The sequence below is a fragment of the Diceros bicornis genome, chromosome 1 (genome assembly GCF_020826845.1).
Source record: "Diceros bicornis minor isolate mBicDic1 chromosome 1, mDicBic1.mat.cur, whole genome shotgun sequence".
Classification (NCBI taxonomy): Eukaryota; Metazoa; Chordata; class Mammalia; order Perissodactyla; family Rhinocerotidae; genus Diceros; species Diceros bicornis.
In genome coordinates, this window is record NC_080740.1 from 8,602,326 (window position 1) to 8,727,854 (window position 125,529).

General features: G+C 42.7%; 2 protein-coding genes across 6 annotated transcripts; one reads left to right on the forward strand and one right to left on the reverse strand.

The window, feature by feature from the left end:
* Nucleotides 1-10,633: 10,633 nt before the first annotated feature.
* On the reverse strand, nucleotides 10,634-20,423 carry MTX3 (metaxin 3). 5 transcript variants are annotated; one of them, XM_058568932.1, is made up of 9 exons: nucleotides 20,340-20,423; nucleotides 19,761-19,830; nucleotides 19,317-19,393; nucleotides 18,247-18,339; nucleotides 17,549-17,731; nucleotides 17,326-17,402; nucleotides 16,666-16,823; nucleotides 15,294-15,382; nucleotides 10,634-12,320 (listed from the first exon to the last, which is right to left on the reverse strand). In XM_058568932.1, the coding sequence occupies exons 1-9, from the start codon at nucleotides 20,418-20,420 to the stop codon at nucleotides 12,210-12,212; spliced, it is 939 nt and encodes a 312-aa protein (XP_058424915.1). In that variant the 5' UTR covers nucleotides 20,421-20,423; the 3' UTR covers nucleotides 10,634-12,209. The 5 variants fall into 5 exon arrangements, 4 of the variants coding, with proteins under 4 accessions (XP_058424915.1, XP_058425128.1, XP_058425216.1 ...); XR_009224036.1 differs by lacking the exon at nucleotides 10,634-12,320 and adding an exon at nucleotides 16,179-16,276 and having other exon boundaries at nucleotides 15,335-15,382; XM_058569145.1 differs by lacking the exon at nucleotides 17,549-17,731.
* A 38,557-nt stretch (nucleotides 20,424-58,980) lies between these two features.
* THBS4 (thrombospondin 4) lies at nucleotides 58,981-103,647 on the forward strand. The gene is made up of 22 exons (XM_058569359.1): nucleotides 58,981-59,361; nucleotides 65,379-65,582; nucleotides 77,623-77,870; nucleotides 80,073-80,181; nucleotides 80,570-80,652; nucleotides 81,000-81,051; nucleotides 81,263-81,465; nucleotides 83,021-83,158; nucleotides 85,567-85,635; nucleotides 87,541-87,693; nucleotides 90,808-90,912; nucleotides 91,737-91,844; nucleotides 92,154-92,313; nucleotides 93,630-93,748; nucleotides 94,583-94,635; nucleotides 97,463-97,656; nucleotides 98,587-98,765; nucleotides 99,668-99,716; nucleotides 99,814-100,010; nucleotides 100,602-100,774; nucleotides 102,753-102,892; nucleotides 103,420-103,647. The coding sequence occupies exons 1-22, from the start codon at nucleotides 59,274-59,276 to the stop codon at nucleotides 103,479-103,481; spliced, it is 2,886 nt and encodes a 961-aa protein (XP_058425342.1). The 5' UTR covers nucleotides 58,981-59,273; the 3' UTR covers nucleotides 103,482-103,647.
* Nucleotides 103,648-125,529: the final 21,882 nt, after the last annotated feature.

A 125,529-nucleotide genomic window follows, 5' to 3' on the forward strand; every position in this document is an offset into this window, starting at 1 on the left:
CGATGAAGGCTATTCTGCCATATTTAATACTGTCACTTGCCCCCAACCCCAGCACTCCCAGCCCCCTTATCCTGCTTTACTTTTCTCCTTTTCCATAGCACTTATCACTTTCTACTGTGTTACGTAATCTGCTTATTCATTAGGTTCAGTATTAGTTGCCCCCCTCCTAGAATGTAAGTACCACAGGACAGAGGTCTCTGTTTTGCTCATTGATATATTGTCAGTACGAAGAATAGTGCCTGGAACATAGGAGGTACTCAGTAAATACTTCTTGAATAAATGAATTTTTTAGCCACAAGGGGCTCCTGTTACAAAGCAAATACTATTGGGGACAGGTGACACATTCTGCTTCAAGCTTCCAATCTGAGCCATTAACAAATCTGACAAGCTAGAACTACAACTACAAGCAATGTGTCTTTGACACCTCTCTTGCAGCTCACTCCTTCAACATGTTCTTTGCACCAGTGCTCTGGTCTCCTCCTCAGGACATGGAATGGATACAGTCAACATCGCTTGCTTAGGGTTTGTCTACCCTAGAATAATTTGGTCCTCTTCCTCCTCAACTCTATGGGGTCCTCACTGTGACCCAATTCCTCAAGCCCTTGTAACTGAAAAAAAGGGGAAGTAGGGGCTCCATTAAAAAAAATGTTGAAAATTCCTAAATTAGGCCAATATTGCCAATAAATCTGATTTAGTTTATTGACATCTAGAGGAAATACAAATGATCACTAGATCTTTATAGCAAGAGAGAAGGATAAGGGATAGCAGGAATCATGCAAAGGTCTGGGATGGGAGTTCTATGTCACCAGAGGTTCACATGAGGACACTGGAAGAGAGAGGGGAGGGGCATGGCTGGAAGGAATAGACCACCTCACAGAGCAGCCATTATGAGACACGTCTTATTTTTTTTAAGCTAGACTCCTGTGCTAATTCTTGGAAACACGTACTGAATGAGAAATGGCCAGGTAGGAATGTGGCGACTGATCTTTCCCACGAGAGCTTTTCTGGAGATTCCAGGCCACTTCCACCAAGCTCTCTATACTGACAGCACTCTAACCACCATTAAGATCAACCAGAGGGGGGATGAGCTTGTTTCATTAAGTACTGAGCTCTTGTGCATAACTAACCCTCAAAACTTCTATTTCTTACACGGCACTCAATTGCTTAACCTTGATCAAAAAGAAATCAACATGGAAAGTACCAAATAGTAGTATTGGGCACATAGTGGGCATTCAACAACCATTAGTTCCTGCTTCCTACCTCTCTTGTTCTCCTCTAGTCCTCCTCCAGACCCCAACTTCCCTTGAGATGAATATTTCCTATGTTTGTCTCTTTCAGGGCATATCTGTATTTCTTCTTATTTGGCCCAGATGTCAGATGGGCTTGCATTACTCCAGGCTGAATCATTTGATTTCCTGTCCATGTTCCTAATCTTTCCAGCTCCTCTTGTATCATTTCTCAGTCATTCCTGCTGTTTACAACACCTCTCAATTTAAAGCCATCTGCAAATCTCATTAACAAACCACTGAATCCCGCGCCCCCACAATCACAGGACATGTTGAATAAAACAAGACATGACACCAATTCTCTTGCTTCCATTTGAGGCGCCACGGCTCTTGGTTACTTTAGCTTATTACCGTTTTTTAATATGACTATATTATTAGTACACGTTAACTCCTAGTCAAGGTAAATCTAATACATGAAAATCAGGATTAGTCATTTTTTAAGTTATTATTCACTTTACAAAAAACTTATTATTAATTCCTTTAACTAGTCATCTTTCCTAGTATACTTAAAATACTCTTTAGTTTACAAAAAAAAAAAAAACCCTCAACTTTTCAAAGCTACTTACAGCCTTGAATATAGATTTTTAATGTCTTTTAGTCACTTCGCTCCAGTCTATATGAAACTGTTTCTTGGGGGCCGGCCCCGTGGCGTAGCAGTTAAGTGCGCGCACTCCGCTGCTGGTGGCCCGGGTTCGGATCCCGGGCGCGCACCGACACACCGCTTGTCAAGCCATGCTGTGGCGGTGTCCTATATAAAGTGGAGGAAGATGGGCACGGATGTCAGCCCAGGGCCAATCTTCCTCAGCAAAAAGAGGAGAATTGGCATGGATGTTAGCTCAGGGCCGATCTTCCTCACAAAAAAAAAAAAAGAAATTGTTTCTTAGTAGAGTTTTGAGACTAAAACTTAAATTCTTCCATTTTAATAGTAAGCTTCTGAGGAACCCACCAGTTTTCTCACTGCTGATTCACTGGATCTTGGCTTCAACTTTTCTCACTCCTTTTCCTGATATACACAAAATGTTTTCAAATCCCACTCCTTCCTCAAAACTTTGTGAGCCCCTTCTGTGTTCCAAGCACTGTGCTAGGTGCTGGGGTACAATAAAGAAAAGAGTCTCCGTCCTCTAGGAGCTCTTAATCCAGGAAAGAGCATGAAGGGAAATGACACTGTTGAGCACCTGCCATATTCTGGATCTGCAATATGTTATCCCATTTAGACCACATGGAAACCCCATCTTACAGCTGATAAATCAAGGTTTCAGAGAAGTTAAATAACTTGCCTTTCATGCAAATATGAATAGAAAATTTACAGAAGAAATACAAATGGACAATAGACATATGGGGAAAATATTCAACCTTACTAGTTATCAAAGAAATACATATTAGATAAAAAATACCAACTTTTACCCACCAAGCTGGTAAAGAGAGAAAGGATATGCAAAGCTGGTGGGGTTGCAGTAATTCAGGCTCTCCTACACAGGGCTTCAGAGAATATAAAGTGGTATAATACATAAAGTGCTCGGGAAGCAATCTTCCTGAGAAACAACTTAATAATATGTAACAAGGACCATTACAAGAGGGACTTACCTTAGTGTCCATCACAAGAGAATGAAATAAACAATGCTACCTCCATACAATGAAACTGTACAGAGCCTTTATAAATCACATAGAATATGTAATGACCTACATGATTTTCTGATTTTTTAAGTGAAAAGCATATTATGGAATAGTGTATGAGATTACAATATATACAGGATTGTGTGTTTGTGTAGAAAATAAAAGACTAGAAAACAAGATACCAATATGGTAACAGAGGTTATTCATAAGAGGTGGTATGGAGCTCTATTAGTATCTTCTAAGTTTTTTTTTGTTTTTTTTTTGCTGAGGAAGATGGGCTCTGAGCTAACATCTATTGCCAATCCTCCTCCCTTTTTTTCCCCAAAGCCCCAGTAGATAGTTGTATGTCATAGCTGCACATCCTTCTAGTTGCTGTATGTGGGACGCGGCCTCAGCATGGCCGGAGAAGCGGTGCGTCGGTGCGCGCCCGGGATCCGAACCAGGGCCGCCAGTAGTGGAGCGCGCGCACTTAACCGCTAAGCCACCAGGCCGGCCCTCTTCTAAGTTTTAATAATTTAAAAAAACACATAAAAATCTTCATGCATTCAGATCCAGTTATTCTACTGCATTGCAATAAACAGTATTGCAGACTAAGAATCAAGTAACTTGCTCAAAATCACCAGATTGGTATATTGTGTTAAGCCTGCCTTACTAACTCTAAAATCCACTGTCTTTCTACATCTCATTAATCTTTATCCCCAGAGCCCCAATCACATCATCTCTACAGTTCCTTTCTCTTTGGTTCTTTCTCCCCTCAATTTCTACATCTATATCCCTTCCCACCGTTGTCTAATCGTTTTAGCAGTAGTCACTATGAATTGGATGTTATATGTAATACAAAATGTAAATCATGTTCATTAGATAAAAAAGGCAATTTCCCCCCTCACGGAGAAAACTGGGACAACGCGTATCAGAATAGGCACAATCTGACAGTCTTCAAATAAGTCAGTTTGCTTCTTGCATTTAAAATAAAACTGAAATCTGTTTGGTCTTAACTGTGATATTTGAGAAGTGTCATCCTTTCTTCTACACCAAAAGATTTCTTAACTTCATAATGTGAATTCTTAAAAGGACCACCTTCCCCAAACTAGGATCTGAGAAACCAATCCTTAATTGTACTTATAAATGTTACAATTTCCCTATTCTTTTCATTTGCTTACTCAAAAAATTGGATAAATACAATAGCCTCTCTCCCACTTGGAAAAGTACAACTTTTGGAACCTCGAGTTGGCTGTGTTAAAAATTAGAAATGTCTTTGATGATGCACAGCTGTCTTCATTTCTTCATCACAGATGTCTAAAGCATTCCAGGAAGCTGACTTAATGTACCTGGAGAAATGACCACGTTTTCTCATTCTTTCCCCTGAAGCTCTTGTCAGTTAGATCAAGAAGGGACTGGTTTCTCCATTGCTCTGCAACTAGGAACTTATAAGACGATCTTGAGTAAGACAAATCCCTACATTTCTCCACCACCATTTCCTTCTTGTTCTCGTAGGCACTGGTCTCATATATATGGGCAGCACTCAGGGATCTTACTGCTTCCCCCTTATCTCAATCTTTCTCCTACGGAGACTCATCAAGATCCCAATATGGCAAAACGTACAAGTTTTCCTGCCAATAGCTGTTATTAGTGGCAAAGGAAAAAGAGAGCACTGTTTCTGTCGTAGCCGACCATCCGCTGAAGGACACTGGACCAAAGAGTCATCCAGCAGTTTCTGAGCACCCCAAACAGTCCCAGACCAAAGTCAAGCCTCTGAGTTGAGCAACCAGGAACCAAAATTTCTTAAGTTCTTTGTTGTACAGTTCTTAGCTTTGTGACTCCAAATTGTTATCTTTCCTCAAAAGAATTCCATTATTCCACCATACCACAATATCAACTCTTCTTTCCTGCTCTTGCATCATTACTAACCACATCATTCCACTCGAGAACCTTTCATCTGGAACTCAAAGTTCATATGCAATTAGGATTTGTGTTTTCTGGGGACAGAAGTATCAACAAAGATGTAGTTGGCTTCTCATGTGAGAGAAATACTTAGGTACCTGAACAGCTCTACTTGGAAGATGAATGTATTTTACTGTATGTAAATTATACCTCAATTTAAAAAACTAAATTCTCATCCCAAAGACACTCATCCTCTGAGGGAACCTGCCCTTACGTGACTAACAGCTCTAACAGGGTTCTCTGTACCCATGTATCCTACCCCATAAAAAAAGCAGCAAAAAACAGGAATATCTTCCCCCCCCAGCTAAAATAATTATTTTTCTCAGTGTATGTCTTCCATTCACTTACACGGAACATCACAGACTATCTAAGTAGGCAAAAGGGAAAATTTTAAATAAACTTACAGAGCCAAAGGGTAGACGAGATAACTGTAGCCCTGAAAAGCCGTGTGAGCTGTCTGAGGTCACACACCTACCAATGCCCAGGGAGCAGGCCTCCAGCCTCCCTTAGCATGGGGTGGAAAGAGCACAAGTGACCTCACTTATCATAGAAAACATGGACATTTTAAAAGGAACAACCTTCTATCTAGCTCAGGCCCAGCACTGAATAACTATTTTCAACCAGCCAAATACTCTTCCCAATGAAAATTTCCACCTCAAGGAATAAATAACATTAAATCAGGAATTAATAAACATTCTGGCAATTTGAGATTTTATTGTTAAAATAGCTATTTTGACATTATATCCAGTTTCTCATTTATCAGAATAAATTCTTTACAACATTGATCATCATCACCACTTCTGGGTATTTATACATGGTCTCTGAGGAAAACATATTCACATTAGGCAAGACTAGAATATTGAAATTATGATCAACATTGCTTATTCTAAGATGTTTACTTTATAACAAAACCATAGTATTTGTACACTAGAACAAATGTTTAAAATGTTTACCATTCAAAGATAGGCTTGGTGGAACAAAACCACTGTGTGTACACATGTATTTCTTATTTATCTTCTTTGCTGTCAATCTTCCAGAAAGCTCAAGTTACATTATAAACACCTCAAATTTCTACTTCAAGGATGAACAGAAAAATGGGAAGACATTATTTCCTATTTTACAAATAAAACATTGAGTCAGAAGAGGAATAAAGCTCATGTAGATGCAATTAACATAAAAGTTTGAGTACAGTCTTCCTTCTCCCAGAAGAAAGATGCAGGATTGCAAAAGAAGTAGCCAACGGTCCAGAGAACGAATGGCCAGCACAACCTTCTCTACAGTGCATGACTGGCTGAGGACTGATGCAAACTCTGGCAGATCATTTTGCTTGATTTCCAAGGATCTGGGATACGTAAACTAAATGATTAAAAGAGACATTTCTCTGAATTTGCATGAGGAAAACTGAGGAATCAGAACCAAGATCCAACTACTTTTCTTGTGGTTAGACGTTCAGCATTACACCACAACTCAAAACCCAAAGGCAGGCCTGTCAAATACACAGCCAAAGCATGGAGTTCCAACTATGCAACTGGACACATTGCAGAAAACAAACAAAAAGCATCCTTACATCTGATCAGTGATCTGGTTTTGTACTTTGAAATGAAATCAAACATACTTAGTCCTCTAAAATCTGGAGGTCTAGTGAGATTTAAGTTTTTTAGGATACAGAAACCGCAGAGAAGTTAATGAAAACTGTAAACCCTCATCCTAGAAAATGCAAACACATACATACAATCCTTGTTTAGACCATGGCTTCAGTAACAATAGAATCTGGAAACATTCAACTTCTTTGCTTTGTCACTGAAGCAGCTGTAAACTTTCTACGACACTGTGTATGTGTGTGTCTATACATATATATCTGTATGTGTTTATATGTATAAAATAACCAGCTTGTATGGACTTCAGTGCTATAAATACCCATTGCTTTTTTGGCACTTTTTTTTTTTTTTTTTTTTTTTTGGTGAGGAATATCAGCCCTGAGCTAACATCCACACCAATCCTCCTCTTTTTGCGGAGGAAGACCGGCGCTGAGCTAACATATATTGTCAATCCTCCTCTTTTTTTTCCCTTTTTCTCCCCAAGGCCCCATTAGATAGTTGTATGTCATAGTTGCACATCCTTGTAGTTGCTGTATGTGGGACGCCGCCTCAGCATGGCAAGACAAGCGGTGCATCGGTGCGTGCCCGGGGTCCGAATCTGGGCCACCAGTAGCGGAGCGTGCGCACTTAACCACTAAGCCACAGGGCGGGCCCCTTTTTTGGCACTTTTAAAGCACAGCCAAAAACGGTTTGGAAATTGTTCTGGAATTTCAAGTTGGTTCCCTTTGTCTCAGACATGTAAGAACTAGTTAGTTCTCTGAAATGACCAGTTCACACCCCTGTTCAGCTGTTCCAAGCCAACTCCCAGGGAAAGGGGTGGAGTGACCAGGGGCCTCACATGTGCCTAAAATCCCAACCTATCTAACCCACAGCCACTCCCTCTCAACATCCTGGTCCAAGGGAGTCCTGACCTGTCTCTTCCCATTTGATCACCACTCACCAGAGGGGCACCCAACAACAGGAAACCTTGGCAATGAGCACAAACAAGCAAAAACACGCTAGGGCAGTATTTCCCTAAGTGTGTTTCTCAGAACCCAAATCCTACAAGACACCTACTTTTAAAAAGAATCCATATTAACAAATTAGGGAAATGGTGTATAAAATGTAGGCCCTTCTTGGAGACTGAAACCACACAACAGCACATCAAGGGTTCTGAAAAGCCCACAGTAACTTAACTTTATAACCCAGCATTTCCCAAATTGATTTGGCCACAGAACCCTCTATTCACATAACAATGATATTTTCTGCCAAAATGCACCTTAGGAACTGCTTCTCAAAAGAACTGAAAGATGGGTTTTAAAGATCTTACAGTATAATTTCAAATTAATAATAACGAGGATACAAAAAGACTTAATTTCCTGTTTTTTTTTTTAAAGAAACTACTTCGTTTTGCTCTGAATACTCTTCTATCATAACATTCCCCTCTTTACTTACAAACATCCAACTCAGAGTTGCCCTTTCTTATATCATTGTTCAGGAATGTTAATTCTTATCAGTAATCATTGGGCTCCTTGTCTGGAACTAATAATTTTTGTATACTTTTTGATTCCGAGAATACCTCTCCTCCTCAGTCACAATAGTTTTAAGTCTAGGGTAGGTAACCCGCGCTCCTAGCAAACACTACATCTCAACAAGAGTTTTGGGTAAATTATTTTACAAACTCTTAAAGAATAAACTTCATCTTTATATTTCTGTGAAAATCAGCATTTTGAAGGTCTAATGAAACTTCAATTAAACTTTTGAGGATAACAGGATTACTGACCTCTGGATTACATAACTAACAACAAATTTCTTAATAATCTGTTAAAGAAATATGAAAACACTGAAAAGCAAATGTAAGTTCCACAGAGCTGAACAAGAAAAAAGGCAAAAGATAATCCTTCACGCCAACAACATATACAGAAGACCATCATCACAAACCGAATTATGCTCTGTGACTCTGCTCAGGATTTCAATTATAAAAATAACCAAATCCAGACAAAGTCAATTACTAAATCCCCGTGAGCTTAAAACAAAAAGTAGGCAGAATGCCGCCCCATTTTCACTAAGGCGTGGTCCTGGTGCACATATCCTGGCCCACTGTGCAGTTGGAGAGAGAACACACACAAAGCAAAGGAGGATGATCACGTGGAGACACAGAAGGACTGTCTTCAAAATACTTTATCTTCAAACGTAAATCCAGGTACCATAGGAAGAAAAAGATATAACAAACATAAAACCATAGAATTTTTTGTATCCTAGGAAAAAGGAGTTCTTGGTTTTAGGTTATTTTTTTCTTTTCTAGTAAGGTAAAATAAACCTTTAGATAATCATTTGTTACAAACCTGAGCTGTTTTTTTCTTTAAACTCAGGAATGAAATAAATTATATTTAATTTATATTATGTATTTATTCATCTGGAAATGAATACTGAAACTATATTTGGAGCATTAAATTTTAAATTACAGTTTATGTAGATAATGATAAATTTACTCTACTGAATTTACTTTTTAAAACCCTTTTGAAATAATTATAGACTCACAAGAGGTTACAGAAATAGCAGAGATCCATGTATCCATCACTAAGCCTGTCTTTATATTTAAGCATTTATATTTTGGTTTTAAAGGGTTAAAATTTTTGACAGTTTATGAAAACTGTCAAAAAATCTAATAGGCCTGGTAAATTATATTCTTGGAAGAATACCACCAACTTCAAATACCACTTTTATCCCGGGAAGCCACCTTAAAAATTGGTTTTCCGAGATACTATCACTGTTACCAATTTCTGCCTCTTTTGATGTCTAGTTTTTTCTGGTTTTGCAGACTTCTGAAAATTGTAATTAGCCCTGACTGAACTAAGCTTCCCCATTCGTTCATGTTAATATATCTAGTAATAGTAAATGAATAGAAATTACAAACATAAATCAAAATGCTTTGGATTTAATGTAAAATCTCCAATCCTCTAGTACCCCAAAAATAATACAAACATACCTAAGTTGAAATTTGATTTGTTTGTCAATGCCAACCTTTGTAGGGGAAAAAGACCACTGTGAAGGAAAGACTATCCCCAACATTCTTTACAGTTTCTTTAGTGTTATGAGAATGGCCCATCTTATGGATGACTGGTCACAGTTGGTTGATGGAGGATCTTTATCTTATGGGAATTATCTGACCAGTTTTTTAATCCTATACTACCAACAAATATAAACACATACATAGTCCCTTCTATCATATTATCCTCCACCACCACGTCCAAAAGAAAGTGGCTCACAACATTTTGTTTAAGACTGCGGACCATTTATCTCAGCAAACCCAAACTTGATCCAAAGCATATCCTGACAGGCTGACCACAAGCTCTACGCCCAGTCTGGAAACTTGTTCTTTTTCAAGAGCTTCCCATATGTGTGGCTGATCCCTAGAGTGGTTTGTGCTCAGTTATAGCTTCCTAGTATCTCATTGGCTTATACCAAAAAAGCTCAACTAAATAACCCAACATATAAATTCTTATTTATCTAAATCACATGTTGTACCTTAGGAAAGGTAGTCTGGAAGCATCAGGATCTACATATAGTGTAAGGCTAAAGGCATTTCAAAGCAGGAATGACCCCAAAGTAAATAAATCATATTTACAGTCATCTTCTCTACTAAAAAAGGACAAATCCTTGTTATTCTAAAATGAAGTCTTTTGATTAAACTTTCAACACATGAAACATTACAGTATGCTTATTGGCTGAAGTCTGTGTGTCCTTAAGAACACAATCTCCCACATTTTTATAAAAATTTAAACTCATTTTTCTTACGAACATTAGTAGTTTCACTGACAGGAAAATTTACACAACCCAGTATTATCTTTTGACTTTGCCCATGGAGAAACTTAGAGTTAAATCTACCATTCAATTTTAGAATTTGTTGGGATTGGTATAGCTCTTTTTCCTACAAATTTTTTATTTTTCCAAAAACTGATTTTAATTGTCCTGAGTTTGACAACTGTAAGCCACTTCAAATGCTTTTGGGGAGTTTTAATATAAATCATAATTAAAAACGACTAACCCTGACTAAAGCACAAACAGATGTTTGATTAATGTGCTTAACCACCCTTCTCCAATATACATCAATCCTAGAGGATGATAACGTCCTGTGGTCATGATTTTCAATATAGAATATTCATACAGATTTCAGATTGCTGGAATCTAACAGAAGAGTAATGCATAACACACGCACGCACGCACGCACGCACGCACACACGCACTCTCCCACCTGCTGCGGAAGTAACGTGAAACTCATTACTTTTCCTAAATCCAGCCAAACAGATGAATAAGATTTTGAAGACTACCTTGTTTCTCATTTAATTAAAACTTTCAAGAAAAACTATTTACAATAACTTAAAGACTCCTGTATAAATAGCTACCTAAACACAGAACAAATAGGGAGGATGCAGGTCAAACACAGCTGAGCTCCACTCAGCTCAAATTAGACAAGACCTGACTACAAAGCTGTTTTCTTAACATGAGGGTTTTTGTAGGATGAGATAAGATTTGCTGAGCACCATAGTAATCTTTTAAGACAGTAATCAAAAACATGGTCCTATACTTTAAAAACCCCAGAAGTGGTTTTAGGACAACAGAAGCACCTCAGCCACTAAAATAAGCAAGATTCTATTTTTAGTAAAATTACCTGCACAGCAAATCCTTTAACAGTTCAGCAACCAATAAATAGAAAATATTCTTAAAAATCTACTGCTATTTCTGATTATTCCATTGGATCCTTCACCTGTAGTTAAACTATACGGAAAACAATTAGTTGTCATAAAGCTTTTGACTACATGATATGCTTCTTATGAAAGAACACTGGTCTGAGCCAAGCCTGGTGAACTTGGACCTGACACATAGTAGGTACTTCTATTACTCTGGCGGTGGGTTCCTCCTGAGTAGTGTCTAACAACTGGTCAAGTTTCAGTAAGACTTTACAGCCTGGCATAATAACAATGACCAACACATTCAGTTCTCCTGAAATCAATCCAAGAAAGAGATGACTAGAGTTAAGGATGTACTACAAAGACATAGGTCTAAAGCTGCCACATTCACTCAATAAACTAAAAGAGCCTTTGCTAACTTACATTGAACAAATCAGCAAATACTAATGTTATATGGACATGCATATAGTCAGATGAATACTATCTATATATAGTAACCACCTTTAATATCTATATATGTGGTACTAACCCCCCCAAAGATTAGACTTATGAAAGACATCATTAAAAAGCACATTCTTCATTGGTTTTTAAAGTTAAATACAGGCTTTTCTACTGAAGTAAATAGAATATTAGAATAATATAGTTTTCCTAATGTCTAAAATAGGCATCAGATTTCTAAACAGAAGAAAAAAGCCTCAGCCAAGAGCCACATAGATATTCAGACTGGTCTAAGAAAACCAAATTAATAAATTAACTTGAATAAATTAAGAGCGCACATTCAGAACAGAATTGTAGCTTCTGGTCAGCAACACGTGAACCAAAGGCAAACCTCTGCCAAGATTGAGGCAGGTTTTTCATATACAGTACACTGTGTTCTTCTTTCCCCAAGCTCATGTAGCATTCACTCTGACGTTATTTAAAGTGCACTGCCAAGCTAAAAGACAAGCCTCCTAATTAACAAAAATAGATGTCATAGAAAGTTTCTTTTGTTTTAGAGTCTTCCTTATACCTATTGACGGCATTTTCTTTTTGCCTTCACACACTTAGTGTAAGGTTACTGCAACCATCGTCTTGACTTTGGACACAAAGCCTGATGACTGTCAGGGTGACAGCCTTTGTAAGGAATTACTTTCTTCTTCTGCGGGAGTCAACTTAAGTGTTGGCAGTTTCCGAGGAGGAAGTTGAGGGCTTTGGCGAAGATTGTCATCCATCTGTGGAAAGCACAAAAGGTACATCTGACTAAGGGCTGTGCACCACTTATGTGGACTGTGGCCTCCCCATCCAAACTATAGCCTAGAAGAGGACAGAGCCATATGTTTCCAGGACTGCTAGAGAAACCTTTTTCTGGCAAATAATCTCTCAAGAATTCTAAATGTCACACCTCAAATACCAGCTGACTCAGTATATGTATAAAAGCAATATGGCTCATCCCTGATGCCTTCACAAAATCACAGCAATTCCACAAAATGAATATTCTATGAACTCAACCATAGCATGACTTGGTTTAAGAGGTCTTCTAACAGGAAGTGTAAAACCAACACTTCTGTTACAGTAAGCTCCACAGTTTACAAAATATGTTCACGTACAATACCTCATTTGCTCTTCCTAACACAATTGTGAAGGAAAAAAAGGCAGACATAATCATCCCCTATTTTACAGATTAGCAAAATGAAGCATAGAGAGGTTAAGGAACTTGCATTAGGTTGCAAAGCTAGTATGAGAGCTGACATTTGAACCCAGGTCTTCTTATTCTAACTTATTCTTATTGTTCTTTCAACTGTACCTCATTGCCTCAATGAAAATGACCTGTACTTCACCCAAAAAGAATAGTTCTTTTAGGCTGCAAGTACAGCCATGCGCCGCCTAACAACTTTTCAGTCAACAACGGAATTCACATATGACAATGGTTCCATAAAATTAGTACCATAGAGCGTAGGTGCATAGGTGGCTGTACCACCTGGGTTTGTGTAAGTACACACTATGATGTTTGCACAACGAAATCACCTAATGACGCGTTTCTCAGAACATATCCCCGTCGTTAAGTGACATACAACTGTATTTAGACCAAGGAAAGCTAGGAAAAGAGACAGAAAGAAGGATCAATTCTTTAGACCTAATCCAGAGGCATTCCAAACATTCGATCAGTTCTAAGTCTGCTCTAGAGAAACAAGTTAATATGGAGCATATTGAGAAAATGTCCAAGAGTTTCAGACTTACCCTAAGGAGTACATTAGCATCCCTGGAAACACTAGGAGCAGGATTATTTAGAATTGAGTCAGACCTTGGAAAACTACCTTTAGCCAGAGCACTCCACAAATGGAGTGCAAGATTCAGGCCCTGGTGCTGAGCTCACTATCAGCTTACTTCATAAAAGACTTGGAAGCAGCTGCCATCGAAGACCCAACACCAGCAGAATATAGCATCTTATTACCCACGTAATGGGCAGGCTTTCTTAGTTTTGAATATGTGCAGTGCAAAACTCTCCCTTATGTTCTCAAGATGCTCTTATAAAGCATAAAGGAAATGTTTCAGCAGAGGTACAGAGTATTTATAGGAAAGGAAAGAGAACAAAAGATTAATTTTTAATTTTCCAATGGAAAAAAGTATTCCCACTGAAATATTTGAATCAATTTGTTGTCTTTTTTTCTGCAAAAACGAAGTGCCTCTGACATAACTCTTTCTTTTTTTAAGCTCTAGATTTTCTGTCCAAATGGTGAACAGTGGTAGCCAACAGGATTTGTTGCTCTAACAAAGTGGGGGGGTGGGGAGTGGGGGCGGGGGTGCCTGATACGGGGTCAGGGAACTTTCACATACTGATGACAACCCAAGATGAGAGTGTACGAAGTGGTGACAGGGCCCCTTGGTTTAACTTGCTGCATATGTAGGTATTTCATGGTTCCCTTTACATGTCTGTCATGAATTTGCCACATATAGAAAATGGAAACTATAATGGATAGCCTTCATCCAGCAGGTAAGTGTCTAAAACAGTCTGAGTAATCTTTCCATTATCCACACTTAACACTCAATATTTTTCCTCTCATGAGATTTACTGGGTTGGGCTAAGAATTAAGACAAAACTTGGCTTTCATTCAGCTTACTCAAACCCTAATAACAGACTCTTACAATTTTACTGTGCAGTTTTACTCACTTCTCAAGTTCTAACAACATATGAAATACTAGAAAAAGAAATAGAACAGTCATTCCAGAGTGGCAGCTATAAACCTGGCTCTTAAAACTACTAGTAATGGATACATAATCTCATTCACGAGTTAGATGGCTGACTAACTGCAAAGCCCATGCTGGAATCCAATCTCTAGGGTTCCAATTCCCTCCCCACCTCTTGCCAGCTGAATGCCCCTGGGCAGGGACATGAGCTACTCCTCACCTGTGAAATGGGAGGATCAAGTACCTGCACACAGAGAGCTGTCGTGAGGATTAAATGAGATCACTCAGATAAAGTTCACAGGACATAGTGCCTGGTACTCAGACCTCAAAAATTGCTAGCCAGTGTTATCTGGCCATGTTGCCCCATTAGTTTGTGAAAGAATGAAGTATTCATTTGTATAAGAAAAAATGCAAGTTTATCAGACAATCAGGAAAAAAATGCATAACTCTCTTGTATTTTCCAATCAGAATCACCCTTGAAATTTCCATTATTGGCTCTCTCCCCTACCCAGTTCCTCAACATCTCTCTCACCAAACCAACACTCCCAAACCTGCCAAATATCCATTGGTGAAAAATTGCAGACAACATATAAAACAGCTCATGTGGAAGAAAGAAAAAGACATCACAGTGCTATTAACCAGACAGGATAAGCACAGGTGCTTACAATCTCAAGAAATGCTAACTTTCAGAGACAGACAAGCAAGTAAGAAGTATTTTTGTTTCTTTTTTTTTAAAAACTCAGGTTTTTGGGTCTCCTAGTTTGAAAAATACTAATTGTGTGGTAAAAATAAACCCAATCCCATTATCAGATCTTTCCCCAAAGCAATGAGGCCACTACTGGCTTCAAAACATTATTATATACAACTTTAGTAAATGTATATTTAAACAGCTTTCTAAAAAAATAAACTCTTTTACAAAAACTAAGAGGATAAAGTTAATGCGTAATGCAAATTACAATATTAATTGCAGAAAGGAAAATACTAAACTACTATAAAATAATGATTGAAGTGAACTTGACCTTTTCAATCAAGTTGGATTCCTTATTTACAAGCTGGGTGAGTTTCTGCAGATTGGCATCTACCGTTTCTTGTCCAGCAGGAGAGATGCCTAAGAAGCCAGGACAGAAATCAGAAAGACAGGAAGTTTTGAAAGCCTTTAAAGCTGTTTAGATAGAAAGAATTTAGAGTCTACCCACCTCCCCAGTGCCTCACCCTCCAACAACAACAACAAAAAAGGCAAAGAGAAAAACCATTCTGGGTTCAACAGCAAAGTTAAGAGGGATAGCAACGCTCCAAAACCAAACCCTAAACAAAGGACTAAACGTGCCCATTAAGCAGACACTGTCGGCCACGTGTTAGGCAGCTAGCCACAGTAATCAGGACAAGAGCAGCGGTCCCCATTTCCTTCTCCAATTTGAGTTGTACCTCTTCCCCAGCCATCCCAAATAGGTGTTCAGTCACAACTGTTGGGACAGCTTTCTAACGCAGTGACTCCCAAACAGCTCCCCACCAGGCATACAAAGTATTTGGAGGGACTTAAAAAAATACAGATTCCTGAGATCTATCTCTAAGAGATTCTAATTCAGTAAATCTGATATAGGACCCAGGATTTTGTGTTTGTCCTGTAGTCAGGTTTGCTAACTACTGCTCCAAAGTAACAAAGTTGAAAGTTACCTAATTTTGTAACTCCCAAACTACTAACCCCTCCTTACATACAAAACACACAACCCACCATAAAAAATAAACTGTCCCTAAGCCAGCTATCCTTATAACTTCTGTTTCTTAAAAGGACAATTTCTGCCAACTCTCTCAATACAAACTGAGCATCCCAATCACTTACACACAAGGCCCCACACTCCCAAAGAATCATATCCTAAGTGACAGGTGTCCTCTATTTACAATACCTCCAGTCTGATGCAATCAGTTCTCAAGGAGTGGAATCATGGGAATGTACCTCACCAAAATCAGTCTGCTGCTGATTTTCTGTTCACGCAGGAAAATGCTAGAAGCAACATTTAAAGTAATTGCCCATTTGCGTTAGGATAAATGCTATCTTTCAGCAAGAGACTCAATAAATACCTTTGGTTAACTTTTAGAAGAAAATGACCCACTTCAAAGGGGCAATGTTTTTAAAAGAACAAGAAGCAAGAAATATATAAAATTCTGAAGAATAGACAAAAGGTAAATATCTATTTTGCTATTTAAATAAGAACTAACACATGGGAATAAAAGTAAAGTTAGAAAAATGCAACGTTTTGAAGTGCTATAAACCAGCACTTAAAGACAATACACAAACTTCTTTAATAAGTAGTGAATTCTGCTTATACATCCTTCAGAGAATATGCAAACATTCTATGCAAACAAAGATTAGCTGAAGAGGAGCCAGCTTACCTCCAAGACTATGCCTAAAATAACTGTTTAGGATGTCATCACAAAAGCGACACAGGTTGGAGAGCTGTTTCAAATGTTCTTGTAACTGAACTTTAGGAAAGCGTACTTTATAAAGAGGTGCAAGAAAACCAAATACATAGGCATCCAGGGTAGAAGGCCTAAAAATAAATTAAGGATTTTTTACATGCACATAAGAAAATATTAACTTAGGGTTATGTTAAAAAATTTTTCTCAAATATATTTGTCAATTCTCAAGTATATAATATAGTCTTTTAAAAGGTTTACAACCCATTTTAGCTTATAAAAATGATGCAACTAGGGTTTTACTCATTACTAGTTTTTTAAAAACATTCTAACCATTTATTTTATTTAGAAGAAAATTAAGTCGTAACTTAAAGATTCATCTTTACTTTCAAGTGTTACATAGAGACTTGAGACAGGGTGGAAATAGTTTTAGACGTTTTAAATTCACATATGCAGCATATTAAGTCAATGTTAGATTACCACCGACAGAAAAAGTTTCCTATGGTAAAAAATCTATTAAAGTTGTTTCTTTAAGTGAAAAACTAATGGTGGGGGGAAGGGGACTTGCTTTAAATAACTACTCATTGAATATATGCACACAAAGCATCAAAATGATATTTAAAAGAATGCACTCACGTATCTCCAAAGAAGAACTGAGATGTTCCCAATCTGTTTGACAGAAGATTTAGGCACTCCTTGGCATCTCTGTATATCTAATAAGGATGAAATTACATCTCAAAGGTAGGAAAGATGCTCTAGAAGTCCTTTTTAGGCAGGTATCTATAGGTAAGTTCATCTCTGCCATCTCTCTTGTCCCTCCTCCAGAGGGCCCTTGCTCTGAAGATAACCCCAACCATACCTGTGCCTCCACTTCTCGGAGGTGGTAGAGGGGAGGCTCTCCTCTAGTCAGGAGAATCCTATTCAGTGCCCTCTTAGACATTCTTCCAGGCAGGATCAAACTCAAGGGAAAAGGAATTCGTGAAGCAAACCATGGCTTTGTCACAGTAAAGTAATTGTCACTCTCAACCCAGAATGTGTGAAGCTGCAAAAAAAGGGGAAAAACACTACAAGGATGTTCTTTTACTAAAAGAAAGATCACACAATCGATGTGAAAGTTTTTTTTCATAAATATCTTTGTATCAAGTGACTTCATACAAATTTTCCAGTTAGAAAGACTCAAGGATAAAACAAAATTTTACACGTGAGTTTTGTTGATTGCTATATCCAGCCACCCAGAACAAGGCCTGGCACACAGTAGGTGCTCAATAAATATTTGTTGACTGAATGAATTACAGTTCACCCAATTCTATACATGGAGTAATAAACTCCATCTTCCATAAGAATTTTTATTTCCAAAATGACATTATCTTTCACTTTGTTTTTGTACACACTAGTTGAAGGTCTAACAGAATCCAGTTTCACAGTAACATGAAAGAATCAAGATTAATACACAAATGAAATTTCCTCTCTTAAGCCTTTTTCATTATTTTTTTCCTAAACAGATTAAGTACATTTTCAGTAAGTCATTAAAATACTGTAATATTCACCAATGCTCACCACTGCAGGAAGAAGCTTCTCTTCGAGGAGAGCAATGTAAGCCAGTGTATCTGCCCCTTGTCTTGCCGAGAGTTCATAATCAGCATTATATTTCTATTAAAAAATATAAAATCAAAAAACCTCAGTCAAGAGCACCCCAAAACAATGAAGCTAAATAAATTAGGATTCCTATTCTTACTCAAACACGGCAAACATGATATTAAAAGGGGAAAAGAGAAATACAAATTCAGTGACAAATACTGCCTAATGCAAATAAAGTTCTTAGCAAAGCATCATGCATGCAGTAAGGTCAATAGACGTTATGATTTTTTTTTTAACTGCTATTATTTCAATGATTGTTAATGACAGTTTAGTGCACTGGCATGTAGTACAAACTTAATAAATAGAAGCTATTATTATTTTTGTTAACAATAAGGAAAAAGTTCTAATTGGTTGCATTTTTCCCCATGACAAAAGAAAGAAAACCTTCTATTTATAAAAGTTCCATGTTGACATAGGACTTATTTAAAAAAAAAAAATTTGCAAAACCAACAGTAACTTTTGCATTTAGATAAATCTTTACATTTTAAACATTTTGGATACATTATATAAATCTTTACATGGTCAAACATTTTAGATACATTATTTCATGAAACACTTAACTGCAACTATTAGTTAAGTGCTTTTTAAAAATTAAATAAATAGTTGCTAGTTGGTGGGAACTCAGAAGTCATACCCAGCACAGAATGTGTAGCAACTCTGCGGCTAAACTGACAGTCATATCAATAACTGTAATAGCGAATACGGCTAAACAGAATCTGTTTTTACCCTAAACTTCAAAAAATCCAAGCAGAGTGCATGAAAATATAAATTGACTTTACTCACTATATGACTTTCGAATCACAGCATAACTCATGATTTTCAGCAGTAATTTTCAAGTCTATTTTTATATCAAACCCCAGGTATCTCCAACTGTCTACTGAGTTGGCAAAAAAGAATTCTAAAAAAACTCCTCAAACCTTAAAATGTATTTTTTTTAAAAAGTAACATGCAGGGATCAGCAATTTACTTCTTCAAAAGGAACCACCCACCTGTTTTCTTAAAAAGTTTAGTATTTTTGCTGGCTGAGAAACAAAGTTGTCTTCAGTTGTCAAAACTGGTACATCACCTATAATCAAAAAATAGTTTACATACAAGAAAACATTTCTATTTCCTCTGAAGAGATTCCAACACCCTAAAACTATACCAATTGCACATTTGGAGGGGGAAAAAATGAGTAAGCTCATCTTGGGTTTTTGCAATTTCACAAAGAGCAGTTTTAGAGAACATTTTCATTTCTCATAATTTCCACTGATTTGGCTTGTCCTTTGAAGTATTACTCAGAATGATCAAACCTTAAGCAACACACAGCCAAGGTCATGGCAAGAAGAAACTAAAACCCCAAGGTAGTCCACGGCTATATGCCTCCAAGTTTTAAATGGGGGGGGGGGGGCTTAAAGATGGCGGAAAGGGGTGTTTAAAAGATTACACTGTACCTCTTGAACCTCTCCAGGTGTTATCTATGACCTTGACTTTCAAGGGTGCACCAGAAAATTTGGCGTAAGCCTGAAACAGAGTTTGCAATAAAACATTTTAGACTGAGTACGTAATGCAAATCTGCAGAGCAGCTTTGCTTCACAGCCTCGTCCCCCGAAGGCAGAAACGCCTGACAGGGGGCCGCGACCCTCCCCCGATCTCCAGCCGGGGACGCGCGCGCAAGACACCCAGCTTTCGGGTACTTTTCTCCGCAAAAGCTCCGGGGGCTGCAGAACGGGGCGCTGGCGCCCCCTGCTTCGGGCTTCACTCCACCGCCAGACAGCTTTGCAAGGCTGAGAAAACTCGGAGCCAAGCGGAGAAGTCAGGACTCTCCCGCCAGGCCTCGGCGGGGTCACAGGCCAGGCTGTGACTCGTCGACGGCAGGGAGCCCAGGGCGGTGCAGCGAGCAGCGCCCCGGCCGGCCTCGGCCCCGCAGCGCCCGGGGAACCGCGTCAAGCCGCCGGGCCCGGACCCAGCCAGCCTCGTGCCTCTGGCCCCGCCCCTGCTCTCCCGCGCCCTGGCCCGCGACGCGGCCTCACCATCACCACCAGGGACTCGCTGTGTACCGATGGGAGCCCCCAGCCGCCTCCCCAGCAACTGAGCTCCAAGGGAGCCGCCATCTTGCCGGGGCCGACCTTTGCTATCCCGGAAGTACTTTTGCAGCTCAATTTCCGGCACGTGGAAATGCGGGGGCGGGGCAAGGGGAGGGAAGGGTAACTTTGGCCTCTGGAGAGATGCAGAGACGACTTCTGGTAGAGTTAGCAGAGCGCTTAAAATGAGCTTTGCCTGGGGTTGAGTCCTTCTGGGCCTTAAGCCAGATAGACCCACCAGTCTTCCTCAAATATTTATTGCATGCCTAAAGTGTCCCAAGCCCTTTGAACATTACGACCCTGTACCTAAACTAACCCGTTTGTAAAATAGGCATGGCAGTTTATTTACAGGATTGTTCTGAGTGTTTAAGATTATGACATGGGGGAAAGAAGTTGGCATACAGTAGGTACTCAATAATTTTTCAACGTCTTCCCCCATATATTTGGCCTCTGCCTCATTCCACTCTCAATCTCAATTGTGTCACCCTCATGTTCGCTTGCTCCACTCTCCTTAAAAGTAACCCTATTCCTGAAATTTGTCAGGTGAATTCTGCCTCCCTTCAGTCTGGAGTATTTTTCTCCTCTCACTCCTCCCTCAAAAATGAGCTTAACTGTCACCTTCTCTGGGATGATTTTACTAAGTTAGGAGCTTCTGGGTTCCTGCAGCCCCATGTACATACTTGAATTGTAGCTTCTATCCCATATAGATCTTTTGCCTTTCCCTGTACTGGAAGCTCTTTGAAGATAGAACATGGCTGGCTTCATAGATGTGAGCCCTGTGCAGTCAGACAGGACCCTGGGCTTAGATGGGCCCACACTTGCCTTAATGTTCTGCTGTCATGGTCTTGAAATTCTTAATAGTTTTGGAACAAGGGCCCTGCATTTTTATTTTGGACTGGACCCTGCAACTCACATAGCCAGTAGTGTCTGTGGGCCTAATGGACATGAATTAAATATTTCTTGAACATCAAACTGACAATTTCTGAGAAAAACTATTAAAGAGGAAAGATAGGCCTTGAGAATGCTGTGATCCTAACTTGCTACTGGGTCCTGGAGTCAGGACTTGGGTGCTGGGGTTTTCTTCTAGAAGGCACAGTAGTCTTTCTGGGATACCCTCCCAGTCATTCCTCTGAGTTCTTTCTTTTCCTCTGCCCCACTGAGGTGGTTGGGTCCCTGTAAACAACTGAGAGTTCAAAAGAAACCTCTGCAAATTTTCATAAAGTTACAATTCAACAAATAATTGCTAGGCGCTCCCTTGCTGTTTATATAGCATCTAAATTACAGTGTCAATTTGCTAAAGTTTTTTGCGTTTCAAAGGCAAGAGTTCTAAGAAATGGGAAGGAAAAAGTATGTCAAAGGTCAAATCCATTAATATTTAAAACTGGGATATGCTTAACACCTGTACCATTAAAACTAAATTTCAAACATTTACTGTGCAGCTTCTATGTCCAAGACACTGTAAGGCTCTGGGAGAATACAGAGATAAACCAGACTTGAATTCTATCCTCAAGAGTTTATAGTCTACAAAGGAGACATACAGCTGGGTGTAACAAGTCAGATTATCATGAGTAAAGTTAGAGATATAAATAAAATACTATAGAAGCACAAAGCAGGAATGATGCATCCTCTGTGGGATCAGTGAAGGCCCTCTGTTCAGTCTTCAATATAAAGAAGGTAACTCAATTTTCAGATTCAAGTAATGGGACCTTCTTGTTTTGAGGATTAAAATCCTCAGAGTCCATACTTTACAATCAGGCATTTTAAATAATCATAAACAGAATGTGGATTCCCTGAGTCTTGTTTGTAGGGTGGAGGGGGCTGAAAGTGGATGCACATTCTTTGTGGACACACAATATAATTACTCAATTTAGCCTTCTTCCTTATTACTGCTGTTACATACAACAATTTCATTTGCATTAAAGAGAAATTAAATCTCAGCATTGAATTGAGACAGAATAGCATGCTATTGCGTCTGATGAGAGAATCCTTACACACAGGCTTATTTGTGCCTATTTAATAGCAATTTTTTATTGCTGCAGTTCCTCTTGAGAGACTGTATTTCCTAGATTGAATTTTAAAACACTAGCACAGCTGATTGCACAACCAGGCTGAATATTGTTTCAGAGAACCACACAGAAAGCTGAAACCTTCAGGAATTATGCCTGGTATGGGTAGTTGGCCCCTGAATCTTTTTCTGGCTGCTAAAGAGTATTGTTCAGAGTTCATCAAAATCATAATTTCAGATTCCTAGCAGAAAGCATACTATCTGCAAAACATTCACGTAAGTGTGGGATGACTTGAATCACAGCTTTATAATGAGTATTCCAGACAATGTTTTCTCTGAAAAAGAAATATTATTTTTCAAAAGATAGATGTTAAAAATGGCTTCATCTAATGATAGTCATCTGAACTCAGGGACCCTGACCTTGGCATCCATTCCTATCCCTCATGTGTTTCTTAACTTGGGAGACATGGTGCAGGTTCTGTTAGGATGCTTTTGTCTGGGTGATCAAGAATCTGTGAAAATTGCCTGGGTGATTAAGAATCTGTGAAATGGTGCTGTCAGCAAAGATGAAAGGTGATCATGCATGCAGTGTGGTCCCTTATGGAAAAGTTGAACTAGAGAGACTTGAATGTCCCTTTGCACTCTGAACTTCTATAATTCAGTTCCATGTTCAGATACAGAGTTGTTGGGGAAGAAGAAAACAAACACTGAATAGAAGTCAGGAGAGCTGGTTTCCTGACTCTGCCTCTAATCAGCCATATGACCATGAGCCAATCATTTTACCTTTGTTTCTCAACTCATTCACTTACAAAGCAAAGGTTCTTTTAGCTCTGAGATACTATCACTCTATGTGTAATGAGCATTTAAAAATAGTTGACATTCATGGAGCAATTTGTGGATGCCAGAAATTGTTTTAAGTATGTGACAAAACTCATTTGATCTTCATAATGACCCCAGGAGGTAGGTACTGTTATGTCCCCCTATTTTCAGGGAGGGAAATTAAGGCACAAAGATGTTAATTAACCTTCCCGAGGTCATCTAGCCAATAGGTGACAAGCAGCAGGATTTGAACCAGACAATCTGGGCTCATACTCTTAGACACTATGTCATACTGCCTGTGGTCTTCTAAGTTGCCTTAATAATCCTTGTTTCATTGAAAGTAGGGTTATCAATGCTGTGATATTACTATCATTACTTGTTTCAATAATATTTGTTTAGTATTAAGCCATTAAACAAGTTCATTAAACAACTTCTATGTGCCCAGCACACTGTTGGGCTGTCAGAGAATAATAAAACCTTATGTTCATGCTTTCAGAAGGATAGTTGATAAAACAAGTGCTACATATTTGAGGTAACTAGAGATAATTGTCAAGCAGACCACAAGTCTAATGTGGTTTTAGACAGAGGCTTTAATGTACTGCAATGCTTGGCAAAGGCCTAATGGAAGAAGTAGAACTTTAGCTGACCTTGAAGGATGGGTACATTGGATTTAGATTGGCACAGAGGAAGACATTCCACATGGGCTATGCTACATGAGTCAAGGCACAGAGATGGGAAAGACTATGGCAAAGAATCTGAAGACATAAATGGAAGCTAGATTTGATAATAAGCTGAGACTGATCAGGAAGAGTGTTGATTGACTTACTTGAGAACTGGAGTTGGTGATATTGGAAGGCATGGTGATATGTAGTTTTGAGGAAGTAAAAAAAGAGTAAACGCCTAAATACAGTATTAATGAATTCACATAGTCATGGATGGGAGGTGGAATGCTATTGTTTCATGGACATCAGAGGAGGGAGGATTTTATGAACCCACACATTGTATTAAATGAAGCAAAATTTTATGGAAAATGAAGTGAGGAAATGCTGCTGAATATTATTAGAAGAAAGGCACCTGGCACCCTTGCACCAAGCATTTTTCATTGAATAGGTTGTTAAAAATAAAATTGCAAAGGATTACTGAAGAAAATGGTATTAGGAATAGGGGTAGGCATAGTATCATGAGGAATATTACAGATGAAGGAAGGAAAGCAATGAGACAGGAGCAGAAGACTTTTTGAAGGCGATGACAGGGTGAATCTCCAGGCATGTGAAGACAAAATTAGCTACTCCTGAGCCAAAGCCTGAAGATACCAGAGAGAAGAGGGATTGGATCCTAGGAATCACCCTCAAGGTTGAGAGGCTGAGATCAGGAGATAGAGCAGTGGAGCTGGCAGTGAAAGTGAGAGACATGCTTTCTCTCTGAGACTGGAGGAAATCTCAAGGGGAGCATGAGAATGCTGAGTTAGCTCTAATCAGTTACCGTCAAATTTCCCTGTTACATTGGAAAACAAATCGAAGAGCCTGAGAGAATGAGACTGGGGCTTTAAAAACAGAGAGAACAATCTAGAGAAGGCACCAGGAAGTTAGCAAAAAGTGAATAGAAGTATTGCTGACAGTGGCAAAGGTTAAATTTAAATTATGAAGGAGATAAATCAGGTGAGAGCCATGGGCAGGCTAATAATTAGGTGCCCTTTCAAACAGATATTCTTTAAATATTTATTCAACTTTTTTTTAATGGAAATGAAGTTAGCTAGAGAATATAACAGGATCAATTTACATTTTAGCAATTCCGTCTGTTAGAAGGCTTATGTGGAGATCCGGGTTTTAGTACCCCTTAAAGTTTGGTCCTGAGGATGATGGGGAGAAGAGGGAGGGGATTCTAGGAATTGCCCCAGGAATTGAAAGAAGGTGGAATCTATAGCTTCAGCAGTGAGGCTCAGTCGTCTTTAAGCCTAGCTAAGTTAGCACAGTTGTGTGGCTTTCTCCAATGGTACTATGTTGCCTAGAAGTTTAAATGGAGAGACAGGGTCATTTATTCATTTGATATTAAGGATTCAGGCAGTGATATATATTGAAAGGGATTCATTTTGCTCCTCTAGCATAGTGAAGTTGTTGTCTGTGTTTTGTATTAAAAAGAATTAAACAAAACAAAATAATAATATCATCTGACCAATTTATGTAGAAATAGGAAAATCATATTTTAAAAGTGAGGATGGTAAAGGGTCCTAAAAGAAAATGAGGTTTCTATACTTCACTCAAAGTGATAAAACATCATAAACCAGTAGACTGTGATAAGTAATATATGTATATTGTAATATCTAGAACAACCACTAAGAAAACTGTACAAAGTGGTATACTTAAAAACATTAAGTAAATCAAAATAAAATTCTAAGAAATATTCAAGTAACCCACAAGAAGGAAAAGAAATGGAGAGAGAGAAACAGAGGAATGATTAGCAGGGAACAAATAGAAAACAAATAATAAAATGACAGACTTAATCCTACAAAATCAATAATTAGTCTAAATGTAAATGGTCTAAATACATCAATTAAAAGACAGAGATTGGCAAAGTGAATGAATAAACACAGCCCAAGTATATGCTGTCTACCAGAAACTTTAAACATAGTGAGAGTGGTAGGTTGAAGATAAAAGGATGGAAAAAGCTATACCATGCAAACATTGATCAGCCAAAAAAAAAGTAGGAGTTGATATATTAATATCAGATAAAGTAGACTTCAGAACAACAACCCCAACAAAAAACTGCTAGGGACAAGAGGGATGTTACATAATGATAAATAGGCCAATCCACCAAAAAGACATAGCAGTCCTAAATGTGTGCACCAAACAACAGTGCTTCAAAATACGTGAAGCAAAAACTGACAGAGGTGAAAGAATAAGTAGCCAAATCCATAATTACAGTTATAGTTATGCCCCACTTTCGGCAACTAATAGAATTACTAGACAGAAAATAAGCAAAGATCTAGATGAATTAAACAACAGGATCTAATTGACACTTATAGAATGCGCCATCCAACAACAACAGAACACACATTCTTTTTTTTTTTTTAATTGCAGTAACATTGGTTTATAACATTATATAAATTTCAGGTGTACATTATTATATTTCAATTTTCTGTAGATTACATCACGTTCACCACCCAAAGACTAATTACAATACATCACCACACACATGTGCCTAATCACCCCTTTTGCCCTCCTCCCTCCCCTCTTCCCCTCTGGTAACCACCGATCCAATCTCTGTCTCTATGTGATTGTTTGTTTTTGTTTTTATCTTCTACTTATGAGTGAGGTCATACGGTATTTGACTTTCACCCTCTGACTTATTTCACTTTGCATAATACCCTCAAGGTCCATTTGTGTTGTCACAAATGGCCAGATTTCATCATTTCTTATGGCTGAGTAGTATTCCATTGTGTATATATACCACATCTTTTTTATCCATTCGTCCCTTGATGGGAACCTAGATTGCTTCCAAGTCTTGGCTATTGTGTATAATGCTGCAATGAATATGGGGGTGCATGTATCTTTATGCATTCGTGTTTTCATGCTCTTTGGCATGAAATACCCAGCAGTGGAATAGCTGGATTGTATGGTAGTTCTATCCTTAATTTTTTGAGGAATCTCCATACTGTTTTCCATAGTGGCTGCACCAGTTTGCACACCCACCAGCAGTGTATGAGAGTTCTCTTCTCTCTACATCCTCTCCAACACTTGTTGGTTCCTGTCTTATTAATTATAGCCATTCTGACGGGAGTGAGGTGATACCTCACTGTAGTTTTGGTTTGCATTTCCCTGATAGTTAATGATGTTGAACATCTTTTCATGTGCCTGTTGGCCTTCTGTGTATCTTCTTTGGAGAAATGTCTGTTCAGGTCTTTTGCCCATTTTTTAATTGGGTTGTTAGTTTTTTGGTTGTTGAGATGTATGAGTTCTTTATATACTTTGGAGATTAACCCCTTATCAGATATGTGGTTTGCAAATATCTTCTCCCAATTGTTAGGTTGTCTTTTGGTTTTGTTGATGGTTTCCTTTGCTGTGCAGAAGCTTTTTAGTTTGATGTAGTCTCATTTGTTTATTTTTTCTATTATTTCCCTTGCCCAGTGAGACATGGTACTTGAAAATATGCTGCTAAGGCCAGTGTTGAAGAGCGTACTGCCTATGTTTTCTTCTAGAATTTTCATGGTTTCAGGTCTTACATTCAAGTCATTAATCCATTTTGAGTTAATTTTTGTGCATAGTGTAAGATAAATGGTCTACTTTCATTTTTTTGCATATGGCTGTCCAGTTTTCCCAGCACCATTTATTGAAGAGACTTTCCTTTCTCCATTGTATGTTCTTGGCTCCCTTGTCAAAAATTAGCTGTCCATAGATGTGTGGGTTTATTTCTGGGCTCTTAATTCTGTTCCATTGGTCTGTGTGTCTGTTTTTGTGCCACTACCATGCTGTTTTGGTTACTATAGCTTTGTAGTATATTTTGAAATCAGGGAGTGTGATACCTCCAGCTTGTTCTTTTTTCTCAGGATTGCTTTGGCTATTGAGGGTCTTTTGTTGTTCCATATAAATTTTAGGATTCTTTGTTCTATGAAAATGAAAAATGAAAAATGTTGTTGGAACTTTGGTAGAGATTGCATTGAATCTGTAGATTGCTTTAGGAAGCATGGATCTTTTAACTGTGTTAATTCTTCCAATCCAAGAGCACAGAATCTCTTTCCATTTCTTTGTGTCTTCTTCAATTTCTTTCAACAATGTTTTATAGTTTTCAGTGTACAGATCTTTCACCTCTTTGGTTAAGTTTATTCCTAGGTATTTTATTCTTTTTGTTGCAATTGTAAATGGGATTGTATTCTTAATTTCTCTTTCTGCTACTTCATTGTTAGTGTATAGAAATGCGACTGATTTTTGCATGTTGATTTTGTATCCTGCAACTTTACCATATTTACTTATTATTTCTAAAAGTTTTTTGGTGGATTCTTTAGGGTTTTCTATATATAAAATCATGTCATCTGCAAATAGAGATAGTTTCACTTTTTCCTTTCCAATTTGGATCCCTTTTATTTCTTTTTCTTGCCTGATTGCTCTGGCTAGGAATTCCCGTACTATGTTAAGTAAGAAAGAACACACATTCTTTCCAAGAGATCATGGAACATTCACCGAGGCAGACCATATCCTGAGTTATAAAGCAAACTTCAATAAAAAATTGTAGTGAAATCATACAGAATATATTTTTTAACCATACTAGAACGAAAAGATGCTCAGTATCATTTGCCATTAGGGAAATGCAAATTAAAACAATGAGTTTTCACTATATACCTGTTAGAATGGCTAAAATCTGAAAAATTGACAATCCCAACTGCTGTGCAAAGCTGTGGAGCAACAGAAATTCTCATTCATTGCTGGTGGGAATGCAAAACTTTGCAAGACAGTTTGGCAGTTTCTCCCAAAGCTGAACATTGTCTTACCATATGTTGTGGGTTGAATTGTTTCCTCCATAAAAGGTATGTTGAAATCTTAACCCCAAGTACTGTGATGTGACCTTGGAAACAGAGACTTTACAGATGTAATCAAGTTAAGATGAGATCATACTGAATTAGGATGTACTTCAAATCTAATGACTGGTGTCCTTATAAAGAGAAGGAGACATACAGACGCAGAGACAGAAAGACACAGACACACAGAGAGGGAAGATGGTGATGTGAAGACAGAGGCAGAAATTGGAGTGATGCACCTACTAGCCAAGGAATACCAAGGATTGCTGGCAACAGCCAGAAGGTGGGAGGAGGCAAGAAAGGGCTCTTCTCTAGAGTCTTCAGAGGGAACGTGGCCCTGCTCACACCTCGTTTTCAGACTTCTAATCTCCAAAACTGAGAGAAGAAATTTCTGTTGTTTTAGGCCACCAGTTTGTGGTAATTTTTTAGAGCAGCCTTAGGAAACTAATACACTGTTACAATCTAGTAATTGTGCTCCTAAGTGTTTACTCAGCTGATTTAAAATTTATACCCACACAAAAATCTGCACAAGAATGTTTATAGCAGCTTTATTTATAATCACCAAAAACTGGAAGCAACCAAGATGTCCTATATATGTATTCTGGTATTGAACAATTAAGTAAATGAATGGCAGATAGTGGGGGCCATCACTGTTGGAGTGGGAGTTGACAGATTAGGTAAAATCTAAGGAAATCTGAATAAAGTATGGACTTCAATGACAACGCATCAATGTTGGTTCATTAATTGTAACAAATGTACCACACTAATGTAAGATGCAAAAGATCTTGTGAAGAGGATGAAAAGACAACATACAGACTAGGATAAACCACATATCTAACAAAGGACTCTTATCTAGACTGTATAAAGAACTCTTGAAACTCAACAATAAAATAAACAAACAATCCAATAAGAAAATGGCAAAAAGACATGAGCAGACATTTCATTGAAAGGCATTGCCTTACTGTGCTGGCATACAACCCAGTAACTGCAGTTCTGGACATTTATCCAGAGAAATGAAAACCCATGTTAAGAAAAAAAAACTGTACACAAACGTTTATAGAAGTTTTACTCATGATTCCCAAACACTAGAAATAACCCAAATATCCTTCAATAGGTGAGTGGTTAAACAAACTATGGTACATCCTTGCCATGGAGTACTATGCAACAATAAAAAGGAATGAACTATTGATATACATACCAACTTGGATGAATGTCAAAGGAATTATGCTGAGTGAAAAAAAAAATCTCAAAAGATTACATACTGTATTGTTCCATTTATATAATATTCTTGAAATAACAAGAGATGGAAAACAGAATAGTAGTTGCCAGAGGTTAGGGATGGGGGTGACAGGGTATGAATGGCTACAAAGAGATAGCTTGAGAGCCTTGTAGTGATGAAATGATTCCGTATCTTGATTGTGGTGGTGGTTAAAAGAATCTACACATGTGATGAAATTACATAGAACTGTACAAACACACACACATATACACACATGAGAATGAGTGCACATAAAACTAGTGAATCTGAAAAGGCTCTGCGGATAGTGCCAATGTCAGTTTCCTGGTTTTGATATTGTACTATTGTTATGCAAGATGTTATCACTGAGAGAAACAGTATGAAGGGTATACAGGACCTCTCTGTACATTTGTTTTGCAGCTTCCTGTGAGTCTATACTTATTTGAAATTAAAAGTTTTTTTAAAAAGAATTAAATGTGATGTAGTGATGTGTGATGCAAAAAATGAGTACACGAAATATCCAGAGCCCTCAACCACATGGCAACTAAAAATGTGGGCCATCTGCCTGCAGGGACCTTCATATTTAGGACATTTTTTCATCAACAGGGCCATGACAGTTGAATGTTTTCCCAGAAGTGGTGCTGAGCTATGTTCAGTTGACCACATGGCTCTCTATAATCAATGACAATGAATAAGGATGGACAGCTGGGATTAAGGAGCTCTCCAGGACATGATCTCAGCACCGGATAAACTTCTCTATACCACTGGGATTGAGTCTACCTTGGAAATCACTGGAATCTTCAATATGACCTACAAATAATCCAGCATCCTCTATTTTGGCTGAAGACACATTTCAGAGTTTTCTTTAAGAAAAAAAAAGCAATGTATTAAAAAAAAGCTTTGTTTGAATATATATATATTCAAATATATTGTATATATTTAATTCAATGGAGGAAAGAAATTTATACATGTATATATTTATATTATATGTTATATATTTATACATACATATATACTATATATAATTATATGTATATAAATATATAGATTATATATGTGTATATATAATATAATTATATTTTAATTAATATAAATATTACAATATAATTAATTATATAATACATACAGTTATACATGTAATACATAATATTTATGTACTACATATAATTTGTGTATGTGTATAAATTCCTTCATGTTTCCGCCATTGAACTAGCCCAATTTACTAGGGGGAAAAAACATTAAATTTATATGCCTCATTTTTTTATGGTGGTAATTAAAAAGTTATAGATAAAGTACCATTTTCTGAAATGTTTAAAAATGAGGATATAAAATAATCTTAGTTCCTTCCAGAATTTAAGTTACTCCCCGATATTGTTAAGTTTTTAGAGAGGTGCATTAACTCTTCCAGATTGATAGCCTACCATTAATAGTGAAGAACAAATAAGCCGTGCCGTGTGGAATCCTGCCATCTGGATAAGTAGGGATTCATTATCAAGGGATTCTTTGCTTTATACGTAAATTGTTTTTAACAGCAAACTCTCTTAGCATTTAAAGTAGTCCGTATACATAAGTTCTATCTACACATAATAAGATCAGTTGTGTAAAATGACACACATCCGGTCTGAAACCCCACTTTATGGAATCTCCTCTTGAAACATCAACCAGTACTCACATCAATGTTTTAAATGCTAACTTAGCAGACCAAAAGGAGTTAGTATATATTTTGAGTAATGGAAGTGACTTAGGAAGAAGAAAGGACAGAGTCCAATGAGTTTGAAATGGGGTCAAAGGACAGTTTTACACCTATATCTTGTTCACAGCTCTTGAAATCTTGTTTCCTATATTCATCCAAGTGCTGAAGCAACAACATTAAAATCAAGCCAAAAGGTATACTGAGTAGGTATATGGGAGGATGGAATATATGTTGACTACTTGACAAAAGTCTTTGTGTGTAAATTTTGTGAATTATTACTAATTTTGTATTCTCGTATCTACTCACACCATATGGTTGCCCACGCATAAAGTTCAAATTCAGAGGCTAAGTCTTATATCCCCCACAGCATCCAGCAAGCACATACTAGATGCTCATAGTTTAAGTTCCCCTTTGGGAGGGAGGGACACAACTATTAAAAGAGCAGAACATTTATTCCCTCTTCAGTTTCCAACGTCTCAAACTCAGTCATTGTGTCTCATCACAATGTCCACCCCTCCTTATCGTGGTTTCCTCTGATGTCTGTGTTCCATCTTTCCATTGCATCTTCTGCCTACTTCTAGAACCTTCCTCCTTTCTCTGACCCCAGCCTCTACAAAGCATATCCATCCTCTGGCTACCCAAAACTTCATGCCTTTGTTACTGCCACCACAGATTTCCACTCTGCACCTCTGATCCCCATCATAAGGATGTGACGATAAGACTATTACGTGAATAGACACAATTTATGTGCCTTTTCCCTTCTTTGTTGGAGTAGATAATTAAGTGACCTTAAACTCTTATCCAAATTATCCCAAGCAAACTAAATACTGAAAACCAACAGGATAAGGGAGAATGAGCAAACAGAATGAGCAAGTCCAGAGGGGATTCTCTTGGGTGTATTTTCCACTGTGGAGCAGTGACTCAGTATGATTTTTCAGGAGTGGTGCTCCAAAACTTGTATGTGTGTGCAATGGTGGGTGGAGGAAGGGTTACAAGGCAGGAATTGTTATAGAAGCTTCCTTGGGCAAAAGAAATATTCCCAGAGGTCTCCATTTTGAAGAAAAAGTTCTCTCTAATCTTTTTATGTGTAGATGTATTCAGTATGTATGTGGACCTGTTTTTAAAATAGTGTATTTTTACATTTATTCTTCTTCGAGATAATTTGTACTTGCAGATATGGCCAACAACTTATAAAAATTAAGAGAGACCAGTTGACTCTCAATTAAACTGCTCATCTGGTCCATAAGTGTCTTCCCTCTATTTGGATTTCATAAGCCAAATGGTGCCTTAAAATTGGCAAATATAGTTGCAATTCTGTTGAACATATTTTTCTATGGAAAATGTTATGAGTACAAAAACGACATCTAGAGGTGACTGTCAATATATATTTTCTTTGTATATACTATGTATTTGTCTCTGTGTTTTAGAAATACCTTAGGAGAAAGTTTAGTAACAGAATTAGCAGTAGCATTTTTTTGTGTGTGTGTGAAGAAGACCAGCCCTGAGCTAACATCCGATGCCAATCCTCCTCTTTTTTGCTGAGGAAGACTGGCCCTGGGCTAACGTCCATGCCCATCTTCCTCCACTTCATATGGGACGCCGCCACAGCATGGCTTGACAAGCAGTGCGTGGGTGCGCGGCCGGCATCGGAACAGGCGAACCCCGGGCCGCCACAGCGGAGTGCGCGCACCTAACCGCTTGCGCCACTGGGCTGGCCCCAAGCAGTAGCATTTTTTTAATTCCTCCTCACAATAACCCTAGGGACAGTATTACACTCATTTCTAGATATTCCCTTTCAATCCAACAAACATTTATTGAGTTTACTAAATGCTGGCATCAGTGATACCAAGATAAATAAGATGTAGTTTTTGTTACTGAGTGGCTTACGTCAGAGGAGATAAGCATAAAACATCCATTCTGTGTGGTTCATGCTGATGCAATAAATTCCAAGCACTATGAGATTATGGGAGAAGGAGAATTCACCCATCCGCAGAGGGCTTAGAGATGAAGCAGTATCAGGCAAGCGTCCCTGGAGGAAGCTGACAACGGAGGCGCTCCCAGCAGAGATAACAGCTCCAGTAAAGACATGGAGTAGAGAAGTTGTATGTTGTCTGAGAACTATGTGTAATTCAACATTTCAGGACGGAAAGTGAGCAATAGATAATGATGAGAAATAAGACTACAGACATAGTCAGAGGCCTACGTAGCCAACGCTAGGGAATTCTGACTTGGAGTCACCAAGGGTAAATATCTTGTCCTGAAAAGCGATTACACGTGGATTTTCACCCAGTTCTGTTTGTCTCCAAAACCTGTACTTTTTACTCTAAACCATAGACATTCTTGAAGTTAACTATTTACCAAAGATGTTAAGAATATTTTTTGTTTAGGAGGAAAAGAAATAATACCAATTTGGAAAATACATAACTAACATTATTCGGAAAAAGTGAGTGTTATAACTCTACTTTAAATACTCTTTGAGCGTTGAGTCTATTGATTAGACATCTTTTACTCTCATATTTTATCCCATATCGTGCATTCTTTCTGTTTTTGTTAACTGTCATTAATATTAAAATAGCAAACTGATGGGGACTTACACTTGGGGGGTGCTCCAGAAGGGGCACTCTGCACATCCAGCCACTGCCTTCAGTAGCTGCCTGACACAGATGTGGATCTGAGACCAGACCTTCACGTCAAGGGCACCTCTACCAAAGCACATCTGCTGGGCCTGATGGGAGCAGAGGTCCCTCCTAGTCCGGGTATTGGGGACTGACCTCCCCTCAATGGATGTCAGGGGAGGCCCAGTTGCTAAGGATGACTCTGCTGCCCCTAAGCCATTAGAATTTTCCAAAGAGGAGCGGAGGCCCAAGGACCATGCCCTCTGCCATGTTTAGCAGTCATGCTGCCTCAGAAGGGCTGGGCAGCACCCCTCTCGAAGACCTCACGCTCCATCCTAATGTGAATGGTCTTCATCCTTTTTCGCCAAATCATTTAAATAGAAAGGGTGCAGAGAAAGTCAACGATAATCACTTAGTACAGAGCAGAGAGCAGAGAGAGAACATTTTATATTCAAGAATAAATTATCCAAGCAGTAAATGTCATTGGCGTGAGTCCTGTAGTAAAACAGGAGAGAAACAATGGACAGTTGAGGAAACTTCAGAAGGAGAAAAAAAGGAAAGGCTGAGAACTAAACAAAAGAGTATTAAAATTATACAGATTCCGAAAAAGACTTCTGAACAAAATTGCGTTGATGGTGCTGGGAAGCTTAACTAGTACACGCCCCGAGAGCAGGAGGTGGGTAGAGGAACCACCATTTCAGTGAAAAAATTGGTTTCAAATGTCTCTTTAAAAATTTAATTAAATGCCCTGATTCTTATCGTAAGAACAAAGAATGCAATTTTTTTTTTTTAAGAAAGAACAAGTTTGTTTTTTTGAAGTTCCATATTATAGTCTGTTCCAGGTAGATGAGCGGCCAGTTAAGGATTGTGTCTAATCCTGGGCTGGAGAATGGGGGGTGGATGCTATCAGGAGAGGGATATAGGAGGGGCTTCAATTATTTGCAAGAATGAACTTGTCTGGCTAGTAGGAACAAATGTTTATTTTATTCCTTATACCTTTATATGTGCCTGAGGTATTTCATATACTTTTAAAAAGCTAATTGGAGATTCAGGCAATATTTAGGGAAAAGAGAGAGGGAGCAAGAAAGAGATCAGAGGAGCAGAGGATGAGACAAAGAAGAGAAACAAGTAGGGAGAGAGAGGAAAGAGAGAAAGGATGGTTTTGACCCTAAAGAGCTTTTTGAAGGGTGAGTGTAGCGGTCACACCAGGCTGTTTGCTGCTGATTTTCCCTCTCAAGTCCTGCCCTGACAGAATAAGCTCTCTAACCATTTCTCACAACACCTGAGGCTCAATCAGCTGCCCATGGCATTCTGGTCTCTACAACCAAGACACAGAAGCAGTTCTTCCAAAGGAAAAAAGAAGAAAGAAAAAAGAAAAAAAAATGGACAGCAAATGCAATTCCCTCAAGAAGAAAAGAAAAAACAACCAACATATACGTCTGAATGAAGCTAAAGCAACTCTAAACTACACCCCTTTGGGGGCAGAAGCAGGGGTAAGAAGCCTTACCCAAGTTCAAAATGAAATCCCATGTCCCTCCAGCCCCCTTTCTTGCCATTACTGTATAATTTATATGCAAGTTGTCTGCACAGTTAATCTTCCTCCGTAGCATCTGGTATTTATCATCAGAAACAGATTGGTGAGTGCTTCTGGAGAAGCTCTTCATATACTGTGGGTTTTAAACATTCTTCTACAAGTCTGTTTCTTTAAAAGTTAAAAGTGCAGCTGAGCACAGGGAAATATGTGATAGGAAGTAGAGGGATGGGTCATTCGAACTTGAGGCTCTCCCAATGCAGCATAAATGAATCAGGTGAAGCCAAGTGAGGTGAAAATAAAGGGAACTAAATTTTACAGCTAAAAGGACTTGGAAAATCTTCCAGTTCAGCTCTCTGATTTTCTACGTATGGCAGTTAGCTGTCACAAGGAACCCTGGCCACAAGGGCTGCGCTGAAACTAGAAGCTAGGTTTTCTGAAATGTCATTCAGGGTTGTCTTCAGGGTATTTTTTTTTCCCCAAATGGAGAAAATGGCACAGTTCTAGATTATCCATTTTAGAGTGACGACTAAGATGTGTAAAAGATACTGTTTGAATTCTGTGAGTGGGATCAGCACTGCATTCGACTGGCCTGGGGAAGGCAGAACTCTGTGCCTCGGTCGGGCAAATGCTTTCCAATGTTGGTGACACGGAACATCTCTCAGGGTTTATCCTCCAGACGCAGATCTGAGATCCTGCAGACACATCATGTAGGCTGGACCTGTGTAGCAGATCGGGTTGGATCCTTCTTGGTTCTCACCTCTAGAATCTTCCTTTCTCTGTAGCCTGTGGATTTGATTTAGAAATTCAGAAAAATCTAGAAATGAACAAATAGATGAAAGATTAGAGTAGTGTTTACCGATTGGGGCAAAGCTACAACTTTTAGCATTCTGCAACTGTACTAAATGGACAAATAAAAACCAATTTAAAAAATTAGAATAATGATGAGAGCTCAGAAATGACAATAACTAGACAAAGTTCATGTGGAAAAGTTCCCCTCTATATCTTTTGGAACAAGGTGGGTTTTCCTTGTTCTTTTTCTTAGCTCCTTTTGTGACTATTTCTTTCAGTGCCTCAGCTCAGAGCTGAGCGCAGAGGCATCCTGGCCTCCTGGAGTTAGTCTGTACTGTGATGCCAGGCAGCCAGTGTTTGAGGTCAGCACCCCTAAGAATCAGGCATCCCTCCATTGTCCACTATGTGCTCTATCTGTAGGACTCAGCTGCCACCCAGACCCTGGTTGTCAGTCAAATTCTACCGCAAGATTGGAATCCTGTCAATTGACACAGCTCTTGAGGTCCATCTGCTTCAGGGGCCCAGCTTGTCTATGAATGAAACTGAAGCCCAGAGAATCAGTGAGAGGCCCAGATTGAGCCAGTGGCAGAACCTCAAACAGAATGCAAGTCTTCTGACCCCCACCCTGGGCTCATACACATATCGCATATTTTTATGACAAATATTATTGTTTTCGGTCATATATTGTCACTTTTCTTCTGTGATGTGGATAGGATGTTGGATTTTTATCTGAGATCATCAGTATCAATTATTCATATTCTTCTCAAAACATAACTACTTAGTTTTATTTTGGGAGTGAAGAAGGCAATAGATACTTCTGCAGGAAAAGAAAATGAAAGACCCTGATTTGTGTATTTGGGGTAAAAACTTCGGACAAACTGAGTTCAGGTCCAGAATAAATTTGGACCATTCCTAGCAGAGCAGAAGAGCATAAAAAGTTTCTTATCTCATCACAGCAATGTTTACAAAAATCACAATGGTATGATTTTCACAGAAGAAACTAAAGATACTCTCAAGCTGTGTTCATAATAATACGGTCTTTCTGAAAGATAATTAGTTTGTTTATGTATCACATTAACATAAATTTCTTTAAAAAAAAACAGTGAGCAACTTCTAACTAAAATCAGTGGTTTAAATTAAGATATAAAAGAGGTTCTACCAGTGAAAAGCTAAGGCAAATGTATCCATCTAAGGTAAGCTTGCCAGATAAAATACAAGATGCCTAGTTAAATTTGAATTTCATATGAATAACGGATAATTTTTTCATATAAGTAAAAACGTCAAATTTAACTTGGCTTTTCCATATTTTTATTTGCTAAATATGATAACTATAATCTAAAAGGGCAAATTTTGTTTCCAAACACTACTCCTGAATGAAATTCAAAGTATATGATAGCCAATTAATTTGGAAAATAATTAAATACAATTTCAAATCTTACTGAGGCAGGGTTTCCAACATCGGCGCTACTGACATTTGGGGCCGGTGAAGTCTTTGGTGGGGCTGTCCTGTGCATTGTAGGATGTTTAGCAGCATCCCTGGCCTCTAATCACTAGGTAACAGTAGCATCCCCCCGTTGTGACAACAAGCAATGATTCCAGACGTTGCCAAATGTCCTCAGTGGGGGGCAAAATTGTCCCTGGTTGAGGCCTACTGTTCTGAGGGAAAAAACTTGTTTATAAAGAAGTGTGGTACATGTATTTTGGTAGAAAACTAGCCTGTTCTGGCCTTGAAGAAGAGGAAAGCCATATTTTATGTAGTCTTCATTTGAAAGTGTCTTGGGAGAGACACCAATGAAGAACTGATGGGAAATAGTTGAGGGTTTGAAGAGCTGGTGGACGTGGGGTTTTTTGCCATCTGAGGCTCTGCTAGAGAAGCTTCTGTTTCCTCTTTGAGAGAAAAAGCCAGTAGAGAGTACTTGTGAGAAGGCTCAGGTTCCCGACATAGCCTTCATCCAGGCTCTGAAAGAACAGTTAGTACAGAGTCTGCTGAGTTCTGGAAAAGGAGTGTTTTATTTGGATAGCAATAATTGAAATTCCAACCTAGACCACCTAGCTGAATAATCATGGGTGTGTGTCCAAAAAAAAAACACAAAACAAAACAAAACCAAATTGTCAAGAGATGTGTTGAGGACCAGAGTGGGAAACTGTTTACCATTTGATTTTCAGAAAACAATTTGATGGGGAATTTTGCTATGGTGTTGTTGCTTCTGTTTTCCCCAAGAAAACATATGAATTTAGCTTGCTGTCTAAACCAAGAAAATAATGTGGTTACACACATTATGGGGAAGTTTTTAAAGAATTAACCATTCAAGTCTTTGTGGCTCTAATTACTGTTCCTTGGTCGTATAGAGAGAGTCACTCATCATTCCTTCCTCCAAGGAATTTCCAGCATAATCCTATTTTCCACTCAAGTTCTACATGATTGCCAGTTTGGAGTGAAAAATCAAGTTGACTTCCAGTGAAGAGAAACTCAAAAGAACAGTGGCTAAAACAAAATTCCAAAGAGAACACATGAACTTCTTATTCTGTCTTTATTAATTTGAAATCTGCAATTTTGTATTTTGTGAGGATAATGCAAAAAAAAAATTCTTTTAACTGAATTGTTCTAACTAAATTTAGCGGACAAATATCCCTCTTAATGTATTTTTTAAAAGTTATACCAAGGCATTCTGCTCTAAGGGAGAAGGAACTCAGTTGTAGTCCACAGTTCCTTCTTTAGACAAATAACATACACAATACCTGAAGATGCAGCCAGGCCTCGTTGCCCTTAAGATAAAGTCTAGAATCCTTACTTTGGCGTACAAGGGCACAAATTACCTGACTGGAGTTGATGACACTTTCTCCAACTCCAAGGTAGAGGCTAAGCGGCTCTAACATAGAGACTCAAAAATAGAGTGGCTCAAGTAAGATCAAAGTTGATTCCTCTCTCATGTAACAGATTAGAAGTATGCAGGCGGTCGGTGGTCTAGGGTTCATGGGGAGCTTGATCCATGAGGTCATCCAGCGACCCCTGTACTTTCTATCTTGCTGTTCCTCCACCCCATAAGGCATTCTCCTCATCCATGTGGTCGAAGCTCGCTCACCACGACTCTCTCTTGTTCCAACCTGTAGAAAGGTAGGCAGAGAGGTGAGCAAATAGCTTTCTTTCCAAGATGTGTTGCAGGGTGGGTTTCCCGGGAAACAGATTCTGAGGTGGGAGCTTTGGTAGGGAGTGCTCCTGGGATCTACACCTGCGGAGGAAAGGAAGGAAGCAGAATTGGGCAGAGGGAGAAGTTAGGCTGCAGGACAGTCACAACAAGGCCTCAGTTGACCCTGTACGCAGCCCTGAAGCCAAGATGGCCCTTCAGAGTTGGGATGGGAAGTTGGGCCTTTATATCTCTTGACCAGTTATTGGCTGTGAGTTGTTCCAGAAAGGGGCATAACCTTGGATGAGATGGCTCTTTTCAGCTGAGGCAATTCCCAAAGAGGGCTGTCAGCCAACAGCCTTCCGGATGGCTAGAGGGCAGCACAGCACAGCATCCAGGACTGGATGTGACCTGGAAGTTGCACAAACCCCTTCTACCTACATCTCATTATCTAGAATGTCTAGAACGGCCACCATTACTACAAAAGAGGCTGGGAAATACAGTCTTTAGCTAAGAGGCCATAAGCCTAGCTGTGACTAAAAGGAAGAAGGAGAGAGTGGATATTGGGGAATGATCACAAGAGGGAAGGAAAATCATTGCTTGAGTTTGTTCAGCGTATTGACCATTTTAGAACAAAAACTATTTCATTGAGGAAGCCACCCGCAAAGCACAGAAGCAGAAAGAGAGCTAAAAATGGAGCAAGAAGAACTGAGAGGTTTCTCGTATCCAGTGATGTCCCTTGAGTAGTGATGACTACACCAAACTTAGCTAGATTTTGGAATGAGCCAGAGGCTGACTCCCCAGAGCTCTGCAGGAAGAGGTCCTAGGGGCATACTTCCAATCTGGTCCCTGAAAATCCAAGCCACAAAGAAACTGGATAAAGCAGGATCTCCACAAAGGCCTCTACTTTGAGCCCTGTCTATGTCTGCCTCTGGGATTAGATGCTTTTCTAAGACCTGCCACATATCAGAGCAAGTCACTTCATGTAGAGGATAAAATGTACTGGAATACGATTCTGTTTCCACAAAGGAAACAGTAACTGTACTGACCCAAATCAGACACAAATCCGATAGCACTACTACAAAGTTATCACTTCCTGTTAGTGGTACTTGGATTTTCAGTATAATAATGGTGTGTGGAAAGGAAGGAGACTAAGAACAGCTTAAGTGTTGCTACCCCTCTTTCTGAACAAAGTCGCCAGATCAGTTCTATCCACTGACTGGCCCAGGGATCAGAACCTAACATAAAAGCCACCACCTACAGGCTGAACATAAGGAGATCAGCAGCCTCTAAGGAAGCCTGGTAATAAAACTCTTACCAAGAGTGGCACTGGATAATGTTAGATGGCATGGAACTAACCAACCAACCCATCCTCTTGTGCACGTGGAATAAGACAGAGAGAGAGCCAAGATGCAATAAAAGGAAAATCACAGTGAAACTATGGAGAGCAAAACAGAGGGAGTATGAGGGACCATAAAATTTCTACTTCTAGAATGGCTAATAGGCACCTAGAACTGTTTCTCTCCCCTCTGCCCACATCCCCATCCTTTCCCACATACCCAGTGCTGAAATACAGGGGACTTGTTAGCTGCTTACAGGCAAGGCCATAGGGATCCTCAAAATGGGGCAGGTTTCCACCCTCCTCCCTAAAAAGTGTTTAATTTCTTAACTCCAGAGGAGTCTTGCCAGGTCCTGCACGCTGATATTTTAAGAATAAAGCGATATCTCCATGAAGGTCCTGACTTGGAGCCCTATCTATGTCCACCTCTGGGATTTAGCCATAGTCAGGTGCACGTGATAGGTGGTGTGGTGGCCTGCCCAAAGTGTATTTGTACCAGGCAGTATGAGATAAAGATTAAGAAAGCAGGCTCCGGAATTCCACGGATCTGGGTTTAAATCTCAGCTCTGCCATGTGTTAGCTGTGTGGCCTTAGAAAAGTCATGTGTCCTCTCTAAGCCTCCATCTCCTCATTTGTAAAATAGGGAGATAATAATAGTGTCTGCCCCACAGCCGTTGCAAGAATTAAGCGAGGTAAAATTAGCTCTTGGCACAGGGCCTAGAACATAGTCAGAGCCCAGTAAATGACAGCTGTAATAGTAGCTATCCCATGAACAAGACTCCTTGGAGGAAATTTACCCTAAGGTAAGAAGAAAGTCAACTCGACCTAGTAACAAAACCTCAGGAGGAGAGATTCTGAACACAGCTTGGTTCCCAGCTCTTAGCTCTGTCTCCTGGCCCAGCTTCCCAGTAATTCATTGTCGAATCCCATATAGAAGTGGGATTATAAGTAAATTACGAAAAGACCTATTTCATTAAAAACTTGTTAAGGCTTTGGGGTACAAGGCAGTGTCGCTTTGGCACAACTTCCTGCAGCATCTGTCCCACCTAACCGGGAATGAAGCAATCTCTCAAACTTCAGAATGCTGCACAGCTTTGGAATCTCACAGGATCCAAAGCATCAGTGTAGTACTCAGCAGATGTGACAATGGTTTCCAGCAGACATGAGTGTGGTCCCTGCACCCAGCAGACATGATTGTGGTCTCCAGCTGATGTGACAGCAGTACCTGGTAGACACGAGGGTGGTTCCCAACAGATGTAACAATGGTCTCCAGCAGACATGACTGCAGCTCCCAGTGGATATGACAGTGGATATGACCTCTAGCAGATGTGGTGGTATCTCCCGAAGAAGCAGAATGGTGCTCTGTGGATGCAGCAGGACCCTGGGAAGCAGCAGCAGTCTTAGGCTGATTGAGACCAAGAGTGGTGCCGGAGCCCAAGGGTGTGGTATTGGGGTAAGAGAGGAAGAAAACGACTGATACCGTGGAGTAGCTGCTAGCATTTATTTATGCACGTGTGCGGATTATAGCCCATGGGACAGAAATTTGGGGTATGAGGGAAGAGGAGAAGAGACTTTGAATTGGGCGGAATGAGGAAAATAGGCAGGGGGCTATCAAGTACACTTCTGTTATCTGGGATCCCCATAAGAGTCAAACGAAGAGCTTCATTTACAGCACCATGTTTCAGTCAAGAAGTGGAGAGGGCACTGCACCAGGAGCCTGAAGCACTGGGCTATCATCCAAGTCTGCCACTGCCTCTCTCTGGGGAAGTAACTTAACCATTTTGAACCTCAGCTTATCTATTTTTAGAAAGGAGGGAAGAGGGTTGTACTTAATAACTGAGGCCCTTTCTATGATGGTTTTATTTCATCACTACTAGATTCAGATAAAGCTAAGGTCTCCCTAACACTCCTTCTCAGTTGAAATGTGTAACTCCCAAGAACTTGGGAATGTTACCATTCCGGTAAGTAAGATTTTCATGGAAATTTTACATCCTTTAAAATAATTAACATTCAGTACTCAACCTTAGAACATTATCCAAATTTAGATGAGAAAAGATGAAACAAGAAAAAAGGTGTTACCCTATCATACTTTTTCCTTTTGGCATTAAAATAAAGACCCAATTAGGGGATGGGGAAAGTTTTAGTTTCTTTAGTACTGAGTTGGTGGCAGCAAAAACTAAGTAGGAGCTGACTGTCTCAGGTATGGACTTCTCCATACCTGAGTGATCCAGGGGTCAGGTGCAGCCAGGGTGAGTGATGCCCCTCTGGGGCTTGCATACCTGGTCACAAGTGAGAGGCCTTCTATAAAGGTCTACAGTCCCTGGGGAGACAGGAGGGCACATTCTAAAGGGCTAAAGCCTGCCCTACCTACTGGGGGATGGGGAGATAGCCAGTACCTCTATGAGATGTAGTAGAAGAGGGGAATCCATGTTCTGGAGCTCATCCCTGTGCTTTCCGGCACATTCCCCCTCTGATGAGGAAACTCTGATAATCATGTGTTTCACTGGAACAGCATCATCCTCATCATTGGTAAAGTGATTGCTGACTGTTGGTATTCATTGAGAACCTCCCTCCCTGGGGAGGCCAGGTGTCACAGGCAAGAAGGGCAGGCTGGCTCCCAAAGGGAGTGTTCCTTTCCATGGTGAAGGCGCCAGGGACCAGGATCAGGGATTCAGTCTTCTTAGAGGTAGACGCTTCTCTTGTCAGTGAGGGAGGCTGAAGAATAACAAGCAGACTGCCAGTATTGTCATTAAAAGGCAAGGTGTCTTCTACGAGGTTAACATGAGCATCAGCCTGGCAAGTACATTCTTAAACAAACTGCAAGGAAGCCAATTTAACAGAAAGTGCTTTGGCAAGTGACAAGGGTGATGTTTAATGGGGTCAGCCTATAATTACCTGCTGCATCCATTTCACCATGTGGCCTGTCTGCCTCTTGGACCAGAAGGGTTGTGTTTGGGGCCAGGACAACCCTTCCCTGGACAGTACTCACATGCCCACTGCCAACTTTTGCCTCACGGACTCTTCTCGTGCCACCCATTTCCAAACTTCAATGTCTGACCAATTCCCTTTCTGACTGACACAGTCTTTCCGTAAATGTGTTAACATCTTTCGTCAGGCCAGGTTAAAGTCAAGTCCCTGTACTCTAGAAGATGTGGCTGCACGCTGGGCTGACCTATTACATGTGCTCGGCTGCCAAAGGCTGTTTCCTTTCATAGCCCAATTCTTGGAGTCACCCCATTGTTGCCCTCCTCCCATACAACACCTACACTGTAGTCTTAAAATGTCATTTTGTTTTATTTCATTGCATTTTTATTTTCTATGTTCTTTTGAATGTCGCCACTGATTTCTTGAGTGGGATTGCTCTGAGAAAGGATGTTATTTTTAGCTTAAATTGAATCAAGTGAGACGAAATCTTATAACAAATCCAACTGTCATAATCGGCTTCATTATGTCAAAGGAGGGCAGGTTCTTTCCCCATTTACAATTTCTATTCGAGAGACAAAACTAAATGTTCATAAATGATGAAATGAATACACGTATATTATCACGTTTAGAATTACTACTAGCTCTAAAAGTTGGTCAGTGAAGTGTTGGCAATGTGAGGTCATAAGTGTTCATTTCTCTCTTTCATAATAGTTTTGCTCATAGTCTTAGTGGCTGACACCACTAGCAGCTACTAAACACCCCAAGAGTAAACAAGCTGCTTGTATGTCCAGCCTTGGAGGAACTGATTCAAGCCAGGGAGATTAATCCATCCCACACTCCCTGTGCTGCCACTAATGAAGAGACCAAAGACCAGATTTCAATCTTCGACTGGCTTTAATCATTTTATTTTTATTTATTGATCCATTCAACTAAATATTTATTTATTCCTACCTAATTTGTTCCATGCCAGCCCTGGCAGCCTAGTGGTTAAGATTCGGTGCTCTCACTGCTGTGGCCTGGGTTCATTTCCCGGTCAGAGAACAACACTGCCCGTCTGTCGGTTGTCATACTGTGGTACTGCACGTTGCTGTGATGCTGAAAGCTATGCCATGGGGATTTCAAATAACAGCAGGGTCACCAATGGCGGATAGGTATTAGTGAAGCTTCCAGACTAGGACAGACTAGGAAGAAGGATCTGGCCCACTTCCCAAAAAAATGGCCATGAAAACCCTATGAATAGCAGCAGAGCATTGTCTGGTAGAGGGCCAGAAGGTGAGAGGATGGCACAGAAAGACTGGGCAGAGTTCTGCTCTGCTGTACACAGGGTCTCTAGGAGACAGAATCAACTCAACAACAGTAACGACAAATTTGTTCCACAGTGTTTAAGACAGATGATGAAAACACCAGATGAAAATCAGGATCAGGTAAAGTAAAAGTACAGGCATACCTCATTTTATTGCACTTTGCTTTATTGCATTTTGCAGATATTGCATTTTTTACAAGACCCTACACAAGCGAAAAGATTACAACTGGCTGAAGGTTCAGATGATGGTTAGCATTTTTTAGCAATAAAATATTTTTTAATTAAGGTATATACATTGGGTTTTTAGACATAATGCTATTGCACACTTAATAGACTACAGTATAGTGTAAACATAACTTTTATATGCTCTGGGGAACTAAAAAGTTCGTGTTAACTCGCTTTATTGCAATATTCGCTTTATTGCAGTGGTCTGGAACCGAACCTACAATATCTCCAAGGTACGCCTGCAAATGTTAGATGATCAAAGCGAGAGGGAGGAATTTTCTAAAAGATCTATAGGATAGTAGTTCCTACATAATTATTAAAGTGGAGGCCAATGTTTGGGCTGGGCTTCCTGGTAGCAAAAGCAAAAATGAAAATATAATAGATGCAAAATTACCTATTCTCCATTAAAAAACTCTCAAAATAAATGAAGCTTTTTCTTGGCACTTATATCTGAAAGAAATTTCTTATTTATATCTTTATTTGAGAAAAACTCAGTGATGTGGATGACACAATCCCACAATATAGTTTGGCAACATGCAAACCAAAAGAATTTTGTGTTTTTTGAGGGATTTTTTTCCTTGTTCAAGTTCTTCCTTCTACTGGTTTCTGAGCAATACATCCTCTGTCTATTCTTCCAGTGGTTAGCATCAATATTTTAATATTTAATAAAATTTAAGCTTAATCAGTATTTTTGCCTGCTCCTGAAAAATACAAGGACATTATAAGACTGTATCAAATCGCCTTCCTCCCAACTTTTTGGTTTATAATACTTTAGTTCTATCTTACTTCTTAATTCTACAAATTAAACATCATTGTTATTGTTTTCTATGACCAATGTTTAAATTTATTTATTTCTGAATGTCTTTGCTCACCATTTCAGACTTCCAATTTGAGTTCATTTTCTCTGAGTCTGAAGTACATCCTTTAGAATTTCATTTTGTGAGGATCCATACTTAGTTTTATTTGTCTAAAATGTATTTTACCCTTTTTCTTAAAGATCTTTTCACTAGTTGTAGAGTTTGGGACTGATAATTCTTGTTTTCTCAGCACATTAAAGATAAAGTTCCCTATCTTCTGGCTTCATTAATGCTGTTGAGCACAGTGCTGTAACTCTAATTCTGATTCATTTGAGGTGATTTGTCTTCTATCTTCGGCTGCTTTTAAGATCCTCTCTTTGACCTTGGTGTTCTTTCACTATGATGTGCCTACGAGTGATTTTGTTTTTATTTATCCTGTTTGGGATTTTGGAGATTCTGTGGTTTGATGTCTTTCAACAATTCTGAAAAATTCTCAGCCATTATCTCTTTGAATGCTCTCTCTTTTCCCTTCTGTCTAATATCTCCTTCTGGAATTCTAATTAGACATGTGGACTTTATCACTCGAAACTCCTTTACTCTTAACTTCTCATATTTCCTTTTAATCTCATTTCTCTGTGCTATATTCTGTATAATTTCTTTAGATTTATCTTCCACTTCACTAATTATCTCTTAATTTTGTCCAACCTGCTGTCTAACTCATACATTGTTTTTAATTTCAATTATATTTTCCATTTCTAGAAGTTCTATTTCAAATATACTTGTTTTTTAAATTTTTTTTGTTTCTTATCCTTATTTTCAGACTTCTCTTTTGTTTCTGGAAGCATATTAAATATATTTATTGTATAGTTTGAATGTCTGTGAAAGTGTGATTCTGCTGTCTGTTGTTTCTGCTGGGTGTCATTTACGGTGTCTTGTTTCTTTGAATGTTTTGTAATATTTTTATTGTGGACTTATATTCTTTGGAACATTATCTATAGGAATTTTTTGAGAACTAGGTTAAAACTGGTGTCCTCCAGAGAGGATTTTCTTTGACTTCAATTGCCTGGAGGCATTATCAGTTCTCTAATGACATCACCATTCCGTAGCATGAATTTGGGACTACAAAACCACAAGAAGCAACATCGACTCTGAAGCATTCTTGACAAAAATATTTAACCTGAATCTAATCATGAGAAATAATCAGTCATATCCAGAATATAGGACATTCTAAATGACAGTTGGCCTGACTTCTTCAAAAAGTCATTATCTCACACACACATGCCAAAGGCAGGATACTCTTCTTCATTAAAAGAAGCTACAGAAGAACAATCAAATGCATTGCATGCACTTTGATCAGCTCCTGAATTTCTTTTTAAGTCATAAAAGATATTTGGGAGACAATTAAGAAAATTAGAATACAAGTCACATAGTAAAAGACATTATAGAATTATCATTACTTTTCTGAGATGAGCTAATGATATGGTGATTATACAGGAGGATGTCCTTATTCAGAAGATGGCTGCTGAAGTATTTAAGGATAAAGTTTCCTGTGCTTGTAACTTAATTTCAATTGGTTCAAACAAAAACCCCAAATATTTATCTATACATACAGACACACACACACACACACGTATAGGTATATGTTTAAAGACAGAAATCAGTGACTCTAGGAGAACTGTTCATTGTACTTTTCTGTAGGTTTTTAAATGTTCAAATTTTAAAATTTTGTGGAAAAAGGCAAAACAAACAAACAAAACCCACATGAGGGATAGTACTAGTTACAAATTCTCAGGGAGGAGATTTTCTCCCCGTCACTAGAGCCAAAACCAAGACAGGCAAGTACCCTTGTTCTCCCCTGAACAGGTTGATTTCTGATTACTTCTACACTGAGGTAGTAACTCCTCTAGGTCTCAGCTTCATAGGGGAAGGGAAGTGTCTCCCATTAAACTCTTCAGAAAGAAGAGCCTGAGGCTGTTTTTATCGTTTCATCCTATGAAGCTGACAGAACAGAAACTTCATATCCAAGGGTTTATAGATACTCTCAGAATAAAAGCTGACTTTTGTGCTCATGACCTCCCAGGATTCATGCTTTAACTTTATATTTGGCCTCTATGATTTTCTTGCCTTCTTGCAGCTCAGTAATTCATCTAATTTTTAAAATATTTTCTACTCCCAATTTTTAATTGTTTTTACTAGAAGGATCATTCAGAGTATCTTGTTCTATTAATAAGACTACTAGAAACAGTAGTCTTTATGCAACAACATTTTAAATGGAGGTTCAATCATAATTATTTTTCTTCCAATTCATGTAGAGATTTATATAGCAGTTATAACCACAAGCAAGTTTGGAAAAAATATTTTTTATCATATCATTGTAAAAAGCCCCTGCCCTTAGTACATAAATCCAGTACATTTACTTTTCAACTACACAGTTGAAAATATAGTTGTCTGAACCCACAAAAGTATTCTATCAAGCCAATCTTTTCCCTTAATTTATGAAGCTCATTTATTCAAATCATTACAAAGTCATAATTCTACATTCTGTACCAGAAAAACAATGTATAAAGACACCTTCTCGGTAAGTCATAAATACCTTTCATAACAACAGTGGAAATAGCCTGTTGAGAGGTGCAATACATCCCTTTTTTCATGCTTTTATTTAATTTGCTTGTACAGGGAGCAGACTACTAAAGCCAGTATCTCTCATGTTCTCTTTTTTATTGTCGTGAGCTTAGGATGCTCTGGACCAAGCTGCTCTGAGGATATGCTACTTCCCTTAACTTAAGCCTCCCTTTAGGAAACTTTCTCCTAGATAGCTGAGTATGTTGCCATCGATTTCCTCAGTTGCATGAACACCAGCCTCCATTGATGAACAGGAATATTTATTAAAGACAAATAGAGAAAGAAAAGAAAAGTAAACAAACACTAGCTATTCTGCAACAAGCAAACCTTAGAATCATAATATTCCATGATGTCCCACAGTCCCTAGTTAGAATAGAATAAGTATTCCCCAGTGTCAATTACACATTGTGGATGAAGGATATTTTTATCCTGGGACCTTCGTTGGCCTGAACCAGCCCCACACAAACTCTATTTTTCTGATCTGTATGTTGGCCAACACATCTAGCTGCTCCTGCACACACACAGTTACCCTCCGGTGAGATTACTGTATTTCTATATATAGCAACAGCCTCCCCCTTCGTTTAGAGCTCAATTTTTGCCCTAGGTTACCAAGGCAGCCCAAAGCATGAATTCTGCTTGTAGTCAGGGTAATTAAAATTTCCTCTAGGTCCTGCTGTCCTTCCCCTTTTTGTAACAAGAGGGTTGGGTGCCCCTTCCCTATGAGAATATGCTGTACTTGTTTAAAGATTGTCAAGGTAACCTACTGCTTTCCCATTTCCTCTCATTTAGGCTCTGGATAATAATAGATTAACAAACTCAATCATAAATGGAAATACCTGAATCCTATCAAAAAAAAAAGAGAGAGAGAGAGAGGGAGAGATGATAATAATGATGAAACAACTATGTGCCAGGCACCAGGTTAAATGTTTATATTTATTCCCTCACCTAGCAAGTGCTGCTGGCATCTCCACTCACCTTACAATAGGTACCACTAGCATCTCCATCTTACGAATGACACAGCTGTCTAAGGAAGAGAGCCATTCAAAGGCTTCCCAAGGACACACAGTGATGGAACCAGGATCAATCCAGGTGGTGTGGCTGCAGAGCCTGCTGCATTTCTAACCAGGACACTACCCGTGCCTGTTTTCACCAGCCCTTCTCAGAAATGCTTCAAATCCAGCGTCCTGGGAGTCGGCTTCAGGCCCCAAAATAATCAACCAGCGCGAGCTGAGAGCCACAATGCAGGCATCATCCTAGAGGTAGTTCTCACACAACTCACAAGGTGGGTGTCGTTCCCAAGTCCCAGTGAGGAATCAGAGACACTACCCTCTCCCCAACAAGGGCTTCAGGGACCGCCCCACGGCCACAGATGTGGTAAGTGACTGAGCTGGGTTTCACACGCAGGCGTGACACCCCTGCAGATCGGACCCAGCATTCCTCCACAGGACAGGGCTGGATCATGACATATTTTGGCAATGGTCTTTAAAACGTGTAGAGAAAGAAAAAGCAAATTAGAAACTGAGTTTTTGGTTTCACAGAATATATGAGAAGGAAGTAAGTAAAATTAACAGCAAGAAATGCATTCTTATGGCCTCAGTTCCCTCAGACTGCCCCGGAAGCAGAGTTTTCTGCATCTATCAGACGTTCATTCTCCCGAAAGCAGTGCAGCACGGTGGAGGGTGCTGGGCGCAGGGTCGGGGGCCTGAGTTTGAGTCCCAGCTCTCGAATTTCCTTCTTAAAGTTGTTCAACTCCCTGACCTTTAGTTTTCTCATCCGGACAATGGGAACGCTAACCGTCCTATCTATCCCACCTCATTGTGTGAAGGTGAAATGGGATCAAATATAAGACATGGATCTATATCTGACAGATATTTAAAGTTGACTGCTATTATTACCTGGGTTACTAAGAGGTAACAGCTTACTGTATTCTTCCACACAAAGAGAAAAAGATGGGTGTACTTGTGCGTATACATGCACATGGATGCACTCATGAACATGCATGCAAGTACATTTGTGTAAGTAAGTTGTGTTGTGCAAATGAACATGAGAACAACTAGTCATAATCTCACAGGCAAAGCCCTGATAAAGTGTGCTAGGCCAAGCCTGCAGGCCTCTGATTTTAGCTGCTTAGCGGTCAGATATGCAGACGATGTTGAAAGATTGCTGCTGTGACCAAGATAAGAAGAACAGCAGTCCTCGGAGGTCGAGCACCGCGGCCCGTGACCCCACAGGCGACTTTCCCAGGGCCCTAGCCCCACTCAGAGGGCGCTGGGAAATGAGCGCTTGCATTCCAGGCAGTATGTGTGTGGTGGGGGGGCGGGTAATGAAAGATGGAGGTATTAAATGGGGCATGGGGCTCTGACAGGTACTTTTAAAGGAATCAGCCCTCAGCATCCCCCGCCACACTCAGCTTGTCCCGAGGGGCCCTTTGCTGCCTTCTCACCTTTCCCTCCCAGGTTCTCCCTCACCCCGCTCCCCCCCTTCTTGTTCCCACTTCCTTGGCTACCTTTGCTCACTTCCGGTTTTTCTGCTAAAATTTTTACCTTATTGGATTTGTCACATCTACTTTCCTTTCCCCTTGGTCAATTCTTAAATGTGGCAGCCAAAATAATCAACACCACTAGCAATTATATCCATACTCACAATTACTTTTGTGAAGAGACATGCCAGAACTCCATAAGGAAATCTTTCTGAGAATTATATAAGTGGGACTTTCATTCACATGTATGATGAAACACGTCCTAGATACCAATGAAATTTAATGCTCAAATGGGATAATAAAATATGTTTGCAGTACATAGTTCCCTAGATCCGTAAAAGGAATCACATTTTCATTAGACAGTTTTTTTCAAGTCAGTGACCAACTTCCTCCCATTTCTCCTGAGACTGATACAAAGCTGGTCCATTTTAATACTACTGGAAAAATACTATACCTAGAGGAAGGAAGGAGAGGACCTGTAGATTTAATATTTATTAGTTGATGGTACTAGGAAGAAGGTGTAACTCTACTGCCCTGTGCCCTTCAACTCCTAGGTCTGAGTAAAAGATCAGACTAAGGAAGGGAATATCAGCATCGGGAAGGGTCCACTAATATTTGTTTCCCCTTCCTTCCCATCCGTTCTTCTGCTTAACAACAAAGTCTAGTACAATGGATAGGACTGCTGGAAAATGTATGGTCTAGAACGGGGTCAGCAACTTTTTCTGCAAAGGGCCAGAGTAAATACTTGAGGCCTTCGCGGGATTCTGTTGCACCACTCAACTTTGTGATTGTGCCACAAAAGCAGCTGTAGACAAGTGAACATGGCTGTGTTCCAATAAAAGTTTTTTTATAGACCTTGAAATTTTAATTTCACATAATTTTCACGTTAGAAATAATGATCTTTTTTTTCCCCAACCATTTAAAAATGTAAAAACTATTCTTAGCTTGCTGACCCTACAAAAACAGGCAATGGGCCAGATTTGGCCTGTGGGCCACAGTTGGCCAATTGCTGGTCTAGAACTTTTTGTATATTAAGTGTATTCTTCACATTAAACCCATTGAAATTGAAGTTTTGCCCACCCACTTTTCCCTAAGTCTCTTATTTTTTCCCCACACCCTCCCTCCTCCTCTGATTTACCAGTACATCACTTCTCTTCTAGCTTCACTTGTTTGTTTTTTCATGCTATGAACCTCACAAGACAATAAGGACCATTTGCCAGAGACCCACCTGTGAGCACCCAGCATTGTGGGTGGGCACTCACGAAGTGGAAGACATGGAGCCTATGGCTGACCATGTTGACACAGTTGGTTACCCATTCTCTTCTCCCTCTTCCTTCCTGGTAGAATCTGCTCCCACAATAGAGGCTGAAAATATCAGTCATCACTATCCTACCCTTCCTGGCAGACAAGACATGGGTATGTCTGTGACCCACTCCCAGACAATAAGACCTGAGGAGAAGTCTGTTTGGGTGCTTCTGGGAAAGGTTTTCCTCACTGGAAAGAGAGAGAGAGAGGGAGAGAGAGACAAGAGCAGAAGCCTTACCCTCTCCTTGCTTCCTACTTTTGGATGCTGTCACATAAAGATAGGATGTTTGGAGGTGCAGCAGCAATCTTGCAACCATGAGGGAAGTCCAAGAGCTGATCCACAGGCATAACACTGTTCATTCCCTGAACTACCCCTGCAACTCTCTCCCTCTGGACTTCATGTCATAGGAGATAATAAACCCCTGGGCTGGGAATTCTGTTACTGTCTTACACAGACAGCCTTCGTTCTTGTGAAGCTTATGTTGTCAGAAGGGTGAGGCGACACATAAAGTGAAAAACCATTAGAAGAAAACACAAAATATCAAATGTCATAGACCACCACATGATACTAGTTATACTTTCAGTGCCCCTTGATTAAGAACAATCACATATCAACTATTCCCTCCCTAGCAGCCCTGTTCCATCTACATCAAAATATATTCATCTCTCTCCCGATAGTTACTGCCCTGTCTCCACCTTCCACTTGACAGGCAAGCTTCCTGAAAGTTATTTTACTTTTGTTATTACCCTTACTATCTCCACTCCCTATTCTGTCCTCCTCACTCCTCAAATGGCAGTACTCTGCCTTTCTTTCACCCACACTACTCTGCTTTCAACAGAGTCACCAATGACTTCTGTGTTGATAAACCCCACCACAGTTTTTACTTCTTATCTTCTCTGACAAGATAAGTCTCCACAGTGTTGACACTATTCACCATGCCTCCCTGAAGCCACACTTTCCTGGTTTTCTTTTACATCTTTCCATCTTTATTGCTAGCTTCTCCTTCTCTACGGGTCTCTGAATGGCAGTGTTCCTCAGTATTCTTTTCTCATCTTACACACTCTTCTTAGGTAGTCTCATCTACACCTGTGGCTTTAGTTGCTATGTATAAATTAATGATGCCCACACCTATAAACCCCTCTCCTGAGTTAAAGACCCATGTAACTACATACCTAATGGACAGCTGCATTTGAATGTCTTGAAGGTGCCTTAAAGTCAACATGACCAAGCCAAATCATCATCTACCCCTCATATCTCAGTGAATGGCACAGTCCACCAAGTTGTCCAGGTCAGAAGCCCAGACATAGCCTTGAATCTCCCTCCATGGCCTTGCACATAACATGCATTTCGTCTGCTTGCAATGTTCCTCCCTTACTTTGTCACATGAAGAGTGCCTCCCCATCCCACATGACCCAAATGAAAAGCCAGCTCTTTTAGGAAGCCTTGTCTCATGCTCTCTAACCACAAGTTGCTTTCTCCTCAGCACTTCTTTATTTCTTAGGACGTATGTCGATTATAGCCCTTATCATATTGTTGACATCATCTGTTTGTCTGAGTAGACTATGAGCTGGGGAACAAGAGCTGTGTTTCCTTCATCTTTGTATGCCCATGTCTAACACAATGTGGGCACATTCTAGGAGACTGTCAATAAATATTTTTTGAGTGAATTAATGAATGGACACATGGTAATTATTTGTTGGATAATTGATTACATAAATGAGAAGAAACTCTAATTAAGATTTCATGCCTGATAGGCAAATATTTTTTCAAACACAACACTCTTGTCAATGATTGGATAAGAAAACCCACATATAATTAAAAAAAAATAATTTTAGAATTTAGAGTTGGAAAAAACTCCATATATCTGGCCCAGCTCCTCTATGAACTCATTAGGGCTCATTAGTAATTAGCAGTATTAATTTTCCTGTTGACAGTTAACTACTAAAATCCTTCATGTGTTAGTTCTTTTAGTTAGGTTAAACGTGCCCCCCCCAGGAATTCAAGTAATATTGTTCATTTGCTTACATATCTTTTTTTCCCATAGAGGAATTTCAATCCAATTCAAATCAAATCATTCCAAATTCTAAACTCCTTACATCCAAATGAATAGAATTTTAGCATATTTTGCGAGTTTGCTTAGTATCCTATTATTTCATTGCACTCTGCATCATATTTTCTTCACAAATACATTTAGACATCTGGCACTAACTTTGGGATTTTCCTGGCACAATAATCATTGTTATCGCTAGACATCACAGGGACCACCTTGTGGATGGATTAATGTATTGTTAATGAAGGAGAGCAGTTACTTTAAGAAATACTAGTTGTCAAAACTCTCTCTGAACTTCTAGCTGGGGGGACATAGTTATTAACTGTAATAAATGTCCTCACAATCACATTTTTGGCTATTTTTCTAAGGAACTTTTACATAGTATTTAGTAAAGTGGTGGTCTAGTGGTTAAGATTCAGTGCTCTCCCCACCGTGGCCTGGGTTTGTTTCCCAGTCGGGGAACCACACCACCTGTCTATCAGCTGTCATGCTGTGGAGGTTGCTGTTGCTGGGATGCTGAAAGCCCTGCCACTGGTGTTTCAAATACCAGCAGGGTCACCCATGGTGGATGGTTTCAGCAGAGATTCTAGACTAAGACAGACTAGGAAGAAGGACCTGGCCACCCACTTGCAAATAATTGGCCATGAAAATCCTGTGAACAGCAGCAGAGCATTGTCTGATAGAGTGCCAGAAGGTGAGAGGATAGTGCAGAAAGACCAGGCAGGGTTCCGCTCTGCTGTACACAGGGGCACAAGGAGTCAGAATGGACTCCACAGCACTAACAACAAATTTAGTAAAATATATTAAAGAAGCTTAATGAGAGTTTTTTAATAGTCCGCTTAGACCCTTAGTGAGATTGAAAATGAGTGATTTTACACACTTTTCTTGCTTCACTAATCTTCAGTGCCTAATTGCTAAAGCAACATATCTTTTAAATTCTGGAAAAAAATTTTTTTACTTTTAATTGCACACTAATCAAAAGCCCCCTGCTTCATTTACTGGGCCCTCATTTGTGCTAACTAGTTTCTAGAGAAGCTATTTTCCTGTCACTTAATCGAGCACCTTCCTTTGGAATTAACACTAAACTAAACAGTAGCCCAAAGTCTACAATCCCCAGCGCTGTGGTGCAAATGCCATCACACGTTAGAATGTAAACCATATTCCCTTTAAACCATCTTGAAATGTTAACAGTCATCTTCCATCTCTATTCCCGTCAAGAATTCAAATGGAAAACTTGACATAACTAACGATAACTTTATACAAATGTCTATTAATAAGTGTGTATTAAAATTCTACTTAGTTATGCCCAATAGCAGTGTGTAACATGAGTAACTCCATCCACTGCTGAAGATCAGCAGGAGCAGGATGCGTATCCCCACACCCCAAATTGGGTTTGAATGTCTAGATCGATAGTGACGCCACACAGTCAGCAAAAGGGTGTGAACAGGTTTGTTACTCTCATAATGAGGCTTTCCGGCAAGAGCAGGATGCTCTCCCAAGCTGAAAACGGCTTGAGAGAGCAGGGAAGGGAGAACGGCTTTGGGGTTTTTATGGCGGTTAGCAGGTGAGGCTGGGGTGAGGGTTCCTGCGCATGGTCTAGGGCTTGCACAGTCTGAACTTCCCACCAGCACCAAGAGAAGGAGCACCCAGGCCTTCTTATCAGCTTGCTCAGATTGGGGCCGAGGGCAGGGGAGTGGTGTGGTACAGCTTGAAAGCTGTCAGCAAACATCAAAAATGGAGTCATCCTCTGTATTATAACAGTTAGAAATGGAAGGAAACCTAATATATCAGTCATCAATTGCTACAATAACATGATACAACAAACAACCCCAAAATCGTAATGGCATACAAAAATAGACGTTCATTGCTCGCATCTGGAGTCAGCTAGACAGCTCTCCTGACCTTGCCTGAACTCGCTCACCTGTCTGAGTCAGCCATCAGCCAATTCCGCTGGCTGTGCCTAGGGTGGCTTCAGTGACTCAGCTGTGCTCCATGTCTCTCATCCTCTATCAGGCTAGCAGAGCCATGAGTCACGGCAAAGGCAGAGGTGCAAGAGTCAGCAAGCCCAAGTGCACGAGCACTTTTTAAGCTTCTGCTTGTGGCACTTTTGCTAAAATCCTATTGTCCATGTAAGTTACACGGCCAAGCCTAGAGTCATAGTGGGAAAGCAAAAGATGTTTATATAAAAGAGCGAAGACTTGGAACCATTTTTGCAACCCACAGCATGAACGGATTCCCAACATATCAGAACATTGTAATCCTACTTTACGGTACTAAGAGAAGGAAAGTCAATTCAATGAGCTACTCACTATGTAGTGCTGGGCACTGGACTTGGAATTGGGGCTACAAAAATAAATGAGCTAGTGCTAAGGAGCTCACAGTCTGATACTGGGAAAATATTAAACAAATAAATTAATAGAGTATTAAATTAAAATTCGATGTGAGAAGTGCAACAGATATTTTAATGAGGTGGCACAGAAAAGAAACTGATTAACTCTTTCACCTCCTTTATCATAGATTTCATAGCCAATTTAATGAACATTATCATAATGAAACTTCCTCTTGATTCTGAGGACATGAAGAAAAAGCTGACTGAGATTCCCAGTGAATGGCTTCATAAAAATGCAGGCTCTTTAGAAGCAAAACTAGATTGTAAGCTCAGTTAGGCTAGCAGAAAATCATTTGATTCTTTAGTTGCTGCATTACACTTAGTAATGGATGACTATCCAGTTTCAACCAAGATTTATTGTGTGCCTACCCATACAAGCTATTTTGCTGGAAATTTGCTAGCAATTGGGGGTGCCTAGCAAAGATGACTCAAAAATGGTATCTGCCTTCAAATAACTTATAGTTTAGTCCTGCTTACTCTGAAGCCCACTGTGTAAAACATATACAAGCAAAGCTGTTCTGCTTGAAGCAGAAGTTGGGAGCCTGGAGCCCCCTCCAACCCAGGCTGCTCCTGGGGACACAGTCTGGAGAGTTGAAGATTCTCCAATCTAACCCATCTCATTGTCTACAGTCACATTGTAGAAATACGTACTCCCCTACTCTCTTCAGTGCTCTCTGGTATGTAGACACATGGTGACCCATTCCATACAGTGACTTTAGTGTAATGTGGCATTAAATGAAGCCTGGATTAGAACTATGTTAGACCTCAAATAGAAGAGAGCTCAGAAGGTACCTCACAAATCTCCAGGTCATTAGCTGTAAATGGAATCATAATTGGTGGGGATTATTCTAGCACAATTTGGGAATAAGATGATGAGTTAATCTTCCAGCTTGTGGCAGATAGCTTCTTAAACTTTGAAAGAAATTCTTTGAGACACAAAGATAGGGATAGAAATACTTCGTTGGATCTTCTCCATTAGTCAAGATTGTTTTCAGAGGGAAAAGTTTGCCACTGTTCTGAAATATTTTTTCGTTTAGTTAATCCACATTATATTTTGGGGGCTTTGCCTAGGAGGAAGACTAATTCCTTATATTCCTTCCCTCTCTTTCAGGTCCTACTTCCATACTTTAAACTGTCACATGGAATCTTTGGAGAGTGTGGAACAGAAGTGGGCAGGCGGAGTGTTTGGAGAGCTGACTGAAAACAAATTCCCCATAAAGCACAATCCACTGTCCTATAAAAAGGTTCTGTCCGGAAGGATTCCTTGAGATCTGTTTTATTTCCATTAAAAACTCAAAAACTTTCAAACATTCACTGTTCGTGTCTCAAAACTTGATGGGAAAAGTACACAACATGTGAAGTATTAGAGAAAAGCTTAAAGGAATAAAAGAAAGCAGTTGCTCTCTAGACCACTTTTTAGGAGGCAGAACGTTCCTGGAGAGTCTTCAGGGTTCGTTGGGAAGGGAACCCAAGATGGGCGTTAAAACCCTGTCCAAACGATGTTCTTTTCAGGAAACAAACCGAGTACAAGAGGTGGGGGTCCTGACGGTGCCCAAAGCCAGCGGGTCAGGCTCACTTTCTTCCTCCTTTCCCCCTTTCTTTTCCTCCATCTCTACCCTGCCCTCCTGTGCGCCTCTCGCCTCGTCCTCCCTTTCTCACCAGCCCCCTCCTGCCCCTCCTCGCTCTTCCCGGCCTCCTAAAGCCCCCTCGCCCGAGGGGCCGGCACTGCGCCCACCGCGGGACAGGGTGGGGCCGGGACGGACTCCCTCGCGGCCCCACACTCACGCCCGCCTCTCCGCCGCCCGCGCTCCCGCTCCGGCCGCCCCGTCTCCTCCCGGCGACGGGGGATCCCAGCCAAGGGGGCCGCCCCGGCCCCGGCCCTCCCCCGCCCGCGCCGGCCAGACCATAAAGAGCCGGGCGGCGGCCGCCGAGCCCAGCCGCCAGCGCCCCCAGCTCCGCGCGGCGCAGGACGGAGCGCGCCCCCGACGGCAGCCCGGACGCCGCGCCCCCGCCACCTGCGCCGCCGCCCGGCCCGACCGCGGGCAGCGCGCCCCGGGGACCCCGAGGCAGGGCCGGCGCGGCCGCGGCTGGCGGGCGCCCGCGGGGAGCGGGACGAGCCAACATGCTGGCCCCGCGCGGAGCCGCCCTCCTCCTGCTGCACCTGGCCCTGCAGCCGTGGCTGGGGGCCGGCGCCCAGGCCGCCCCCCAGGGTAAGTGGGCGCGAGCGGGCGGGGGCCGGGGGCCCGGGGCGGCATTCGCCGGGCCCGCCGCCGCGCGCTCCGCTTCCGCGAGCGGAGGGACCGGCTCGGCGCGCGCTGCTCGGCCCGTGGCTCCCGGGGCCTCGCCGGCACCTCTCTGTCCCTCTGGGGCCGGAGTCAACGCATGTTGTGATTGGAAGCGGTGATTAGAGTATGTATAGAGTTTTCTGGGATTCGATTATCCAGCGATGAGACCAATTCCCTAAACAATAGTTTTGGGGATGCAAAACTTATCTTCAGTCTATGCAAAGATGTGGGGTTTACTTCAAAGCTTACCACATGGCCCTAGACCTCTAACGTGTCCTATCTGGTGTAGGGTGGAATCTGGGTTCTGTCCCCTGCGGCTCTCTCTGCCCTGCCCTGCCCTGCCCTGCGCCCTTGCCCACTAAATCCTTCCATGCGGCGGCAGCGATGTTCGCCCAGTCGGAGACGGACATCCCGAGGGCGGCGCAGCATCGCTGTTTGCCCGGCCACTCGCTTTTTTCTGCTCCAACTTTGCTCGGACCCCAAAACCTCCTTTGGGAGTTGGCTTGATCTCTTGATTTCTGAGATAAATAGAACAGGAAGGGCCGAGAAATTGCTCTTTCTCTATGAAGAGGTAAAATTTCGATAAATAATTTGGAAAGACACCTGGATAATCCTCAAACCCCTCTGTGAGTTGGTGTGAAAATAACTGTTGGACAGAAGGCACTTAAGCTTAAACAGAATTTTTTGTAAAGACCAAAAGGAAGAAATTATTTAAGCAAGAAAAGATATTAGGGTCATCCAGCGATGACCTTCATCTGTTTGAAATTGGTACCCGGCTTGATTTATTACTGACTGAGGAAATAAAGCTGGAAGAGATACACAACTTGAAGCAAAAGTTGTTATCCCTCACAGGCATTCTCAAATCCCTTCCCCTCCCATTGCCGTAATCACCCATTAAAACTGCATTTCACCAAATAACTCATTTTGGTTCCAGACCAGACAACCAGAATTGTGGTTTCAGGGGGTACTGTACTGTTTTTAGTTTGAGTTGAAATATTTATTGTGACCCTGCTTCTAAGAAGGTAAGAAAGGAAGCTTTTTTTTTTTTGTAGTATAATTGACATACATTATATTAGTTTCAGGTGTACAACGTAATGATTCGATCATTGTATACATTGAAAATGATCACCACAAGAAGTCTAGACAACATCCGTCACCATATGTAGTTATAAAATTTTCTTTTCTTGTCATGAGGACTTTTAAGATCTACTCTTTTAGCAACTTTCAAATATGCAGTACAGAATTGTTAACTATAGTCACCGTGCTGTACATTACATCCCCATAACTTACTTATTTTATAACTGAAAGTTTGTACCTTTTGACTCTCTTTACTCATTTCACCCACCCCCTACCCGCTGCCTCTGGCAACTACCAATCTGTTCTCTGTATCTATGAGCTTGGGTTTTTGTTGTTGTTGTTGTTTTTAGATTCCACATATACGTGAGATCATGCAGTATTTGTCCTTCTCTGACTTGTTTCCCTTAGCATAATGCCCTTAAGGTTCATCCATGTTGTTGCAAATGGCAAGATTTCATTCTTTTTTATGGCTGAATAGTATTCCATTGTATATATATAGCACATTTTCTTTATCCATTCATCTATTGATGGACACTTAGGATATTTGCATATCTTGGCTATTGTCAATAATGCTGCAGTGAACATGGGGGTGCATATATCTTTTCTTTTTTTTTTGACCCGCCTTTCTTTTTTTTTTTTTTTCTGTGAGGAAGATCAGCCCTGAACTAACATCCATGCTAATCCTCCTCTTTTTGCTGAGGAAGACCGGCTCTGAGCTAACATCTATTGCCAATCATCCTCCTTTTTTTTTTTTCCCCAAAGCCCCAGTAGATAGTTGTATGTCATAGTTGCACATCCTTCTGGTTGCTGTATGTGGGACGCGGCCTCAGCATGGCCAGAGAAGCGGTGCGTTGGTGCACGCCCGAGATCTGAACCCCCGGGGCTGCCAGTATCGGAGCGTGCGCACTTAACGGCTAAGCCACAGGGCCGGCCCGCATATATCTTTTCAAGTTAGTGTATTCATTTTCTTCAGATAAATACCCAGAAGTGGAATTGCTGGATCGTTTCATAGTTCTATTTTTAATTTTTTTAAGGAACCTACATGCTGTTTTCCATAGTGGCTGCACCAATTTACATTACCACCAACAGTACACGAGGGTTCTCTTTTCTCCACATCCTCACCAACACACTATTTCTTGTCTTTTTGATAATAGCCGTTCTAACGGGTGTGAGGTGATATCTCATTGTGGTTTTGATTTGCATTTCGCTGATGGTTAGTGATGTTCAGTACCGTTTCATGTACTTATTAGCCATCTGTATGTCTGTTGGAAAAATGTCTATTCAGATGTTTTGCCCATTTTTAAATCGGATTGTTTGTTTTTCTGCTACTGAGTTATATAAGTTCTTTATATATTTGGATATTAACCCCTTATCAGATATATGATTTGCAAATAGGTTGCCTTTTTTACTCTGTTGTTTCCTTTGCCATGCAGAAGCTTTTTAGTTTGAGGTAGTCCCACTTGTTCATTTTTGCTTTTGTTGCCTTTGCTTTTGGTGTCAGAAAGGAAGCTTTTTAACACAATTCAAAAGTTTTCTTATGGAAGAAATTATTGGAAGGTTTGAATTTATGGGTATAATGTTTTGTGTTACATGAAATCTTGGCATTTGAACACACAACTTCATGGTGTGCTGCAGATGGGGATTTTGCTTCTCCTACACAAAGGTGCCTGTTTTATGGAGACTTGAAATCAGGCCATACTACCGAAATTGTCTCATTAATTTAGTTGCTGTAGATTACCTGATTAAGTGAAGTTTCTGATAGATTCTTTTATTGAGTTAATTAGTCATGCATTTATCAGCTTAACTGGATAATTTGCTTATCTCCTTTCTCCTCTGAGCTGCCTTGCTAATTTTATTAGTATGTATTCAATTTTCATACCATGGTATTGGACTCATTGGTAGCAGTAATTTCACCTCTGACACTAGAAGATTATGTTTAGATCCTGGCACTATTGCTAAAATGTAGTAACATTAATAGAAAACTGTAGTGTCTCATTTCCTTGTCAAAACACTTTCCAAACTCATTACTAATCCCAATTTTGCCTCTTGAGAGAGAAACCAGGGGATTAGATGAACCATACAGATTGAAATGCGGTACATTTAGCTTGAGCTAAATTATAGAAGTACTCATAGTCAAAGCAAGAATCAGAAATACCAAGAGTTCAGTTTTGAATTCAGTGCCCATACCTTAAACACACGTCTCTTTTCTGAAGATGCCTTGTCCTGAAGGAAACTTGTACCATGTTGCTTTATTTCTCTTTGCGCTCACTGTTGGAAATGTGAAGTTTCCAGTTCTTTGGAAGTTTAAAAATTCTGTTTCCCCCTTGAAGTACAGTAAGCAGCACTCTTCATTTGAGGGGAATGTGAGGTGCTAGAAGGAACATAATAGATATCCCAGTACTTCTAGTGTGAAATTCATTATTATGTAAGGTCCTTGCTACACATGAGGAAACAATGCAGATCCAGTCTGAAGACAGATTGTCTTTTAAAAAGAGTAGACATTCTTGAGTAACTAGGTCTTTGCCTGTTTGTTTTATAACTTTTATTTATTTTTTTCTTATTACAAAAACAATATTTGTTCATTGTTAAAAAATAGAAAATTGGATAAGCAAAAGAAAAGGAAATAAAAAATTTATAATTATACAACCCAGAGATAGCCACTACTTATGTTAACATTTTGTTGTGTTGTCTTTCAAATCTTTTTCTACACAAATATATATTTCAAATGGAATCATTTATATGTATAGTTTTATGATCTTTTTTCCACTTAATATGTCATAACCTCTTTCCATATCTGTAAGTATTCAGCTGCATTACCCTTTTTCTAGATAGTATTCCGCTTTTTGGAAGGACCAAAATGTATTTATGCAGGGTTCTAATATAGGGCTCTTACGTTGTTTCCAGTGCTTTGATATTATAGATAATAGTTTGTTGAACCATTGCAGTGCCACAGAGAAAGGATGGCTAAAATCTCCTTAATCTCTGTCAGGCCCTTCTTTCTCTGCTCAGGGCCGTTTATGTTTTCAGAATGAAGTGCTATGCCAACAGAGCTTCAGGTTTCTCACCTCTTCCCATTAGATTTTCATATAATTCCTTCCTAAATAGAAACTCTAGAATTACCACTGATGGTGATTTGTCTTTGTACCTAAATAATCTACCATGTTATCTATTATTTCCTTAGGATGAATTTTTGTAAGTAGAATTTCTAAGTCAAGGAACATATATGTCTTAAATACTTTGATACTGTTCTTTACAATGTCTTCAGAATGTTTATACTGGTTTAGATTTTACCCACTGGTACATAACAGTGCCCATTTCCCTGAACCTCACTGACAGTAGGGTATTATTATATTTGTTGTTTTTCCAATTTGATGGTGAAAATAATACCTTATGGTTTAAGTCAGCAGTTTCTTCATCGTTAGTTAGGTATATGAACATTTATATATATACTTACTTGCCATTGTAACTCTTTTTCTGTAAAGTGCTTTTTCATGTTCTTTGCCCATCTCTCAATTAGGATGCTTATTTTATTGATTTCTAAGAGCTCTTTATAAGTTACGGATACTGTTACCCTTCAGTAACCGGATTATTGTATCCAAGAGAGAGCTCTAGAGGCTGAAGTTTCTCCAGGCTATGGAACCGTTTAAATAATATTTGCATAAACCAACAGAAATACTAAGTAACTTCTAGTCAGTATTACCCAAATTTGGCCTTTGCCTTTTAAATAACCCTGGACATACTCTCTCATAGCTTTCATAAATATTACAAAGTTTGAGAGAAAGTACTGCTGACTTCATCAAAAGCAACTTATACAAATACGAATGCAGGTTCTAGTTTTTGTAGACCAAATCTGTCAGTTAAGTTACAGTCAAGAAATAGAAACCACATTGTTTTGTTTCCATATTGGGAATTTTTTTTATTGATGTCATAATAGTGTATAACATTGTGCAATTTTACTTGTACATTATTGTTTGTCAGTCACCCTATAAATGTGTCCCTTCACCCCTTGTGCCCAGCCCCAACCCCCTTCTCCCTGGTAACCACCAAACTATTCTCTCTGTCCTTGTGTTAGTTTATCTTCCACATATGAGTGAAATCATGCAGTGTTTGTCTTTCTCTGTCTGGCTTATTTCGCTTAACGTAATACCCTCCAGGTCCATCCATATTGTTGCAAATGGGATGATTTTGTCTTTTTTTTATGGCTGAGTAGTACTCCATTGTACATATATACCACATCTTCTTGATCCACTCATCAGTCGAGGGACACTTGGGTTGCTTCCACTTCTTGGCTACACCTTGAGATTTTTTAACAGAGAAATATTGGAGAACTGTAAATGCACAAAGGGAACACTTTGGTCTCACAAAGGTAGCAAATTGTTTTGCTGCCACTGTATCCCCCACCACATCTCTGCTTTCTGCTGCGATCCCTGTGTCATTTATCACTGACCGGGAAAATACAGTTGGTTCTGGTCCAGGAGGTGCATGCAGGAGGACCCCAGGACATAAGAAAAACAATGACTTGGATGCTCTCACTTGTCCCCCTGGTACTTTAAGCCTTTAGTGCTTTTCATAGTGGGCATTTTCAGAGCCCCTTCTTCAGCCAGATGCAACTCAGGGTTTGCACCTTTAGTCTCTTGGAGGCTATAGCCTAGTGATGAATATTGTGCTATATTTCTTCTGGTTCAAATGTCCAGCCCCTGTACAAGTGCTAAGGAAGAACTGGTGAGTTTGGCAATGTGGAAAAATGATTACAATATTAGTTTATGTTACTTCATAGCTTACTGTCAAATTGTCCCCCCTCAAAAAACGTGTTTGCCCGGAAGTTAAACCTTTCACTGATTCCGCTCTCTCCCCATTCTCCCCAGTCTTTGACCTCCTCCCATCCTCCAGCCAGAGGCTGAACCCCGCTGTCCTGCAGCCACTCCTGACGGACCCCACCCTGAACGAGCTGTACGTGATCTTCACCTTCAAGCTGCAGACTAAGAGCTCAGCTACCATCTTCGGCCTTTACTCTTCAACTGACAACAGCAAATATTTCGAATTTACTGTGATGGGACGCTTAAACAAAGGTGAGCAAATGTGCAGAAATCATTCTCTTAAAAATCCTCTTTTCTGGGGCCGGCCCCGTGGCGTAGCGGTTAAGTGTGTGTGTTCCACTGCTGGCGGCCCAGGTTCGGATCCCGGGTGCGCACCGATGAACCGCTTGTCAGGCCATGCTGTGGTGGCATCCCATATCAAGTGGAGGAGATGGGCACAAATGGTAGCCCAGGGCCAGTCTTCCTCAGCAAAAAGTGGAGGATTGGCATGGGTGTTAGCTCAGGGCTGATCTTCCTCACCAAAAAAAAAAAAAAAAATCCTCTTTTCCTGTTCCAGGATTCAGGGTCTACTTTCCTTAAGATGATTCCCTTGTACAATTATATTCTCATCTGCCATTCATTTCAGTTTTCAAAACCAAATTCTTCTAATTCAACATTTACCTCTATGGGGAGAGTGAGTTGATATTGGGAGAAAGAATGAAGAATTACTTGTGGCCAAAATGCCCTTTGAGAGAAGGTCAAATACTGTATGATCTCCCTCATTAAGTAGTAGATAATAACAACAACAAACAAACACATAGAGACAGAGATTGGATTGGTGGTTACCAGAGGGGAAGGGGGGAGGGAGGAGAGTGAAAGGGATAATTCGGCACATGTGTGTGGTAATGGGTTGTAATTAGTATTTGGGTGGTATAGATGGTATAGAACAAGATGTAATCTATGCAGAAATAGAAGTATAATGATGTACACCTGAAATTTATACAATGTTATAAACTAGTGTTACTGCAATAAACAAAAAATTAAAAAAAAAAAAGAAATGCAACTGATAAAAAAAAAAGAAATGCAACTGATAAAAAAAAAAAGAAATGCAACTGATTAAAAAAAAAAAACGTGCCCTTTGACATTCTCCCATCCTCATGTTATTTTGGATCCAGTCTGGAAGAGACAGGATCCAGGACAATTAGGCCACTGTCTCAGTCAGCTCGGGCTGCTATAATAAATACCATAGACTGGGTGGCCAGACATTTATTTCTCACAGTACTGGAGGCTGAGAAGTCCAAGATCAAGGTGCCAGCAGATTTTGTTCCTGGTGAGAGCCTGGGTCCTGGCTTGTAGACAGCCAGCTTCTTGCTGTGTCCTCACATGGCCTTTCCTCAGTGCATGCCAGTAGGGAGAAAGAGAGCTCTTTGTCTTCCTTTTCTTGGAAGTCACACCCTCATAACCTAATCTAAACCTAATTACCTCCCAAAGGCCCACCTCCTAATACCATCACATTGGGGGTTAGGGCTTCAACATATGGATAGTAGGGGGACACAAACGTTCAGTCCCTAACAGCCACCGTGCCATTCTTATGTTCCCTTGGAAGCATGTGCTTAGCAGACCTAACTCCTAGCTCTGCAAGCACCTTCCTGAGCTTGATGGAGAGAATAGACCTCAGCCAGGAGAACTAAATGGACAGCTCTCTTTCCTACCTGTTTCGTGCCAGTTTACACAGATCTGTCACCTGTTTGGTCCCTCTACTGTCAAATGTTTCGCTGTCAAAGTGAGTTACTACAAGTAGTAAGAAATGACTCCCAAAGAAAAGGTCACTATTTTTTCATCTCCTTCTCCTCCACCCATGCCCTGGGGACAGCACCTGTTCCCGCTTATTGAGGAATGTGACAGATAACGTGTTCGTGCTGCCTCATGCTTTTAATAAAAATGGGAGGACCGGTCCTTCTGGCTAGATTTTATATTTATTTCAGTTTGCTTTACAACGTAGATACTTCTAGTGCTTCAGACTCTTTCTTAGATTCTAATTGCAATTGAACACTTAAATTTGCAGGCGTTAGGAGCTGAAATTCCTAATTCTTAGCTTTCATAGGACTATAGAGTTAAAAGCAAGAAGGAATGGGACTCTAACTCCTTCTTTTATGTCAAGTTCCAACCTCCTCCTTGCGTCTTCCCACCCCATTCGCAAGTCTGCTTTGTCGGTGCCTGCTGGCCTCTCAGGGGCTGTGGTGAGGTTTCAGATAATGAAGGGAGTCTGGGGACATGGTTCATGATTCAGCGGATGGTTCAGCCATTCCTGCCCCCTCTGCCACATCGTCCGCCCTGATGGGAGGTAATTTTGCCCATCTCTCTGCCTTGAATCAGCCCCATTTTGCCTCACAGCTGTTAAAGGGACTGCTCATCTTCTAATAACCCCGCTACTCAGTTCGTGATCTGTAAAATTCACCCTTCATCTAAAGTTCAGGAGCTTCTCACTAAACTTTCTATTTTAGATGCACTGGAAGATTTTTCTTTTAGCTCATTCAGCTTAGTGGCTAAAAGGCCCTCTGTAGGGTGAAAAACTCTGCTTCTAGCTTTTTGCCCTCACTGAATCTCACCCTGTATTTCTAAATTGGCCAGCATGTGTGAACCCATTGTGGAAGGTCTATGTCGCCTGGAAACACAAGCAAGTAACTTCTTCTTTCTGTTTTTATAGGCAGGGGTAACACTGGATATATGGGCAGGTAGATGGATAGGTAAGGGGGTTGTTAGTGCATTTCCAAGAAGAATCACCAGTCATGTGGTTCAGCTATAAATACCAGCTGATCGTCATGTTAGAGGAGAAGATGAAAGGGTTGACGAACATCCTTCCACCCTCCAACCTACTAGAGAAGATAAAAAGCTCTTAGAAAATATTTTTTAGAAGTCCTAAAAGAGAGGCTGGCCCGGTGGCATAGTGGTTAAGTTCGTGCACTCCACTTCGGCGACCTGGGGTTTGCAGGTTTGGATTCTGGGCGCGGACCAACGCACCACTCATTAAGCCGTGTTGTGGCGGTGTCCCATATACAAAATAGAGGAAGATGGGCACAGATGTTAGCTCAGAGCTAATCTTCCTCAGCAAAAAGAAGAGGATTGGCAATGGACATTAGCTCAGAGCCAGTCTTCCTCACAACAACAGCAGCAATAAAAGTCATAAAAGAATCCAGAAATGAAAATTCTCAGGAAACAAAGAGGAATTTATACTAGTATTAGAGTTTGGAGAGTTGAAGAATTTGACATAGAGAAGTTTCACTGGAGCAATAGGGAAAAGTACAGAGATTTGCCATCAATGGTAAATCTGCAAGTTTCGGGAAGGAGAAGCAGCCTGTTCTGACTAGAACAATAAGAAGAAGTCACTGGGTCCATCAGGTCCAAGGAAAAGATGTGACATGTGGTTGTGACTCCTCATGGAGGTGTTCAGTGGTGGCCGTGCAGGCCTGACATAAAGTATGGAGGGCAGGGGGAGAATCGTCTTCCTGGAAGGTGAGCCTCGTCGTTATTCAACTGGTAAGGCTCAGCTCCTTTCCTCTTCTGTTGATTTGCATGGAAAACAGTGAAAAAAGAAATCAAGATGTATCTCTACCGACTTGAAACACCTGAGTAGGAAAGAGGACCCATCTCCCCCTCCATTAAAGGTCATGACTGGGGAGAGGGAGACGACATGGATAGTATGAAAGAGCAGGATGTGTGGTGTGGGCCCTAGATGAGCTCCTGTAGTAAACTAAACTGTAGTTCGTGAAGACTGCAAAGAATGAGTTTGCCACTGAGCTCTCTGCTCCCATTCTCACACTCTTCAAGTCCTCCCACCCATGGCCACCCCATTACTGTTCACAAGTGTAACTTGGATCAAGTTATGCCCGACCCCAGAGACCTTTAGTGGCTCCCCATTCCCAAGTGAATAAGGTATAAACACCCCTGCTGGGCGTTCAGGGCTTTCCACTGCGTGACCCCCAACCAGCCTTTCCACCTCCCTCCTTCCAGCCCTCCATGCAGCCTGTGCTTCAGCTAGATGAACCAGCTACCGTTCCCTGAACCCACCTATGCTGTCTCTCCTTCTCCATCCTTTTGCACTTGCCCTCTGCTCCCCCTGGTACGTATCCTGCACCATCTCCAGACACCAAAATCCTACACATGCAAGACCCATCTCAAACTCTTTCTGACATCTTTCCTTATATAACTTTGTACCTCCACAGAAGTCACTAAGCTTAGTTTTTCTTGTACTTGAATTACTTCTAGCTCTTCTTTCCAGTAGGTTGTAAGCTTCCTCAAGGCAGGGACTGAGCATCCCTTAACTCGCCTTTGTGTCTACTGAATCCCCTGGCACAGTGCCTTGTACACAGAAGTGGCTCATGAACAGATCGAATAGAATAAATGGAGGCTGAGAAGAGTAGCCTTGTTTTTAAAGAAGACGTACGTTATTGTGGAAATTCTGGAAGTACACAGTTCAAACTCATATTTGAGTGAATGAATGTTGAAGACCATTTGGATTAAAATATAAAAGAAATACAAGTAGTATTTCTGATAGAAATGATCTATCAGATTATTAGTAATACAGGTGATATAATCTTGATAGAAGTAAGCATTCTACAGAAACCACCTGGCTGGGTAGAAGATATGGTTGATGCTTTTCTTGTATCTGGCATAGAGACAACCTTCCAGTTAGTATCCTAAGTTTGAGTCACAGTTAAAAATCCTAACAACTGTGTCACCATGAATACATCTCTGAATCACTCTTAGTCTCAATTTACTATCTCCAAAGTGGAGATGGTAATAGTTATGTCACAGGTTGATAGCAAGAACTGAATTATATAAAGTACAGTAAATTTTTCAGACTGTGCAGCTCAATAAAAATTCTTAGAGAGAGAGAAAGATCTACTATTTAGGCAACTGTTTTCCAAAGATGATTATTTGGCGAACTCTGGCTTGCCTTGATGAAAGCTTCACCTTTCAGAAAAAGCGAATGAATAGAACTGCTTCTTAGTCTTAATTTGATCACCACAGAAGAACAACTTGGTGCTATGGAAATGAAAAGAACCCCAAGATGCTGCAGTAATGACTGGAGAGAGTCAGTCAAGCTCCTTAGCCTAAGGATAGGAGGTGTCAAATAGTTCAGAGTAGTGGTTCTGAAGCCTGCAGGCTAAGGAGAGCTACAGCTCGAGAGAGATGGAAGAGTTTAAATATTAGAATTCTGAACTCAATAATGAAGGGGAAAAAGTCAGGTGCCTCAAACATTAATAATAGTATTTATGGAGTCCTTACAATGTGCCAGGACTGTGCTAAAAGCTCAACACTCATTTTCCCTTTTAACTTTCATAATAATCTTATGAGGTGCCCTTGAATGAACTCAATTTTAAAGTGGTCGTATGCGGAAAATGGAAAGAACTTTAGTGAACTTTAGGACAAACCCCCAGAGGGTTATATTATTTTTTCATGTATTTTGGGATTGCCTGGAAAAGAAATCTAGGATTATTTGAAGACAAATGGGCTTACTAAAATTTAAGTCATACTAAACTTTTTTTTCAGTGAAGTTTCTAAGCTGACAGAGCAAAAAGATACTGTGAGCATAATGTACCTTGACTTCAGAGAAGAATTTTATGAAGTCACTCATTATACCTTTCTGAATAATGTAAAGAAGCATGAGCTAGATAAATAGCGCTGTTAGGGGTTGATAAACTGCCTTATAGCAAAGTATCTAGTGGTTTTTGACGAGGCTCTATCTCGGGCATTGAACTGTTCAATCTATCAGTGACTTAGGTGAGAGCATAGACAGTGTTTTATCCTGTTTGCAATTGGCACAAAGCTGGAAAAGACATTTGAACATATTGGATGCTGTCATCAAGATTTACAAGGTGCTACCAGACTGACACAATGCACCACAATCAGGCAGATCAAATTTAACAAGAATAAATGTAAATCCATCATCTAGGAGTGGGAAGTCAGTTGCAGAAGTACAGGATGTGGGAGACCTACCTAAGAGTTCTAGTCACCAGCATTGAGAACCAGTCAGTGTGGAGCACAGTGCCCGACACATCATAGTTGCTCAAAAATGTTTGCTGAATGAATGAATGAACAAATACAGTGATGCAACTGTTTTTAAAAAGCTTCTTCAATTTTAGGCTCCGTTAACGCATTCATGTGGCCAGATTAATGGGGCTCGTCGTCCCCCTGTCCTCTTAATTGTCTAGGCCACATCTAGAATGTTTTGTGTAGTCCAGGGCACATTTCACGGGGGCACTGTCAAGTCAGAGATTACCTTGAGGAGAGTCACCAGTCCACCCCTCTGGACCCTAATTTTTACCACCAGTCAAAAAATTAAAGGAACTGGAGAAATAAAGCCAGACAGATGACATGAGAGAGATGAAAGTTGCCTTAAAAAATTGAAGAATATCATGTGGATTGAGGATAAGACTAAATCTATCTCTAGCTCTGAAGAGTAAAATTAGGACCCATTGGTAGAAGTCAGAGGAAACAGATACTGGCTCTGTATTAGGAAAATCTTGGAGAGCAATCCAAAAGTGAAATGGGTTTCTCTGCAAAGTAATGAGGTCCTTGTTGCTGGAAGTGTGCTGGTAGAGGCTGTGCTTTTATTGAAGGGATTTGTGAAGTGAGATATTAAGCTGGATGACTTATTATGCTAATGTTCTGTGGCTCTCCTAAGGCTAAAGAGGTTCCTTGGGCGCTTAAGAAATTGCTCTGCAGCTGTCTCCTGTAACATGACCTTGGGATTCTGTGCAAACTCACAGCTTTGTCACCTACCAGGTAGTGGTATACAGTGATGAGTCTCAATTTCTCCAAATATAAAGCCTGCTGCAGATGTTTAATATAATTGCTATGCTTCCTTTCACTGGGTGATTTCTTTGCTGTGTGTGTGTTTGTGTGTGTGTGTGTGTGTGTGTGTACTCTGTACACTTTACATTTGTTCAAACCACTATAAGAAAATTTGGAAACATACGGGCTGCATTTATCACACCTGGAAGTCACCCAGAGTACTTTCAGGAAAAGCAATTTGATGATTTACCTTTTATATATAGTTCCAAAGCACTAAAGTTACAAAGACCTACTATATAGGTCATAAAGATAAATAAGCAAAGGCAAACAAGGATATTCATCACAAGAGACATTAATGGCAAGAAGGCGTTTTTTAAATGTACAATTATTTAAAAAGAAGAGGAAAGGTTGACAGCGATGGCTTTCATCATATATTTAAAAGTGCCAAAGAGCAAAGCCATTTGCCAAGCAAAGCGGAAAGTCCCAGACTACCTTCACTAGTTTGCGGCCTGCAGGCCAGGTCACTCTGAACTCCTTTGCCCAAGCAGACAAAATATTATCATTTCCAGTTCTTTAAAGCTGGCACTCTGCTTCATTGCTTTGACATTCAACACATCATAATATTTTTGACTACCAGGTCCACTTTTCAAAAACTCTTTTGAAAATCCTTCCCCAAGGTAGCAATATTTCAAATCTTCATTGCTTGAGTTTGCTTTTTCATCTCCTGCCAGTCACTGAGATGGTATTTAAGCAGGCTAGGCGACGTGGTTCCTGTGTCAGGCTGGTACCAGGCATGGATATGTAGCCGTGAAGTCAGGTCCCAATTGTCAAGTGCACAAAGATGCAAGTTTAGAAGAAAAGGATTTATATAAATAAACCCATAGAAACTGTCCCCTACCTTTTAATAAAAGATTGTGGGTTAAGAAAAAAATCAGAGTGGACACATGAATACTCTATTTCATCTAATTTTTTGCTCAGTAAGTAGTTGTACTTGATGCTCTCATTTGCTATGGTGTATGGGAAAATTAGTAAGAAACAGACTCCTGGTCCCAAGAGTTTCTGCTCTAATAGAGAAGATAAGAAATAAACAAAAATAAATACACTAATACCTACATTTATATAGCAGTTTATAGTTTTGCATTTTCTTTTTTTTTTTTCTTGGTGAGGAAGATTCACCTTGAGCTAACATCTGTTGGAAATCTTCCTCTTTTTTTGGTTGAGGCAGATTAGCCCTGAACTAACATCCACGCCAGTCTTCCTCTATTTTGGATGTCGGATGCCTCCACAGCACGGCTGATGAGTGCAGTGGGTCCACGCCTGGGATCCGAACCAACGAACCCAGGCCACGGAAGCAGAGCATGTGGAACTCCAACCACTCGGCCCCGGGGCCATCCCCCTAGTTTTGCATTTTCTTATTTGACCACCACTAAAAACAAAATGAAGTAGGAGGGGCAGCTTTTATGAACTCCATTTAATACTTTAAGAAATGAACACTTGGCAAAATGAACAGGCCCAGGGTCACATAGCTGTTCAGTATCTGAGCCATGACTGGAATCCAGGTCCTGGAAAAGTACATCTAGAAAAGTACGGAGAAAGTGTTGTGGGAATTTGAACAAGACAGATAACTTCCAACCAGGGGGAAGCAGGAAGACTTCAGGGAGTAGGGTCCATTTGAGCTGGATCTTGGCTTCAGGAGTGTAGCGATGTTGGAGCAAGAAGGAGAACAATGGAGAAGAGAACATTCCACAAAGAGAGAGAAGGATGAGGGAGGCTGGAGAAAGCAAGAGAGAGGCGGAAATGTAGAACAGGTTGTTCAGCCTGGCAGGGCATCGGCAGCCAGTTGGGTGGGGAAGGGTGGGGCTGGTTCTGGGGTGAGGAGTTTAGATACTGTTGAGGAACCACTAGAGGGCTATTGAAGGATTTCATCTGCTTGCTTGTGTGTGACTTGGAGAAGGCAATAACTTGGTCGGAACAGTCCCATAAGAAGCTCAAGCTGTCGGTACAGAAAAACTTCAGACAGAAGGCAAGTCAGGAATCGGGCAGAGAAACCCAGAGATGGAACAGAGTAGAGGTGGAAGCGCCATTAGAAGACCTGAGCCTTCAGTCTAATCAGATGTGCTCTGAGTTTTTTGTCCTGTTCCACAAGAGAGCCAGGCCGAAATCACCGAGCACACTTCTTTCAGCTGGTGGTGAATGAAAAGGGAGCAAGAGAACTGAGTGTGCAGCAGCTGAAGAAACAGAATTGTCCCCGCTGACTCTCCCTGAGTGCAGTGCTCCCGGGTGGAGATGGGCAAAGGGTGGTGGGCCCGGAAGAAGATGACTCCTTCCAGCTTCAGGGCACTGCCTTGTCACCCCTCCTGGAGGGGTAATGACCGCCCTACTCGCTCTGTAGTGTTTTCTCCTCACTTTGCTCCCCTCTGCTGTGTATGTGTTGGGCTAAGATAGGGCGAGGTGAGCCCTGGGAAGGGGGGCAGGAGAGAGGAAGGAAGGCATGTTTGTTGTCTTCGTCCAATTTTGCCACCTCTGAAGAAGGTCAGGGAGACTACCACCCAGCAGGCCTCAGGCACCCGTGGCCCGAACTCTTGGCTGTTTCCAGACTCGGTCTGACTGATGTAAAAACTGGGGTTGTCTTACTGCTCTGAAGATAAAATAAGTGTAGAAGCCCTGAAGTAAGGACTTTGCGATAAAAATGAAAAATGGAAGCCATAAGAGAAATGAGAATTATTGGATCTAGTATGAAGAATGGTGAATGTCAAAGCACTTGATAATTTTTCTGCCGACAGACATTGTGAAGATGGAAGTTTCCATAATTCTTCTTTTCCTTTTTCTCCTCTTGGTATTCTCACAAGATCTAGGAGCATGAGGAATTCATCATTTCAGTGTTGCATTGCAATACACGGCAAGGCAGAAGGATAGAATCCCCTTCCCTGACAGCATGAACACACAAGTAGGTTTTGCTACCTACAGTAGATGCTGAATTGCTGCTCTCTGAACTTTTTGTTTATATATGAAAAGCTCTCATTAAATGCAATCATTTACTTATTCATTGAAAGTTCATATTCACAATATTTAATGTGTACCTGTTATGTGTAAAGTACTCCACTAGGTACTATTTATAAAATTAACCTTAACACAGTTCCTTTATGAAAATAAATCATGCCCCACACGCCCTGGGAGAAGGCCTGTTAAAAGCAGGCAAGATGCCCATGTACATATGTTTCCTTTGAATTCCACAGAAATCTCAGTTTAGGGAGGAAAACCAAGGGTATTTGTTTGAAGCCACTATGTCTATTCATTTAAACTGTTAATGTGCAGAACAGCGGTTGTGGCTGTAACAAGAATAAGGAGATATTGAGTATACGTGTCTACGACTGAACTCAAAGTTGGTGGTCCAAGTGGTATTTTTATTGGCCTGTAAAAACACCAGGTATCAATTTTCCCTGTCTTTTGGGTACCATATATGCCTCCAATTTCCAGCCATGCAGTTATCACTATAAATTCTCAACAATATTAAATAAAGGGGTAATAATTCTGTTGAACCCCATATTTAAAATATCTCAAGAATGTCAACTGTCTGTTTTCTTCCTTCCCACTGTTTTCTTTCTTTCATACCACATTTGTTTAAGTCTTACCAATACTTTACTTCAGGAAACATAGTATTATACTACAGTCATAGAAAGGCCTTCTAGCCCGTCTGTCTTGCCAGGCCTCAGCAATTCTTTTCTCTCAGTAAGCAAGTGGTGGTGACCATATAGGCAACGAGAAGATCTCCTGACTCCTCCTGGCATCTCTCTACATCACAGAACCTGATGGCACCTGGCCCACGCCATCCATGGTCAAATGGAAAAGCAAATCTAGACAGATTTTAGGGGGTGGCAAAATCAACCTAGAAAGTCTAGTATATTTGGAGAAAGTCTTCAAATGCATCCTGAAAGTTTCACAGTAGTGAATATTTTCTCTGGCAATATTGCAACATAAACAGGGATTCCTGGCTGGCTACTCCATGGGGCAACATCGAGTTGGCGTTTACACTCTACAGGAAAGGTACCTGAGGAAAAATGGTCTGAGTTACTTTCTGCAAGTCATTCAGACTGACAGCAGCACAGTTTGGGTATATGTGTGTAATTCATTTCTTTTTCACTTTTTTGACTTAAATAAGTAATGCGTGTTTTCTTGTAGAAAAATTAGACAATGAAGATGAGCAAGAGGAAAAAAATACACATTATCTAAGCACCCATCAATGACCATATTAATGTTGACATATTTCCTTCTAATTGTCTATATTTGCAGATATAAATATATATCACATACACACATTTTTTTCCTCAATGAAGCTGTACTGACTCATAACCTTTTTTTCACTCCACAAAATACTGGGAATGTCTTTGTGTTTTTAATATGCAACTATTCCATAGTATTTTGTTTTATGATTATACCATAATTTAAGTAGCAAGCCCTCCCTCTCTCAGATGTTTGTTATAATGTTTCTGAAATGATTGTTTATGGTGATGAACTTGGGTTTGGCAATGGTGCCTATAGATGGACCTGGAGGTGCATCCATAGACTCACTAAGCCCTTGGAAGCAAACCACGCTGGTCTTTACAGCAAACCTCACCCAGTGGGCTTCACTCCCAAAGGCTCAGCATCCAGGCGCATACTGTAGCTCGAGGCTCAATATATTCAGGACGATAATGGAGTAAAAAGCGAGGCAGAAAACCAGAATTTTAAAATTCGAATGAATTTTCATGTAGTGAGCTTAATAACGTATATGAATAGATATCTGCCTGCATAGAAAAAAGAAACAGAAAATCAGGTAGTGGATCTCCCTCCTAATCCTTCTTTCGCAACCATGGATACTTTTAGTTTTCCAACTGAGCCTTGTTCAATTTGAAGATAGGTTGCTGAGGGACAATATGACAGATTACACTCAATTCATCGTGTGCTTACAAAGGCCCACACATGCCCATTCTTTTAGCCGTGGAATAAACCACACTCAGGTTCAAATTCTAGTCCTGCCACTTACTATGTCCTTGAGCAAGTTCCTTCACTTATCTGAGCATCACTTTCCTCATCTCTAGTTGTTCCAATTTTGTACGGTTGCAATGAGTAGAAATTCAATGTTTAAAGCAACTAAGCGTAGCACCCAGCCGCATAGTAGTGCTCAGTACATGTTTGGCGAATTAATAAATTCGTGCCGTCAGGAGCTTAGTTGGATTTTAGTTGACTTTTGATGGGTTCTACTGGCTCATTGTACTTATCATTATCTGGAATTATATTGTTTCTTTTCACATTTGCTGCTTATCATCTATCTCTCCATGAGCACAAAACATTCTCAGCAACAGAACGGGTTGCCAGTGCCTAGAACAATGCCTGCCCTACAAGATGTTGAATATTTATGGTTCCGACTTGCTTGCATTCTTCCCGGTGACCCAGCCTTGTGACCTGGAAGCTGTTCAGCACAGAATTGCTTCTGTTCCCCTTATCTCGTCATTCGTTGATCTGTGCTTGGTTCCAGCCATCCTCCGTTACCTGAAGAATGATGGGAAGATTCACTTGGTGGCTTTCAACAACCTGCATCTGGCTGACGGCAGGCGGCACAGGGTCCTCCTGAGACTGACCAATTTACGGCGAGGGTCTGGCTCTGTAGAGCTCTACCTGGACTGCAACCAAGTGGATTCCGTTCACAATCTCCCCAGGGGCTTTTCTGGCCTCTCCCAGAATCCTGAGTCCGTTGAATTGAGGACTTTCCAGAGGAAGGCACAGGTAGGAATGCACAAACCGTTCTCCGAAGGACAGAGGTGGATTGCTGAGGCTCAGAGAATGCAGAGGAGTGTGCTGAGCTCATGAGAGGGTCTAATTCTGGCTGCATATTAGAATCACCTGCAGAACTTAAAACACTGCTGATAGAGGGCTCACCCTCAAGACACATTGAATCAGAATCCGTAGGCGTGGTGCCCGGGCATCAGTATTTTTAAAAATACTGATTCTAATGTGAAGCCAAAATTGAGAGCTTCTGCTTTAGATGATAAGTGGAGACTTTCTGGATATAATTGTGAAGTTGGAAAGGAATAGCAAAAATTAAAAAACTATCTTAGGGTAGTAGGATGGTCTATTTTTAATCTTTGTATAATCTTATTATTTATTATTTTTTAATGAAAATAAAAAAGAAAGACTGATTGGAAACTGCCAAGCACTAGGAACAACATTTTCACAGGTCTTATTAGAACATCCCTAACAAAAAGGACCTTATTGCCAACCTAGTTCCATGAGGCCTTAAAAATCCCATCAAATCTATCTTCTATTTTATACCGTGTTAATGGAATTTTTTTCATTTATCATTGCACTTACTGTAGAAATTGCCACATATATTTCTTTTAGAATTTTGCACTAGGAAATACTTTGTGTCCTATAAAGAACTAGTATTCTTTGTCTTTTCCATTAATTATAACTGGTCATAGTTCCTAAATTTTATGTGATGTGGGAGTCAGTGCCAAAATCAGTAACTATGATCATCTGTTATGGCCCATAATATTGTTGTCTTCTATCTCTCAATCCTTATTTTCCATTTCTATTTTATTATTTTATTATATGTTCTTTAGTTACAAGCTACTCTGTGCCCTTTGTACAAAGAGTCAAGGTGTAAGCAATAATTTCCATTACAACCATGAATGTTGAGAAGTTTGAGATAATATAAAAAGCATGACTCTGATACTAGAATTTTGTGCTTAGAAAATAGGAAGCATTTTCAAGCAGAAATTTCAAGAAAGCTAAAATCCAAGGTTTTTTTGTTTTGTTTTGGTAGAGAGAGAGAGAGATGTATATATATTGTAGATTTATAGAGAGAGAAGAAAATTAATGAATAGAAAGAGATGCTAAACTTTATTTCTGAATCCCCAAAGTAGCCCAAATAATCAGAATGACAGTCAGAAATTGTGTGACTGACCACTTCAGAAATTAATGTCCACTACCAAATAGGTCAGTTTCTAAAAGCCAGGAGTCAGCCATGGCAAGGTCATCAGAAACTACACTTCTTTGAATTTTCTCAAAAGTTCTCCCTCCTCAGACTATTAGCAGGGACCAAGCACTCTACCTTCATAGTCACCTTTTCATTCATTCATTTAGTCAATTAGTTAACAAATAGCACATACTAGGCATTAGGGATACTGTGATGGGCAAAATAGTCACGGCCTGCCTCCATAGAGCTTATAGTCTGATGTCCAACACAATATCTATTACATAGCACCTGTTGCATACATGACTTAGCTAAATTAAAAAGTAGAATTCCTCTGAAAATCCTTAGCATGCTAATTTCTAAAATAAAGATGATGACTTTAAATTGGCAGTTAACATAAACTTTTTCTGTCATATATATCTAATAATGGGTATGAATAAAAGTTACAAAATAAAGAGGTCAGGAAATTGACTTTGTGACTAACAATGAATAATCAATATCAACCAGTGATGTGAAAATATGATGCCAACTACCTAATAATCATAGAATATACAGTTTATTCATTCTCATAGCCCAAGGAAATCAGAAATTTTGCTAAAACCTGGAGCCAAGACATTCTAAAAACAACAGTGTTTAACATTGGGATCACTACCTTATTTATTACAGTCTAAACTCCATAAACAAATTCCAGACAAGTCTTCAGAGCCTCCTGCCACACAATAACTTGTTTACCATGAAGGAAAAAGCCTTTCCTCTTCTCAGAGCCACCTTGATGAGCTCTCAGGCCAAGCCGAATGTCAGCATTTTCCTAGGCCACTGGCTTCTTCCATATTTGCGTCAGTCAAAAGGACGGGGCGGGCGGGCTCTAGGAAAAATGCAAACCCACAAAAGCATGTCAGATGTCGGGGCCCAAGTATACAGGGCTGCTCTGTTCTGAAAACAGTGTGAGAATGCACGCGCCCTGGCTTTTGAACGGTGTCAGCTATGTGTGGTATGACTGTGATTTCTTCTAGGACTTCTTGGAAGAGCTGAAGCTGGTGGTGCGAGGCTCGCTGTTCCAGGTTGCCAGCCTGCAAGACTGCTTCCTGCAGCAGAGTGAGCCGGTGGCTGCCACAAGCACAGGTGTGGGCTCTTGGGCAGTTTGTGCACCTTCCTCCATACAGACAAACCCCCAGGTCCCCCGGTGGGCTGGGTCCCGTCACCAAAAGGTGGGCTGTCAGCACAGCAGTCCTACAGAGTGTATCCTCAAAAACCAGGCTCTTGTGCCAAAGTCTAGGGCAAGAAATGTTTCCATTGCACTTTTATTTTTATAACTCATCTGAATTTGGACTAACTAGCCAGTGGCATCATTATCGTTATTTTTTAGGTGAATTAGATGAACTACCCCAAGTCGAATTCCTCTACTCTAGGTTTTTGTCACGATGACTCTCTGGGAAATCATTTGTTTTTGAGTCACTGTAGAGATGGCTGTCACTGGCTGAATTCTCCTTATCTTTTGCTATTCCTACAGGAGACTTTAATAGGCAGTTCTTGGGGCAAATGACACAACTAAACCAGCTACTGGGAGAAGTGAAGGATCTTCTGAGACAGCAGGTAACAGCGAGGACAAACCATCAGAAAAGCCCCAGTCTTCTCAGAGAAGCTCTGTGTACAAGCTAATAGGGTTGCAGGCCTGCAGAGGCAGGGATGGGGACCTGGAGCCAGACCTCAGGTGGCCCCACACAGCCCGCCGCCCTGGGGCTCTGCTACAAGGGCTATGGAAATGAGGGACAAACGTATAGTAAACACCATGGCTCCAAGCAGAGCGGGAGCTGTCAAGGGCTGCGTTAGCACTCCTTTAAGAACTGTTCAGCAGATTGCTGCACATGGATTTTTTCCTGCCTGGGTTATATACCAGGTACTCCTTTTCCATCTTTTCTTTTCCCTTCCCATTTCTAAAGGTCAAGGAAACATCATTTTTGCGAAACACCATAGCTGAATGCCAGGCTTGCGGTAAGTGCTTTTGTGGTAAGTGGCTCACTCGAGTTGGACGAGCAGATGTAAGGTGATGAAGGGCCTGGGGTGAGGCTGCGTTTGCTGTGGTTCCTGGAGGTTTGGCACAGAGTTGGAGGGAACGGAAGTTCGTTGAGGAACGAAATTTCATTTTTTATTAGCTGTGTTTTCCTGGTGGTGAATAAGCCTATGGATTATTGTTTTTCTCTAGGTCCTCTCAGCTTTCAGTCTCCAACCCCGAACACAGTGGTGGCTCCCGCACCCCCGGCACCCCCAACACCCCCAATACGCCGGTGTGACTCCAACCCGTGTTTCCGTGGCGTCCGATGTACTGACACCAGAGATGGCTTCCAGTGTGGGCCCTGCCCCGAGGGCTACACGGGAAATGGGGTCACCTGTTCTGATGTTGATGAGGTAAAAGTTCAGCTGGACAGATTGGGGGTTCCCTGAGTATCTCGCATACCCTACAGCTTATGGAAAAAGAAGGCGAGTTGATGACTAAGGGATGACTTGAGTTGTCCTCCAGGTGCATAAAAGTTACTTCCTTATGAATCCTTAAGACCAGAGACACCATGAGCAGCGGGAGGAAGGAGGCGTGACACGTGCTGTGGCTGTGTTTGTAATCTCTCTCTCTCTGTTCCCAGCTCTTCTACTGCTCTATGTTGCTACAATGCTGAGATTTCAGCTTTATACTCTAACACTGATTATTTCTCTTAAGCAGTCTGTGTTACAGTTTTGATTTTTCCACATTTTTGCAAATGTGGGAGGGGGAAGATCTGTGTCAGGGTATATTTCGGGGGTTGCAACTAATTTCTTCAGGCTTCCTAAAGTAGCGGAGTAGAAGGGAATCTCAAACCAACATGACCTGTTGAGGACACGTAACTGTAAGTAGCCAAAAGTGCCCGGGGATGGAGCCAGAGAGACACATACAGCAAAGACAGGCTGTTTGGCCGGCTGGCAAAGCTGAAAGGGACTGTTTCAAGACCATGGTTAGCCAGTCACTACTCCAGTCCCAAAGCAGTGTTCATTGTAGGTAGCAGGGCTGCCACCAGAATGTGCCTTTCCCCTCCCACCCGGCCAGAGGATGGCTGGAAGGGGAAACGGAGGGGATGAGGTGCATGCAAGGAGCTTAGGCACATGCTGACACACACACACACAGACACACACACACATGCAGACACACACACATGCAGACACACACACACACACACACACAGCTCCTACAGGCTCCTGGTAGCACTCAGCTGACTACCTCCAAGTAGTAAGCAATTACGGTGATCTCTAATAATCCCTCAATTGAAGAAACATCTGCACATATTTTATAGAACTACATCTGGTTTTTATCTGTGAGCTGGAATTTTCCTCCTTTTGAAAGGACAGGAAGTGGTCATGTTTTTTACATTAGTTGAAGTGGTTAAAAAAAAAAAGCATCAGAATCAATCTCCTAGACTCCGAGAGCCTGGGAGCAGCCGTGGACTTGATAGGGCACGAAGGCAGGCACAGACCCTGGTGGATCTCATCTCACTGAACAAATAACTGCCCTGACTGTCTTCTCGAGGTCTTTTCATTTGAATGGCTAGTTCAGTAATGCCTTTGGACTCATCGAACAGCCAAGTTATTAGAGGCTGACAAGCTGACAAGAGGTCCAGGAGCACCATCCCTTCACAGAGATTTTTAAACTTCCAAGTTAGAGTATCAGGGAATTTACACGGGGAGGTAGACTGGTTAACATGAAGGACCCTTTCCACTTAGTGGTGCCATTATTCTGTAACTAACAGGCAGCACCATACTGTGTGGCTCAGGGATTCCGTGGGTGACGACAAAGTTGGAAGCCTCTATTTCCTTTTATCATTTGGCAACCAAAAAATGGATAGTTAAATGAATAAACGAGCATGTGCAAATAGATGAATGAAAGCTTGAGACTGTTTTGTCCATGTGGCTAAAGACTTTGAATTTTTTTTGTCTCCAGTGCAAATATCATCCCTGCTACCCGGGCGTGCGCTGTGTGAACTTGGCTCCTGGCTTCCGATGTGACGCCTGCCCAGTGGGCTTCACGGGGCCCATGTTGCAGGGTGTTGGGATCAGTTTTGCCAAGTCAAACAAGCAGGTGGGCTGAAGTCATCATCTTTCTATTCATTTTTTATCTTAATTACCAACAGAAAAACTTTGTTTCCCCCCTCTTCCAGTATAATCCTTTACCTCCTTGAGCAGCCAATGCCATGTGGAATGTCATGGTGCACAATGGGCAAGTTAGGAAGTTTTCCAACTCATTTCTGAGCATATATGTTCATCAAGCCTAGTGGGGCGGAAGAAGCTATTAAATTGGAATAATCGAGTATCACTAGAAAAACAGTAAATGGGGTGATCCTGAATACAGGCCCTGATTTCAGGCTTCTTTTGTTGATAGCCATTGAGCATTTTGTCCTGCACAATAACTTAAGAATTAGGGAAACAAACAAAAGCTTTGAAAAATCAGGCCACTTTTATGGAGTCATTGTTGCTGATCAGAAGCTGTTTTAGAGATGAGAGGATTTCAAGAGAGGAAATAATCCCCTGAGGAAACCCCCCTTCTTCTTATATAAGCTATAAATTACCATAAAGCACTTGAGCACTTTGTGACAGTCTCCATTTATTTCCAAATGTTCTACTGTGTCCTGGTCATTATTTAACTGACTGACTGTGAAATTCTTTTTGATGTTTTCAGCCCTTAAAAATGGTTGGTCTATAAATATATTTTACTACCTTAGGGAAATTATTAGCTTTGAAGAAGGGCAAGGGTTCGTTATTTCCTAGCTGCCCATCAAAGGAGTCTAGAGGGCAACATTTTTTTAACTAGAGAAAGGAGGCAAGCTAGACACATATGAATGACAAGAAGCTGTCTGCGTAATGACCCAAAGTTTTTCTTCTCTCCCCTAATGACAAAATCTCCAAGACTACACCAAGGAAAATAGATGAAATGGAAGATGCTTTATGTAAGCTGGAAGGAGCACTCACCAGTGGATTTCCAGCAATATGGAAGACTGAACTGAAGTAGAAGGGAGCCACCTTGCTAAAATTTAACAACAAATTTTAATGCATCACCAATATCAAAAGAAACAAAAGGAAATGTTCAGCTTCTAGAAACAAAAAGGGAACTCAAAGCCAGAGCTGTGGGTGGCGGCTGATGCCACAGCAGCTCATGGGAGGTGGGAGCTGGATGTAGATCCTGGGAGTGAGGAGCTGGGGTTTTAGCACCTATGGGTACAGCAGATGTAGTCTTAGACCTTTAGAAAGACCTAACACCCCTGCATAAAGCCAGGGGCCTCAAAGAGCTACCCTACCCATTACAAGGAGATGAGAAAACTTTACTAGCCCCCAAACTCAACAAGGAAGCTTGATGTCTCAGCTTTGGGACATGGTTGATAAAAATGAAGATTGCCCCCAACAAACCAAAGCTCCAAGCTTGTACCACATACAATTGTGACCTCGAAATCTATGTTACACATATAATGCAGAAACACAAGTCAAAAAATTAACACAAAAACCAGCCTTGAAGCAATAAAATCCCCAGGGTCTGGCTAATGTCAAAGCCATACCACTTTGTGAAGAGACTCCAAAACTCAGGGCCAGTGGAACACACACAGGCAAAAGCAGGGCCACCGAGGATATGCTCATCAACAAAAATGGCAATTTATATGAAGAGGCCACCATGAGGAAACATGATAAATATAAAACAAGTTCAAAAGGATAAAGAGAAAAAGGGAAGAATAGATACCACATCATTAAAGAATAGAGCAATGTGGGGGAAACAAAAACAGGCAAGTTTGAAAAATAGCCCAAATAGATGTTAGCTCAGAGCCGGTCTTCCTCAGCAAAAAGAGGAGGATTAGCATGAGTGTTAGCTCAGGGCTGATCTTCCTCACAAAAAAAAAGAAAAATAGCCCAAGTAAAATTTATTCAATGAAAAATATAATCATTGACATTAAAAACTCAATAGATGGGCAAGACAACTAACAGGGAATTTATAGACCGGAAGGTAGGTCTAAGGAAATCATCCAGAACGCAGCACGGAGAAATAAAGATATGGAAAATATGAATGAGAGGTTAAGAGTCAAAAGAAGAGATAATAAGAAAGTCCAATATTTGTTTAATTGTAGTTCCAAAGAAAGACTAGAAAGAATAGGAGCAGAGGGAGGCTGAGAATTTTCCAGAATCAAAGAAAGATAGGAATCCTCAGATAGAAGAAATACATTGAGTCCCCAGCAGGATAAAGAAGAACCTTCCTGACTAGAAAGGTTGTGGAACTAATTAATCATACAAGTTGTCTTTTCTGAACAACTTTAAATACCAAGTAGGCAACTGTCGCTTGAAATTAGGGTAAGTACAGACTGGTACAAACACGGAGATGCTAAAATGACATTCCAGTTTCCATTCGACCTGAAATTCTGTATCCTCACTTCACACAAAGATATGAAAACAAAGCAAAATTTTTTTGCATTTCTACTTAGAGTGTCTCTTTGAACTTTTCTGCACTAGGTCTGCACTGATGTTGATGAGTGTCGAAATGGAGCATGCGTTCTCAATTCCATCTGTGTTAACACTTTGGTAAGTATTTCTCATGGCTGTTGTTATCAAAGCAGACCAGTTATGTTGTTATCAAAGCAGACCAGTTATTAAAACAAGGGTATGTTTATAAATCATAACCCCGAAACACACGTAGAATATATGGGCATAATATATTTGATTGGCAAGTGAGGATACAAGTTTGTGCTGAAAAACAGTTTTTAATATTAGAGTAATTTTATAAGTAATTTTTTATATAAACATAATTTTATAAGTGCCAAACTTGTTTTTTATCTTCTATTAAAGTTGAAGTGTTGGACTTTTAAGATGAATATTTATTGAATAAAATATTATTGTTCTTACGTTTTAAAAATATGAAGAGCTTCTTGTTTATATTAACAGTTCAGTATTCCAGAATATAGCTAGTCCTGGTGGTCTAGTGGTTAAGATTCAGCGCTCTCACCATCGCAGCCCAGGTTCATTTCCTGGTCAGGGAACCACACCATCTGTCTGTCGGTTATCATACTGTGGCGGCTGCGTGTTGCTGTGATGCTGAAAGCTATGGCACCAGGATTTCAAATAGCAGCAGGGTCACCCATGGTGGGCAGGTTTCAGCAGAGCTTCCAGACTAAGATGACTAGGAAGAAGGACCTGGCCACCCACTTCTGAAAAAATTGGCCATTCTAAGATGATAGGTGTAGCACCGTGGACTGTCAACGAAAGAACTATTTTTTTGATTCCATGTGTGACTGTTTCTGACTCACTATATGTCCCCGGGAAAGTTATTTAATCTCTAGGTTCCTAGTTTCCTTGTATGTAAAAGCATTTTTTAAATATCAAGTCACTTATTTTAATCCTGACAACAATCCCCATTTTACATTTGAAGAAACTAAGGCACAGAAAAGTTAAGTAATTAGGTGAAGGCCACACATCTCATAAGACTTCCAGTCTGGCTGCAGAGCCTATGTTCTTATCCACAACGCTTTACTACTTAAAAATATACAGGGATTTGTTGCTTCTTAGATTTTTACCAGGACAAAGCTAGTCTGCAGAAATAGATTTGGGAGACATTGACATAAAGGTAATAACTAAAGCCACCCAGGGAGAAGGACAGTAGACAGTGGAACTGCCTAGAAAGTAGAACTCCAGAGAATCTCAAAGATGAAGCAGGCAAAGGAAAAAGAGCAGAAGGAAAGAAACAGAGACAGCTGACCACTGGAGCAGTCCAGTGAGGCCGTTAGATCAAGAAAGGTCATTGAAGGGCATCCCTTGGATTTGGCAATTAAGGGGTTGTAAGTGACTAAAATCATTGAATTGTATACGTTACGTTACGTGTCTTTCATGATATGTAAATTTTATCTCAATAGAGCTGTTTAAAAAAAAAGTCTTGCCTGGCCCTGGAAGGGCCATTGCAATGGGGCTGACAGCTCATTTGCCAGGTTTCTTCCATAGCAGCTTACCTCATCAAGAATTCTCAATGCAGCGCCACCAGCATTTCTCTGTACACCTGTTCCTTTGTCACTCAATTGTAAAAAAGCCAAAGGAACGGTAAAAAAAAAAAAAAAAAATTCTAACTTGCTTTTTAATCAAACCATCTGCCTTGTCCCCAGAGGAAAGCCTCTTACTATACCTTCACTGGAATTTCCAGCCCTTTCCCTTTTTGCCCCCACAGCGGAGCTGGGAAATCAAAGTGACGTTGGTTCACTGTCTAGCCTTCTGCCTCAGTTCTGTTCCTTCATGTCTGCGTGGCCAGCTGCATCTTCCAATCTGGTGGTGTCTTCCCCAGTATTCACAGCATCTTATAAGATGTACATGGAAGCAGAGAGGCAGGCATGGAGCTCCCGTAATCCTGGCATCACTGAGGACATATGAACATAGACACCGTCGCAGTGCCTTTGCTCACAGCTCTGAGCCCCTGGCTCATCGTCTTGTCTTTGCTCCCTGCAGGGGTCTTATCGCTGTGGGCCTTGTCAACCAGGGTACACTGGTGATCAGACAAGGGGATGCAAAATCGAGAGAAACTGCAGGAATCCGGAACTGAATCCTTGCAGTGTGAACGCGCAGTGCATCGAAGGGAGGCAGGGGGATGTGACGTGCGTGGTAAGCTGTTTGTTGCTTTATCATTTTTCCCTCGTCCATTTTAAGCACCACCTCTCTCTGGTTTCTGCTTGCTTCAGAGTAAATGTACTCAAAAATGAAAACATTTCGGTCAAGATAAACACAGGATGTAATAGTAACAGGGTCAGTTGCGTTTGTGGGGAGCAACCTGAAGTCCATCTAACCATCAGCTGCCTTTTCTGTCCCTCTGGGCCACAGGTCGACACCATCCCCTTGGGCACCTCAGTGGTGGAGACCCAGCTCCCAAGCACCCTCTGTGGAAAGCCCGAGAAGGGAGCAGCAGGAGGTGAAGGTGCCTCCTTCCCTCTCTTCGCTTTACGGCCCTGGCTTGTTTATGTGACTTATTGGCATAGTGCTGTCATTTCTAACTGTCCTCACCCTTAAGATGTCCTGTTTCAAAATCTGGCCTAACACTCCAGGAGGTGGATGGCAATGGAGAGGGGTGGGTTGTGTAGACCCTCAGAGAGAAACCTCGTGTCTCCCGCAGGTGAGTTGGAGAGGGCGGACAGTGCCATGCTCTGTGTCAGCCTCCACCCAGATTCGGGAATAGCACGAGGGATGGTCTCTCTTCTTCTTGTGCATTTCCCAGCCCTGGAGCCAAAATGGGGAGGAGGAGGCTGGGAAGAGAGCAGGGCAGGCACGCCTGACATGGGTCTCATGCCAGGTGGGGGTGTACTGGGCCCTTGGTGAAGAAGAAGGCTCGTTCCTGCCATCCATTCTCAAATCCCAGGCTCCAGAGTCCTTGGGGATTCTAGAGACGGATAAATCAGCCATCTCCAGCAGCTCGCCTCCTCCTTTCTTCCCAGTAATCCAGGCCCCCGGCAGGTGGCCCTTCAGAGTCTGGGATTCACAGGAACGTGATGATCACCTCTGAGCGGCATGATGGATTCTGGAAGACTTTTTCCCTCTTTGTTATACCTGAAACTTAGACTTCTTTATCTTTATGTTTGCAAAATTTTCTACAATGAGCATATGACTTTTCAAATAGGAAAAATGGGGAGAATCAAAACTAAGTTAAAGAAATAAATGTAATGATGTCAGCTCTCTCCAGCAGAACAGATAGTCTGTAATGAGGTCCTGATGAAGGAACGAGCTGGGGTAGAGGAGAAAAAAGCCAATGATTTCCCTGATTCCTGTTGCTTGGGCATGTTTATTACCATTGAGTGGCAAGTGTATATCTACGTTTAAATCCTCATTTTCTGTGAACAAATTAACGACTTCGGTGGGATGTGGGTGATGGGGCTCTTAATATGTTTTTGAATTTGTAATAAGGCACAATGACAGATGGTAAAGGATTAATACACTTGGTGTGACTACTAAAATAATGTAATCTGCCAGAAAATGGCTCATTAAAAATGTAGTTGTTCCTAGAGGAAATTTTTTCTTCATTAAAATGAGTCAAGGACCATACCCCACGGCTGAGCCTTCCAGGCCGTCTGAAGGCCCTGCTGAAGCAATTGAGCGGAAATAGGGGTGGTTTTGGGAGGGGTGCCTTTGGAATCCTGCCTTCTAAATCTCTGGTTGCAGAAGGAGAGCACAGATGATTAAGAACAGGCAGCCTGCAGCTTAGGAAGTCACTGGTCTTAAATCACCTTATTTTGATTAGCACTGTCAGGAAATTTAACATTTACTCATGTGAGGTTTCTTTTCCTTTGGCCCTGACTCTGTTCCTCAGACTCTTTCCTCTCCCTGCCTTTCTGGTTCCCTGTCGTTTTCCAGGCCCCCTTATCCCCTGTTCCTTCTGCTGTTCTGTCACCCCTCCTGCTCCTAGGCTGAGCTCCCAGGGACCCCCTCATACCCAGGACACCACTTGTGGAATGACTTCCTTTCTCTTGAGTTTGTCAGCCATCCTTTAACTAGACCAACAAGAGTATGGAATATCAGAGGAAGAACTCAACATGCACGTCAACCAAATAGAAATGGCAAATGACAGTGGACTGGGACAGGCTTGAGTTCAAGTTCCAGCTCTGAGACTTTGAGCATGGGACTTAACCACGCTAAGCCTAGTTGACTCTTTTGTAAAATGGGATAACAGTGACCTTGGAGCATCATTGTAAACATTGGAGAAAATGATTATAGAGTCTCGTTTGACATAACTGTTATTTTAATGCCTCTTTTGCTAACATTGAAAGCTTGCTCTCAGCAGCTGGTGGTGACAGAATACTTGGGTAGACCCCTCCAGGGAAGTAGAGAACACGCAGACCCAGCACTGCATCTGTGGGAACCTTCTTCTATTAAAAGAAAAGGGTATGAACAGAGGTACAGCACCTTGGAAGGTTCTTCCTTTGGTGGAAATTGATCTAGAAGACTGTTAGATTCAGAGATATGACTGTGGCTCACGAAGATAAGGAAAGTGACACAGAAGCCACTCTACCCATTCGTGTGTTCATTTCCACGGGGAGAAGACATTGGACCATCATATAGAGAACATTTTGACAATAACTCAAAATTACAAATGCAAATACCCTTTGAACCAGGAATTCCACTCTAAGAAACTGGTACATGTGCAGAATGGCAAATGTACTAGAATTATTTGTTGCAGCATTGTTTGCAATAGAGAAAGATTTTAAAAACCTGACACCTGCCGGTAGAGGACTGGCTGAATTAATTGAGGCACATGCATACCACCTTATGTATGATATATCTGTGACCAAAAAGAATGACGTGAATCCACGTGGAGTGATATGGGAAGAGCTCCAAGATAACGTTAATTTTAAAAAATCAAGGTGCAGATCACTGTATGTGTGTGTGCTACCAATTGTGTTAAAGGACAAAAAGAGAGTGTGTCTGTGCATTTGCTTGACTAAGCACCGCGTATCTCAGAAAGTGTACATGAGAACGGATTGCCCTGCTTGCCTGAGCCAAGGGAACAGGAGTGGGAAGGAGTTTTCACTATATCTCCCTTTTTACCTTTTGAATTTTGAACCATTAGGCTATTCAAAAACAATTTGATAGCTTTAAAATCCTACCCAACAAGGCTGTCTGGCTCCGGGCCCTCCCTCTGGGGAGGCACACACAGGAGCAGGGGCCCTTGCTAGCCACCAGCCTCCCAGCAGGCTCAGCTTCCCAGGCCTCTGATGGGCTTTCCCTTCATAGTGCGGAGTCGGTTGGGCTGGTGATGGCTACATCTGCGGGAAGGATGTGGACATCGACAGTTACCCTGACGAGGAGCTGCCGTGCTCTGCCAGGAACTGCAGGAAGGTAAGGAGGGCAAGCAGGAGAAAACACACACACACACACACACGCACACTCACACACTCGGCTTTCCAAAGCCACATCTTATATGGGGAAGAGGTTCTGTGAGTTCCATTTAAAACTGCATTTTTAAAGGAGCTGCATCTCAAATGTAGCAAAATAGCCGTCGACGGTAAAGCCACAGTCAGCCTTGAGGTCAGAAAGGGGTTTGACGGGCCGGCCCCGTGGCGTAGTGGTTAGGTGCTCGCGCTCCGCTGCTGGCGGCCCGGATTCGGATCCCGGGCGCGCACCCACGCACCGCTTCTCCGGCCATGCTGAGGCCGCGTCCCACATACAGCAACTAGAAGGATGTGCAGCTATGACATACAACTGTCTACTGGGGCTTTGGGGGAAAAATAAATAAAATAAAATTATAAAAAAAAAAAGAAAGAAATAGTTTTTGACTTAAGACAGACGTAGAGGGGGGTGGGGAAAATAGGAAGAAGTTGGTAAAAGGGTGCAACCTTTCGATTATAGGATGAATAAGGTGTGAGGATCTAATGTAGAACATGGTGACTATAGCTGAAACACTGTATAGTATAACTGAAATGTGCTAAGCAAGTAGGACTTAAATGTTCTTAGCCGAAGAAAAGGGAGGGGTAATATGCGAGGTGATGGATGTGTTAATTACCTCGAGGGGGGGAATCCTTTCACAGTATACACAGATATCAAATCATTACGTTGTACACTTTAAATATCTTACAATTTTATTTGTCGATTATATCTCAATAAAGCTGAAAAAAAAGAGACAGATGTACATGTGTCTCTGAGCTGTGTTTCCCCTCCTTAAGGACAACTGCAAGTATGTGCCAAATTCTGGCCAAGAAGATGCAGACAGAGATGGCATCGGAGATGCTTGTGATGAGGATGCTGATGGAGACGGGATCCTCAATGAGCAGGTGTCTGCTTTGCTGGGAGGGCCTGTGAATTGCCACATACCAGGGATGGTGGAAGAAAGCCTGTGAAGTCAACAATTTATGTTAATCATCCCAAATGTTAGTTTCCATGCACACACTCCCATAGCACTGCAACTTTTTATTCTAAGATTCTCAAATGTTTAAAATATGAAACTGACAAACTTGGGCCTCCCGAGTTCTGACAACTCATGATGATGGGGGCGGAGGTTGGCCGGCATCCACCACACGACCGGGCACACAGGAGGGATTCAGTGACAGTCTGAGTAAATGTTCCGTCTTCTGATCCTTTAGGATAACTGTGTCCTGACTCACAACATGGACCAAAGGAACAGTGACAAAGATATCTTTGGAGATGCCTGTGACAACTGCCGGAATGTCCTAAATAATGACCAGAAAGACACTGATGGGGATGGAAAAGGGGATGCCTGTGATGATGACATGGATGGCGATGGTGGGTTTGTCTTGCTTTGTCTTTGATTTGGGACTCATTCGTCTTTTTGCCCTTGTTCTCTGTCAGGAGCAGGAATGGACTTGCTGACTCGGAGGGCCTTCCCACTCCGGGGGGTTCCACATGGCCTGCGCCTGGGGCACCCGAGGTCCACTTGTTTCTGTGGAAGGAGATTCCACAGCCCACTCTCCCATTTAATAACCCTGGGTGTTTCTGGAACTCTACATCATTGCAAGAAACCTTGTAGGAATCCTTTCAAGCAGTGTCTTGTCAGGGCTGTGTCTTCTAGGGCATCTGTCTTCCAAAGTGCACCTTTCCCCACTCCCCACCATCCCTTTCACACGTGAGAATCCTGGGGTGGAGTATTGAACAAGGGGGCCTTGAGCAGGGTCGCAGGCTACAGCCTCTGGGTCAGGGTCCTCCTGCGGAGAGGCAGGGATTTCCTGGAGACATAGACATCCCCTGTCTGTTCTGGGAAGGGCTGTGGAGGCAGGGTGGCTGCATCGCCCAGCTCCAGTGTCCACTGAGGGGCCTCATGTTGTGGTTCATGTGAATGGCACCCCCTGGACCCTTGAGGAAGGATATTTGTTGACTATCATCAAAGTGCAGGCTGGATCCAATAATTTCTGAAAAACATATCACATCACAAGGCCTTGAAGGAAAATCCTTTTAGAAATACACCGGCCCACAGCCCAACACATACAGACCACTCCAGAATATCCACACCTCCCTAAAACATGACCTCACCTCTACTAGCCCCGCTGATGACCCAGATCCAGTCGTGTGCCGGTGAGCCACCTCAACGAAACAAACAAAAGTCCCAAGTTGTAGCATTTGCCAATCTACATGATGTACATTCCACTCCCACCATCGCTGATTTCAAGCTAGCAATGCGAGATGACGTGATTGAACGAGAAGCTGGGAAGGGAGGGGCACGATGGGCCTGGGTCCAGCACACTCCTGCCCGACCCCTTGATCCCAGCCATGGCTCACTCTCCCACAAGTCTTCCCTCTCCAGGGTTGGCCCACCAGCCCTCGTGACCCTCGCCTCTGGTTGCAGTGACAGCCCTTGCTATCTTGGTCAAATTATAACTCAGTGGATGAATGCCTCAGATCACCCTTCATTTTCAAGTCCCCCAGAATCCATGCTGTGACGTTGCCTCCAGATAACTGCTGACACTGTGGTGGCTCTCCGAAGAAGGCCCAGGCAGAAGCCGCCATGTGCCTGTGCAGGCCTGATTTCCACAGCACAGACACGTCTGTGTTCCAGACCTCTCTGTGATGTTCGCCTGCCTCAGGGAAGCATCCCTTTCTCGTAGGAATAAAAAACATTCTGGACAACTGCCCCAAAGTTTCCAATCGTAACCAGCAGGACAGGGATGGTGATGGCGTGGGGGATGCCTGTGACAGTTGTCCTGATGTCAGCAACCCTAACCAGGTTAGTAGGATACGGGGAATTCAGTCTCTAGGCTGAAGTCCCTTTGTAAAGACTCATTTAAGACCAGTGTCTAGAAAAGCACAGCAGAGCCCCCTGGCTCGGTTCTTTGCTGTCGCCGTATACCTAACAGAGCAGAGGTGGTGAAATTGCATACTTTAGGCCTGGAGGTGACAGGAAGGACATTACAAGAGATCTGAGCCCCTCTGGACTAATCTCCCAGGCTGTTGAGTGCCTATGACACTAGTAATATAAGTTTAATGATGCCCAAAACAAATTTTCTCTGCTGAAAGGAAAATATTACGTGTAAATTAACCCTTTCATCCCCACACCCCTACACAGCCTGGGTGTGGACGTTTCAGATTAAGCTCAAGAGCGACGTGTTATTCCCCTCACTCCTCCTTCCTGTCTGGATAATTGGCTATGATGGGTCTTGGGTTTTTAAAGCCCTGGGAGAAGGAGTCATTGTTGCCCTCTGTGACTCACTGCCATGCTGGCTTCATTCCATAAGATCACTGTGCCTTGTCCCCGTGCCTGTGGCTGGCTCGCCTCCCACCCATGCCAGAGTTCCATGTCTCCACCTGCCACCACGCTGCCCCAGCGCCCTTTACAACCAGCTCATCTGGTGTGTAGGCAGCCCATCCATGGAGCTTGATATTTTGGAAGGCCTTTTTTGAAAATTCAACGTTGTGCCTACACCAATATGGTGTCCTTTTGCAGTTTTGCACCACCCCAATTCCTGAGACCCAGTGAGGATAGGCCAGGTCTGCCTTCTCTGGAACATTCTGTGCATGCAGGGCCAGAGATAAGTAACAACACGTTCTGTTCTCTTCGCAGTCTGATGTGGATAACGATCTGGTTGGGGACTCCTGTGACACCAATCAGGACAGGTATGGCACGTCTCCCAGCTGCATAGGGCCAGATGAAAAATCCGGAGAGAGTTTCATCTTTCAGAGCTTTCTTCTGCTCCCATGCTTTGGCATCTCTCTGGGTAGATTGAGCTGCTGGGGGCACAAGAGCCCTGCCTCTGGCCAGGGTGACCACACCTCCCTGAAGGCTCTGTATATGGGATGACGGCACTCTAGCGAGTGAGATTCTATTACAAGAGAGGCGGCATAGCATCATGCTGCAGAGCTCTGGAGTGACACAGCTAGATTTAAGTCCCAGTTCCTTCACTGACAAACCAGCCAACCTCAGGCGAGTTACCTAATCTCTCTGTGCCTCAAGTCTCTCATCCGTAAAACAGGGATGACCAGGGAATGTAGCTCATAGGACTATTATGAAGATCAATTAAGTTAACTTATGAAAAATGCATGTTACAGTTTCTGTTACATAGATAGCACTCAACAGATATTAGCTCTTTTACCATTATACTTTCAGCTCAGGAAAGCTTCACCATTGTCCCAAAATAGAAAGCTGTCAGTTTGCTGAGAGATCACTGTTATTTCATTGTCCTTAGAATTTTTTCTTTCAGTCTCCTTTGTTTGAGTGGAATTGTTCTATGCAAATTAATTTTGTCAACCCTCCTAGCCCCACGTGGATGGAGTCCTTCGTTAAGACACAGGGCTGTCAGATGCTATAGGAACATCGCCGAAAACATAGACATGTGTGACTCTGCCCCAGAGGCCCCTGCAGTCCCCGCTCTCGACCTTTTCATCTCCATAGGGAATCCTTATAGAGGCAGCGGAACAGGATGCGCGAGGGAAGGGATTCTGAAAGGCAAAGCAGGAAGAAACGTAGCTTTCCCTTCTCAACCTCTTCTGAGAGGTTGCCCTGCAGACAGCGGTTCTCGAGCCAAACCTTGCTCAAAGACAGCTCCTATAAAGCCCCATCCCAGTCCTTGTGCTCAGTGTCCTTGCTGCAAAGTACGTGCTCGCTAGGTGAACTTAAACATGCTTCTTAATCTCTCAGAGACTTGATTTCTTCATCTGCAAAGGAGAGATAACTAAATGCATCTCGCAGGTTATGGTGAAAATGAAAGATAATGTAGGTAATGCTCCCGGTCCAGTGCTGGCCCTCAGGTGAGCTGCAGCAAGTGATGGCTGTGTTATTGTTGTCACAGCATGAGGAGAGGCAAGTCAGCCACAGAGTCTGACATAGGATGTCTCCGTTTTTGAGTGGAAGGTAGAACTGGTGCCCTGACAACCTCGCCAATTGATGTACATCCCAAGTATTTCCTGTGCAGGGCATCCTGCACTCCGGTTGCCATCAAAGTAATTTCTAAAATATCCTATCCCACCAGCCTCTACACATTTGCCGAAAATAAATGACTCATTCTGCTACATTTTAATTCCCACAAACTTGAACCTTGGGGAGGAGGACAGGAACTGCTTGCTTTTGCATAAAAATGTTCAGGGCTGTATAGAATGGCTGCTGATGGAAATAGCTCAATCTTACGATTTCAAAAGCAGCCCTGCTACATGACAGGAATTTCACTGTTTGAGCCGTGTCATCTCTGCTTGTTCAGGTTGGCCTCACTTTCTCTGGGACCCCCCTGGGAAGCAGGGCCTGAAGGGCATGGGACTGGTCCCTGGCCTCCCTCCCCCGTCCCACCCTGGACAGTGTAGGGGCAGTTCCCGGCCCGGACAGGCCATAGGTAGAGCTGGGTGAAAGGAGTATCTGCTCTGATCCGGGGTGGCCATGCGCGGTCTCCGTCAACTCAGGGAAACCTTTGGGGACAGGTCACACTCCTCCTCGGGTGGCCATTAGACCTGGAAAGAAGTAAGGTGGGCGGAGAAGGGCGGTTCTGAGAAATGCTTTAGAGCAGGCCTGAGCCCAGCCCACATGCCCACCTCTCGGGAAGGGGCAGCCCTGTTCTCGTCGCCATTCTCCTGGTGGCATTCACATCTGATCCTTCTTGGGTCCACTGGCCAGGGATTGTGAAGACTAATAGAAAGGAAAACATTGTAGGGCTTCCTGAGAGCCAGGCATTTAGAAGTGCTTTTTCATCTATTAAAAATTTTTTTTTTTTTTTTTTGTAAGGAGATCAGCCCTGTGCTAACATCTGCCAATCCTCCTCTTTTTTCTGCTGAGGAAGACTGGCCCTGGGCTAACATCCGTGCCCATCTTCCTCCACTTTATATGGGACGCCACCACAGCATGGCTTGCCAAGCAGTGCGTCAGTTTGCGCCCGGGATCCGAACCCGTGAACCCCAGGCCACCGCAGCGGAGCACACGCACTTAACCACTTGCGCCACTGGGCCAGCCCCTATTAAAATTTAATATGCACAGTTCTCATCACTTAATCTTCATGACCACCCTATGCGGTAGGCTCTGTTATTATTCCCATTTTACGGAGGAGGACACTGAGCCAAAGAGGGGTCAGGCATCACGCTTGGGGCCACGTGCTGGTAAGCGATTGAGCCAGGATCCACACCGAGCAGTCTGCTCACTGGCCTTCACGTTGTTCCCTCTGCACATTCTCTCAGCAGAGGAGCATCGCACCGTCCCCCAGGGACTGGTAGGAGCATCTGGTCACAAATCACAGAAATCGACCCTTATCTTTCTGAGTAGAAAATGATCTTCTTGTTGCAACAGGTTGAGGAAGTGGGAAAATAGTCTGTGAAGCCTGTAGGGAAGCCTTATCTAAGGACATGAGGGTTTGATAAGGGACCAAGCCTGCTTAAAAGCCCAAACCCAAACTCTCCCTCCTGAGAGCTGGACTCTTCCTGCCCTCTGCCGAACTGTGACGCAAACCACCTCTCCTTCCTCCCACAGTGATGGAGATGGGCACCAGGACAGTACAGACAACTGCCCCACTGTCATTAACAGTGCCCAGCTGGACACTGATAAGGATGGAATTGGTGACGAGTGTGATGATGACGATGACAATGATGGCATCCCAGACGTGGTGCCCCCTGGACCGGACAACTGCCGGCTGGTCCCCAACCCAGCCCAGGAGGATGGCAACAGTAAGTGGGCACAGCCCAGGGCTGCATGGGACCCTGGGCTCCCTTCAGCCAGGTACCTCTCCCAGGGCACCAGCTTCTCTGAGTAGCCACAGCCTGTGTGGACAATAGACGTCTGGGAGACACTGGTCTCCAACTCTGTCAAAGAAAAGCTGCTTTGCAGCATCTGAGCAGCCCTCGGATGAGGTCACATGGGGCAGGGAAGCAGCCTCATGCACCTGCTCCACGGGCTTGGAGAGCTGCTCCGCCGTCTTGCTTGCTCCTTTCACCAGGAGTCACAGCAGCAGATGGCTTAGTTGGGGTCCCTAAACTCAGATGCCTGTGGGGGCCAAGCAGGTAAGGAAAGATGTGCACAAAGCCAGAAATGAGACACACGGTGGTGAGGACTGTGATGAGCTGGCGAGGACATGCCCATCCACAGCTACGCAAATTCAGATATTTTAATACCATCATGTCAGCTGAACAAAACACACTGTGGGCCAGATTCAGCCTAAGGATCACCAGAAAGTATGGTCTTAGAGATATTCTGGTGACAATAATTTCCCTGCTTTTTATACATTATAGTCCAGAAAGTACTAGAGACATTTGCTTGTGTAAGGTCAGGCTTAAGGTCCTCCAGTTGGTGAACCCACTGTCCACCCAGAGTTTCTTGTAAGGTCAATTTTGAACAGTTGCCCTCCACTCTGTCCCCAGGAAGTTCTTTTGATCACATACAGTGGGGTTCACCAACCCACCCCAAGAACTCTAGGGTGGGGCCTGGGGCCAGCTCAGACGCGGCTGATTCCGGGGCTCCTCTCCGATGGGGGTGGAACACCAGAGCCCTGGAGGTGGACTTGGGCTCTCTTCTGCTCCCCGCCCGGCCCCTTTCTCCGTCAAGGAGCAGAGAGGGTGTAGGCACTATCGGGCTCCTCTCCTCTCCTCCACCCCACTCAGGAGATGGCGTGGGAGACATCTGTGAGACAGACTTTGACCAGGACCAGGTCATCGATTGGATTGACGTCTGCCCAGAGAACGCAGAGGTCACCCTGACCGACTTCAGGGCCTACCAGACTGTGGTCCTGGACCCTGAAGGGGATGCCCAGATCGATCCCAATTGGGTGGTCCTGAACCAGGTGAGTGTCACATGGTTGGCAACAGCTCGGCTTTGCCTCTCAACACAGACCCTTCTGAGAGTGGTAGGTAACATTTGGAGGGTGCTGACTGCAAGCCAGGCACTGTTCTACATCACGTTTATTCCTCACAATAGCCCTATGACAAAGCACTGTCATTAGCCCCATTTTACAGATGATGAGATCGAGTCTCATGAAGCTCTAATGATGGCTCATGGTAGCACAGCAGGTAAGTGGCTGAGATTGTTGGAATTGGGACCCCGGCAGCCTGACCCTAGAGCCATGCTCCTGATCTTTCCAGGAGACTGCCTCCCACGTGTCCTGGCCATTGTGTAACTAAAGGAGGAAGGCACAGAGAGGCTTAAATTTTCTAGCATCACCCAGCAAGTCACGTTCATTAGAAGTGTATGTTCTCGGGGCCGGCCCCGTGGCTTAGTGGTTAAGTGAGTGCGCTCCACTGCTGGCGACCCAGGTTCGGATCCCGGGCTCGCACCGACGCACTGCTTCTCCGGCCATGCTGAGGCCGCGTCCCACATACAGCAACTGGAGGGATGTGCAGCTATGACACACAACTATCTACTGGGGCTTTGGGGGGAAAAAATAAATAAATAAAATCAAAAAAAAAAAAAAAGTATATGTTCTCCAATTAAGGGCTTATTAAATCAGCTTAAATGATAATTTTAGCAAAGTTAGTTATTTCTCTTCAGCTTTGAAATTTTTTCTTTAATAAGTTTGTGCTTTCTTTGAGCACATAATAAGGTAGAGCAGCTCCTCAGATAATGAGATCTTTACGTGGAGGTCAGACGTCGCTGACCACTCACCCATAATGCCTGAGGTTCTGGGCTTCCTTGAGCTTACTCCAGCCCCTCTAAGATTGCTCTCAACTCCTTCAACTCTCTCTGCAGGGCATGGAGATTGTGCAGACCATGAACAGCGATCCCGGCCTGGCAGTGGGTATGTCCAGAGCCTCAGTACCACTTGTGTAGAATTCACTCTTTCCAACTATTCGTGTGGCTTCTCTGTCTTTCTAATCTTATTCTGACCTCTGCAGGGTACACGGCTTTTAATGGAGTTGACTTTGAGGGGACTTTCCATGTAAATACCCAGACGGACGATGACTATGCTGGCTTTATCTTTGGTTACCAAGATAGCTCCAGCTTCTACGTGGTCATGTGGAAGCAGACAGAGCAGACGTATTGGCAAGCCACCCCATTCCGAGCTGTTGCAGAACCTGGCATTCAGCTTAAGGTATTGGTGGTTTAAAGTCACTCATGTCTCTTTCTTCTGGGCCCTTCACCCTCTTTTAAATTCTGTGTTCTCCCACATGGTATTTAGTTCATCTGAGAAATTGATGTGTTTGTGCTAGTGTTCAGGTCAGGGCCCTGCCTTCCTTCCTACATACGAGCTACATTGTAACCCATGCGTGACTCTAAAGGTGAGAACGTCAACCCAAGTGAAGATTTGAGGGGTACATCTTCAGGTACACTATGTTGGAAACTGGCTCATCTGTTTCCTTGATGGGTCCGAGTTTGTACAGGAAGGCTAAGAGGCTACCTCTGTCATTCCTGCTGTGAGAAAAGGCAGACTTCAGAACCTCATCAGACGAATGTGGGGAGCAATGGATTTATCGCAGGAAAAACATGGAGTGGCTTAGTGGAATATTGGCCAGTACTGATTACTAAAGGGTTGGGGTCACCTCAGTAGAAATGGCATTTAAGTGTTTATGCTTTTGTCCGAATCCAAGGCAGCTAGATCATCACCATGAATTCACCACCCCAGGGATCCGGGAAGGGTGGTCTGTGTGTTCTGTTCTGAAGCCTTGCCCGTGTCGTTGTCCAGGCCGTGAAGTCTAAGACAGGTCCAGGGGAGCATCTCCGCAACTCCCTGTGGCACACCGGGGACACCAGCGACCAGGTCAGGCTGCTGTGGAAGGACTCCAGGAACGTGGGCTGGAAGGACAAGGTGTCCTACCGCTGGTTCCTGCAGCACAGGCCCCAGGTGGGCTACATCAGGTAGGCGGAGGACCCGTCTCGTCACCGTGCTCTTGACACAAAGCACTCCCTCGTTCTGCAGCACAGAGCCTTCGCTTCCCTGAGCAGTTGTGACCCAGGGTGGTCCTCAAGGGCATGCCAGGACTTCTGAGACCTCAGAGTGACCACTGGACAGGAGGGCCAAACTGGAGGTGGAAGGACCCTCTTGGGGGGAGGCCTCAGCATGGGGGACCTGGTGCCCTTGAGTGGTGATCCCTTCTGCCATGCTCTTCAGAGAAGCCTGAGAGTGGACACGCTGACCCATGTGAGGTTAGACGTGTGGCCGAGTCTCCATCCATACCTCTCCTGCGATCCCTCTGGGTCCTATATGATCACTTATTCATGAATATTTCACGCTGCACTGCAGTGAGTCCCTTACAGTCTGTCTTCCCTCCTGAATGTAAACTCCATGAGGGCAGCACCTCGGTCTTAGTTTATCTCGGTCTCCCCAGTGCCTGGCACGATGCCTGGCATGTACCACACACAGCATGAACTGATCTTCATGTGAGCCAGTGTCATCTGCCTGTTTCCCTATAGGACTATTTCAAAACAAAAACTAAAACCTATTCTCAGAAGCTAGGATGGCTTAGGACTACATCTTTGAAATTTAGACTTACATATTTAATTTAGTGTGCTTACTGTCTCATTCTCCAGAGTTACAGATCAACACCCACTCCAGCCTCTGTAGCACATTTGGGAAGGTGTACCAATTGCACCCTCCTGACCAGGGCAGGAAAGCAACCTAGTGGAGAAAAAGAAATCGTGAGGGCTAATTCAGATTTTGTTCTGCTCTGAGACATCACGTCGAATGTACTGTGTTTGTATGTCTCACAGTAAGATGATCATGTTCTCAGCCCTATTAAGCCTAATGCCCCTTTCTTATAACAAATATTTTGAAATGCACCCTCTTCTGTCCCAAAATGAAATCATAGAAAATAACCTACCTGCACATATAATTTTAGAAAATCGATCGGATCCCTAACAATATAATAGAGAAAAGAGAATAATTTATAAGAAAATCATGCAAATACTTGGACACAGCCACACCAGAATGCAAAGTGAAACAGACACTTGCACCTTTACCTAGAATCACTGTGGAGGTGACATTCTAACACAGGCTGTTGTGTTGGTGACTTAAATACTACAGTAGTGTTGCCAACAGTGATGGGAATTTCTATAATGGTGAACAGCTCTTAATTTTCAAACACAACAAAGTACTGACCAGTTTCTCGATTTACCCTGGAAAATTCAGTTTATTTTCAAAGAGTGCAAAAAATACTTAATATTCACAAGTAAAAACAAGTTAGGTTCTGGGCCTAGATAATTATAAACAGGCTCTTCACCTACCCAAGTGTCTGGAGGAACATTTCAGAAGGGTATGGGATGCAGGACAAGTTTTGATTGTTCTCTCCAGGGTATTGTAAGCCATCAGCCATCCCTGGCTTCTGTCACTAAATGCCACAGTGACAGCCAAAAATGCCCCCACAAATTTCTACGACCCTGCTGAGGGAGTGCTGTCGCTCCTGATGAGAATCACTGCTCTGAGATTCACCAAATGATGAGTCAGACCTCAGAAAAGCAGTGGTTTTTCAGCATGATGTAGACAAGGCAGCTCTCAGGACAATGAAGTCACAAAGCCTCTTGGTCCTGGGTCGTATTGCAATTTCTCTTTAACTCATCAGCAAGTACCCATCAAGTGTGACTCTGTGCCCAACATGGCGCTAGGCCTTTGGTGAGACAGAAGATGGAGGACATGGACACATGGTCCCTGACCTCATGGAGCTTCCAGTCTAGCCGGGAAGGGGGAAGCTGGAGCACAATGCAGGCCTGTGACAAATGGAGTAGGAAGGAGAGAAAAACTCAGGTGTCTAGAAGTGGGACCCTGCGTCTCAAGATGGGCTCTTCACCCTGACCTTGGTGTGAGTTTCTTGGAGACCCGCTCTGGCTGTGTTGTCTGCAGGGTACGATTTTATGAAGGCTCCGAGTTGGTGGCTGACTCCGGGGTCACCATCGACACCACCATGCGTGGAGGCCGGCTTGGTGTGTTCTGCTTCTCCCAAGAAAACATCATCTGGTCCAACCTCAAGTATCGCTGCAATGGTAACGTACATTCTTGTTACTGCGCAGTATTATTACTAGAATTAATCAAAAAACGCCGCCTTATTTTTATCGCACACTTTCCTCCCAGAAGCCCAAAGCTCACGCCACGTTAAAACCTGATAGTCCCTGTGTAACCGAAGTAAAAGGCAGATTTCATTTTTCCTATTTGATAGATGAGGAAATTGAGACCCATAGAATTTAACTGCTTGGTTTAGGATTTGAGGTTCAGTGAGAAATTCAGTCAGGTTTAATTTACAGGCAGTCTTTATTTTCATATGGCTCAAACATAATCAGACTCAAAATTTGCTCTGCCTGCTAATTTTCTTTAGGCCTGTGAATGAGCACTCCTGGGCTTTAAGCCAGCAATTTGCAGAACAGCCTGAAGTAGAAAGTGGCTGTGAGGCCTGTAGGGGCCTGTTGGGCAGGCCAACAGTGACCCCTACAGGATGCCCGCACAGCACGAGATGGACCAGGATTCTGGGCCTCAGGAGCCTTACTAACCCCCCTGTGCCTCTTCTTGTTGGCAGACACCATCCCAGAGGACTTCCAAGAGTTTCAAACCCAGAATTTCGATCGCCTGGATAATTAAACCAAGGAAGCAATCCGTAACTGCTTTTCCAAACACTAAAGCTATATATTTTTTAATTTCCTTCAACCTTCTTTATATACCCTGTGGCTTACTTTTACCAGCCCAAACATATCAAACTTTTTATATGAATGTGGCAATAAAGAAGAGATAATTTCTAAAAACCGTGGTACTCAGACTTCACTTACATGTGGCTCAGGCTTCCATGGTGTGTGTGTTGTTCCCTGAGATAGCCACGTTGAACTTGTAGGGGGATCTTTTTCCCTCAGACCGGGTCAGTGTGCAATTGAGCGTGTGCGTGAGTCAGAAGGCCCAGGCCAAAGATCTCATCTTCGGTCACTGCAGTTAGCTTCACACAAAAGCATAACAATTCCATGCTCACCTCAGCAGCCTCCTTATTCTGGGTCACGAGCCTCAGAAACGCATGCTTGGGGGCACCTTCCCTGTGAAGAATTTTCCTGAAAAATCCTGGGCCAGATTTGCCTAATTCTTTCTGATACCCTCTCCGACCCCACACACATGTTCCACACAGACTTCTATCCTAGTACTTTTAACACAATTATGCTTATTTGTATATTTGGCTCCCTCTAGTGGAATGTAAGCTTATTGAGAGTAATGGACCATGTCTTAACTACAGTCAGTATCCCCAATGTCTCAACATAGTACCTGGCGTGTGGTAGATACCCAGTAGATACCTGGATGGATGAATGCCTCTCAAGTAACAAGGACGATAGTGAGAGGGGTCATGTAAGCCCTCCTACAACTCAAAAAGCTGCTCACAACACATGCTCTACCTACAGTGGTATCAGTAGCATCACTGTATGTACAGGGCAGAAACTTTCCTAGTTTATGCACTAGCCTTTCTTCCATTCCATTTGTAAGGCAGAGATCCAGGCAAATTTTTATAAACTCCCTAAGCATTTTGTTTCAAAGAATACTGCTGAGTAGTAACATATTCTCCTATTCCAGAATTCCTGGAAATATCTTAAATCATAAATAAAGGATAACCACTCTCACCACGGTTTTGTTATGATTTCAATAGTCAGAAAGTACGATGGCATATATATGACCAATATGAGATATGGAGGATTTCGGGACCCTCCCCCCACATGGAAAGCCTGGAGGTGTGTGTGACCTCATCGTTGAGAAGGTTTGGTCTCCCACATCAAGGTCTTCAATGAGTGGACAGAACTCAGGCCTATCTGAAGCCTATCTCAGGTCTACCCATCTCTGCTGACACTGTCTAGTCTCCCGGGGGGATCCTGCTACAGGAGCTGCCTCCCAGGGGATTCTGGGCCATATTGCTGTCATGGGCTTTTTTCAACCTATGGTTCCACATCTACAAATCTTTCCTAATTCCAAAAAACCCGGGAAAGAGAAGTAAATTCATGGGGTTGGAGGTTGTCATCTCTCAATCTTCCTGCTTTCCCTCACTTTTTGTGTCTCTCTGAAAGGTTATTTCCTGAGCCCTTAGGTTCTCTCTGGCCCACTGGGTCCTCCCCCTGCTCTGTGGTCCAGTTGGGTTCTACCTTTGGAACTATTTTAATGCCTCTCTTCAGAGTCCTGGGCACTTTACTAGGCAGTCTGTGATGAAGGCTACAGGCCTTCTTCTTGAGGGATTTCATTCTAATCATTGAAGTACATACCAGAGCCTGTACATGAAATACACTGATCTCTAAGAGGAAAGTGTGATGGTTGGTCAGATCTGGATGTGAATCTGAGCTGAATTCTTATAGTATCTTTATCTGGCTTTCAGTGAGCCTGGTTTCCTTATCAAAACCATCCTATGGCTCCTAATTCTCCCCTACACTGGCTCCGTGAGGCTGGTGGAAAGAGGAGGCAGCCCCCGCCCCCCACCAAGTCTCCCTCTTATTAGCTATGCAGTTGCTCCCAGAAAGCAATCTATCCACAGGAAAGTTTCTCTAGTTAATTAATACTTTTGTGTCTATAACCTTGCTAGTACCATGGCCCACAGGAGATCTAAAACATGATTCCACCCCTTAGGGAGCTTATTACATTGTTGGGAAGACAAAAGTTATTCTATACAACCAGAGAGCAGATAGAACAGGTAGATCCAGTGGTACGCTCAAGCCAGCATGTACCAGGTCAGGAGAGCCAACCATAAAATTTTTAGGAATTTTGTGAGCCAGTTGTTAAACTGTTGATAGTTTGAAATTGGCCATGGAAGAAGTATTTACACCACAGAAATTGGCAAGCACTACAAACCAGGGTTCCAGAAACTTGATTGTCAAACACCTACCAACACACAACTGGGTACACTCTCTTGTCTTATTCCTAGTCGTTCCTCCTCAGTATCTTGGAGGCTGTTGTAGAAAGCTTGAAACTTTCAGAAAACTTCCTGTTTAAGAAGTGGAGAAGTACTCCTAGAAGAAAACGTAGGGAAGAAGCCCCTCAACGTTGGTCCTGGCAATGATGTTTTGGATGTGACAACAAAAGCAAAAATCAACAAATGCAAATATATCAAACTCAAAAGCTTCTGCATAGCAAAAGAAACAATTAACAAAATGAAAAGACAAACTACAGAATGGGAGAAAAATTTTGCAATTTATATACTGAATAAGGGGTTAATAACCAAAATATATAAAGAACGCAGACAACTCAATAACAAAAAAACAAACAATCCAATTTTAAAATGGGCGGAAGCACTAAATAGACACTTTTCCAAAGAGGATATCAAAATGGCCAACAGGCACATGAAAAAACATGCTCAACATCACTAAGCATCAGGGAAATGAAAATCAAAACCACAGTGAGCTATCACCTCACACCTGTTAGAATAGCTATTATCAAGAAGACAAGAGATAACAGGTGCTCGAAGATGTGGAGAAAAGGGAACCCTTATACACTGTTGGTGGGAATGTAAATTGGTTCAACCACCATGGAAAACAATATGGAGGTTCCTAAAAAAGTTACAAATAGATTTACCATATGATCCAGCAATTCTGCTTCTGGGTATTTATCCAAAGGAAATGAAAACAGGATTTCAAAGAGATATATGCACTCCATGTTTATTGCAGCATTATTCACAATAACCAAGATAAGGAAATAACCTAAATGCCCATCAACGGGTGAATGGATAGAAAAGATATGGTATACATATACAATGGAATATTATTCAACCATGATAAAGGAGGATATTCTGCTATTTGCAACAACATGGATGAACCTTGAGCATAAGTCTAAGTCAGTCAGACAGAGAAAAACAAATATTGTATATCACTTATATGTGGAATCTAAAGTCAAATTCATAAAAAACAGAGTAAAATGGTAGTTACCAGAGGATGGGGAGTAGAGGGATAAGACTGATATTGTTTAAGGTACAAACTTGCGATGAGTAGTAAAAAAGTCATAGAGATCTAATGCACAGTATAACGAATATAGACAAGAACATTGTACCACAATCATCCAACTTGCCAAAAGACTGAAACTTATTTATCCCAAAAAGAAAGGATAATTATATGTGATAGAGGCACTAAATATTGCTACAACGGCAATCATAATGCAATATATAAATGTATCACATTAACACACTGTACACCTTAAATTTATACAATGTTATATGCAAATATATTAAAAAAAAAAAGAAGTGGAGAAGTGGAAAAAGTTTTGGAAATCAGGAAGCTCTTAAGAGGCTAGCCAGATGGCAGATACACACTATGGGAAAGGACTAGCAGGTGCGGTGCCCTCTCCCGCAGGTCGCAACCTGGATTTTTGAATGTTTATACTCAACATTAGCACAGTGACTCAAATTCCCATTAGAGTTCCATTCAGGTTAGTAAGGTCCTCATTGGAATCTTATTAACACCTCTAGGAGTCTGAGCCATCAACTCGCTCACCAACTCAGATGAATTCATTTCATTGCCTAGTCTCCTCCTCCGACTTCTCACTGAGATCAAGGGTCCTGAGAGGACGGGAGGTGTGACTGGGAAAGAGAAGAGGCATATCGCTGTGGGGAAAAGACTGCGCCTGGGTAGAATCCACAGGATGTGGGGAGAGTTCTTGGGGCAGGAGGAGGACGGGGGCATCAGGAGGAGGCCCCAGGGCCTGGGGGCAGGTACAGGGAGGGAGGTGGAGCATGTTTTGCCTCCACCCAAGAAAGAGAAAGGAAGCTCCTTCTTTCCCCTCCCAGGTTATTATTCCTAGACCTCAGAATTATTACAAGTGATTGCCCTTAGCTTAATTTTGGCGCTGGGCTCTAGAGTCAAGGAGAATGAAAAAGATGCAGAATCCAGTCACCTATTATTTAAATATCTGTAAGCACTTTTTTATGGCCCGGGCTAGGAAGATAACTTGGAAAACACTCATGCAACAAAAAAAGAATCTTGTCTAGAGGTGAGGACCCTTGAGAAGTAGGTCATTCATAATATGAATCTAGGGGAGTCAGATTGAGGCACCCCAGTTTGGAGGGCAGACACTTAGCGTCGTTAATAACATTGGGACTGTGGAAGAGGGCTCAACCTTTCCTTTGGAGGCAGGAGAAAAATCCCCTCGGTGTCCACAGCTCCAAATCTTACAGCCTTGCCCAAATCTTTATAATAAACAAAATCTTTATTAATAAACAACCTCAGTCCACTGAGAAATTCACCCCAAATTTATTGAGACACTAGTTTTCTTAGCGGATAATTAAGCATAGAGATGCTGAACCCATCATCCTAATATCTTTGTGTGGTTTGGGAATTATCTTTGAAAATGTGGTATTTAAAGTACTTGAAATATTTAAGATAATTTAGCATATTAGAGAATCTAATGAATTGAAATTGTGATTACAACTAAAAAAGTATAGTTTGAGTATTTGATTTTAGACTTGTAATTTTAAATTAAAAGGTATGGGAGAATTTGGTTGAACATATAAATAATAGTGAGGTGGTTAAGATAACTTATAATTTACAATATTTATGAGTTTGTTATATTTAAAAGAGTTACTTTTAAATATGGGTAGCTTTTGTCAGACAAATGACAGAAAAATGAAGTTTACAAATGAAATTTAAACATATTAAATATATATTACAAATTAACATAGTATTTTTATGTTATAGATTAATAAATTTACAAATGCAATTTAAAATGCTTAAGGAAATTTAATTAACAAAGTTTGCAAACGGAACTAAATATTAATCAAAAGCTTAAATGTGACTATAAACTTTGCTATAGAATAATAAGTGTATTTGTGTATTTATAGAGTATAGTAGAGTAATAAGCTTTCTAAGTTGAACTTAAAACTTAAGGTTTTGCAATTTGTGTCCTTAATTTATCAAATACTAATTTTAAAAACCAAAGTAGCCATAAATTGTGTTTTCTGTGTGCAAAAGCTGCCCTCATGAGCAAAAAACAAAACCAATGAGAAAGAGCCCAGAGACAGTTGACACTGACAGGATTATTTTACTGTGGAGGAGTCTGGGGAAACAAATCCTCAACTCCTAGTAAGTAGCTGACAGTTGTTCCAGAGCACAGCCCATTTCTGCAGTGGGGACTGTCACCATCCAGAGGGGGAAAGGACCTTGGTGCAGCTCTCCTTGGCTCCGGGGCGTCACCAAGCAGCTGGCCTGGGCGACCCTGCTCGCAGCTCTCAAACCCCTCATTTGCTGGCCACATGGCCAGAGGACCACACTATCCCCAACCTGGGGCTCCGAGTGGGGATGTGGCAAGGAGCACCTCTCTTTCCTCGCCCCCTACGTTAAACCTTATAAGGAGGCCAAACACGTCCGCTTATCTAGAGGGCTGGGGTGAAGGAGGCCTGCAGAATGAAAGCTCCCCTTTCTGCCTGGACCCTGACTGAGAAGTAACTGCAGCCTGTTTCTTAGCTTATCATAAAAGGATGGAAAGTATTTTCCTCACATCGCCCACCCCCTCAGCTGTGTAGTGGACATGAATTAGATCTTCAACTCAGGTTTGTGAGAAAAACAACTTTAATCCCCAGATTTCAACTTGTTTTTATTTTGAGAGCTCATTCTGCCAGACTCCAGAGAAACATTACTTCAGTCTGTCTTGGAGTTTTCATTCTTCTCCCAAAATCAAGACTTCAGGATGTCTTCTCAGTACCACAGTGCTGCAGGGGTGGGCATCTGTCCACTCAGATTCCTCCCCACATGACCACGGTCAGCACCCACCCCCATTCTCTGAGGCTGAAAGAACACAGCCGAGGCCCCCAAATCTGTCTGAACCTGTGCAGCCTTTCCTTCCTGGCCTCACCCGTGGGGCAACAGGAAGACCCACGGGCCTCCCCTCCCCTCTTCTCACTCTCCCTCTCCCTCTCTGTGTGGGAGGGTCTTTCCCTAGTCTCAGGAGGGAAGCCTCAGCCTCCCTCTTGCTTTTGGCCAAGAAATTTTGTCTCTTCCAGATCTTCCCTTACTCATTCCCGAAAACCCCAAACTTCCCCTAAGGGCTTAGCTTGCAGGCTGGCTCCTCCCGGTACCTGCCACACCCGCTCTGAGGTAATAAGCTCTAGGTCCAACCTCGGTCTGAATGGGAGGGTGAGATGGGTCAGTGTCTCAAGGTGCTACCCCACCACATTCCGAATGACCTTAAATGTTGGTGATCTAAGGTGTAGGATCATATTTGGGTTTCTGGCCTACCTGAACAAGTGAAATAGCCACCAGGGATACTGTTTGGAAGTCAGACAATCAAGGAATGAAACTGGAGTTGCTCAAGAGGCAGAGGGGGTGGCCAGAGGAAGGAGAGACAGGGATTCCCCAAGGCTGGTGGAGCAGACAGGTGGTGGGGTCTGGAGTGGCCACGTCTGCCCCACTCTCACATGATGTGAGAAGGTGGGAGCAGCCTCTGAGGGGGCACCTGCTGGTGACTGTGGACTGGACACTTAACCCACAGCCTGGAGCAGAGGCGAGGACTCCAGGTAGCCGAGCCTGCAGTGGCAGGCGGCCCACCATGAGAAGCACTGATGCAGTTATTCTGAAAAAAGCGCACCCCCTCCCGTCCCCGCCCCGCTGTGCTATGGAGGCCCAGATCCCCACAGAAGTATCCGGTAGCCAAAGAGCAACGGTAGAGGGGGTGACCACCAAAGATAAGGCCCCTAGTCTCATCTTCTGAGGCCATATAAGCCCAGGGATCCTAGATGGGGGGATGGGTCTGGGGAAGGAGCCCCAACAAGGACTGACATTGGAGGTTGGCTGTTTGAGAGGGCAGGGGGCAGAGCGAGAGCAGGGAGCTGGGCTCTGCTCAGCCCTAACAGAGGGGAGCAGATGGGAGAAAAGTCAAGTACGGGAGGACAGGAGGGGCAGGGCCAAAGGGACCTGCACTCAGAGAGGGAAGTGGGCAGCAGGGAGGGCCTGGAGGTGGTCCCAATTCCTGAGGGGGTTTCTGCTGGCACTGTCCCTCCAACCTCCAGTCACCAGAGGCAGAAGCAGGCAGCCTCAGACCCGCATGCAGAAATGCATTGCTTAACGACAGGGATGCATTCTGAGAAATACAGTGTTAGGCAACTTCGTGGTTGTGGGAACATCGTAGTGTGTACTTACACAAACCTAGATGGTACAGCCTCCTACACACCTAGGCTCTGTGGTACTAATCTCACGGGACCACCAGCACATTTGCTGTCCATCGTTGACCAAAACGTTATGCAGCGCATGATTGTTCTCTATTCTCAAACTCCTGCACGTGTATTGTTTCTGTAAGAAGGCATAGAATAGAAGTTAAGAATGTGTCAAAGAAATCAATGAGCAGTTTAAACTGGTTCAGCAGAATATTGGCTAAGAGAAGTACGGGTGATTAAATTACATAAATGGGAAAAATTAAAATAGAAATAAAACAATCAGCCTTGGCTTTATCTCCCAACTCACACCCCCAAGGCTGGACCCCAGCTCAGCTCCTTGAGCCGCTACAAACTGGGCCTGCATTGTTCAGCTCCTACTGTTTGGATCTGTTCTTAAAAATAAAAGATGCCTGTGTGTAGACCAGGCCATGTCCTTCACCCTAGAAATTCCACGGACAGCCCCGAGCTGAGTGCTCCAGGTGGGTGCTGGAGCTGGGTCCCAGCCTTGCCCTGGAGGGGCAGCCCCAGAAGTCAGGGCTTCAGTTCAAAGTACCTGAACAACAAATTCATTTCAATCCTCCATCCACACCGTGATCTAGCACGCAAGTCTCCCCTTCACTAAGTTTAACTTGCTCACTGAAATCCATTTATACACCGCAAAACACAACAGGAAATCACTGTGGGAGCGTGTACGCCCACAAAAAGAGTTGTCAGACTAAGTGGGAACAGCTGTTGCCACGTTTTGAGTTTTTTCCTAAATAGTTGTTCATTAATTGCTTATTTTATAGCACCCACTAGAGTAAACAGTAGCAGACATCTAATGACCGAGAAAAACTTACAGAAGGAAAACTCTCCATTTGCTTTTGAGTTATGCTCACAAGTCCGCCTGCTCCCACCCCTCTCCCACCAGGATTCTGAAGATCAGCGTCTGAGGGCTAACATCTGGAAAGTCCCTTCCGGCCCTGTGGTTCCTGTGAGCTCCCAGAGGATGGGGACTGGGTACTATTCCTCTCCGTGCCCCACCCTCGGGCCCTCAATGAAGTAATTGTGAAGTTAGAAAAGCCAACTCCCTGAAGCAGAATGGCCTGAGGCTTCAAATTCTTGTCTTTCTCCATTGAATCCCCTAGGGGGCAGCAATCCTCCAAAAATAGCCCTATTCTGAACGAGCGGCTCTGTTTCAGCTAAAAGATGACGCCTAAAGTTCATTAAAAGTAAAAAATAACAGCTACATTAAACACTTACTCTACGCCTAGCCCTGTGCTTAAGAACTCTTGTGTACCAAGACATACAACTAAACAAAAAACAACCTCACACGAAACAACCTAAACTTGAATTATTTCAAATCAGGCTCTGAATGAACACTGAAGCCCCCTTTTCTTAGTTTTCTTTCAGGAATTGCCTAGAGGAGACTTTTCCCTTGTCCTTCAGCCTAAATTCACATGATAGTCTTCTCTGTGATCCAAGCAAAGAGTCATTCATCCATCCATTCATCACTCATTCATTCATCCAACACCCATAGAGCAATTACTACGTGCCAAGCACTGTGAGGGACACAAACCCAGTCGCCTTTCGTCCAGGCATCTGTATGAGTGAAAGCTATTTTCATTCTAATACTGAGCATAATTGCACAAGGGGAATTTATTTTAGAACTGGATGAACCTTCAAGCCGATCTCTAGATTCCCTTGCTCTCCATTTATAAAGCATTTTTCTACTGGAAGAACCCCTGCTTACTTAATCCTGAGAGTTTTCAGCTGGGTCGAAAAGAGGCTTGTCCTGAATGTGTCACCAGGAAGCACGATTTTCCAGGGAGCAGAGGGCAGCTTCCCACGCCCAGACAGGTGGCTTGACAGAAGTTGAGTGAGTCAAAAACTGTTTGGCCTGCACAGTGTTTTTATTGTTGTTGGGTTTTTGCTTGTTTGTTTCGTTAACTTGAGCAAACATTTAAAACTTGGAAGAGTTCACATAAAAATCTGGATTTCCAGGGGCTGGCCCGGTGGCGTAGTGCTTAAGTTTGAGCACTCTGCTGTGGCGGCCCTGGGTTCACGGGTTCGGATCCTGGCACGGACCATCGCACCACTTGTCAAGCCATGCTGTGGCGGTGTCCCATATAAAGTAGAGGAAGAAGTGCATGGATGTTAGCCCAGGGCCAGTCTTCCTCAGCAAAAAGAGGAGGATTGGCAATGGATATTAGCTCAGGGCTAATCTTCCTCACAGAAAAAATAAAGTTTAAGAAAAAAAATCTGGATTTCCAGATACTCTTTAAAAATCAAAAGCTCTGACTTCACTATCTGCATTCCTGCACAGAAACTCGGCAGAGGGCCATGTCCCCCGCACCTCCCGTCCCCATTCAGCCCTCTTCGTTCGTTAGGCTCCTGCCTGGCCCCTGTAGGTGACTGAGTCTGAGACCCTGGACTTGCCATGTCCAAGGCCCCTGCAAGGCCTGCAGGGAGTGCAGAGAAGGGTGTCCGCTCCACCCCTCTGGCTGACAACCTGATAAGTAACTTGTCCTGGTCCCACAGCCAGTGAATGGCAGGGCCTAGCCTCTGATCCAGGTGTCCTAACTCCTTGTACCAGCCAAAGTCCACAAGAAACAGATGGGGTAACTGAAAAGAGTTTAATAAAGGGGCTAGTTATGAAGGTGGGGCAGGTTTCAGGCAATGGAAAGAGAGAGAGCGGTGTCCCTCCCTACATTCTTCTCCCCCTCCACCCACCAAACCAGCGAGGGGAGCTGTTCCCACCCCTCCCCCCACCCTTGACGGAGCAAGTAGAGAGAGTGGTCACCACTACCTGCAGAAAGTAGGGGTACCGTGAGGGCCGGCCAGCAGGGGCTGTGGCCGTGGGTAGAGGGGCACAGCCACCCTGCAAAACCCCCCACGAGGAGCCAATGAAACTAACAGCCCAACCTCAACCTCCTCCACACTACTGCTCAGACCCAACCAAAGCCAGCGTGCAAGGGGGTCCATTAGCGGAGAGCATTCATGCCGGCCCCCAGACAGAGGGCAGGATGGAGGCAGGTGGAGGGGGGGCCCACTTTTGCCCCAGGACAAAGAGAAGACCCCCAGCCTGTTCCTACTCCACCTTAATTCGGCCGCACCACACTGCCCTCGGCCCCAGGCATTGCCAACAAAGACAGAGGCAAAAAGATTAACAATAACAGTAACAGCTCCACTTAGCCTTCCAGACACTTCGTACACATCACCCCTAATCCTGACAACAACCTCACAAGGCAGGGGGGAGGCTGGAGAAGGTGGGGGGAGGAGAGGGGAGGAGGAGTCCCTTTCTGTAACTGAAGAAACTGAGGCACAGAGTGGTAAAGGGACTTGCCAACGGACGCCTACTTTATAAATGGCAGAGGCAAGATTCAAACCCCGTGTCACTGGCTCCAAAACCCGAAATTATTCTGTAGTTACAGAAAACAGTCATCAGTTGTGCAGAAAGGAGGTAACCCAGGAGGCCTGAGACTGCTCTCCTTAAAAAAGCCTGCTTGCAGTTGGCGCTTGGCTGGCATCTGAGAACCTGGATTTCGGGAGGGCTCCCACTGTTCCCAGAACTGATGAGAGTGGCTCGCTGGGCGTAAACTGTACAATGTGGTTTATGCTGAGCACCTGCCTTCCCTCTGGGAGTCTGGAACTTTGGTACGTGCTGGGCAGAGTGCGCTGACATGTCCAGCCCCCAGCACAAACTTGGGTGCTGAGTGTCCAGCGAGCTCCCCTGGTGGACATTTCACACGTCTTTGCAACTCCTTGCAGAGGGAATTAAACACATCCCGTGTGACTCCTCTGGGAGGGGAATCTTGGAAGCTTGCACCTGGTTTCCTCAACCAGCTCCATGTACCTTTTCCTTTGCTGATTCTGCCCTTTGCTGTAATAAATCATCGCTGCGAGCTCGACTCTATGCTGAGTCCTCCTAGCAAGTCCCTGAATGTGGGTGCGGTCGTGGGCACCCCTGAGATATCAGTCACCTCTCCAGCAGCTGAAAGGGGACTGGGGACTTGCAAAGTGCAAAGACTAAATGAAGTGCTCTTTCCGCATCACTAATGAAGAAATAACGGGAAATAGGGACCCAGAAGTAAAAGTTGAGGCTAACAAGCGAAAATTCCCTGTTGAGCCAGAGGAGCAGACTCAAAGTGGAGACCACTGAGACTGGACACGTGTGACAAGGGGCAGAGACTAAATGGAGTGGCTTACATGGCTAGTGCTGCACCTGGAGAAATCTAAGGTGGGGGCAACAGCCCCCAATATACGCTCTACTCTTCTTTCATAGTCATAGAGGCCACAATTTTATATGGAACACAGATGCCCAGAGTGAGACTACATCTCCCAGATTTCCTTGTAGTTGGGTGTGGTCATACGATGAAGTTCTGGCCAATGGCATATAAGCACAAAATTTGTGGTAGCTTTGGGGAATCTTTTTTTAAAGACAGTTGATGTTTCCTCTTCATCCTCTTCTCCCTCCTCCTATGCTGGAATATGAATGTAATGGCTGGAGCTCCAGAAGCCATCTTGGGTTGAGGAGAGAACTTTGGGAATGCAAGTGTCATAGCAGAGAACAGGATAGAACTGACACCATGGAGTAATGTTCTGGCCCTAAAATTTCTACATCTAGACTTTTCGAAAATGAGAGAGAAATTATAATCTGTTTATTTGGGGAATTCTGTTACTCTCAGCTGAATTTAATTCTCCCTAATACAGAAGAGATTCAAGATGAGCAAGTGTTTATTAAGTTATGTATCTAAAACCATAGAATCACCAGATTTTACACCAGAATAAAATTTTTTTTTTAAGATTTTCTTTTTCAACCTCCTCATTTTATAGTTGGAGAAACTGAGGCCCAGTCCCCTGTGTGATTTGTCAGGGTCCCACGGCTCGTTAGGAACAGAGCTGGGACTAGGTCCCAGGTTTGGGGACTTGCAGGCTCCTGCTCCTCCTTCTGCTGTGAGAACCACCTCAGCTAGGCCAGGTCAGGGGAAGGCCTGAACAGCCACTCCCCTCCAGAGCACCCAGACAGAAAGAGCTGATGAAACGTACATGACAAAATCCCAGGGGTCTCCTAGAAGGCCATCCCCACTTCCTGTGTTGATGGAGAAGACCCAGCAGTGGAAGGCAGGCACGTCCTGGGACCTCGGAGACCCCAGCTCCCCTTCTCTGCACCTTCCTCTCACCCCACCAGACTTCATGGCTTCATCTTCCCTCGGAGTCTGAGCCCGGGTCTCCTGGGAGTGCCTCTGACCCGTATGGTGTGTAGAGCAGAATCGAGGCTGGACTCCAGTACCCTTTGTCCCTCCTGGCCAGCCACCTTTATGAAATGCACAGACCCAACCACGTTATACAGAGGCCCTGGTCAACCTCAGGCTTGAGACAGAGCTCCCTGGGACCCAGCTTGCCTCCCAATGCACACCTGGCCTTGCTCACATCAAGGGAACTTTCGTTCCTACTGAAAATCACCGTGGCAGATGCCACCACTCATCGCTCACTGACATCAGACTGCCAGCACTTGCAATCCTTTGTTTCAGAGCGTTCTCTGGGGCTGAGACCATGTTTTCTGCCTGAGTAGCAGGCTGCAAATGCAGGGGAATTAACAGCCCCCAGGAACAGCCTCCAACCAACCCTGCACCTTGTGGGGGATGCCTCTGAGTCTTGTGTTCTACGTCGCCCCCAGCATGATAAACTCGAAGTGCCTCAGTGGTAATCACCTCCCTACCCCTGTCTCACTCTCCACTCCCCTACCTAGGGTTCCTTCACCTCCCAAATCAAGTTGTACTCAAAGCCTTATCTCAGGGTCTGCTTCCGGATGAACCAACCAGAAGTAAACCTCCTTCAGCTCTAGTCTGCTCAGATTTTACTTAATCCAGAGTTAAGGAATCTGAAGTTTGAATGGTTACCCTGTGCTCATGAACACACACACATATACATATATAGAAATTTCCAACTTCTCTCTGAACCAACTATCCCAAACACATCCATATCCCTCAGCCACTTAGCTTGGCTTTACTGCCCCTCCACGAATAGCCCAGGAGTCAAGTAAAATGAGAACTAGAAGAATGAGGGAATAATGGTACTGGATCTCATTCATCTTTTTAACCCCACCCACCATTCACCATCACATCCAGCCCACAGGCCTTGGTAAGAGCTCAGTAAATATCTGTTAATCAGAGAAGAAGGTGGAAGCTGTCATCCACTGCTCCACAACACCCTGCCGCCATCCCCTACTAGATTACCTTCCTGGGCACCAAGGAAGATCCCCCACCCTTACCCCTACTCTTTACGCATATAATGGTGCAGAAACTGCACTTGCTTTTTTCAAACTATTCTTCTGCATCTTCAGGAGAGGGTGCCAGGAACACGTTCTTGAAACAGGCTGTGTGTTTGTAAGCACATTTCCATTTTAGCAAGCACAGCTGTGGCTCCTGCTAGAGGCCTGCTGGCTCACTGAGGACCACTGATCTCCCCCTTGTCACCTGCCCAAAGGGAAGGCATAATTCACGGAAACTTAGAGCGCCTAATTCAGCCTCCCTCCCAACTCAGGGATCCCCTCAAGAGCTCCCTGATGGTTGTCATCTAACTATTCCATGAACACCTCAAGTGACGGGGAACTCACTACTACATTGAGGCCTTTCTATTGCTGGCAGGCTCTAATTATTAATAGTTTTGATAAGAGACATTTATTAAACATTTACTATGTGCCAGGCACTGTTAAAAGTGCTTTCCCTGTGTGAACTCATTTAATCACAACCACCCCATGAAATAGCTGCTGTCATTACCATCCCCTACTTCACAGCACAGAGAAGTTAATAGTTTGCCCAAGATCGTTGAGCTGGCAAGTGGCACAACCAGATTTCAAACCAAGACAGTCTCACTCCTGAGTCTTCCTATTTTGCCTTTTTCTTATTTGGGGCAGAAGTCTCCCACCACATAACTTAGCCTTTTTAGGTCCAGATCCTTGTGAGATTGTGATGAAAGCCAAAGACCCTCCTGTTGCTAATGTGTACACGGACACAAGATTCCGCATATAATTTCAGGGAGTCCACCTGCTCCAGCCCATGGCACCGGGTTAAGAACCACTGCCAACACACCAACACAGAATATTCTGCTGCCCCATCTATTTGAAAGACCTTTGAGGAGGTTTTCTATATCCAGTGGGCTTCCTTATGTCTCTCCAGGCTGAATTTTCCCAGTTCCGTATGAAAGAATCTTCAACCTCACCAGGAACCAAAGAAAGACAAATTTGAATGATAATGAGATTTAAACAATAATGAATGCTATTTTGTACTTTTGAAACTAGCAGCAATAAAGACAGACGCGAAAATCATGTGCTTGAAGGGTTGTACTCATTTGTTGCTGCTGACATTGGACCTGAATCCACTACCTTTAGAAAGAAATCTGGCAACACAGAGAAGAGTGATGAACATGCCCACTGGCTTCTGACCCGATAATTCCACTACCAGAATTTATTCCAAGACAATGATTCAGATGGAAATAAAAGCCACATGTGGGGGCCAGCCCCATGGCTTAGCAGTTGAGTGCACGCGCTCCGCTGCTGGCAGCCTGGGTTCGGATCCCGGGCGTGCACTGACGCGCCGCTTCTCCGGCCATGCTGGGGCCACATCCCACATGCAGCAGCTGGAGGGATGTGCAGCTATGACATACAACTATCTACTGGGGCTTTGGGGGAAAAGAAATAAATAAATAAAATTATAAAAAAAAGAAAAGCCACATGTGGAAAGATATTTATAGAAAACTTACCTCTAGAGAAAAAAAAAAGGAAAAACTTAATGCCCAACAAAACAATTGGGAAATTATAAGCAAATATAGTCAGTAACGTAATAGAGCACATCAAACAATGGAAAGTGCTATAAAAATATCCAGAGAAGAAGGGGACCAGAGAAAGCCACACCACAATGGTTGCTCATTATGGGGGGATAGGGCAGGAATGCCCAGGGAGCGTTCAAATTCGTGTTTTACTGCCTCAGTCTAAAAGGCGCAAGAGCAAACTATCAGAATAAAAGTAACTCAGAGGGGGGAGAGAGGCCACAAAGGGATCAGAGGAACACTTAAAAGAAACAAACCATAAATAATACCCTCCATGAAATATGAGAAGGTATGTGCTATGGTCTGGATGTTTGTGTCTCCCCCAAATTCATATGTTGAAATCCTAACCCCCAATGTGAGGGTATTAGGAGGTGGGTGCTTAGGTCATGCAAGCGGAGCCCTCATCAGCAGGATTAGTGTTCTTACAAAAAAGGCTCCAGAGAGAACCCTCCAGAGTGAAGACACAGTGAGAAGTCACTGGCTATGAACCAGGAAGAGGGTCCTCACCTGAAGGGGACCATGCCGGCACCTTGATCTTGGACTTCCAGCCTCCAGAACCGTGAACAATAAATTTCTGTTGTTTCTAAGCCACCCAGTCTGTGGTATTTTGTTATAGCAGCCCGAATGGACTAAGACAATATGCGTCCATGAAACAAGAACAGAATGTTATATTTAGGGAAGGAAAAGAATAATCAGAAAACAGAAAAGAGCTCTCCAGAGTTGGAATTATGATAGCTAAAATAATAAATTCAACAGAAACTCTGGAAGATAAAACAGAGGAACTATCCAGTTAAGGGAACAAAATAAACAGAGAGAAAACGAGAGAGAAAAGATGACTAATCTAGAAGGCTCACTACTACCTAACAGGAGTCCAGAGAGAGATCAGAGATGATTTCCAAGACAGAGTTTAACTGGTCAAACCAAAAGCACGTGCCCCACTCCCAGCTGGGTAGGGCAGGGAGGATCTGGCCCCTTTGGGTTCTATAGGGAAAGGGCACTACTCCCAGCATGACTCCACCAGGTGTGTGGTCCCCGAAAGGGAAAGTGACAGGTGCTATTAGGAAATGAGGGTTAGATGGTGGACAGCCAAAAACTACAAACGTCACCACACAGGAGCACATGCCCACGCCAAGTAAACAAACGTTCTTCTCTAACTACTGGTAGAACAGCTTAACTAGGATCTTAGCGTCCTACCAAATGCAAAATTTCCCCCTCTAGACCTTTTGTGCCTCATCACAGGTGAGATTTCTTGTGCAAGTCCTACATGCCAGATGCTTCACATGGGTTATCTCATTAAAGCCTTACAGCAAAGCAAAACAGAAAATACTCTTAATATCCCCATTTTACAAATGAGGAAATTACTGCCCAGAGAAGTCAAGAAGCAAGGTCACCAGCGAATGAAGAGTAAAGCCAGGGTTTGGACTGAGGTCATCTGACCGTGGAGCGTGCCCCCTTGCCGCGCACCAGAGCGCTTTGCATGCCTCTCCCAGAGGCTGCCCGGTGCTCCCTGAGACTCGGATGCCCCACCAAACTCGGGACCCCAAAGACGACCTAAGGTGGGTCATTAAATGGCCATGAAAGCCTCAGTAGAGCCACGTACCAGGAGCACCAGGCTCGGCCCCTCTGCTCAGAGAGCTCCTGGCATCCCCGGTCACCCACGGGAGGGCTGTCAGACCTCCCTCGGTCACTTTCTTTAAATTGACATACAACATTGTATTATTTTCAGGTATACGACATAATGATTTGATAATTGTATACACTGTGAAATGATCACCACAATAAATCTAGTTACCATCCTCCACCACACAGTTACATGTTTTTTCTTGTGATAAGAACTTACGATTTACTCTTAGCAACTTCCAAGTATGCAATTCAGTATTATTAACTATAGTCACAATGCTATACATTACATCCCTGTGACTTATTTATTTTATAACTGGAAGTTTGTGCCTTTTGGCCCCCTTCAGCCACCCCCCACTCCCTGCCTCTGGCAACCACCCATGTCACCCTTCCTTCTCTTCTCACAGCTCACTCAGCAGCTGCCCGCCGGTCTGCTCAGGCTATGGAACAGGAACCCCGCTCTTTCCCACATGGGAAGCAGATTAAAGCAGAAGCTTGGGCAGTTTCGACAGCACCAGACAGCTGAGACTTCCCCCCAAGCAGCAACAGAGAAGGCGCCCAGTGCTTCACCAGTGTGAGAGCAGCTATGCAAAGAGCGTCTGGGCTGGTGGAAGGTTCCATGGGCACAGGCTGTGGGTTGGGTGGAGACCTGCCTTGGAGCACCCTCCTCTACCTTTTCTGCCTCTCTCTCCCTTGCTCCTTTCCTTTAAAATGCTGACTTGGACAGAGAAGCTGTCAGTATTTAGGAAACATTAATTCTAACTCCATCAGGCATGAGAAAAAGTTTCCGAAGTGGGTCCCAATCTCAGGCCACAGACTCATGTGTGCAGAAAACTGTTTTTCTATCACTGAATTTAATTTGTTTTGATCCTCATCCCACCGACGTGGCAGAAACGCAGTCTCTATTTGGAATGTACCTACCCCCTGAACCTAGGATTTTGTCCAAGTCCCCCAAGCTTTGAGGACCTACCCCCTGAACCTAGGATTTTGTCCAAGTCCCCCAAGCTTTGAGGGATGAGGTCCTCAATGTCTTCTTGTTACCTATGTGTCTGGAGGGTGTCACATCTGGTCACTTACTTTGTGTCCTACGCAACTGAAGGAGAATCATCCAAAAACTTTGTATGGCTGCTGTAACCACAAACTCAATGGCTTCAAACGACACAGATCCATGATCTCACAGTGTCTGTAGGTCAGCAGTCCAGCACAGGTTTCCCGGGGGGAAAATCAGGTGTTGGCCAAGCGGGGCTTCTGTTGGAAACTTAGGGAAGAATCATCTTTAGCTTTTGGGCCCAATTCAGTTCTTTGTAGTTGAGGGACTGAGGTCCCCAATCACTTGCTGGCCGTCAGCCAGGGTCACCCCAGCTCCTGGAGGCTTCTCTCCGGGCCTTGCTCATGGGCCCCTCAGCACCAGCAACAAGGCAGCAAATCTTGCTCACGTTTGGAAGATGTCTGTCTTGGCCTTCTGCTGCATCTCTCTGATGGCCTCTTCCGCCTTCCTCTTCTGCTTGATTCCACTGGGCCCACCTGGATAGTCCAGGCTGATGACCCTATTTTAAGTCAGCTGATTAGTAACCTTAATTCCATCTGCAAAGTCCCTTCCCAGTTGTACGAAATTGGTGTTTGATTGAATAACCAGGGATGGGAGATGGCGCAGGCAAGGGGGAGGGCTCTTTGAAATTCCGCCTTCCACCTAGACCCTGGGGTGAAGGCACCCTGGAGGTGTGCAGGCAATGGCCCTGCACGCCCAGTGAGACATCCTTCGCCCCTTCGGCCCAGTCACCGGAACATGAGACCCCCTTTCAAGGTCATGGTCCTCTTAAGGCTGAAGCTTTGCTGCTACTACTGTGGCTGTCTTGGGAAGGCACTGGCTCTGCTCAGAGCCACCCTGGGATAGGAACCTCTAGATGCCAAGGTGTTACCCCTGCCTGATCACACCACACAAGCCATTTCCTCTCTGGGGTCTCCCAGGGCACAGCATATTCTCACCCTGGGAACCACCATTCCTATTCTGTCATTGCTTTCCTTCTTCCTCTCTCCCTCACCCCGAGAGGAATCTTTCTTTGCATCCAGAGGAAATCGCCCTCTCATCAAACCCCTGTATCCCAAATAGTCTGGCTAGAACCTGAGTCCTGTCTCTTCTGGAGTGGCTTTAGGCTTCTAGATTCTGAGGCCTGGCCCTGCTTTCCTCTCTATCACATTCCTGACCTGAGGCAACGGGCCTGGAAGTCAGCTGCTTTCAAGTTCAAGTGTGTGTAGGGGAGAGGGAACAGGGGTGGAGAGCCAACTTGGGAAATACTTGGGTTAATATTTCAAACATGTTTTTCTGCTACTCTCCTGACCTGGTCTAGTCTTTAAAATGCCCTTGGCAATGGGTCCATCACAGGATCCCACCCCTGATGAATAAGTTGGAGTCAGCATCTCCCTGCCCCAGGCTGCACCCTCAGGTGCTGGGCAAGGAGGGGCTGTGGGCAGCTTTGAGGCCTGCAGTCTACTTGTGGGCCTTTTTTGTTCACTCTTCAGAGCCTAATTCAGAGGTCACCTCTCTGTGTGGCCTCTCCTTCCCTTCAGTGTGTGTAATCACCCCCTCCTTGGGGCCCCAGGGCACTTTGTCCTGTTATTGCACTGACCACATGGCCAGGAGGCTGGGCCTAGATTAAATCAAAACCAACCCAGAGCCTCGGAGCAGAAGCCTCCGCTGAGATTACAACTTCCAGCCCCTCCCTGCCCAGAAACACCACCACCCCTTCCTCCAGGAGCACCTCACCCTCTCTCTAGTCCACTGAGTGTCTTACCCCTGGATCCAGCTGCGCTCCTAATGCTCTCGCCATCCCACTCAGCTCCCCCCAACACGCACAGCTGCGTGGGCTGCCCCTGAGGATAGAGCAGAGGCTGGCATCCCAGACTTTGAGGTTGTCATCATCAAAGTTCAAATCAGACATGTTCCAAGAAGGGGCTGTGGGGAGACCAAGGTGCCCATGGACCCTGGTGAAGAATGGGGCTTCTGTGGTATCTCTGGACCTAGGGGAGACTTCCAGGAGGGGGCAGCCAGAAGGCCCTTCAACCCAACCAGGCCACCCCTTTCCCCCACCTCACTCAAAACTCATAGAAGCCCTTTCCAGAGCCCAGGGCTTCTTGGGGATTCCCACATTTGTGCTTTGATGTCCTTTCAAGGTCATGGTGACACACTCCACTACTGAGAGGGCTTGTTCTCAGGATTGGTCTGGAAGGTCAGAGAGAGACCAAGTCACAGGAATCTGCAACCTGGATGAGCGCACGGCTGTGCCCAGGCCCACCAGAAGGACCACGTTAGGCTCAGCCTCCCACACTAACCATACCAGAAAGTCTAAGAGCAGAAGGGGAACAGGAAGGGAAGAAAGTCCTTCAGATCAACGTGGTTTCATTGATCTTCTGGCCAGCACTGGGCAAGGGCCAGTGGAATTTTAAAAACGAACATGATCCTGGTCCTTGCCCTCAGGAAGCTTATGATCATTGAAGAGAACCAAGACTTTCACATGAGAAAGTTAGACAAGACACTGTTGGGGGATAGAACAAGGCCTCACAGGAGTCAAGTCTGTGTGTAATGGAAGAGTGAGCTGGGCAATCAAGGAGAGAGAAGACGACGGGGTAGGAGCTACCACAGACGGTATACTTGTTTGCTAGGGCTGCTGTAACAAAGAACTGCAGACTAGGTGGCTTAAACAACAGAAATTTATGGTCTCACAGTTCTGGAGAATTAATTGGTCTTGGAAATCAAGGTTCCCCCTGAGGGCTGTGAGGGAGGGATCTGCTCTAGGCCCTTCTCCTTGGCTTGTTGAGGGCCATCTTCTCCCTGTGTGCATCTTCCCTCTGTGCATATCTGTGCCTAAATTTCCCCTTTTTATAAGGGCACCTGTCATATTGGATTAGGGCCCACCCTAAAAACCTCATTTTAACTTGATTACCTCTGTTAAGACCCTGTCTCCAATAAGGTCCTATTCTGATGTACTGGAGGTTAGGACTTCAACATATCTTTTTTAGGGAACACAATTCAACCCATAACAGGTGGCTTCAGGAAGGAAGGAAGACTTGAAAGACTTGAAATTTGCCCTTTTGAAGGGGCAGGTCCCCAGGCACAGATGGGCACTGGCTGGTTCTGCACTTTGTGATTACTGAATAATTCCCCAGGGAAGTTCTTCCGGGGATTTAGAACTGTAGGAACCTCTTTGGGGCCAGAAGACACTGTGTTGGGAAGGTCTTCTTCATGCATGCCCCAAGCATGGAGGCAACAGACTGCTGGCCCCTGGGGAGACTCTGCCCAGCCAGGAGCATTGGATAAGCCAAGCCCTCAAATTTTCCCACGAAAGTGGAAATCTGCTGGGATCCACATGAGGACCACAGTGGAGCCTGGTTCAGAGGGCAGCAAGCAGCCAGAGTAGGCTAAAGCGGAGGGAGGATTTTCTCCCTGTTCCCACCCCACACACAAACACAGGAAAAGTCAGACACCTCCCTCCACCCACTTCGATGGCTATGGGTCCAGGACACAGACAGGATAGAAGGAGGAGGGCCACTGGGCCTGGGCCTTACCTTCATGAAAGGGCTTTAATTTAGACTTTCGATGTTATTTCCAAATGATGTTTGTTATGAGCCAAACTGTATCCTCCAAAAATTCAAATATTGAAGTTCCTAACCCCCAGGACTTCAGAAGGTAACTATATTTGGAGATAGGGTCTATAAAGCAACAATTAAGTTTAAATGAGGTCATTAGGGTGGGCCCTAATACAGTATGACTGGTGTCCCCAAGAAGAGGACAACTAGACACAGACACACAGAGAGAAGACCATGTGACCACAGAGCAGCCAGCCATCTATCAGCCAAGGAGAGAGGCCTTAGAAGAAGCCAGCCCTGCAGACACCTTGACCTCAGACTTCCAGCCTCCAAAACTGAGAGACAATTTTTGTTGTTTAAGCCACCAAGTCTGTGGTACTTTGTTACGGCAGCCCTAGAAAACTAATACAAGGTTAAATCTATATTCATATTGTAAGTGTTTTTAAACATTAATATTTTTAAATGTAAATATTTTTAAAAGACTGTAACATTTTAACCTGTTTCAGCATTTCTGCATTTATTAATGTATTG

What these genes read in the sequence shown, in the direction of transcription:
- MTX3 (XM_058568932.1), bottom strand. Translation starts at nt 20,420, where the DNA reads ATGGCGGCTCCCTTGGAGCTCAGTTGCTGGGGAGGCGGCTGGGGGCTC. An exon ending in CACCTGGAGAGGTTCAAGAG is followed by an intron (nt 19,394 to 19,760) that starts GTACAGTGTAAT and finishes TTTTGATTATAG; the next exon opens with GTGATGTACCAGTTTTGACA. An exon ending in CAGTTCTTCTTTGGAGATAC is followed by an intron (nt 16,824 to 17,325) that starts GTGAGTGCATTC and finishes ATTTATTTTTAG; the next exon opens with GCCTTCTACCCTGGATGCCT.
- THBS4 (XM_058569359.1), top strand. Translation starts at nt 59,274, where the DNA reads ATGCTGGCCCCGCGCGGAGCCGCCCTCCTCCTGCTGCACCTGGCCCTG. An exon ending in ACGGGATCCTCAATGAGCAG is followed by an intron (nt 91,845 to 92,153) that starts GTGTCTGCTTTG and finishes CTGATCCTTTAG; the next exon opens with GATAACTGTGTCCTGACTCA. An exon ending in ATGTCAGCAACCCTAACCAG is followed by an intron (nt 93,749 to 94,582) that starts GTTAGTAGGATA and finishes TTCTCTTCGCAG; the next exon opens with TCTGATGTGGATAACGATCT.